The sequence below is a fragment of the Amblyomma americanum genome, chromosome 1 (genome assembly GCF_052857255.1).
Source record: "Amblyomma americanum isolate KBUSLIRL-KWMA chromosome 1, ASM5285725v1, whole genome shotgun sequence".
Classification (NCBI taxonomy): Eukaryota; Metazoa; Arthropoda; class Arachnida; order Ixodida; family Ixodidae; genus Amblyomma; species Amblyomma americanum.
In genome coordinates this window covers 3686480-3830658 of record NC_135497.1, presented here as the reverse complement: position 1 = coordinate 3830658, position 144179 = coordinate 3686480, and the positions used below count along the sequence as shown (strand labels likewise).

Below are 144179 nucleotides of genomic sequence, written 5' to 3'. Positions count from 1 at the left end.
ACCGCGGCGGCTGATATCAACTCTTGTGTTCATGTGACCAGCCACATCACCAACCCATTGCTGCTCGTCAGTCATTTGGCTGCTAGGTATGCTCCCACCACACACAAACAGTGCAAGTGTTTCAAGATTAGCAGTCTCTCGGCAACATCTACCATAAAATTTGTGACAGACGTCCATTCGCTTGAATTTTGTAATGTTACAGCAATGTGTCTTCTGCAGCCATACGTTCCTTGCTCTAGCAGTGGCAATAGTAATAATGTTAACTGGCCTAAATCCTGTTTTTCTTTGTTCAACTGTTAGTTCATGAATTAATCAAGCAATCAATGCAAATTATGTTAGCTTGTTGGATGTACAGTGACAAGCAAGTTATACAGAGGGATGTCCCACTAAGCTGGGTTGCATCAGGACCTCCTGTAGTGCAAAACAAAGGAGTGTTTATGTACGCAGGAAAAAATGTGATCAGAACTGTTCACCCTAGCAAATTATTTTGTAACACATATGGGAGCGATTGAACACGTAACCATGTAATAGTTTTGCGGTAAATAAATAAGCTGATCACATTGCTTCTACTTCACCATGGATCAATCACACACCCTCGATCAAACTGAACCAAACATCCTCATCATCCCTGCGTCTACCTGTACCGCTTCCGTTAATAGCCGTAGTGCCTTAATAGCTCATCACTATCACTGTGCTCCTCATGCCTGTCGCCTTTAAATCATCCCCATTTTTCTCACTTCTCCCTGTCTTCGCCATATGCTCTCTGGGAGAGGTAAAATGGGGCACAAGCGCAACGATCTTTTGTCCGGGCACCCTCTCTCTCGTGCGTGATATGGTAACCGGCTAAGAAGCGATAATCGACACAGCTGTGGCTAACACACCTGTCAGACAAGAAGCGGCAATGACAAATGACTCATTGGACGGCAGAGACGAGCTGGATTTTGAGCGACCCGTCTCTCGCCCTTTTTTGTGCGACCAGACTTTTGAAGGCCAGATGAGGCACAGAAGAGCTGTGCTTGTAGCAGCGCATGCCGCTCGCCTCTGTACTCGTAGGTGTCCTCCATCTGCTGAGGCGTGCGCTGAAGAGAAATTCAGAAGGTGCAAGCATACCGTTAGAAATAACCTGGAGATCACTGCAGTCAGCTGCATTGGAGAAATGCGTAATCATTTGCTTTTGAATGCCAGCAACTTTTTTCTGCAAGCTTTTGTTGTCACGTGACTCTTCGATGACGCGGGAACTTTTTTTTTCAAGTCACTGTTGTCTAACATCAGTACACATCCTCAACAAACTTTCCCATCATACACACCGCAACGCGTTCACTTCCTGCCCCTCTAACACTCATGAACCAACGTCATATGTGTTCGTGCCTTTCCTCGCACGCAAAGGGCCTGGGTTCGAACCCCAATGCCGGCGAGTTTCTTTTTGCGAATGAGGTCACGTGAGAGGTACCACTTCCTCTGGACACATTCTGTGGACAACCACCGAAGACGGGTTTTCCTTCACATGAGGCGTGTAATGTTTTCGCACTGTGTTGTTGTTAGCCTTTCACAAGATGGCGCATACCCACACTGGGGGATCGGCCAAGATATCCAAGGCATGGGTTGCTATTCACCTGTACTCGGTAAAGGCAAAAGAGAAGTACGCAGAAAACCAGCACCGGTGAATTCTACCTCAAAAAGGGCATGGACTGAAAGGGATAAGAATTCAGATAAAAAAAAAGAGGGATTGTTGAAATAATAGTAATAATAAAGTCAGAATGGTAACAATATATAGAAAAAATATATTGAAACACTCAGCAGGGCAGTCCATGAGATTCTTGCAAGAAATTTGGACAGCGGTTAAACAGATCTGTGGCTGAACCCAAGAGTGGTGGCGCCAAACGATAGCAAGAGCTGGCTGCTCAAACTAAGGCCAAGATGCTGCATTAAAAATTGAAGAGCATCTGCGCCTTCTTGTTCTGCTTCTATTTGTCTTTAAATAGCCCTAAAATTTCTTCAATTGCTTTTCGCTTCGCTTTGATACCCCGTGCCGACTGTTGAATGCTTGTTCATTCTGGACACACACATACACTGATAATTAATACCAAAAGAAACGCTGTGAGCAAAACATGATGGTCGATTTGCGTAGTTGGGCCAAATGCTTGTTAGGTGCGCTGGAAGTTCGGTTTCCCTTCGGTTCCGGTGTCCAGATCCAGTGTTCACGAATGGCAGTTGTTCGGATAGCGATAACGGGTTAATGTCCATATATTCGGAACTGGTTTATTCTCTCCATTCATAGATCCCTGGGAGTCTTCCTAGCACTTTTGGCGCAGTGGTGCAGCGGTCAAGCGATGCGCCACTGTCCCTATATGGCAGGTGCTGCCATCGGGTGGGACTTGGGTTGCTTGGGTTGGACTGCGATCCAGGTTGCTCTTCGCGAGCAGCCTCTCACAGTTAACTGAGCTGCCCCCTGACATGGTGGGCTCAAGCCACCACTCGGTTAGCAGGTGAGCAGCATGTCACAAAGCCGGCTTCAGACGGACACACAATGGCTAAATGAGGGGAATGGCCACTGAAAATAAGGTTCAGAGCGCTTGACACAATGAAATTGATGCGTCCAAAAGAAAAAACAGCGTGAATGGTAGATGGAGCAACGCAGCAACACTACGTTTACGGCTGACAGTCGTGACCAGGCTGAAAACAAAACGTCGCCTTTGTCAGCCGCTATTGCTATAGTGTTTGTTGCGGGACTGTTTGAAAGTCGCTCTTTTGCAAGTGAAAGCCCACGACTTTTTAATAAACAACATAATGCACGTGTATCATATAATCGCAAAGTGTACTTCATAACCTCGCTCCCATGCTGCTTTCATGGCCAGAAAGAGATGACTTTCGAAAGTGCCGGTTAAGTGGCTTTTATGAAATGGTCGTCGTACTATTCTTATATATATACCTAACTGTTAGTTTCGAAAGGCTGATTTTTCTGTCAAGATAACAAACATAACGGAATACGGTGGTTAATGCACACTGGCAGCGGCATCGGCAGAGCACCGTTCTAAGAAGTATTTTCTGCTATTGCAGATATGAAGCTGTGACCCGATCTTGCATTTCCCTACCGAGACTGACGTTGTCTTGTGTTGCTTGCTGCGGAAGATATCATCGCTACCTCATCACGAACGGCAGCGGACACGCCCCATCGGACAGTGCTACAGAGGTAGGCCAGCTCCCATCGGCTGTCGCACTGGCTGCGGCAGCGGCAGAGCACCGTTCGAAGAAGTGTTTTATGACATTACAGGCTGGTTGCTAATCTGTCAATACTTTTACCTGCAACTTTTCTGTGCTGCTGCTGCTGCCGCCCAAGTGTCAATATGCCTCTTGATAAACAGTGTGGAGCATGTGGTTGAGGAACTAGATTCCATTATAGAATGCAGTGACTGTAAATCAGTGTATCACACGGGGAATTGTGCAGGGATTTCGGATGGTACTATCAAGTCGAAAGGGGAACAATACCGCAGTGCGTGGGGTTGCGCAACTTGCAGGCGTTCCAAAAATCGAACTTCACAACTTGATAATTCCAGCAGTACTTCAGATGAACAAGATGTTGGAGAACGTTTGAGAGCCATAAATGAAAAGCTGGAGTACCTTTTGCCGTTGAAAGAAACAGGGGATAGCGTTGAAGATTCCATCCAGTACATGAGGGACCTGTATGACGCGCTATTGTCACGGGTGGAAAGGAATGAACGTGAGGTCAAGGAAATAAGGTACAAGGTAGATAAGATTGAGAAACAAGATGTTGAAATAACTCAGCTGAAAATTTAAATGGGTACTGTAGAAGCTTGGGCAAGTTGGTGTGACATGGTTTTTCAGCAGCGCAGGGGACAAATGACGTGACAAGTGCACAGACACGGCGCTGAAAAAGCGCCGTGTCTGTGCACTTGTCACGTCATTTGTCCCCTGCGCTGCTGAAAAACCATGTTAAATGGGTAGTCTTGAATGAAGGAACCAAAACCTGAACCTCGAATTTCATAGAATAAAACAAACGCACAATAAAACCTGCTTGTTGAGATAAATAAGCTGGCTACCCTAGTAAAACTGCCACAGCTTTTGGAAAGTGACATAGTGGCCGCTCATCGCCTCCCCTGAAAACCAGAAAAGATATCTGGCTTAATCTGTCGCTTCGCCAAGCAATCAGTCCGAGACCAATTGTGGCAACACCGGAAACTGTTGTCCGAAAGAAATGAAGGTTTCTTCATATTGGAAAAACTTCCAAAAAGGACACGTGCCTTGTTGAGCGAAAGTAAACTCTGGGCGAAGGCAAAAAGCTACAAGTATGTTTGGCACTGGAACAACAAGGGGCTGGTCCGGGAGGCTGATGGTATGAACGCAGTGGCCATTTCCTGAGATTGTCACCGTCACAAACTTCTGTAGTAAATGTATTTGAACCCGAAATCAAAATTGCATATACGCCTAATCAGTCCTACGTTCCATGACATTTATTTTGCGGTAACTTAGGTACCGAGTTTTCAAGTAGTTTCAAATGTTTTAACCTAATCATATGGTCATTAACTGACAAGCAACAGGATCTTGAACTCTTTTTGGAACAGACAAATCAATCATTTGATGTTATGCTCACAGAAACTTGGTGTGTGGCTGACGGGAATATCTTTCTGGTAACCCCCCCCCCCCCCCCAACGTACAATACTTTCTACCTTAATCGATCAACTGGTCGTGTTGGTGGGATATGTATCTTGGTTAAAAATCAGTTTTCGTTTTCATGAGAAATACTTAATTACCTCTCATTAATAACGCGCGACTATGAAACTATACCATTGAAACTAAATAACATATTTCTTTCTGTTCTCTCTCATCTGCAAAATGGCTCAGCAACATCATTACTGGATTTCCTAGACACTTTTCTGGCCTTTGTAAACAACAAACTGAACTTATTTTGTGGAGGAGACATCAGCATCAATATGATGATAAAAATATCCAACACAACTTCGGCTAAATACTATTTTAAAGATGAATGCATGCTGGATTACTATCAGTGTTTCTACAAGAGTGAATGAAAATTCAACATCCCTAATTGATGTATTCATTACAAATTTGCGTGCTGAGACCATTAAAGATGGCACCTTCGCATCGAGTTTGACTGATCACTTTCCGATCTACATGTGTTTCACGGGACATGCACATAAAAATAATGCACCCGCAAACCAAACAATTCAGCTTATAACAGAACATACTCTTTATGTTTTTCGTTAGAAAATAGCGCACATTTTTTGGATACCTGTATATGGTCTGAACGCCGCAAATCCGGCATATGAAGCTTCTTCCAAGCTATTAAAAGTTAGTTACGAAGCTAGTTTTCCGATCAAGCGCTTTAAACAAGAAAAGAAAATACCTTAACCATGGATAACTACAGAGCTTTCTTACAGCATACCTAGAAAAAATGTCATATTGAACAAATTTATGAGGACTAAAGACAGTGCTATTTCAGTCCGTTAAGACAGTCAGATATTGTTTAGACAAAGATATGAAAATGGCGCGGTGAGATTACTATATACGTTTCTTTAACTCATCAGTTCCGTGCACGGCTCAGTTGTTGAAGAAACTGAATTTATTTTTTAACTATCATGCACATGGGGAACAAATACGTGATTTAAAAATAAATGACGTTCAGGTACAGGATAAAGCACTTGCTGACGCATTAAATGAACATTTTGTCAACATAGGAAGTAACACTACACCAGACGCTGATTTTGAAGGCATATTATAGAATTCGAGCTCTATATATTTATGTCCAGTAGATGAGGAAAAGATAGTTAATATAATTCTTAGCTTAAACAATAGTAGTGCTAGCGATATTGATGGGTTTCAAATAAAACCCATCTAACATGTGGCGGAACTTCTGTCTCCTTCTATTACCTATATCTTTAATCTCTGCTTGAACACACGAATCTTTTCCCAAAGGATGCAGATAGCACGAGTCGCCGCAATTTTGAAAAAAGGGGTTCGAAAGTGTTTGGGAAATTATCGACTCATATCAATGCTACCGGTATTTTCAATACCGTTGGAGAAACTAATCCGAGAGCCACTGACCAATTTCGAGAAAAAGCATAGCTTGTTGCCTCATTCTCACTATGGCTTTCGTAAAGATTCAGGCGCACAGCGCGCGTTACTAGAACAAAAAGAATACTTCTCAAATCCCATTGAAAAAGGTAAACTTGTATTATTGATAATCATTGATTTTTGTAAAGCGTTTGACTCCATCAATAATCACATTTTAATTAGGAAACTTCAACACTGGGGCTTCCGTGGAAAAGCGGCTTCTATTATAAGATTTTATTTGGAAAACCGGAGACAAATCGTCGTCATAAACGACCACCTCTGTAACTCATCACGCATCTTGTCTGTGTCCCGCAGGGAAGTGTATTACGACTTGTTTTATTGACACGTACGTAAATATTATTGTGACAATCGATACAGCCGCAAATTTATCATGCACGCGGATGATACCAGCATAATACTAGCAGGAAACACTGCGATGAACTTGTCGATGCTGCAAATGTGTTGTTGGCAGAATTGGATGAGTGGATGTGTAAACCTGATCTACAAATTATTGCAAGCAAAGAAAAACTGTCTTCTTTCGAAGTAAAAACAAACGAATAGCTATAGAAAAGACTATCCATTTAAACACTATTCCTCAAGAAATTACTTCCACTATTAAGACGTTAGGGGTTATTTTCCAGGATAATATATCATGGGACGCCCACGTAGACTGTATGGTAATCAAGCTGGCTCAGGTAATAGGATTAGTATACCGCAATCGTAATGTATTGCCACCAAAGATTCTTATGTTATTCTATAGCGCCTTGTTTTCATCTCGGTTAAATTATTGTCATTTAGTCTGGGCTACAACAACCTGTGGAAATTTTCAGAAGCTTCACAAATTACAGCAAATGATGATGGAAAATCTGCCTTTTAATTCACATACATATAACTTGTTCAACAAATACAACATATTACCTGCTACTAAATATTTTGATTATGTTCTCTGTAAGGCTTTTAAGAATGAATAGGCAAATAATGGTACACGTCTACATCATCTAGCCAGGTTGAGAGAAAATACTGCTACACGCCAGACACGCCACGCAGAACATTGGAAAGTGGGAACCTTTAAAACAACATTTAGCCTACAAAATTTACAAAACAAATTGTCCAGACTGTTAAACAGATTACATCATGTACATATTCAGTTTGAAAAAATGACATTTAAAGAACTTCGCAAGTATTTTATCGCGTGGTAACAAGCTTCTCTGCTATTTCTATGTTTTCATTCTCACGTTTCTAATTCTGGATTTACTTAATTTACTTATTTCTTTGAATGTTGTTCAAACAAACAAACAAAGAGCATAATTTATCTGCTACCGAACTCATCAGCATTTCATTCCTGTTTGCTGCTATTTACACTGGCTGAGTGACCCGTTGCTTGCTTCTGACACAGCCTATATAAAGTTATCAGGACATGAAATGATTTATGCATTCTTGTGTATTAATTGCGTTACATTTATGTATTTAATTATATGCAGTTTCTTAGTTTCTGTAGTTTCTTTTTTCTTTTTTTCTTTTTTTTTTGTAATGTGCCATGCCTTGCTATGAAGTGTAAGGGGTCCGGCGGCCTTGTCAAGCTGTTCTCTGTGGCAGCTTTTGCTGCCAGTCCCCCGAGTCATATCATATGGCGCAAATTAAGGACTATTATTTGTATACCAACTTGCTTGCGGAAACTGTGATTCATTCAGCCAATACATGACTTGTGCTATGACGATCCCAGGCATGCCACAGCAATGTGACATTTCCAAATTCTGAAAAATGCTCACTTAAAATTTAAAAGCGGCTTTACCGACCTCGGGGAATACTGGCAGCACACGCGATTCTGCTGAAAATGGAGCTTAATGTCTAGGAACGGCAAACACTCATTGGTGAGTGTCTCAAAGGTCCGAATACACTTTCTTTAAAGATTTCTACTACAAACAGAATGCGCTCGGTAAAATCAGGTCTCTCCACGAATACCAGATTGTCGTCAATATACCTGAAAATATTTTTTGAAAGGCCGCTAAAGTTTTTAACAATGCAGCTATAAACACTACAAAGGTAAATATCACTATGTACTGGAGCTGCTTTTGAACTCGCCTGCGTGCCTGCCATTGGGCTTAAAGTTATTTTTGTTCTGAATTTTGAAAGCGCTCTGAAAGACACGGGCAAGAGAACTGGACGGGACAAACGCTACTCACAACTGTGTTTATTCTGAACCTTTTCTCCGGTAACCAGACTGTCTGCGCAGAAGCCTAAGTGCCCTCATTCTGATCCATGCGAGCCGGAACGCCAATTCGATAAGAACAAAAATATAAGGTTATGCCCTACCAACACGAAGTATGGCATAATCTGAAAAGAACTGCCTTCAGGTATTGCATACAGCTGATATTCTCTGAGCCGTGACTTGTACAAGAAAGGCCACGTCGCCGTGCTGAGTGCCAAAATACGCACCAGCATGTGTACGTTACCTGCCGTACAGGTGCTGTCTACCAGATACCAGTCAGTTGTGGCAGAGTCTACATCGGCAAGACCCGCTGTGTATTAATGAACGCCTCGGGGAGCGCGCACGTTCCTTAGGAACGGAGTGGTTCAAACCTGGCACCCCACTCTAAGACATGCACAGGCTACTCCCCTGCACTGCACAAAACTACTGTCGAAGGACGCGTCAAAAAACAGCTCGAATGAGAGATATTAATGCGAAAGCATTTCTTGGCTCGTGAGAGTGGCGTTACCGGAAGATGTGAACAGGCGCCGTGGATGGAAGTTGTAGACAGAACATGTCCGCACGAACTGAATGAAAATAATGAAGTCTAGTGAATGCGCAGGTGTCTCAGAAATGTGTCTTCAAGTATGTGCTGACGCGTACATGAGTATTTATGGCCATATAAATCATAGACGTACGTTTCCGGTAAATTTCCTTCGTGCTTGGAGTGCAGTCGTAGCGCCATCATGCCGCACCCACTGAAACCCTCCACTCAATGTATGGCGCTGGTCCAGCAGATGGCGCGCGCGTAGGCGAGATGGCGGACGCGCACGAGAAAGGAAGGACGTGCAGTAAGAGAAATACTGTCCCATTACTCCACCTAACCGGTCTTAAGAATTTTGTTTTTATTTTATCTTTGGCGATTACGTTGCTCTAGTCGTAGCTGTATGAGATTGCGGAGGCACTATGGTCATCAGAGAAAAGATTTAGAATAAAACAGCTGCGAGTAGCGTTTACCCCGTCCAGTTCTCTTGTCCTTGCCTCAAGGAACGCGAATTTAGCGCTGGAATCCGAGCGAATTTATGATCCTATATCAACTAGCCCAGCCCAGAACTTTGTTAAAGTTTTATTGCTGGATGTCACAGTCATACGTGCTCTTAAACTTCTAGCCCTTGCCATTCCAGACACTGCAGTGGCTAAATGCCCCTGTACGACCATTATTTGAGGCGCATGCGGATGCGTGCTTGCGACTCTATGCACAGCTAGGTGCATGACCGCGCGAGGTGGAACAGGTGTTGTACGATCAGTTCGCTGCTTTCGACCTGGGCGGACGACCTCAACCTTGTGATTGGTACACCCGCCACTGCCGCCCGTGCGGTGGCACAGGCATGTGTCGTATAAAAACCTGCAGATTATCTTGCTGTATAACTGCCTACATGAATTGTGGCTCACCTGAGACATATTTAGCTGTGAGATCTTTCGGCGAGGGTAAAAGCGAGATCGGCTGTGATAGCCATGGATTTTGTTGTGGCCGACCCTGAATTCCGGGAACGAATTCACGGCGACAAACTTTTGCAACACTGCAGGAGATCTTTATCTGAAACAATGACCATTTGCGCTATTTCTATTCTAGAAAGTGAAAATTTGCGCTATTTCTATTCCAGAAAGTGAAAAAAGACATCACACCACGATCGTGTGCAACTTCCCGTTTCATCGCTAGTCGGCTACCTAGACTCACCTAGGACGCGATATGCAGGCGTTCTCACAGCGGTCTAGCATTTCTTCCCCCTAATATCTGACTAGTGCCGCTATTGAAGGCTACGCTGTCGTTATACGTGTGATGGCGATTTCATAACGACTACGAGATTGGTGACGCGAATTCTCGGGACGAAGGATGCGGGCTCGAACAAGCTAATTAAGTTAGCAGTACTTTATTCAGAGATTTGTAGTTGCAGCCGGAAAATTCAAATTCATTTCCAAGATAGCTAAAATAAGGCAACAGGTTAAATCATCAGTTATTCTAACTAGCACCCTGCAGATTTTTACATGCATTCGTTTTTATTTTGGAGCCTTTTCAATAATCCATCTAGAGTTGTCACTGTAATGTAAACAGGCCTTTTTGCTATCTCCCCAATTAACTATTATTGCAAAAGACACTTATTCACTGATAAAAGGAGTGCGTGTCTGTATTATTCATGCATTAAAAATTAAGCATATTGTAGCAAGTTGTTATCAAAAACGAAATAAAATACACCAGAATATTATGATGTTCCAAATAATTTGCAATATTTAAGATCAATTGTAACTGCAGAACTTTTGCAATTTACAGAGGAGTGACCGTGAAGCAATAATGATTTATTTTTCTCATGTTTTTCAGTCCACTAGAAAAGCCAAAAAAATATATAGTATCGTGTGGCTATAATTAACGGGGCCAAGCCATGTATCAGTGCGCTGAAATTCACAGCTTCGTTTTTTTTCACAGTGGCAGCCGGCCGCCACTTTCATTTTAGCAGCTATTCATGACCTCATATTGCAAATAAAGTTGCAGAAGCCGGAATGCGGCAGTGCATGCAAGCCAGGAGAGTTGTGCTGAGAGCCAATCAAATTTGATACATAGACTGCCTCTCAGCACAAGCTGAACATGCTGGCATGTTGTCTGTGGAACTCCAAAATATTCTAAAAGTGCTCATGTGAAGGCAAAACAAAGTGGTTGCATAGTATTGTGTAAAGGTCCATACATGCCAAGATGTAGAGGTTGGTAAACTGGCTAATAGGTAAATTCCAGAACCAGTTTAGAGGGTTTAAATGGTGACGGCTCTTTGTTGAGGCTGGGAAAGGATACGTCGTATATATTCAAAGAAACGGGGTACACTGAGCATGAATGTATAGTTGTTATCTGAAGCAGACAGTGAGCATTCTCTGCACCACTTGTTATATATAAAATTTTGGAACGTGCCATCTGTCGCTCATTATATGAAGCAAAATAAAGCGTGTTATATCATTTCCAGTTTGGTTTGCAAACTGCCAGAGTTCTCTTTAGGCGCAACTTCCGTTAAAATAACTTCGTTGCTTGAAGATATCTTTGCTTAAGCTATGCCAACTTTTCTTCTCCATATAGCGAGTTGATGTGAATTTAAACCGTGCTAGAATGCCAGCATTTAATTAGGAAGTCAAATGTTTTGTTTTGTGTTCTCTTACAAATATATGCAACAAAATTATATTCTTCTCAAGGACCTTATATGAAAACAGCTCGTGTTTATAATTTAAGCAAAACAGCAACTCTATGAATAAATTAGTAGTAAATACAGATTTGTGCTTTTCCATCTGTTCCACTGCCGTCGTTCTACAAAAATAACAGCATCTGTAATGGCTCCATTCAGGACGACAGAAGTGTCTAGTGTCTAGTGTATAGTGTAGTTACGGAGAAGGAGGCACTCTTTTCCGAAAGCTCCAAATGCTAGCCCCGTAAGATGCCTTTACAGACGAGGATAAGTATTAAATGACACACGCTCACAAAAAAGTCATATGCATAGGCATACGCACATGGCATTTTCACCTATTCACATTGTGGAATTCTCGGCGTTACTAAGCTTAACAAAGAATAGGAGACAAGCACAGCGGAAGTACTGGCACACATGAGCTGGTAATGGCTTTCAGCTGTCTAGCATGAACTTAGCAATACAGATATAGCCTGTGCATATTGGGCAAGTTAACAAAAACTCAACTGTTGTGTAAATAAGTGTGACATTGCTTGAAACAGATGATTAGAAAATTTACAATGGACATATATACAAATAGGATTGTTTGGTTCACCGTCGTGAGTGAGTGAATGAACATTTTATTAGACCAATTTGTTTTATTATCTAATTAAGCTCAACTGTCGTAAATGACAATATTTGAGGGGGAAGATCTGAAACGGTGTACCAAGCAGGGGCTAGGCTGCTCGTCATTTGCGGCATTGGTTTCTGCAGCGACAAACATGAAGGGCAATACGTCAGCAAGCACTGTTGGGAGGAAGACCAGCTCAAACACTACGCCATCGTTTTGTGGTGTGAACAAAAACTGATGCTGAAATGCAGTAGTGCGGCCGATGTGGGAAGAACCAAGAGTATAGTAACAGATGATTTGGTTATGTGGTTTTACAGAATTGAGAATTGTGCAGTTTATGGACGAATTGAAGACATTTTACAATTTCAGTTTTGTGCTGCGACACTAGAGCTTCAAGCGTAGGGTCCCCGCAGGGGCGTCTACTTCATGCAGACGTTGGTGATTTGCGGCACCGCGGGTTCTGGAGCATCCGCAGGGACATCGCCGCAGGAGGATGACGGTGAGCAGTGCGTCACCACGGACCCGAGCACCCGCGCTTAGCCGTGCGGAGCTCAGCCGTGTCCAGCAAAAGCGGATCCTCGTGGTAGACCCGATGCCGAGCGTTTGCGCCTTTAGGGCCCCTCGGTGGAGGCGACCCACCACTTTGGCAGCCAGCTTCCTATAGACAGCACCTCCGGCCTGACCCGGTCGGGGGAAATCGGTGGTCGCCTTTTCCTATCCTACCCTCTATCTTCTTCTTTCCTATCTTCTTTCTCACTACTGTCCGGTCACCTCCACGTTTCTAGGTATTTTCCTTTTTCCTGGCGACAAGACTTGACCTTGTGCGGCCAAGTACCCTGAGTTGCGTCATAATTAGTTATAACTGGGGTGTAGACCTGGCGTGGGCAGGGCTTGCTTGCAAGTTCCTGCCCGTCCCCTCGTTTGGCTCCATGATGGGTGGCTGACACAACAGCCGAAAAAATGCAATTTTTTACGCGCCCCCCCCCCCCCAACAAACTGATCACTCTCAAAAAAGAATGTGAACCGATGATACAGCAGAATTCCGGCAAAAATAAAAGAAAATTTCACATTATACTATGTGGTACACAGCAGAGTAGCAAACAAACAAGCGAGAATCATCTCTCCTTTCATTGTTTCCAAATCTCTGACCGATGCAGTAGGCCTTGGTTAAAAGGCGAGGAAGCTGGCCAACGGCGACTTACCCCTCCAGATCCGAGACAAAGTGCAGTTTTCCAAACTCTCAGATATAGTAACCTTTGGAGACATGCCTGTTTCCATAGCTCCCCATATGTCCCTGAATACTGTCAAAGGTGTTATTTCCGAACATGATTGCCTCGCCCTGCCTAAACAAGAAATGTTGGAGGGCCTCAAAGACCAGAACTACACCGATGTCCATCGTACAAAAATCCGAACAGACGACAAAAAAATACCGACAAAACATAGTCCTGACATTTGCCTCCAGCTAGCCTCCCGAATCCATAGATGTAAGGTTTATGAAAATAACTATGACAGTACATCTCACACCCCAGACGGTGGTTCAAGTGTCAAAGATTCGGCAATGGCTCCCTGAGCTGTCGCGGCCGTCAAACATGTGCCAAATGTGAATGCGATGAACACTATTTTGATATTTTCAACGCGTTGCCAAAGTATGCACACTATGAAGGGGACCACGCCGCGTACTCAAGGTCATGGCCATACTTGAAGAAAGATAAAGAGAACTTTTAAAACTAAGGAAGACCGAGCATTTCAGGAAGCCCGAAAGCTATTTTCATATACACAGGGAACGTTCTTATTCACAGCTAAAACAAACTTTAGCCATGTGGTGCGATGGGGTGGAGCACTTCAGGGGTGCACGTTGTTGGACGAGTCGGTCGTAGATACTTAAGCAATGGAAATGTGCAAAAAAGGAGGCACGGGCGTGGAGAGCACAAGGACGGGACGGGCGCCCGTCCTTGTGCTCTTCACGCCCATGCCTCCTTTTTTGCACATTTCCATTGCTTAAGCACTGCAGGCTTCGGCACCTACGAAGGCCACGCACAGTGAGCCTGAGGCAGGGCCATCCTTGCCCCCGCCAGATTCAGCAAAGGCTGCCCAGCCACCTTTAAAAAAGGGCTCGCCGGCGTCTGGGTCGGCAGCCAGGAAGGCTTCTCCCAATCGGGAGAGGCCTACAACTCGTCCCCCGCAAGTACACTGCGGTCCTCCAGCGCCGCTAGGGAGGTGATGGTCGCACCAAGTTCACCCTCGCTTCAGCGTAGGAGTAGCTCTCTTGAGCGAGAAAGAAAAAAAAAACCAATAACAGGCCCGAACATTCCGCACACTTAAGTTTTTGAATACACCTTCAAAAACTCATTTAACGTGACATTTTTAATCAACTAGAATTGTCATGTATTTTCAAAAACTACAGGGATGTAAAAAATATTTCGAACTTGACTTCTGCGGTCGCCCTCTCTCTACAAGAGACCAACTTAGGACCTATACAACAATATTAAGGCGAAAGCCCTAATTCTCGCATGAGTGCGCCGGAAATGCCCGTTCGCAGGAAGTGTCCGCGTCACCTATAAATCAAATGACGTCATCAAAACTAAAATAAATAAAATAAATACAAAGCAGAACAACATCAAAAATGAATGGAAACAAAAATAAAACTATAAAAGTACATAAAAATAACAATAAAAACAAAATTAAACTAAATCAAAAATGAAATAAACAAACGAAAAAATGCAGTGAGTACTGGCGTCGTGGACAAAAAACTGGCGATGGATTAGTTCTGGTAAACCTGGAGTGATGCGATAGCTACAGCTGGCAGTGTAGAACTTGCCCAGTTGAATTGCAAAGTCAGTCTTTCGCCGCTCAGTTTCGTTGGGCGTTCCTTCATCTTCGTCCCACTTCACACGGCGCATGCGCACGGCTGTTGCAGCTCGATTTCGCCGGCGCGCCGCCGGCAGCAGCAGCAGCTGCTCCGCACCACGTGGCTGGTCACGTGACCAACCACGTGACCACGTGACCACGTGGCGGTGGCGGTGCCGCCACGTCGTGGCGGCGACTGCCACCTTAGTGCTCTCCAAACACTCGCAAAATGAGCTGCTTGGATTTATCTTTTAATGCGCCATCTGTTTGGCTGATTTTAAATGGGATGTTTTAGATAACCTGTACGGAAGTGATCATCTGCCTGCCAGTATCAGTCTATCATCGTCACCACCAATTAACTGACCAAACCTCGCCGTTGAAAGTTACATTTAGCCAACTGGGCACTTCAAGAAAAGCCAATCGGGAGAAAATATTTCCCAAGGATCGCAGTATAGATGAACTGAACGAAATGTTCATAATCTGTATAGTTATAATGCCACACGACTGCCTATTCCTCAATCCTCTGGACTGGTGCGACAAAATCATAAAGTTTAGTACGTGCAGGAAAGCCGTGAAGCGAAAAAGAAACAAAACAAAACCTGGGGCACTTTCCGTAGATACCCAACACATGAAAACCTTATGTTCAAAAAGGCGAGACCACAAGCATGGTATGTTAAGCGTAATGCCGAGAAAACATCATGGAAAGCTTATGTGTCTTCTATAAACAGCTCAACCACATTAACGATAAGGTGGCAGCAACTTTGAAAACTGAAAGGCAGCTACTCACCCTTCATAGTGTCGTTTTTGACAACACCTGGTACACAAACACGTACAGGGGAACTGGCAGACATACTGGGGGAGCACTTGGCTCCAGTTTCAAGTTCTTCACACTGCAGCGTGATTTTTTTTAAATAGAGAACTACAGCCGAAAAACAAAGGACCCCAACAAGTGGAGGCGCAACTGAAGAATACAATAGTCTAATTACGCTCCAAGAAATCAATAGATTACTCTCTGCCCCCCAAAAAAACTGCTCCAGGACACGACCAGAAACAATATGAAATTCTTGCCCATCTTTACCAGCCTGTCGGAGAAGCACTCTTGAAATTCTTTAATAAAATATTCATAGCCCCCCTACTGTGATGCCCTATGGGCGATGCAGGTATCCAATGAATAAATAAATGAATAGTAGAAAAAATACCCAACGAATGGAAAGAGCCATTATGGTAACATTTATGAAACCTGGAAAGCTGCCAGCCTTCCCTAGCAGCTATTGACCAATAGCCCTTACAAACTGACTCGCCAAATCTCTTGAAGGGTTCTACATATAAGACTAACATTTGTCCTTGCAGCTCGCGAACTTCTTGGCATCCAGCAGTGTAATTTCAAAAGGACATGCGTAACAAATGACGTTCGCCTTGAAAATACAGTCAGATAAGATTTTATACATAAACAATACTGCCTTGCTGTTTTTTTACTTGGAGAAAGCATACCACACAACGTAGAGATTTGGGATTATTTGCGACTCTGCAGAACTGGGCATCCACGGCAGTATGTTAAACTGCCTAAACGATTTTCTGTTGAACCGCTCAAGTAAGCCTAGGACCAGCCCTTTCGAGGAACTTCATTCAAGAGAACGGGGTACCTCAGAGGGTTATTTTAAGCACAGTGCCTTTTATTGTAAAGATGAATTACATTAAGAACATAATCCCGAACTCCAATATGCGTTCAGTCCATGTTGACGATCTTCACATAGCACCTCGAAATCTTCAAATAGGCAGACAAAAATCGGTTCCAGTTCTCCACACAGAAAACAGTGGGCGTTCCTTTCTCACTAAAACGAGTCTACAATCAGACCATAGCTTACATCTAAACCAAATGGAACTAACTATAAAAAATGAAGTAAAATTTCTAGGCATTACAGTTAACAAAAAGGTGACTTTCCTACCTCGCATTAATCATCTCAAAAAGAAAGCCTCCCGATCCTTGAACATTCTTAAAGTACTGTCCATAAAACGGTGGGCTTCTGATAGAACATGTCTTTTGCAAATTTATCGCTCTCTTGTACCCTCTACCTCAGGTTATGGACATATAGGTAATGGGTGAGCTCGGAGACCATCGTATCTGAAACGACTGGATCCAGTACATAATTTACGTTTGCGTCTTTCGATTGGTGCGTACAGAACGCCACCCATAAACATTGTTTATGTAGAAACCAACGAATAATCACTTGCAGATATATGAGCGATGCTAACATGCTCGTACATTCTGAAACATCTATATTACCCTATAGCTACAAAGTGCCCATCTAGAACACTATTTAACAACAGACCGCAAGCTACCCGGCCACTGCTCTTGCAATTTGAAGAGATGTGCCAGAATCTTGGCGTCCTAAACACATCACCTGATATTGCGCAAAGACGAGACCCACTACCTCCATGGTAAAATTTTCCTGCAATCTGCGATTTCGCTCTTACACACTTCCGGAAGAAGCAAACTCCGTAATAACATATCATACAAGAATTCCTTCCACTTGACAATAAATAATGTACTTTTCCGGAATTTTATACTGATGGTTAAAACAAAAGATGTTCACGTAGGAAGCGCAGTGGTGCGAGAGAATTTGGAGGAAACAGTACGATTTCAACAGCGCGCATCCATCTTCACTGCCGAATGCTACGCACTATGGGTGGTCATAGAAAAAATACCAGGCGAGGACCTCGAAAGCAATGTTATACACACCCCTTAAGTGTACTTATAGCTCTCCACTCTAGAAATACAACCACCCCTCTACTTGGCGAGATCATACACAACGTAGTAACTGCCACAGCTCAAGGACAAAACATAAAACTGTGCTGTGCCCCGAGTCATGTCGGAATAAAAGGCAACGAGAAAGCAGATTTGTACGCTGCTCAAGCTCGTGATAAGGAAATAGAAAAAGTAAATATACCGTTTAATGATTGCATAAAATTAGTACAGCGGAAATTAAGGAAAAATGGCAGACAGCATGGAAAAAGGAAGTAAACAGCAAACCGCAGTTGGTAAAGCCAGTTCCAGGTAAATTGAAGTCATGTTTGCACCAAGATCGCTTCATTGAACTTATTTTATGTCGTCTCCCTATAGCCCACACCCACATCGCACACAACTATCCATTGTCAGAAAAAGACGAACCTGTCTGTGGAAAGTGTGGAGATGAGTTAGAAATTAATCACATTATATACCCATGCCCAAAACATGACAAAATTAGGCAAAATACTTCCCTCTCTTTTATAATGAATACATTCCTTTACACCCAATGTTGCTCTTCGGTGAGCAATTGTTGATACGTGTTGTGTTTTTATATTCTTAAAAGAAGCAGGTTTTCTCGGCAAACTCTAAATTTTTACCAACTAATTCCCTTCATTCTTTGATAAACCGCAGCCGCTTTCTAACTCCTAAGAAGACTGATGTTTTTTGTTGTCGTGGTTGGGAGCCTCGAGATCATTGCGCAGCCAAGGATGGCTGCTCAGGTTACCCGACCCTCTTGAAATTTTGTCTTAGTAGCCATTTCTTAAATATCTTTCATTCGTAATCCCTAGATAGTGCTAACATTTTAGGCGCTGTACCCCCGATGGTTTTTCGCATTTCTATAGAACTCTACAGCAAACTTTCCTTACACCATGAGATTGTCGCATGATGGCCTTAGTTGCCTATGTGCCTTAAAACCCAACACAAGACAACACACAAGCATAGTGTTAGAGAATATAACAATAAGCAGCTTGGTTGGGAACTGATCCCTGACTTCGGCAGAGTTATATTTGTGTCATATATGGTATTAGCACACCCCAGCAGAGTTCATAATGAAGTTTTGAAGTCGATTAACTTAGCAAGTGATCCTCAAGAGATGTTACAGAGCAAATATGCTAGACTGTGCATATGAAAAAAAGCCAAAGTCACTGAAGCGAAGGAAAGCGTAGGGGAATATTTCTGTTTGTTTTTAATAGAAATACTCTCATATGCTCATATCGGCTTCAGTTACTGCGACTGCTGGCTTTCTTCATAAATGTGTTGACACGAGCCCCACAGTTCCCTATACTTGTCTGCTATTTCGGTTATGGGTGTCTGTACAAGGAAAAATAAGCTGAGAAATTCTTAGATGAAAATATCTATTGCTAAGTATTTTAGCAATTATGCAAGTATCCCTCTCTCGTCAAGGCCTTATCGGTAGGAAAAATTTAGTTGTGCTGAAAGTAAAAAGTATCAGTGAGTCCTATTAACATTCGCAAATGGTTTTTGGTTATTATATTTCGCGCGTCATTGTTAACCGGGTGTGTACCTGAGGACTGGAAGATAGCCCGAGTCGTACCTGTATTTAAAAAGGCGACCGCCTTCAGGTGACCAATTATCGACCTATATCCTTAACGTCATCTTGCTGCAAATTAATGGAACATATTGTCGCAACTAGCATTAATGAATTCTTAGATCGCAACAACATTCTGACAGATTACCAGCATGGTTTTCGCAAAGGGTTTTCCACAGTAATTCAACTACTTTCAGTTATCCATTCATTTGCGGCATCACTTGACAATAACCGCCAGATTGACGCGATCTTTCTAGATTTCAGTAAAGCGTTTGACAAAGTTCCACACCACAGCCTTATTCTAAAACTAAAAACTATTGGACTTCCGCCTATATTTATTTCCTGGATAAATGATTATTTAACTAACCGGAGTCAACATGTTTCAATCGGTCGTCACCAGTCTGGCTGTCTCCCAGTCACATCAGGTGTGCCACAGGGAAGCGTACTGGGGCCACTACTCTTTCTAATATACATTAACGACATCATCGGTGAAGTTTGTGCTGGCGTACATATTCGATTATATGCTGATGACTGTGTTTTATTTCGCGATGTTAGCAATGAAAACGATCAGAGTGACCTACAAAATACGCTTACTAATTTTGTACAGTGGTGCAAGCGCTGGGACATGACACTGAACGCAGATAAAAGTGTTTCTCTTCGCATAACTAACAAGATAAACGCTCTACAATATGCATATAAATTAGAATCATCACCATTGCAACAAGTAGCGTTCGTAAAGTACTTGGGTGTAACACTTACTAATAACCTTTCCTGGAACTCTCACATAGATAACATCTGTTCACTCGCATTCCGTAAGCTCTGTTATATAAGGCATAAACTTCGAAACGCCCCCGCTAACGTTAAGCTCTTAGGTTACAATACTCTAATTAGACCCAAGCTTGAATATGCTTGCATAATTTGGGACCCGTATACTAAGTTTAACATAAGAAAGCTCGAGAACGTTCAAAGGAAAGCAATTAGATTCATATATTCAAAATATCTACCCACTGACTCCCCCTCAGACTTGATGCATGCTAACGGTATTGAAGAACTACAGGTAAGAAGACGAAATTTTCGTTTAGATTTTCTTTCATTACTTCTTAATAATAATCTCAGACTTTACCCTTCTGCTTATCTTTCCCCAATGCCAACACGGAATACACGACACTATCACAAAGCTCTTTTAAAACCATATTTTGCCCGGACTAACTCGTTCAAGTTTTCCTTTTTCCCACGCACCATATCTGACTGGAACTCATTAACCGAACCAAATCAACCCTGAAAAACAGACGCGTTCCTCAGCCATCTTTGATATTGGGTATTATGTGTTTTTTTCTGCTTTGTCTTGCATTGCTGTATTGTTGTTTTACTACATTATCTTTGCTGTATTGTTGTATTTTTGTTGCTATACTTTTGCTTTTTGTGCACCTGCCCTTCCTGCTTGGACCTAACCATGGTCTGCAGTATGCACATAAATAAAATAAATAAATAGGCCATTCTCGAAGATGCAGACGGTCGTTCTGGAGGTTTGGAACGCTGGTGTTGATTGTGGGATGGCAGACCACGAATTTATTAATGAAGTCTAGTTAAATGAAAAAAATCAAGGGAAGGTTATTAAGAGAATCTAAGGAAAAAGAAAGCGACAAGGGCAACACGTTTGGAGATGCCTGAAATTCCAAAAAAAAAGAAAGGCAGGATGAGTAAGAGCAAGCATGGGCCAAGTGCTGACAGCTGGCTAGGATAGCTTGGATCCAGTTCAGAACAGTAGGATGCAAGCTAAAACGAGAGCACTTCGGCATTATAGTATGAGCTTCCATTTCATGCTTCCTCAAAGAGATCAAGGCGCAAGTCCTTGTCATGAAGAATGACAAGTTCGTCACAGGAGTGCTTTCTAGAATGGTGCCAATGTGAAAGGAACAATTTAATGGGCCAGAACAACGTAGCACGTGTGTGTGTGTGCACACTGCTTTCTACGTTTGTCCTACTGTTGGCATGGCTAAGTGCCGCAGGGCGTGAATAGAGTGCACTGTAGGGATAACTGGTGGCAATCCAACAAGGGGAAACTGCACTATAAGAGACGAGGACGACACAACTAGAACTGCCGCTTCAAGCAATGGCGGAGTCTGTTCCTAACTGTCATCCTCGTTCCATAGCGTTATTTTACCCGCTCCCGTGGGCTCCCTTTTCAATCTGCTGTTTTAAAGTGATGATGTTAGATAAAGCCGACTATTATTTTTCAACCACGAAACTTCTGCGCCATAGCCGTAGTTTGCAAAAACAAATTTACTTCTTGCGTCAGGCAGTTAAGCAACAGTGGTTTGATGTTAGAGTTGTTACCAAAACAAAAAAATGAACGACATTTTTCTGTTATATCAATGCCTCGTTAATATCGACCGTAAAACTCAAATTATAGTGCATTTATTTGGACGAAGATGGGCACGAAGCGGCTGCGTCTTCATTCTCATCCATGTCGCCCGTTCATGAACGCCTCAGTACATAACTCGAAGATACGTTTCTAAGACATCTGATCATTCACTTGACGCGCGCCGTCTGCTGGACCAGCGCCCTACATTGCATGTTGGGGCTTGAGTGGGCGCCGCATGATGGCGCTACAAATGCACGCTATGCATGAACGAAATTCACCGGAAACATACTTCGCTGCTCGCTTCATTGGAATATCTGTCATTTTCGTGCTCATAGTTAAACAATTCACGCAGGCCTCAGCATACATCGCGAAGATTTGTTTCTTAGACATATCTCATCTGTGGTCGAGCACTAGTGGCGTAGTGGAATCGTCACCGTTTCGCATGCTGGAGGCGCAGGTTAAATTCCCACCTACAGCACAATTTTCTTCTGTTCTTTCATTAATTAAGGCTGCTTCAAGGTCATATCTGCGCCGTTCAAAGTCTTTCGTGCAGACAGCGAAATCGGTCCTGCTAGGCTAAGAAAGGCTACTCCCGAAGCATACAGCTACCATGCACGCAGATGTTTTCACGCAGTTGACACAGTCAACTTGGCTTCTCTGCTCTGGACTAGTTGAGCACTAAGTGGCTGCAAAGTGGCATTCCAGATAGCTTCTGTCATAGCTTGGCCCCAGTCCCAACATTCCCAATATCCCAACAGTCCCTGCATCTCCCAACATCGTCGAACATCTCCCAATAGCCCCCACATCTCCCAGCATCGCCAGCTGTCCACCTTGTTTTCCATTACCATAATCCCTCAAGGTATTAGATGCTGGTTTCCAATATTCCCATCGTCCGCTTTTTTAGCGCTAGGGCGGTGGTGATCGGTATAATGTCACATAGTCAGGCGCGGCCAACTAACGTTGACATTTTCTGAAACTTTGATGGCTACCTGGAATTTTTTGTCGCCTACCTTATTTACTAGTTTCTGCTATTAACGTAACGAGTGCATATATGTCCTTCTCCGCCGTGTTTCTTCCCGCCAAAATTGCTGAACAGTGATAATTCATAGCGTGTCTGTGAAATTCCCGCCTTCGAGGGAAGTTCATATGAGAGGAAGTATTCACACATCGCATCAGGATCAACGTCACACAGATCGAGACTTGCCATAGGGTTGCGTACATTCCAAAGCTCCTTTTCTAGCCTGCTCATGTAGCAGCGTAGCACAGTCGTCATCCTCGGTGTTGTCAGGCAGAGTGAGGCCTTCGTAGCTCCCCAGATGTGGGTTTCCCCTTCGTTCGTCAGGCCCTCAGTTTGTCACGCCCATATGAGCCGCTGTCAGCCAAACTCCTCAGCGCTCCAGCGATGAAACGAAGCGTCTGTATAACGCCACAAAGACTCTTGGTTGCAGTTCCGCTCCCAGCCGCATTTCTCAGAAACCTCGGAGCGATGCCGATGAGTGAGCGTCGCAGTCCGAACTGGATGCATGGCGTGTGTCCGCGAAAAAAGAGACATGGTATGCCCAACATACCGGCAATCGTACGGGATGAAAGCAAACTGCTGAATGAGCTGGGCTGTTAATAGAGAAAAGAAACTGGATGGAAATCGACAGATCGTTGCGAAACCAAAGCGGGCGCTTACCCCAGCCAAGCATTTGTCGAGACGGAACGGCGCCTGCTTGACTGACCGGTCTTCACTCGGGTTTACAAGGGAGGCGTGCAATGGTGTTGAGCTTGATGCGAGAACAACAAGTGGCTGGCCGAAGTGCTGCTGCAATCGAACAGCGGCGGCGACTGCGTGTGCAAGTGTCTTCAGAACGCAGCCCTGCTTCGCCGCTATCAAGACATACAACTTGGTCATTTTCGGATGAGTGCAATTTTCCTGCATTATATATTGTGTCATCAGGGTGACAACGCCGTAGCCGATGGACGAGATGACCAGTGGTTCCCAACAAAAAAAGTATTTGGCTCACTTGCACCCACAAAGCACCGAACAAATTGGCGGCGGTGATAGAAACGGACGTGCTCTGCTATTGTCGAGGGATAGAATGTCTGCCGCTCTCGACCCCGCTCAATTAAAGCTGGCAAGACTTCGAGATAAGGTACTAGAGGCGATTACAACAATCGGGAACAATGTGCAAACAGTGGCGCCTGGCCGCGATCAATTGAGGTAAGTCTGGTCACATCGCGGGCCACAAACAAAAATGATAAAGCCGCGTGCCGGCGGCTGCTTCCTGAGTGAACAATCAGTAGAAAACTTTGCGGCATTAGTCTCCTCTCAAACAAGTATAAACCCCATGCTTCAAAACGACAAGCAAGGTGACCTTGCGATAAATAAACATGAACACTACAAAATATACACGAATTGAAACAGTGTCATTTGGCGCGCATACTATGCATTTAGACGAGCGAAATGGACAACTTCTGGTCTTGAGCGGCATCGCTGGGATGCTGTCATTCCATCAAAAACGAGTTCATAGTTCAGTTAGGCCACAAAGAACCGTGTATACGGGTCGATATTGCCGCAAAAGTCGTTTTCACTCAGTGTACGGCAACGAATGGGCATCCAAACACAGGCTCGGTCTCCTGGCTTGTATTCCGCGTTGCGTCTTTGTAATTTGTAGTGCCTGGCGTCGGTACGATGCTAGTCTTTGTTCCGTAATCGGGCAAGCCGTTGGGCTTCTGCACACTAGAGGTAGGCGTCCACCTCTAGGTTTTCCTGAGGGACGTTTGAGAGCATGGCATCGAGAGTGGTCATTCCGTCCCCGCCGTTAACCAGACTACACTGTAAAAAAATTCCGTACCTATAACGTAGACTATGTACGTTTTAAATACACAACCACTTCTGCTTTCAATGAAACGTAGGGAATGACCGTATATTCAGTCCAGTATTGAAGGAAACGTCCGTGTTCCTCTGTAGTCGTTGCAGGGAAAAATACTAAACATTCAATTTAAGGGAGGAAAACTTAACACGACAGGACGGTTGACCCCATCGACTATGTGTGGCACCAACCGCACTAATAACTTGCTTAGAGGCAGCAAAAACAGAAGATGCTTATGATGTGACGCCACTTTTACACGATGAACTGCTGGCCCGCAGACTATAGGCATCACATGACGTCCGATTTTTTATTTGTCTGGTTTACTCTTAGCCAACAATGTCCGCAAACTAGCAGGGCGAACGACCGTGAGCATGTCTAATGTGATTAACACAATGAAGAGCCGAGGAAGGGTGATAACGCATTACGTTGCTTCAAGGTTGAGTGATTGGTACAAATTGTGAGCAACGTTAAATAACAAAGGCCTTAATTTGCTATAATGTTAAAAGCTGACTTGATGAAAATATCTTTCGCTACATTGCTAGCCACATAATAGAGTAACATTTAATAAAAATGTTACTGCAACATTTGCTTTCTGTGAGAAATGCTGCGTAATGAGGTCAACTGTTAGAAAACATTTAGACACAGACAATGGTTGGACAACTTCTTCAAAGTGAAACTGAACACCAGCTGAAAGTACATTGCAAACATGATGAAAGTGCACAAGTTAAAGCCGAATTTCCATCTGCCATTTGGTAAGGAAATAAACAACCGAGTAAACCAAAAGCATTGGCAAACAAATCTGTGAATGCAGTGCAATGTAGCAGTGACATCTTTGCTACACAACCATTAATCAAAACCCCAACTCCTTCATGGATAACAAAAGCACAGACACAACAGAATATTGCTCATTGCAATGTTTAACTTAGTAGGTACCTATTGCCGCCCATTCATGCCTGCTCTTCCTGCAGATAAATGAAACGCCACTAAAAAGCAGCGAGCAGCCATAATTGCTGCAGTGACAAGGAGGATGTGCATTATCGATGCTGTTCCCCCATCCTGAGTAGGAAATAACAGCAGTTTTTTCTGGAAATACTCTGAAAGCACGAATTTTCTATCCATCGTTTACTTAGCTTGCACTGACACGACCCATTGTGTACTCCGTACCTTTGACAAACAAGGGGCCAGCCGATAGGCACACAAGACTGTAGAACCTTGCTAACTTGCAAAAAATCAATGCACAGAAAGAAAAAGCTGACAAAGAAATGAGGAATTCCTTATTTGCACTTTTTATACAATACTAAGAATGTGGCTAAGATATGGCATGAACATTGTTTTTTTCTGTTCACTTACAAACTTTCCAGCCTGTGCTAGCATATTACTGTGATGTAAATAATGAAGCATGCCAGACTGTACAATATGCTGTAACACTTATGAAATACTCCCCTTCAAGGCTACCGCATGCCTCTTACATGCGGTAAAGTTTAAATCTGCCAAACTAGCTAGTCTGCAAGATGAGACGCCAAGCCTCTGACATCTGGCGATGTGTATCTCCCATGTAATTAGAGTGATTGGAGATGCTCCTTTTTGATGGCATTTAAGTTGCTGGGTGTGGAAGGACCAGATATGAAGGGCAACAACTAGACACCAACTTTTTAAGCAACATCACAATAAGCAATGTGCCTTAGCTTTCCTTCTGTCCAAAAAGGAGTTTCATTTTCTATGTTCTGTGTTCACATAACTGCTTGCATGTGCACATTTTGGCTTGCTGGGAGGTGCTTTCCTCTGTTAAACTACAGTTTTAACTCTGGCCTCAGTCTTCTGCGCCTTCTTAATTTTTTGCTAGCGTTCACCTTAAGTCGCGTACAAACTCACGCAGATCTCCACTTTTCTACGTTTCCAGCTGTCACATCTTCTCTGCCTTCGTCATGTCCACCACTGCATCCAATGCCTTCAAGTCTGCTGTGTATAATCATTTTAATTAATCTGCCTACACATGTATTTATGTTAGTCGCTCTCCTCTCTTCGATGCCAAATGGCCCTGAGAGTAAATAAGTGAAATGGTAGTCTAATCTAGGTCTGAGCAATCACGCATTATGTTGAGTTTATTTTACCACGTTGGTTTGTAGAGAGTGGAAGGAAAAAAAAGCTGCTAAGTGGAGCTCGACATGCCTCTCGACCCCTACACTGGAAAGCAGCAGACACCAAGGCATACGTAATCACTAACGACAACAGAACATGACAAGTGTGAAGTAATTCAGTAACGTTCGTCGCATTTACCACAGTGCATACTCGCTGCTCAGTAATTTATTACCTCATTAGACATTCTTCAAAGAGAGTACAATTATGTGTTTTGTTTGAACATGGCACCACAGTACAATGACAATCATTAACCTTGTGCCAACACAACATAAAATAAACTTCTGCCCAGTAAATGCATTGCTTACAGTGCCACCACGGCACCTGTTTAGAAAATAAGCTCAAAATATTAGTGACATTAAATTTGAGCAGACGGTAATTCCCCCACTCCCTCCCTAAAAAAAATGAAAAAGGGTGCTCTTCCGACGGTACGTTTGTACGCTGTAATATTTGCGAGTCCAACTACGTGTGAAATTCAGATATAAATAATTAACGCCAAAGCATTCGGTTGAATGCGAGGCGCCAGGGCGCGGGCAAACAGTAATCGTCTTCAGGTATCCACTGGTGCCACGCCCTGAGGGCCACTGCTCGGCGAATACCATTCATGACCACGTTCACATCCAACAAGCTTGTCACAAACATCACACAGGTGATGATGCAGCAGCAGTTCATCATTGCTGTTGGCCAGTGCTGAATTTTTTGGCGTGGTAAACGGAATCATCCACCGAAACGCGCGTCGACTGTTACTCGCCAGATTCTTGCAGTCCCACGAGGGAGAGCAGCTTTTCCGTCGGCTTCAAGTCTCCTCTTTCGTGCAGGGCCACTGGCATTGTAACGCACATTCTGCATGATCGTTTTACTACGCACCGATGCCGCACGGGACAGCGAGCTGTTGTATGTACACTCCATTGCAGCGTTCCGGCCACACACATACACACACACGTACTAAAGACACACAACGCGCAGGACGCACGCAGCGAACACGGAAGAACAAAAACCCATTCCATAGCGCCTGTGCATTCAACTCCACACTGCGCTAACTGCGCACATGTTTCCGACTGCGGGCTCGGCTAGCGCTTCGACTTCGCCATGGCTAGCCATGGCCAAGCTGCGCTGCCGCTGGTGGTAATAACGTTCATGCAACGAAAAGAAAAAACAATATATCAAATGATTCAGGTTGTCAACTAAAAAAGCTAACGAAAATTAAATACATCTTATATGTTTTTGCCGTTGTGCGCCTTTGCAACATCAGCGACGTGAGCTTGAGCGCGAATACGCGAATGGCGCTATGAATTTCCCGTGTAGCTCCGTAAATTGCAAATGGCGTGGCCTGCGCCGCTAACTTTTAGACATGCTTGCAGAGGTAGTCGGTGCGAACAGTTGGAAGTTTAATCGACTGGAATTGCTCAAGGAAAGTCAGTGGCACTGCATTTTTATTGTTTCTGTGCATTGCGAGTGACTTTGGCGGCTGCCACTCGGCAACGTCTCCGGTTTGGCGAACTTGTGAGAAGGTGAGCCTTTTGTTCTCAAATTTTGAAAGCGGTTTTTTGTTTGTATTGTAACCCTGCGTCTCGTCGCATGTTATGTTCACGATAACATCAGTACAACGTGCATGCGCTTTCTGTCTCTATTTAGAGTAATAATGGTCGATCAGCGTAAACTTTTGGATTCAATTAAGCACGAACTGTCCATGTTGGTACTGCGTGTCGAATGTGTTTTGAGACGATTCTGAGCGGGAGATGGTGTTCTGATAATTTGTGTACTACCAGATATAGTCTAGAGATTTGAAACCATTTATCACACTGAAACAAAGTTGGAAAACTGTTTTGTGTTCATGCATCTGCTGTCCTTAAACTTGGCTTTTCGGCAATCATTCGCATGGCTCCTTTGGATCTGGAAAATTGACTACTGTTGCTAGGGGTGCCTGGTAGCAGAGCTCCTGGGGACGCCCAGTGGGTCATTTGTTTGTCCAAGTGCCCTGTACCAAAGGTACCATTCCTGACATTTTTTCCCAGTCCGTTAACCTCATATTCCTTGCAAAGATTACAGTATGTAATCAGGTAGTAAAAAAATTGGTAACTTCTGCATATTTCAGAACAGTTCAGGGAAATGCACATGCAGCATCAGTATTCTCTCGGTAGAATTTCTGAGACCTGGATTCATTTCTTCTAGGACTGTGGCAAGCAGTAGGTCAACTGTACATAAATTTATTTTCCTCTGGTGCAAAGTAAAGAGTGCAAACATCATAAGACAAGTCTCTAGTCTGTTTCATTCTCACTGCATTTGGCCAAAGCATAATATGAAATGCTGTATGTTTTACGCCCTAGTTTCCTTTACTTTGAGCAGTAGATATTGACAGTGAATAGCAAGGCAACTCCACTCGCTGACGGTTTTGCCTTCGGCAGCAAAACAGGGAATACCTTACCCCATGTGTTATCTCGACAGACTCAAAACTGCGATGGACAGCTGCGTCCACAGCTGCTATCACCTCCCAAGTGCATGCGCTCATAAGACACATAATAACTCTGGATTGCCATTAACATAGCCTTGCTCATTGCAGTTGCCGATAAACACCTCATAAGTGGTACTATTATGCACTCTTTTCTTTGGCACTATGTATGAGCTTCTGTTCTCGCACTTTCTAGAAATAATGCATGCAGTTTTGAAGTGCAAAAAGGGAATTTACGTGTAACTATATTGTCATGTCAGTATGTTACAGCCAAATTGTACATTGATGTCAGTGCTGGTGGTTTCTTTTCATTATTTTAGGAGAATGTTATAATTTTACCTATAGCAAATAATAGCCCTCACTAATTAGCTGATTTTGTCATGTCCAGTATTTTGATATGCTAAGCCACCAAAGCATGATTCAGAATGTTGTCAGAACTAAAGGCACTGAGTCTTTTGCGTCAGTAAAAAATGCGCTTGATACCCCTGTCACATGGCATTCCTCGAAGGCCTTTCCAGCAAAGGCACCATTTTTCACCAAAGGAGCGAAAGCTTAAAGGAGCAGCGATGCAGCTACACGGTGCAGCCCAAAGGTGAAAGTCGTTCAGGCTTAGCACCCGCTGCTATACTCGAGGTGGCTGAAGTGAGTGTTCTAAAATTAAAGTGGTGTATGTATTCTGTTCATTCGTTGAGCTTTGACAATTTTTTTATTCTGATTGCTTCCTTAAAAGTACTGCAACAGCTACTCTCATCAGCAGGAGCAGGTTTTGTACGTGTATTGCCTTGGCCACCATGGGCGCTCGGTGTTGCCGCAACACTTTCACTGTCTTGAAATTTGAACATAAAACATAAACACCCGTACAAAAACCAAAGCCAGACACACCTTTCGTATTTGAAAAAAATTTTTCAAACATTATTAGCTTATCTATTTTTTTTATTGCTTTTACTTTTTGACTTTGGATGGTACTGCGATCACAGCTTCTCGAATGCCGCGTCTTTGGGCTCCGAAGGTCTCGGTTGAGCGCCTTCGCCTCCAAGGCCCTTAGCGACAAAGGCGCAACATTTGTACCGGGTAGCTGCACTCCTTACGCCTTTGGATATGATTCTCAAAGGCCTTTGCGGTGCCCGTGTGACAGGGGTATTAGTGTGGTATGGCTGCTTGAACACCTGTCCCTGGTATATCACAAACTGAATAAGGAAGGGAAAAGCCTCAGGGTGCTTGCCGACGTTTCGACAAGAGGACTTGTCTTTGTCTGGCAAAGTGTTCATCATTGGTGGGGTTTAAATAAGGTTTTCACTTCGAGGCGAAAGGCCTGTTGTGTGGGACGAGGGTGCGATATGGGAAGGGCGTTACGATGGGGAGCGTGAACCTTGACCAGGCATGATAGCTGCTAAAGAAGATTAACCGGTTGACCTGCAAAACTGTGAAAACAAAAAAGCCCAATTCAGTAGAAACGAATCTCGGGGTATGGAGTGTGGATAGTGGGCTTGAATGGCTTTATGTTCAGCCGCAACAGGTGGCTTGGTATGGCTGGCTGCCTTTTCTTGAAAAACTAAGATAAAGGAATTAAGCAGCATGGCAGAATAAAATACCAGGGGGGGGGGGGGGGCAAAATAATTTGAAGGAAAAAGAGAAAATGAGGGCAGGTTCGGAGAAAAGGCAAAAAGAAGGGGAGGGGGAGGAGTATGGCAGCCAAGGTTCCGAGAAGTGATGTCAGGAGGTGCAGGGCGTAAGGTTAAAGTTTAACGATAAATTAAAGAAAGCAGGAAAGGAGGGGGAATTTATGGGTTGGGAAACCTTTGACCATGTGCAAGGCCTTTTCAAATAATTATGCCAATTCCGGAATGTACAGAGCTGGCCACATTTAGTGCAAACATGTGAGCGCATGGCCGCACTCTTTAGAGGTCCACTGTGTGCGGCGCAGCCACTCATCGCTGCAAAATGGCGCAAGAGGAGATGCACCTGGATGTGGTGCTTCGTGTCATGTTACACTTCGATGTGTGGCAATGCCAGACACAGTGGCCCAAAGAGCACAGCCATGTGCTCGCGTGTTCGCACTAAGAGTGGACAGCCCTGTACTTGATTCTAAGTTTCCTCTGTATATGTTGACCCCAGACGAAAACAAGTTGTCTTGTCGAAACGGCAAGCACCCTGAGATTTTTCCTTCCCTTGTTCACTTTTTGAGTGTCAAGAAACCATCTGCCTACTCTCTCTGTACCATGCACTCCACATTTTGTACGGTTATCTTTGTATGTATACACCAGTGATAAATCATGAAGGAAATCAAGGGGTTTGTATTTGTATTGCTTAACACTTACTTTAAAGCTATATCATGAGGGTATAGTTGAAAATGTGCTACGGGGGCTTGGTTGTGTGTCGTGACTGGTTTCTCTTTATCAGGGCTACTTGACAGCCACCATGCAACGCAGGCTTTTGAAAAGTCGTCCCTCAAATAAAAGAGCGTTTCCACTGTTACAATGGAAATGTTATTTGCTGAAAACTTCAATCATTGCAGTTCAGGGATTGATATTTTTCAAATAACTAACTTGAAGTTCAAAACCTGCAGCAGGAACTATGTAACTTCTTTCCTGCCTTAAAACCCCAGTACTTATTTGCCAGTTTCAGCAAGCAGAGGTCTGTTTCATGGCACATACTTTCCACTACCTTGCATGAAAATTGTGCAGTACAGGCCCACCATAAAACTAGGGGCATAGTATACTGCTTGTATGCAACTACTTTGGCGTTAGAGCATGCATAGCATGGTCTTAAAGTTATTCTTTTCATTTGCAACTGGTTCATAAAAGGCCTATTCTAAAGGCCTAGCAAAATTATCTTCCTCTGAATGCTTCTAAGGATAACTTTAGTTCATTCAGGAAAATATATATTGACAATATCTCTTAAAGGCATGATTGTCCATATTAGCTCTTGTTACCTCACAGTATTTAGTTTTGTGCCTCCAGCATCACTAACTTGCATCATATGATAAATAGAGTAGTAAAAAGCTCGCTGTTAGTTTAAACCACAACTCATGATGGGACTGTGCACTTTTTGTTGTGTTACATTAAATATACTTATGTATGAAACAATTTCTTTCAGCTGCACCTCACATGATTCAAATTCCACCAGAAGAAAGGCTGCAACACAACATTGCTCACTCCCTGTTGCTTTCCCAGCACATAACATGCCATAACAGCACATAGCAGGTAAGATGTGAACAAAAACAGTGCATGTATATGTTCCACACATGCATTTTGTGTACTACCAACACTATGATATGATTAACTATGTCATGTAAGAGAGCACACAAATCATTTTTTGTATATATTGCAGCATGGTTATTTCAAGTTTTAAACTGGCCATTGAAATGACCCATTGTATCACCGCTGGTTACCCGGTGGCACTGGGGATCGAACTCCGCACCTCCTGCTTGCGAGGCAGATGCTCGGACCACTAGGCCACTCTTGCGGTCCCCCCACTGATGTTGCTTACACCAGGTGCTGTTAAAGCCCCGGTATGTATGTTAAATGCATTTTAGAAAGCCATTCACTTCCAAAGCACCATTTCATCTTTATAGCAAAACCACAGTTCACCTAGCTAGACAAACCTGCTGCATACAAGCCAGCAGAAGGGTTGCACGTACAGGCTTCGTTAGGAAAACATAAAAATCAAGCAGAGCCTGCCCTTCATGGTGCATTATACCCTGATTTTGAGCAATGATCAAGATAGGCAGATGGTCATTTCATTGAACACTTGCATGATACATTCGTAGAATCGAAAAGACAAGTACTATTGCAAAATCTTCAAACAGTGTTTATTCTCAGAGAAAACATATCATGAAAAAAGTGTTGGATTAGTTATGGTTTACCTCGTATGAGGAAAGGGGCTCCCACTTTTTGAAAGGCTTAATTTTGGAATAACGACAGCGCTTAGACTAGTTGGGTTACCATGTTTAGATAGTGGATGTGCTCAAAAAGACACTGGAAGTAAGCGCACTGTGTGGAAATCTCTTTCTGTATACTTGTCTTTTTGAGCGCTTTCACGATCTAAACTTAATTTTGCAAGAGAGCAAGGAAAACTAATATTTAAATTCTGATAATTAAGGATAAAAGATCATGTTTCATTGTGTTGCTTAAAGTGTACATTGTATCGCTATTGCTGTATTGCAGCACTTCTGTCGTGGCCTTGCATTGCAGCCTCTTGACTTTTGTTTATTTGATAGGCAGTCCTTTTTTTCATTCGATTGCAACACTTTAGGAGTTATTACAGAGTTGCGTGGTAGCGAACTCTCAGATTAACGGTTTGCATTATTACGCCAGCATAACTTGCTAAGTGTTTCACTGCAGTCTTGTTACTAGAACAGCCTCTTGAAAGTATTCAGCCTGGTGGTCATTGAGGGTTACTGTTCACATATCAAAATGCCGGATCAGCTGTATACTCTTTACAGCTACCAGAACTATGGTACATTTCATGACATGCTGGCTGAAGAGTGCTGGAGCACCAGACTGGGGATTTGGATGAAACAATTTTCAAATGTGTGCTCGGTATCACGCTGTTTTGTTCCAGTTGTGGAGAGGTTTTCTTTTCATATTTGTTCTGTCAAACATTTAAATTCTGGGCAATATGTTGTTGCCTTTATCTTGTGTTCTCTTTGTTGTTGAGGTTTAGTATTTTTGGCACAAGCACTCCACTCTATTACTTTTCAGTATAATTTAAAATTTGTAGGGCACGTTATGAAGAATAAAACTTCTACTTGAATAATCTGCATGTGTTTATGTTCTCATTGCTGATATAAAAACTTAGTTGAGACAGCTTGTATTTTAGCTCTGGCTAGAATTTTTAGGAGAGCCTCAGTAACATAATCACATGACCAACACAAACTCGGTATTATTGTTTGTGCAATGAAAAACAGTTTTAGAATAGTTATTAACAGCTGTCAGTGTAGGACTGGCCTAAAATGTTTTGTGCTCTATGTAGCTCTTCTTTGAGGCAGGATTAATTCATCTGCACCTGCAGCCTGATACCGCCAAGATACCAATTCTTGGGTGAACTTATGATTTTTTTTCACTGAGCGAACTTGCATCATCTTGAAGCATGGAACTTGAGCTGATTCTTAACACCTCTAGTGTAGCGAATTTCATTATCCTCATTGCTTAGTTTACATTCACCTCAGGACAATGGCCTTTTCCAGTTTAATTATCTGTGTCTTGCACCAGCTACATGCCACACTATCAGAAATCACCTAATCTTATCTAGTGAGCTTATAATCAGCTATCTCCTGCTGTATTTTCCTTAGGTTGAAATTCATTTTGTTGCGATACAATGCACAAGCTGTTTCCTGGTGTGGTGCTCAGCTTATCTGGAATGAAACGCTTGGGAAATGGGTCTCTGATTTCACCTTGAGTAGACGAAATTAACTTGTGCTAAGGCACTCTTTGGCCACAGATGCCCTTGTGCCATTAAAATCCATCAAATTCATTCTGTTGCCCTAAGATACCATTGGTGATTCATTCTCTGCATTGTATGCCCTGGCCAGATCCATTTTCTTCTTTTAATTTCTGCCAGAATATTAACAACTTCCTTGTTCATCCCTGTTATGGTTTCACTCGGTCAGTTGTTCTATTAATAATTATAATCACTTTATTGAAAACATTTTGGGCTAAATGGCATCAAGTTTGCCACTCTGCACAATGATATATATGTTTGGTCTTGTATGTCTTTACTTGTGTGGTAATGTTTATTTTGTGCTCACTGTCTAAACAACCTTATTTGCCTATGATATCCTAAGCCCTTCTATACCTATTTTCCTTCCCCCTGGCTCTTTCTCTTTTCAGTCATTCCTCCTCTTTCCTATACACCGGCCATTGGTCACAAGGCTGCTGTGGGAACGACAGTCAGCACTGGGCCCTTTTTGTTCATGGAACCTGCACTGCTACTATTAACACTAATAGTACGTTATCAGTATTTTTGTGATACTGCATTTATTGTTATTTATGAAGTAGTTGGCTAAGGCAGTGGTAGCAGTGTTGGATATTGCAATATATCTCACTTGCAATATATCAGTGTGTTCAGTATTACACTACCCTCTATTTCTTTCAGTTCAGTTATTTGGCTATAGATATATTGTGCTGCTTTCCTAGTTTAGTCAACTCAAACTAAAACTTTGCTCTTTGTGTCACAGGTAGAATCTACAATGATTGCTGCTCTGTGTCTTGTAAGCAGGAGGCAGTGTTCAATGGAGCCATGAACTTTCCTTGGAATTGAAAAGCCTTTGCCGTATTATGCGCTGAACCACGAGTGTGAAGAGGAAAATGTCATGCCTTGGATTTCTGCAGAGGTGAGCCATTGCGGTGAATCCACCAGCGTGAAAGACAGGGATGAGAAAGGAGACAAGACAGGTGCTGACTCGCGACTAAAGTTTATTGGCGTGAACAGGGAATATATAAAAAGCCAAGCAATACCATAAACCATGTAGTTACAGATAAGCATACAGGACAACATGAGTCAAAAATCGCCCTCAACATTTCCCTGATCGAGGTAGTCCAACTCATTGTGTGTTAACACGATAGACAAAACACACATTCTTCACGGAGTCATAAGATGTGTCTAGCCTCGATAATCTCCCATTTAATCTCTCTGAATTTACTGCCAAAATGCGTGTTGCCAAAAGGAAAGGGTAGCAGACTTCACATCCCGTGCAGTGTACAGCAGAGTTACCCCAACCACCTAGCCAAGCCCCTACCCTCTTGTGTTCCTGTAGTCTTACATTTATACACCTTCCAGTTGCACCTACGTAAACCAGACTACAAGATAATATTTGATACCACATTCATTTTACAAGGTACATATACATTTTACTCTACACGTGTACTTTTCTCGAGCCACATTCACAGAATTATTCTTAAAATTTTACATGCTTTAGACAACGTATTAGGGGCCGAGAAAGCCACTTTTACATCATACCTTCTGGCCACATTTTTCAAATTGTGCGACAATTTATGTACATACGGTAACACAACTGGTCTTTTGGCATCTCGCTGGCTGGCCCCAGCCTGATTGTGCCGGTCACCGCAAAACTGTCTCAGCTTCTTTAACAATTTATCATATGCTCTTGCAGTAACAAGGTTTGGAAATCCTGCGTTCGTTAACCTTAAAATCTGCTCTTGGAAACTAGTTGTCATGCTGTGAAAGCATAATTTCATCAATTCTGAGCCCGCGCTAGAAAGTGCAATGCTATCTTTCACTGGCTTGGAATGGTCGACATGTAGCCAGGTAGCAGCTTAACACTCGCCAGCACACATGAAGTGTGCTGAACATCAAGGTAAGGTCCAGAAACCACAGCTCTTTTTCTTGGGTCATTTGCTCCAAGGTAAACCTGAGATAAAGGCCTTGCTCCTTAAACAACTTGAGAAGATGTACAGGTCCCGAACTATCACAACCTTTATAAAAGACCAGAAAATCATCGACATAGCAAAAGATTTTTCCCCCAGCCCATGCACATTCTGGACAATTCTATCCACCCTACTCAAGAAAATATTGCTTAGCACAAGGCCAACCTTTGAACCACTACATATTCGAGACTTTAGAACACATACCGCACTGTGCTACTCTACAAACATGCTCATCAAATAAATGCTATTCAATAACATGCTCTTCAGATAAATTTCAGAAAAGGATTCATGCAAAATTATCTCTGGTTATTTGCAAAAGCATCCGTCTACTTCGCATCTTGAAGATCCATTTCTTGTACTCAATTCGCAGTGTGGTTGAGTATCTTAAGAATGACAATCCAGCGGATTGTCTTGTGATTAGTGTCGATGTAGAACTATTTTATTCTATCCCGTATGAAAATCTTGTGAAAAGCTTATGAATGTGTATATCGGAGCACAACGATGAGCTCGTGTTTAGGAATGGGTGTGTAACATAAGTCTTTTTTGGCACTTGCCTCCTTTTATTTGAAGTGAAGGGCATGTTTGTGGAGTATGGCAGTGCGGCATATGTTCAAAAGTCTGCTAAATCTATCGATTCGAAGGTTGCCCCTGTGCTAAGCAATATTCTCTTAAGCAGGGTGGAAGGAATGATTGCCAAGAAATTGCATGGGCTGGGGGAAATCTTTCGCTACGTCTATGATTTTCTGGTCTTTTACAAAGGTTGTGATAGTGTGGGACCTGTACATATTGTGAACTTGTTTAAGGAGCAAGGCCTTTGTCTTAAGTTTACCTTGGAGAAAATGTCCCAACAAAAAGAGCGGTTTCTGAACCTTACCTTGATGTTCTGCACACGCCATGTGTGCTAGCGATATTCACCCAGGAGTGTTAAGCAGCTACTTGACTGTTGGTCGAACGATTCTAAGCTAGTGAAAGATAGCATTGCGTCGTCAAGTCTAGGCTCGGTATTGGTGAAGCCATGCTTTTACAGCGTGACAACTGGTTTCCAAGAGAAGATTTTAAGGCTAATGAAAGCATGATTTCCCAACCATGCTATTGCAGAAAAGTGCGATAAATTGTTAAAGCTGAGCATATAAGATTGGGCAAGTTCGTCTGACATGCTAAAGATAAGGATGGCGCAGCATCAAGTAACGAGGACAAGAGGAGAGCACACCCACGCACAAGTGCCATCTTTGGAGCGGATGCAGAATCTAAGAGCGTGTACTTGGCATTCAGCGTTGGCAGCCAAGGATTGGGCTCGTTCAATCTTTAGCGTTCAAATCCGTGTTTCTTCGTTTCCTTGACTGTCAACGCTGAATGTCAAGCACGCGCTCTTGGATTTTGTATCTGCTCCAGGGTTGGCACTTGTGCGTGGGTGTGCTGTCCTGCTTTCCTCGTTACTTGATGCTGTGCCATTCTTCCCTTTAGCATGTTAAAAGCTGAAACCCCTTCGCAGGGACTGGCATGATCAGGCTGGGGCCAGCCAGTGAGATGCCAAAAGACTGACTGTGTTACTGTACATACATAAATTGTTGCAAAATTTGAAAACTGTGGCCAGAAGGTATGACGTAAAAATGGTGTGTTCGGCGCCTAATAAGTTGTCTACAATCTGTAAAATTGTTAATAACTTTGTGAATTTCGTTAGGGAAAAGCACATGTGTCGAGTGAAGCGTGGCAACATATATGTGCCTTGCAACCATTGCATGCATTGCATACCATTATCATGTGGTTGGGTTTATGTTGGTGAAACTGGAATGTGTATCAATGTAAGACTACAGGAGCATGAGAGGTATTTGGATATTGGTAGGGGTTGTAACTTATCTGCATATTACAAGCGATGTGAAGGCTGCTAGCCATTCCTTTCGGCAACACGCATTTTGGCACTACGTTCACAGCAGATTAACCAGAAAATTATCGAGGCTAGACACATCCTATGACTCGGTGACGAATGTGTGAGTGTGCTGCCCATAGCATTAACATGCAGCGGGTTGGACTGTCTAGATGAGAGGAATGTAAAGGGCAAACTTTTACTTATGTTGTGATGTAGCTTATGTGTAATTGTGTAGTTTGTGGCGTGTGGCTTTTCTGTATACTCTCTGTTCACTTCAATAAACTTCAGTTGCGAGTCAGTGCCTGTTTTGTTTCTTTTCTCGTCCCTGTCTCGTGCTGATAGATTCAAGTACTTGTAGAGTAGATTCACTGAATTGTGTACTTGCAGAGGCTTGTGATTAAACGAGAGGAATTTTCTTTCCTTTATGCGGAATGGAAGGTTGAAATTTTTTTACTTAAATGTTTGCAGCATTAAATTCTATTCGGAAAGGTAAAACCCACATTATTGTACATTTTGTGTGCAATGGTGCCGGTGGCTGCATGCAACTGAAAACATTCGTCCAGGTTATCTAGCTAGCGTCCTTCTTCCTTGTGCCACATTTTCTGAAATAATATTTTGTCAGATTTATTTCAATCAGAATTTCTAAGAACATATTGGTGATCACATAATGGTGATCACATAATTTGGTGATCACATATGACATAATTCAAAGCGTGATCATTGGTATTTTTTAGTCTGGGGCAGTTCAATGAGAAGTACATAGTATATAGGAAAATTAAATATGACCAGTCTAACATAAACAAAACTACTTTTCTTTAAAGGAAAATTTTGCTACTGAAGTGCTGGAGTGACATGGCATTATGAAGACGTGGACAGTGTGCTGTATTCATGATGGCACGAGAACTTGCGTACAGTGCTTCAGGTAACTGGTGAGTACCTTGGTGCTGTGCTTCTGCTAATGTTGCCAAATTATATTTTTAATCTAAGAGTGTAGCTGAAAACTTAAGCGAAAATTGAGTAGTATTTAGATATTCTTGCACCAGATACCACTGTGAGAATTAGTTATTAATGATGTGTCTCACATGTACCCTTGTCTGCTGAATATAGTAAGCATGGCTTTCGAGCTGAGTGCCTCCGACGTATAAAAAAAAAATGGCCACGGGGCTGCTCCACGACGCGTGGAGCAGCCGAGTGTAGCACATTCAGGCTTCATGGAGTGGAGAATGAAGGCAGTAAATAATTTAAGAGTAGAAAACACAGCACAAACCACAGGACCAGGAAAGTGACAGAACACACCGACCCTGATGACACTCTTTGCATGAAGGGTGTTATAAAGTTGCCTGTCATGTAGTGCAAGATGGAGGTCGCACAGGACGGGTGTTAAATATGAGTTGATGCAGACACCTGTCATTACGTAGTACTCACTGTAGAACTCGAGCAAGAAGCAAAGGTAACAGCTGAGCATGGCCACTCTTGTGCTTTCCTCCGCAAGCAATCTGGAATTGCACTTAGAAATCTTTTATGCTTTCTCTTGACATATACATCATTGCTGCATGTGGCGAGGAAAAGTACATACCCTTGATGTCAAGTGACAGTGAACTCACAGGGCTGGTAACAGCTCACTGAGGTGTTGTGATATATCTACAGGGCACCTCATGAGAACAAAGAGCCCTTGAAGGAATTCTCTCAAAGTTTGTTGCCACATGGACCTCTTCGTAATCAATGACTCTAAAAGGCAAGCCTTCCTTTAGTGTCACAAAAAAAAGGCCTAGGACATGGGTCTTTTTGCTTCTCCATTAGTGCCAAAATGTTTGCTAGCGAGATCTTTTGCAGATATATAATTATTTCACAAAATGTCAAGGAGACTGAAGCTGCACCAAGCAGTGCCAGTAAAAAACCTATCACAGCTGTTCAAAAAGCAGAAAGACTCATGCCTTCATCCTTCTTTTGCATCAGACACATGAGGACACTTCGTCTTTCTGGGTCATCATTTTGAAAAGGTTCACATGGCAACGGCCTTTGGTTAAATTTCTGCCAAGAGTCCTTTTTTGAAACTTGAGCATCCGTTCCTTGTGAGGCACACTGCAGAGATATTGGAATGCCTTAGTGAGCTGCTTCCGGTACGTGTGACTGCATTTTCACTGACATCAGATATTAATACATTTTCTTGCACATGCTGAGATAATGGAAGCTATGAGTGAAAACATGCGGTTTCGGGGAAGTGTGCTTCCTGGGGCCGTATTCCAAGTTTGTGTCATAATAAAAAGCGTCATAATCTGCCGCAACGGGCATGCCCGGGAACTGGATATAAACGAGTGCGGGACTTTCGCTTCGTCTTGTCTTGCCTATAACAAATTGGATGGACGATAAATTCGGCCAGCGTCTCCCACCTTTTTCAGATGTTACCAATGTTCCTTGCTCGCTAAGTTGTGCATTTAGTACTATGTACAGAAAGGCTCCTGCATTGAATTGCATCTGGCCCCCATCCTGAGCTACTTTCTATTTGCACAAAATGATAAGCAACTGTAAAGACATTCATGCGCACAGTGCCGCCCGGGAAAGCGCATTTTGTCTGCTTCTTTCTGGACCTGTGGTTTTTACTGTTCACTGTTATGAGAAATGAATTTTGGGCAATAAATTATAACGGGTTGGTTCTCGGTGAATGGTTTTTGAAAGCTTCTACGAAAGCCGATTGTTCAATAGCGGATGGTTGAAATGTATTTGTGAAATTTATATTTGGTGTTGTGTGACCACTAAATGAGGATTTTTTTTATGCTTTTCAGATGGATCCGACAGCAATGTGCAGATGTACAATGTGTGTAGTTTGCCATGAAAATAAAACGTATGTACTTGTACTCACCCAAACACTTACCACTCTTTCATTCTAAGCTGCATTCTTTGTACGTATGCAATACATAATATGCGTAAAGGAAAGCCTTGTACATAATACTTATTTCTTCGGCACCTGGACGGCTATATCTGCAGTGAACATTGCGGGCAGAAGCTATACGAAGACGCATGTTCATGTACTACAGAAAGTACATAATTACAATACAGATAATTTCCGCTCTAGATGAAATGACTTCCGAGTGAACGGAGGACGTATGCATACACATTGCGGAAACTCCAATAAGAACAAAACATAAGCATTCGTTGTGAAAAAACGATTTCGGTCTCGTGCATAGCATGGCGTAACTTTCCGTTACCAAGAATGTGACAGTCGTCATACGGAGTCTCTGTTTCTGACATTCAGTCCGTACCTCATGTTGCGGAAAACCCTCCGGCAACGCATTACCAGCGGGTTTCTCTGTACTGCGGAGCATTTTTTTTTACAGTGTAAGCGGCTTCATCTGTGTGGTCCCTAGCACGGTGGTGTTGCAGGTGAAGACGACGTAATGAAGGATGGCGTCCCAAGTCCTGTGTTCGAGTATGTCGGCGATCGTTTTGTTTAGACGTTTCGTTAGCCCATTAGTTTCTTATGATAGGCAGCCGTCTTTCTGTGGCCTGTTTCGCTATACTGCACGATGGCTTGGGCGAGCTCGGCAGTAAACGCAATTCGTTTGTCCTTAATGAGAACTTCGGGGGCACCGTAGCGAAGAAAGATGTTTTCAACGAAACATTTGGCAACTTCGGTGGCGCTACTACGGGGCAGAGCGTACGCTTCGGCATAGCGGGTTGACTACTTGTTCGCTACTTCCCCGCAGGGGGCGTCTGCAGTTTGCAGGCGTTGGTGAGTGGCGACACCACGGGTTGCCGAGCATCCGCAGCGACATCCCCGCAAGGGGATGATGGTGAACAGTGCATCACCACGGACCCGAGCACCCGCGCCTAGCCGAGCGTGGCATCGCCGTGTACGGGGAAAAGGGTTCCTGGTGGTTGAGCCGATGCCGAGTGTATGGACGCTTAAGGCCCCTCGGCGGAGGCAACACACCACTTTGGCCCCAGCTTCCTGTAGACGGCACCTCCGGCCTGACCCGACCGGGGGAATTCGGCCGTCGCCTTTTCCTATCCTCCCCTCTATATTTCACTTTGCTACCCGTTTTTTACAACTGTCCTGTCTTCTGCTCACTTCCTTATTTTTCCTCTTTCCTGGCGGCGAGGGTTAACCTTGTGTGGCCAACCACCCTGAGTTGCGTCATATTGGGTTATAGTTGGGGTGCACAGCTGGCGTGGGCAGGACGCTCCTACAAGTTCCTGTCCAGTCCCCAAGTTGGGCTCCATGGCGGGTGGCTGGCACCGTAGCCTAAAAACTCAAATATTCTATGGCTAACCTTCTTTCAGCATCTGATCACCCTGATAAAAGGAGGCGGTCCGAAGCCAAAGCGGAGTTCCTGCAGAGAACAAAAAAAAAACAGTTTCGCTAAATATCATGTGATTCACCCTCAAATCCAAGAAAAACCAGCCCGAATATTGTCCCCATTCCTTGCGTCAAAATGCTTGACAGAATCTTAAGGCTTAAGATACAAAGTCAGCAAAGAAACCAGTGGAGACCGTCTACTCCAACTCGACAATGAAGCACAGCATGCAAAGCTCCCAACCATTCAATCTATTGGGAATGTTCCTGTGACCGTCAGGGCACATCGCACCTTAAACACTGTCCGTGGCGTAATTTCCTACCCGAACTTCTTCCATATCACCGAAAAAAAAATGCTAGATGGTCTTGCTGAAGAAAACGCCGTCAATGCCCAGAGAATCATCATATGTAAAGCTGATAAAGAAATTCGTACAAAGCACTTGACCCTAACATTCTATGCAAGTACGCTACCTGAGACAATACAAGTGGGATACCTGAAAATCCAAGTCCGACCATGCATTTCGAACCCTCGCAGATGTTTTAACTGTCAAAGATACGGCCATGGGTCAAACAGCTACCGCGGTCACAAAACCTGTGCAAAATGTGCCTCGAAAGAACACGCAACTCAGAACTACGATGCAGTGTCCTCCGTCTGTGCCAACTGCGAAGGCGACCACCCTGCTTACTCCAAGTCTTGTCCAAGATGGAAAAATGAAAAAGAAATCATAACCCTAGAAACAAAAGAAAACATATCATTCAAAGAAGCCACAAAAAGGTTGGCACTCCCAAACCCGTTTCTATTCACAGCAAAGACAAACTTCGCGGATGTGGTGCGCAAGGGTAGAGCACCACACCCGGGTCTCGCCACGGCCCATGCAAAGCCTCTGGCAGGGCCATCCCCGCCCCCGGCAGACGCAGCGAAGGCTGCCCTGCCACCCGTGAAAGAGCATCCGCCGGCATTTCAGCCGGCCGCTCGCAAGGCTTCCCCCAGTCCGGAGAGGCCTACAAACCGCACACCCGCGGGTTCTCCGCAGCCGCAAGGGACCTCTAGTGAGGCAATGGACACAACACAAAACTCGCCCCCGCTACAGAGGAGGAACAGCTCTCTTGAGCGTAAAAGAAAAGACAGAACCCCCATTGCTGGACCCTTAAAGCCCTAAACAAGTTTTTAACTCCCTCCTTAAAACTTATCCAACATGACATTCCTAATTAGTTGGAGCTGCCGACGACTTTTAAAAAACTACAGTGATGTGACAGATATTCTAAACTCTCTTTCCCCTGTGGCTTTCTACCTACTTAGGTTCTAAACACAAAAAAACATTAAAAAAAAAATTCAGTCTTTCGGTGCGACCGAGAACAAGCGAGTAGGCTCTCTGGAGGTGTTGCGATTATCATCCAGACTGGCTTTGCAACGCGCGAAACCAAGTTGAAAACCAAATTTGAAGCTGTTGCAGTCACTGTTATCCATATTAAAACTAACACAATATGTTCCATATATCTTGAGCCACACCAAACAGTTACACTTCAGGACATGGAAACACTTCTACAACAGCTACCAGAGCCATATCTCTTTGTCGGAGATTTTAATGCGCACTCCTCTTTCTGGGGAAATGAAGGAACTAACACTAGAGGCCGCGTTTTAGAAGATTTTATTCTATGCAATTATGTCTGTCTACTAAATTCAGGAAAGGACACATATTGCACCCCAAGCACTGGAAAAATGAGCTGTTTAGATTTATCGTTCAGTTCACCCCTGTTTTCACTGATTTTAAATGGGATGTTCTTGATAACGCACAGGGAAGTGATTATTTGCCAATAATTATTAGCCTGTCATCCGCTACGTCAGTCATCCCGAGCAAACCACGCCGTTGTAAGTTACACTTGCCTGACTGGGCACTGTTTCCTGAAAATGCTAGTTTGGAGAAACTGTTTTCGGACGATCTAAGTGTTGCGGAACTAAAAAAGTTTTCACTACCTCTATAATTACTGCTGCACGCATATCTAGTACTCAGTCGCCGGGCGTAGTGAGACGAAGTCAGAAGACGTGGTACTCACAAGAATGTAAAGAAGGAAAACGGAAACAAAGAAAATAAATCATGGGGAATTTTTCGTGCTTACCTTACTCATCAAAACCTTGTAAATTTCAAAAACGCAAGAGCCAAAGGCAGGTACATCCGTCGAAGCGCTGAAAAAACATCATGACAGAACTATGTATCATGTATTAACAGTTCAGTAACATCGAATAAAATGTGGGAACAAGTTCACAAAATAAATGGCAGCGACTCCCCCCTCACAGTTCCTTTTCTCAGAGGCCCAGGCACACAAACAAGTATTTAAGAACAGGCAGACATTCTAGCGGGACATCTTTCTGCAATTTCTAGTTCCGCACATTACACACAGTCATTTTTAATGCACAAGAAGATAGCTGTAAAACAAAAACTCCCAACAAGTGGCGGTTCGAACGAGCCATATATTAACCTAGTACCACTCGAGGAAATTCATAAAGTACTATCGGCTGGTAAACAGACAGCATCCGGCCCTGATGCAATACATTATGAGATGCTGGCATACCTTTCCGAAGCCTCAGTAGAAGCACTTCTAAAAATGTTTTAACAAAATATGGAAACTAACAAAAAAACCAGAGGCTTGTAAAAAAACAGTTATTGTGCCATTACTGAAACCTGGAAAGACACTGACCACCGATGCCAGCTACAGACCTATAGCACTCACAAGTTGTCACGCCAAATCTTTCGAAAGTGTGTTAATATCTGGTTAATGTTTACCCTCGAAAGCCGTGAACTTATTGACATCCACAAATGCGACTTTAAAAAAGAATTCTCGACAACTGACCATGTCGTGCACCTTGAAAACATTGTACGAGATGCTTTCGTACACAGGCAACACTGTCTAGCAATATTTTTTGACACCGAAAAGGCTTACGACACTACCTGGAGGTTCGGCATTGTCCGCAACTTAGCAGACCTAGGTATCCACGGAAGGACGCTGAACTGCCTGTACGATTTTCTGTCGGGATGTTCATTTCATGTACGCCTGGGTTCAACACTTTCCGAAAAATTCGTTGAACAAAATGGGGTACCGCAGGGATGCATTCTGAGTACCACGCTCTTTATTGTGAAAATGAATGTCATATCGAAAATAATTGCAAAGTCCATCATGTATTCTGTATATGTTCATGACCACCAGATTGCATGCACATCATCCAGATTGTCAACATGTGAGAGACAGATACAGCTCACATGAAACAGACTAGCGGTTTGGGCAGACAAAAACGGGTTTAAGTTCTCCCCATAAAAAAAAACAGTGGCAATTCTTTTCTCGTTCAAAAGAGGCTTGCACAACGACCCCACCCTACACCTAAATGAAGCTATGCTACCAATAAAACAAGAACATAAATTTTTACGCATAATATTCGACAAAAAACTAGCATTTCTGACGCACGTAAACACACTGAAAAAGAAAGCCTCCCAATATTTAAACATACTCAAAGTGCTTTCAAGGAAGCATTGGGGATCCGATAGAATATGGTACGTTCCTCCTTAGATTATGGGTGCATTGCGTACGGTTCAGTAAGACCGTCATACCTAAAAAAGTTGGATCCAGTGACAACTCAGGCCTACGCCTCTCGTGTGGCGCATACAGAACATCTCCCATAGTTAGCCTTTATGCAGAAACTAATTAACCTCCTCTTGAAGTTAGAAGAACCACTCTGACATGTTCGTATATCCTTAAAATAAGGTCTCTACCAAAGCACATCTGCTATCCACTTGTAACGAGTTGCCCTTCCAGAATAATATTCAACACAAACCACAAGCCACCAAGCTTCTGCTCTTGCGATTTGACGATATGTGCCAGGATCTCTACGTACTGAACATATTACCGGGTGTTGCACAAAGGCGAGATCCACTACCTGCGTGGTACAATTTTCCTGGAATCTGCGATTTTACTCTTGCACAGTTGCACACAAAAAACATACTCCACAACAACTTATAAGAATTTCTTGCACTTGAAGAAAAATACGGCGACTTCAGAGATTTTTATACTGATGGCTAGAAAACTGATGTTCACGTCGGAAGCGAGGTGGTGCGAGGGAATTCGAAAGACACAGTACGACTTCCACAGTGTGCATCCATCTTCACTACAGAATGTTACGCAGTCTGTATAGCCATAGAAAAAATATTAAACGAAAATCTCCCAAACAGTGTAATTTATACAGATTCCTTACGTGTACTTACAGCTCTTCACCATAGAAATTCAATCACTCCGCTACTTGGTGAAATCATACACAACATAGCAACAGCCACAGCTCGAGGACAAAACAAAACTGCTTGGTCCCGAGTCATGTCGGAATAAAAGACAACGAGAGAGCAGATTTGTGGGCTGCAAAAGCTCATGGCAAGGAAATAAAAAAAAAGTTAATATACCTTTTAGAGATTCCATGAACTCAGAACAGCGTGAATTAAGAGAAAAAAGCAGTCTTTTTGGAACAACGAAGTCAATAACAAATTACACTTGAATAAGCCGGTTTAGCGAATGGAAGTCATGTCTGCACCAGAAACGTTTCAAGGAAGTGATTGTCTGCCGTCTCTGAATAGGCCACACACACCTTACGCACAACTTCCTTCCTGCTAACAAAACAAGACAAACCTCTTTGCGAAAAACGCGGAGATGAACTTACGGTTAACCATATCTTCTTTTCTTGCGTGAAACTCGAAAAACAAAGAAAAAAGTACTTTCATAAATTTTATAACAAACACATTCCTTTCCATCCTACACTGCTTTCAGGAGATAATGGAATCGTAGACAGGTCTTCCGCTTTTAGCATCTTAAGAGGAACAGGATTTCTCGAAAAACTAAATTTTTTACCCACTTGTCTGTTCGAATTTTAACACACCTCAGCCATATTCTCAACCCTGAGAAGAAGTCTGAGGTCTTTATTTGCTTTATTAGGAGCCTCGAGGTCCTTGCCCAGCCAAGGATAGCTGCTGAGGTTACCCAAACGTCTTGAAAGCTTTTAGTAGTAGCCATTTTTAAAAATTTCCCTATCTGTTCACTAGATAGGACTAACGTTCGAGGCCCTGTTCACCAAGTATATTTTTCATATTTCTATAAAATTCAGCAAAAAACTTTTCCGATACCTTGTGCTTGGCGCATGATGGCATTAGTTGCCTATGTTCCATAAAACACAATACAACAACTTGTTCGCTACTATTATCTACGAGTTGCTAGATGCAGATGTGGAGAAGGAGCCAAGAAGGTTCATGCCGATCGTCTGGAAAGGTCTTGTTTGCGGTTTACTTAGCTGTTGAAAACCTACAGACCTCGTTGGCGGCGTTTTGAGGCGTTGGCAGTCGCGGCAAATTTGGCGTAGTCTGCTACGTCGGCGGAAAAACAAGACCAGTAATAGTGGTTCTTTATTCGGCGGAGGGTGCAATTAAAGCAGATGTCAGCGGTCGGTTCGTGGTGTGAAGATTGCAGAATTTCATCTCTAAGGCGGTTCGAAACGACGAGAAGGTAAGTGTTCTTATTGGGCGCAAAGTTTTTCACGCCGATCCCATTTTTGCAGACACAAATAGGACAACCAATGCTTGGACGCTACAGGAGCCAAACAAGCCCTGCCTTCCAGGTCGTCAAAGAAGTGGTGAAGGTCGGCGTCCAAGCGTGGTTGCTGCGCGAATGTTCTGCGGCTGATAAGTCCAAAAAGGCATCCGCATCGTCCTGCTTTTGAGGAGCGTTCATAGGGGCTTGTGACAGGCAGCCGGCGTCGGAGTGCTTGCGGCCAGACTTGTAGACCACGCTGACGGCAAATTCTTGAACCCGTAAGCTCCACTGGGCGATGCGGCCGTAAGGGTCTCTCAAATTGGCAATCCAGCACAACGCGTGGTGATCAATCACAACCCTGAAGGGCCGGCCATGCAAGTCCGGCCGGGATTTCGACGTGGCCCAGACTATTGCACGGCACTGTTTCTCCGTCTTTGAATAGTTGACCTGTGCCTTCGACAAAGAGCGGCTGGAATACGCTGTGACTACCTCGCGTCCTTCTGGTTTTTAACGAGAACGGCGCCTAAGCCGGCACTCCATGCGTCAGTGAATCCTGGTTTCTGCGTTTTGGTCGAAGTGTCCAAACACAGGCAGTGACTGTAAACAACGCTCAAGTTCTCCGAATGGTTCACGTTGCGAAGCCTCCCATTTGAATTGCCAATTTGACTTCGTTAGCTCCATGGCGTTTTGGCAGTGCGCGAAAAAGTCTTAACAAGCCGTCGGTAATACGTGCGCAGCCCCAGGAATCATAGAAATGCTTGAGAGTCTGCCGGCTGCAGAAACTGCGCGAAAGCAGCTTTTTGTACTCCACTGCTGACGATGTTGCCAAGAAATAGCCGTTCCTGGTAAGCGAAGAGGAATTTTCCTGGCTTGAGAGTTACCCTGTAGACTTTACTGCCTCCAACACTGTTCGAAGTTCTTGCAGGGGGATCATCAGTGTTTAAAGCGAAGACGAGAACATCACTTAAGTATACGAGGCAAATTTGCCATTTGACAACATCTAGTGATGTGCCCATTACATGCTGGAACGTCCCTGGGACAGAAGATAGTTCGTATGGCAGTACCTTAATTCAAACAGACCATCCGGCGTGATGAATGCAGTCTTCGCTGGATCGCTTTCATTGACTTCGATTTGCCGACGCCCACTATTTAGATCCTAGTACGAGGAGTACTTGGTGTCGCTAAGGCGGTCTAAGGTATCGTCCATTCGGTGCAGATGGTAGACATCTTTCTTAGTTACAATGTTGAATCGATGGTATAATCTTCGCAAAGCCACAAACTTCCGTCTTTCTTCTTGACGAGTTCGACTGGTGCTGCCCAGGGGCTCTTCGACGGCTAGATGAGATTATCGTGCAGCATTTCTTCCACATGGTTCCGGATGGCTTGGCGTTCACGCGTCGAGGGGCTCTGGCGGAGAGGGCTTGAGTCTTATGCTGTAATTCGAGTTTGTGTCAAGAAGTTCATGCCTAGGATTGCGTCACGGAGCGCTGTTGTAGCACTAAGAAAGTCGCCCAGTACGTGTGTCCATTGACTGTCGTTCGAGTAGTAATCACCCCGATGTGGTAATAAAGTGGCTTCCAGTTGTGCGTATCTATGGGCTATCTGAAGCGGTCCTAATCTTCTTCAGCTGAGCGGCGAACGGTCCACTGATGACGGAGTAGTAAGCTCCTATGTCCACCAAGGCAGTTACCCTGCGGCCGTTCATAGCCTCTTCAATGTCGAACGTTCGTGTCTTTCAATTGCACGATGGCCTGGGAGTACGGCCTCGGCCTCGTTGTACGTTTTGATTGCGGCTGGGGTATGACGCAGCCATTTTGCTGGCCGGAGCCGTAATTTTCAAGTCGTTTCGTATCGTCGTCGAGCTTAGCTGTGTCTGCATCGTCGGTGTAGTGCCGGGGCGTCTTCGTGAAGCGTGGTCAGTGGAGGATTGTCGTCGTTTTCTTGGTGAGCAACCTCATGCACAAAGGTTACTGTTTCTATTTTTTCCTGCGCGGCATGGGGGATCTTCTTCGGACGGCATCTGCGTAGCTGCGACCTGGCGATGGTAAGCATGCAGTTGATGGCGATGGAGAGCAGATCGGATGGTTCGCCACATAGTCCTCTCGACGGAGGTAATCGTTGATTTTCCTTGGTCGCTGACCGAGGCGTAGTCGCGGAGCATCAGAGAAAAAAGCATGAAGTCTCATTCGCCTGTACTAAAGGGTGTGGCCGGCTCCACTGCAGTGAAAACATAGTGGGCGGCGCTGGTCGGGCGTCCTCCAGATGTCTGCTTTCCTTGGTGCGACTTGTCGAAGCATAGGAGGACGGGGAGTCAGGACGGTACACAGGGTTCCTGAGATGTGTTAAGAGGATGCCTTTGGCTGCGTACCGCGGCTGCGCAAGTCATACCCATTGGTTCTTGGGTCGAAGCCGTCATGTGAGAAACGCCCGACGCCTGCTGTACTTCCGTGAGCGTCCGTCAGTTGCGGCTGTGTCGGCATCAGACGGCGCAATTCTTCTGCGACGACTTCACTTATAATTTCTCTCAATAATTTGGTATGTCTGGTAGGCGTTGTGGCTGAGTCTACTGCGGAGGGCGGTGTTGGGCAGTTGTATTGCCAGGTCAGAGCATCCAGGGCCTTCTGGATCATACTCGTTTCTCTAGAGAAAGCCGCGGTGGTCTTCGGGGGATCACACACGAGTACGGCAAAAGTTTAACACCACGCATCAAGAGGTGAACTTTCTTTTCTTCTGTTATTTCTGGGATACGCCCGTTACAGTAGTGGTGTGGGCGAGATTCCTTTTCTTATTGATTTCATTTTCTCAAACTACAGCCTGTCCTTTCGGGGCCACCACGACAGAACACGCGGGTCATTTCTTCCACGCAGTACGCTGTCAGTGTCTCCTTTGGGTGTTGGATCCGAGCCTGGAGCTGTAGCTGTATTTGTCTTGCTCAACAGGGTTTAAGGAGTTCTCAGGAACTTATTATGAAATGTGTCCCAGCTCATCAGAAAGGTTCTGTGGTTCTGGTAGCACGTACAATAGCCCCATCAAGTGTAAATAAAATGTTCTGAAGTTTGATAGCATCGTCAGTTTTTGAAGGCTGCCACAAGGTTACGAAACTTCAGTGAGTCTTGGTTTCAACTACTGCAGCGCACCTGCTTATAGGAGGACAACGGATGTATAAAAACGAATCATCCCCGGTTATGCACGTAGCGCTACGGGCTGCGGTAATGGTCGAAATGTCCAAGGGACCGGGAAACGAAACTGCTTTGTTCTCGCCGCCGGTGGTTCTTATCCTGCAGGGGATGAAATTTTTTCTGCTGGATACCGTTGCTGTCACAACGACACGACGCTGCAATGGGTTTGCTCTGGTCGCTACGGGAGCAATTGGCGCTGACGCCTGAATTGGCCGGAGAACCGTGTATACAGGAAGTTTCCTACCCCTGGTTTCACTCGACCGCACCGTTACAACCAGTTATCTGCATCTTTGCCAGGGGTGCCGCTGAAAATGAGTGGCATTCGGATGCTGGAGGATAACCGAAGCTGACGCTGTTGGTGGCGCCGCCTTCGATGTCGAGCCTTCCTTCTGCGTTCGAGTACGGTCAGGTAGGAGTACCCGTTCAGGAGGGAGTTTTATGCGCTATAATTCCTACCTGCAATGCAAGAAAATCCGGCGGCATGTGTTAGTGTGTGTAGTCGCAGATGGTGGAAAAAATCCTAGCGGTGGCAAAAAAATAGAGTGACGTCGTCAAGCGGCCGTAGAACGCACACAAGCCGAACATCGCCATTTCAAACAATCATATACATGTCGCTCTTCTCTATGTACTGCCCACTGGCCGACCTTAATGTGGCGCCGGATTTCCCGACACCACTCATACCAAAAATGTGATTACAGCGTACAGCGTTCTGGGTGTGTCATACGATTTCTCGTTGCGCATAGCTTACATGTGCTAGTCAAGTCGCAGGCTAGCTCGCGACAGCGATTGGAGCCGACGACATAAGCATCTTCAATTTTGTGCCTTCCCAGACTCTCTAGGTCTTCCCTTAAGGCGCGTTTGAGGTGTCCACCCAGTTGTTTGTTTATTTATTTATTTATTTCGGAATACTGTCAATCCCTTCTTGGGATTTTTACACGGGTGGGCAAAACATTCAAATATAGGTTAAGTGCTAATATTTGTTTAGTCAAAAATAGGGGCAAAACATGCAATACGCATGAAAATAATAAATAAAGCAATCGAGTCATAAAACTGATGATAGCACTTGAATACAATAAATACACTGAGAGGAACACTGTATTACAAGATTATGAACAAGGTTATGGTGAGAGGAAAGTAAGCACAGAGCTCTCAGCGAGGGTAATAAATTTGTCTATGGTGCGCTGGGCTGTGACTGATGGATGCAAGCGATTCCAATCTCGGACAGCTTGTGCAGAGAAAGAATATCGGAAAATATTACTGTGACAGAAATATTCTTCAAGGGTGAGTGCATGCTTGTGACGTGTTCCTCTAGTTGTGTTTATACGAACAAAGTCTGCGGGAGACATATTTAATGCATTATTAAGCAGTAAATACAAAAACTTTAGACGGTGTAATTTGACACGGCTGGGCAGCGTGTGAAGCCCAGCATTGCGTAAAAGATCTCTGGCTGAATGCATGCGTCCATAGCAGTTAAAGATAAAGCGCACGGCTCTCCTTTGGACCATTTCAAGTGTTTTAATGTTGTGTTTTTATTGCGACGGCACCAAGCTATACTTGTGATATAGTTACTGCGTCATTTTTTTTCCTCGGAAACCAATTTTTATACCAAAATTCTGGTTCAACCGTTCGTAGTACACCGATCCGGCTGATGTCATACGCGTGCACGCGTGCGTGTATGGGTGGGTGTCAATGCTCCCAGGGACAGTAATGATTTCGCATTCCCACAGTCTTAAGCGTCTCTGCCATAATTTTCGGGAGACGGCGGCTGCTTCGCAGGTCGTGCTCTGTCGGAGCGGCTTCAGTGGCCTTCCCGGTTTTCGCTTCTTGGGGATGGCTTGGGCTGCTTCGACGGCTCCCAGAGGCTGAAGGCGCCAAGGACGTCTGTTATCCGGCACTTCCACCGGATGTGACGTGGTGGTGACAACGCCGGGGGGGATGAACGAGCCGACTGAAGTGGTTCCTAAATGAACTGCTTGTTGGATGACTTGCACCCACAATCAACTGCACAAGGCAGCGGCGGTCACGACGACGAAAGTGTTCGGTGGTCGTGGAGGGACAGAATGCCTGCCGCTCTCGGCCGGTTCTATTTATAGCAGGCAAACAAATTTGGATGTAAGGCGCTAGAAGCAGCTACAGCAATCTGGAACAATGTGCAAGCAGTTTCGCGTGGCCCGCGATGAATGGAGATAAGTGTGGTGGTTTCTCGCGGCACAAACAAAAGTGATAGAGCCGCGTTCCGGCGGCTTTCAGCATGAACAGTAGAGATTCACTGCAGTTTAAACCAAACAATCGAGTCCTTGGTTTCTCGCTGCTTCGCTGGTATCAGAAAAGAGAAGCCAAGGTAGAGCTACCATAATTGAGGGTGGGGTGTTCATTTGCAAGCACTCATCAAAAAAATCTCAGATTTGTTTTTTTTATAAAGCTGTGAGGCTGACAAGAAAATGACGCCATGTTTCAATTATCGGCGACAATCAGGGCAAGAGCAGCGCTTGTTAATCTTGGAACGGTGCTCATATGTTTGGTTCTAATATTCTCAACTGGAGCTCCCCACTGACTTGGCGACTGCTGAGATCAGTACAGAACTCCTTCCTCATTTGAGCCTTAATTCGTAGTGTGAATAACCTCGCCTTCAGCATATCTCTTACTAAGTATACTTCTGATCTGCCAAAGTGTGGCGAAGTTACGGCTAGTTCTATTTCTCCTTAGCACGTTAGTGCTTCCTCGCGTCTTTAGACGTTATATTTCCTGGTGTAGCTCGAATTCCGCTTATGATCAATTTCAACAATCCTGCTAGCTCTTCTCTTCCTACTCGGGAGAGTCATATGGCGTCGTTTTTGCTATTAGGCCTTTTGTTTTTCTGTGCGAGTTTGCTGTTGTCTTAGCCACGTGAATTAAAGCTGTTGGACTATACCTCTGCTGACGATACCGTTGCAGCTTTTCGACAACTTGTAATTATCTAGGTCAGGATCGAGTTCATTACCCCAACAGTATGCTAGCTTTTCTGCCTGAGGTAGCATACCTATATTTTAAAAAATCCTTCAATACTGTATATTTTCTCTTACAGCTGGTTCCTTCATCTCCTCCTAAAATACAAGTTCTGTCTTAAAATCCATGTATAGAGAAAGGAACACCGACCAAAGGTTGTTGTTTAAAACGAAGACGTTTCGGCTTCCATACGGAAGCCTTGATCAGTCAGAGTGATCAAGGCTTCCGTATGGAAGCCGAAACGTCTTCGTTTTAAACAACAACCTTTGGTGGCGTCCCTTTCTATATTCATGAATCTTCTACCCGACCAGACGAGTTTTCGTCAGACTTTAGATTTCATGTTTTAAAATTTAGGCATTGTGAGTGCCCATACATTTTTTTTGCACAAATACTTACCAGCGCAAATACCAAATGCCGCAAATATGCCGCGAAACCGATATCAACAAATTAGTCGCCAAAATTTTCGTTTCAAGCGCCTCGTTACAGCACACGCAGTTTTGAAGGACCCATTTAATGGGGCAAACTTTTTCTTCAGCAAATGTTTTCTATTGTTCCCGCAACACTTCTTGTACGATGAGAAATCACGGGTCCTTAAGCATTAGCTGGCAAAGGGAATTTCGAGCCCCCTTTGCCTTCGAAAGCAGATTCGCCACAGTGGCGCCTTGCATTTTGGTCAAAAATCGCTGGCTACTAAATTATATTGGTGTTAAGGCTTCTACGCAAGTTCCTCGTATAAATGAGCACGTTTTTTGGAATCGGTATTTCGTCAATGTACGAAACAAAACATTGAAGGGCTTATTACAAGTAAGTGTACGGGCGCTTGCTCAATACTTGAAAATATTTTGCAGATTCCAAGCTCTAAACGCTAGGCGCTCGCATCACGTTCGACACAAAATTCTTGGTTGCATACCGCCTTCGTCTTCAGTTCTTCACGGCCGAACTCACACGAGTAACGTGAGCAAGGAGATTACGTTTTCTAAACAACCATCTCCACCGCAGTTTCTTGATGTCACAAGTTTTTTTTTAGGGGCACGACACCGGTCGTCGCACAATGCTCACCGCACTCCTCATGTTTCAGGTGCTGTCGCACTGGCCACCTGCTTGTACGTGGTGCCGCCTTCATCTCCCGCCCTCCGATGATCACACCGCTGCCGCCCGGAATTTTGGACCAAATGCCGTCCATTCCACGCTCGAGACACCATTCTCGACGATAATCGCCGTCCCCATCTGGCAACCATCCCTACCGGTTACGTCATCAACCACGGGACTCAACGCTACCTTACTTAACCAGCAAAACCACCCGGTGCACTCAGGGCACGACACCGGTCGCCGCACAATGCTCACCGCACCCCTGATGTTTCAGGTGCTGTCGCACTGGCCACCTGCTTGTATGTGGTGCCGCCTTCATCTCCCGCCCTCCGATGATCACACCGCAGCCGCCCGGAATTTTGGACCAAATTCCGCCCATTCCACGCTCGAGAAACCATTCTCGACGATAATCGCCGTCCCCATCTGGCAACCATCCCTACCGGCTACGTCATCAACCACGGGACTCAACGCTACCCTACTTAACCAGCAAAACCACCCGGTCCACTCGGGGCACGACACCGGTCGCCGCACAATGCTCACCGCACTCCTGATGTTTCAGGTTAGTTATCTTAACCATTGCAAACAATACCGCAGTAGCAACCGTTTTTTGGTGACGGTGTCGTGCCCCTACGACTCGAAGTGGCGCAATGTTTTTCGCATGCTCACTAATATTCTAGCTTTCAATTACCTGTCACAAATCACGCTGTTACTATCTGGTGACGTCGAACTCAACCCTGGCCCTGGCACGCCTAAAGAACCATCACCTATTGAGGCCCGCATTCACCGACTAGAAGAAAGTTTTGCAGCACTCCGCTTAGAAATAGCTAACCTCGGCGTGACTCAAGTCTCGCACGAAAAACAAATAGCCGGTTTAAGCAACCGTCTAGCGAATCTTGAATCACCAGAACACTCACCGAATACCGACAAAACGCCTAAAGAGACAGACCACATACAATGCGAGATCGCAGTCTTAAAAGCTGCTAACATCGACACCAAAAACCGTATGCGCCGCAACAACTTGCTTTTCTTGGGCCTTGACGACACAAACACCGAGTCATGGACCGAATCAGAAAACAAAATTGTTCAACTTTCGCAGATCACCTTGACGTTCAACTAAACCGGAGTAGCATCGAACATGCCCACCGTATTAGTAGTCACTCCGACGGCAAAAAACGCCCCATTATCGTAAAATTTACACAGTTCAAAACAAAAGAGAACATTCTTTCCCATGGGCGGAAACTTAAAGGGACCAACTACGCCATAAGAGAAGACTTTGAATTTCCTACGCGCCAAGCACGTTCAAAGCTGCTTGAGTTTGTTAGACCGAAAAAATGTGCCTTTAAGCTTGCATTTGAAAGCTTTACGTAGGCAGCAAATGCTATTATTATAACGCTGACACTGATAGCGTTCTGGAAAGCCCAAACTCAACAGCTACCGTACGCAAAAACGCAAGACTACCCTCCGCAAACACCCAACAAAGCGACACATGACGCACCAACCAACAAGTACTTTCACCCGTCATTACACAGCGTCCATCACTATACCTCGACCTGAATATTGCGTTCACGAATATCCGGAGCGTTATCCCTAAGCTAGACAGACTTGAAGGTTGCATTACAGATATTGAAGCGGAAGTCGTGCTACTCACTGAAACCTGGCTGAGCGACAATATTAGAGACAGTGAAATATTTTCCCCCAACCTTAACTACACAATATATCGGCATGACAGGAAAAACAAGAAAGGCGGAGGCGTTCTCATAGCCATCAAGAACACCTTGTCTTCGTCTCACATCTTTAGTGACGACACCCTTGAACTCACGTGGGCATCCGTGAATGACAGGGCAAAAAAAGTCATTTTTGGTATTTGCTATCGGCCACCTGATAGTGATTCATGCTTCTGTGACGCGTTGTGCCGTGCTTTGAACGACATCAAAGATAAATTTCCAAATTCTCCCATCTATTTATTCGGCGACTTTAACTTCCCTAACATTAGCTGGCCCTTACTCTCAGTGCTTAATGGATCACCTTCCAACGAATCAAAACGCTTCCTTGATCTAACACTTGATTACAACTTACACCAAGTCGTTACATGTCCCACAAGAGGAAGTAACATTCTTGACCTTCTTCTGACCACCTCCCCCGATGACGTTAAAGGCATAACCATATTACCAGCCATTAGCGATCACAACCTAATTCACATCCGCCTATCATTGCCCATCACAAAGCGGTCCCCAACGAGAAAGATAATAACCGACTACATGAGGGCTAATTTCGATGCCATCAACCTCGCATTATCAGAATTTTATACCTCTTTTGTTAAATCCTATTCTGCTCGCTCGGTCAATGCCAACTGGGAGCTTTTTAAAACTACAATGCTCACATTGAAAAACGCACACATTCCGTCCTTACTTGTAAAATCTGATTATAACAACGAATGGTTCAATAGAGACCTGAAAAGGCTTCTTAATAGGAAAAATCGTCTTTATCGTAAGGCTAACTTGCATAACCTGTCTGAAACTTGGGAGCGATACCATCAATGCGCTTAAGAATACAATGAAAAATTAGCCTCCGCCAAATTCAAGTTTTTTTCTTCCGATTTACATTCTATCCTCCAAACAACCCCTAATAAATTCTGACGTATTCTCTCCCCCAAACTGCGATCCTGTAGAATTGAGCTTCTTGACGCAGACCGTGAGCCCATAGACAGTAATATGTGCGCGGCAATTCTCAATAATTACTTCTGTTCAGTGTTCTCCTCAGCAACTAGCAGCCCCAATTTTTTGCCAGCCATCGCCGCAATACCCATGCCGCAAGTCACAGTCACACCGGCAGGAATAGCGAACTTAATCAGTTCTCTCAAAACTTCGTCATCAGCTGGCTGCGATAATATAAACAGTAAACTCCTGAAAAATACTAGTTCAATCTCAAGCCTATTCCTGCATCTAATTTTTACCCAATCATTGGAATCCGGAGAAGTCCCCGATGACTGGAAGATAGCTGAAATCATTCCAATATTTAAGAAAGGTGACCGCACAAATCCTTCCAACTATCGTCCCATTTCGTTAACGAGCATTCCTTCAAAATTACTTGAACATGTTATATCGTCAAACTTAATGAGCCATCTAGATTCAATTAACTTCTTTTATTCCCACCAACACGGTTTTCGAAAACACTATTCCTGTGAAACACAGTTGGCGGAATTCACTCATGACATCCTACACTTTATGGACAATAACCTTCAAATAGACGCTATTTTTTTTAGACTTTTCCAAAGCCTTCGACCGTGTTCCTTATACGCACCTGCTCGCAAAACTCTCCTCCCTAGGCATTCCCCATTACCTAATAACCTGGATTGATCATTTCTTAAATGGACGCATGCAATTCTCGTCATGCAATGGCTACCGCTCATCCCTTACCGATGTATCATCAGGTGTCCCACAGGGGGCTGGCTTATCCCCACTGCTATTCCTCATTTACATCAACGATCTTCCATTAAACACAAGCACTAAATTAAGACTGTTCGCGGACGACTGTGTAATATACAGCCCCCTTCGTGATCCCACCGATAGTCACCTGCTACAAAAAGATATCGACGCAATAGCCACATGGTGCGACACATGGCTGATGCCTTTAAACCTCGATAAATGCCAACTGTTGTCATTCTCTCGCAAACGCGCAGTTATTCATCATTCATACAATATAAACTCAGTTCCGATTGTCCCAACAACGTCATATAAGTATCTTGGATTGCACCTGACATCGTCACTATCTTGGGTAAACCATGTCCAAAGAATATGTTCAGATGCCTCCCGTGTCTTAGGTTATCTACGACGTAACCTCAAGTCGGCATCTCCCGAAGTAAAAAAACTTGCTTACCTAACATTTTTTCGTCCCAAACTTGAATATGCATCATCCATCTGGCATCCCTCTCAAGCGTACCTCACTGCCGAACTTGAGGCTATCCAAAACCGCGCGACCCGTTTTATCACCTCTGAATACACCAAAGAAATTAGCATCACTGCACTCAGACGTTCTATCTCCCTCCCCACACTTCAGTCACGCCGCATTATTTCACGCCTTTGCCTACTACACAGCTTTTTTTACCATCATACGTCGCACCCCCTGCTGAAACCACCAATCCGAACTTCCAGTCGCCTCAGCCACAGCCACCCCATAGCCAGCATCAAGAGCCGTACTTTAGCAATGAGCAGTTCTTTTTTTCCTGACGCAATAACCCATTCGAATGCCTTGTCAAACGACATACTTACATGCAACGATCGCAAAACATTTCGCGCGAAACTCACTAGTCATTTTCAGAACACGTGAACTTGTAATTGCCCTGTACTTTTTCCTGCATTTTTTCCCTGTATTTTTGTGCTTTTTTCTTTTTTCTTTTTTTTTTGATTACCATTTTGTAACCGCTTGATCCTCCTTTTTTAGTGTTTTTTTAATGTTTACAGCTTTAGTGTTAAGTTCATTGTGCCTATGTTTTCATCATGAGTGCATTTACACAAACCCATTTGTAAGCCCCTCCTTATGTAATGCCTTCGGGCCTTTAAGGATGAAATAAATGAAATGAAAGTAAAGCGACTTAATTTGCTGCTTCAGCAAATAACTACTAACGTATGCGCTAGGAAGGGGATTTTCTATGGCTTCGCGTCTGTAGTAGTCGTCTGTGTCATAGCCGGAGAGCATATGGAGGAGGGGGGGGGGGGATGGGGGGTCAACAATTTTAGCATTATTGTCTTTTCACCACTACCACGAGAGCTGCTCGTGGCTGTCTGGAACAATGGCTCCCTCTCGAGAATCGAATGCGGGTGCGTCATCGAGCAGGACGCCGAGTGTTCATATTTTTACAACAGCGGATTGTAACTCAACGCGGTGTAGTTTGTTTTTGCGTTCCGCACAAAAAAAAATCAGAAAGGGAGAACGTGCTTAGAGTGTGTAGAAACCGCTCCTTCAACCTGATGACAAGGATTCTCTCCGAGACAGCGGCGCTGGTCGCGAGGCCGCCCGTAATTGAGCAAGCTCCCACGTTCTGGGGAAACCCCTTCGAGGAGAATGCCGCTCATTTGGCCAGGAAGCGGGCAGCGGTTCTCTGCTGGAAGGCTAACGGAAGACGGTTGGGTTCAACACTCCAGTGGGCTTTCCGGTCGCCGCAAGCACAAAGCACTGACCTCTAGGGCCATGAAATTGGTTTCATTTCTAGTGAGCATCTTGCGCTCGACAATGCACATTTCGAGACTGTCAGGTGTACGCGTTCCCATGGCTCCAAAGAGTGAGCTCCATGTACGCGAAAAAGACCGCGATGCGACTAGGCGCCGCGGCGACGTTCACTCCGTCGCTTGTGGGCAACCTCCATGCAAGCGAAGGCGGCAGGCGACGTGCAAAGGGCGGTCTCCGTGCTTGCGCACTACAGCTGAGTAAACACGCCGTAACCTGTTCTCTCTTAAAATTTTGTGATTGTGCCTCATAGTCAGGGCAAAAGAAATATTTCCTCTACGCCAGCGGCAGTGGAGATAACCAAGCCGGCGTGGCTGCGGAGACGAACTCACATCACGGATTCACGGGGGAGGTGTGCTTTTGTTCGGTGCCTGTGCACTCCGGCTTTGTAAAAACTCGATTAACCTGTCACCTCCATCTGCTTCTAAGTGCGCAAACTATAATATGCAAGTGAGTGTTTCTGCACGCATACATACAGCTGGAGCGCACCTCTCCCTGCATTGCTGCCGCTCCAAATGTTGTTAGCCCTCCGTTACAGACAAGTATATTGGTAGAGTTTTTAATTGATGCGGGTCTGCCTCGTAGATACAGCAAAGAAAATGACCAAAACGACGCGTGACGCCGCGCTTGTTGAGGCGTCTCGGATCTCGGATGAGAAGCCATGTCACAGACCAGAAAGAGCTGGGTCTGACTGGCCAATCGCGTGGGGGAGATCGAAATTTTTTGTTGCAGATCCGCGCGATGAGGCAAGCGACACGGCAAGAATGCTTCGCGCGACGGCGTCGCTCGTGGATTGCCGCCGTCGCCTTCGCGTGAGTTTTCGCGCACATGGAGCTCAGGCTTAATGCGTAGCAACGACGGGAAAATTGCGGGCGGAAGAATTACAATCCATAAGCACCCTTAGTGAATACTGGGATTTATCACTCTGTCTCAAGTCATTCAAATTCCCGCATTTCACTCCATACCACTTAAAGGACGAGCAAACACATGACTAATGACTTCTGCCATGAAAGTGCTGCTACGTCATCCTGGATTTCATGGCGCAGGGCGAAATTGCTACAGGAACCTCTTTTTGTCTCCTGAGAAGTCTCCTTCTTTAATCCTTGTGTCCTGCTTCTGTTTATCGTTATCAAACCAAATCACATCTTTATTTCATCCTCATCATGAATATGGGGGATGAGAAAAAAAGCGGTTCTTTTAAGCAGTTTGACGAGTTCCATTCCTCCATCAATATGGTGCTCGGCTGCTGAACCGAAAGACGCGGGTTTGATCTCGGCCACGGCGGTCAAATTTAGATGGAGGTGAAATTCTAGAGGCCCGTGTACTGCGCTATGTCAGTGCATGGAGCCCTTTACTACGGCGTTTCTCACAGCCTGAGTCGCTTGGGAACGTTAAAAAAAACCATAAACCCCATCCCCCATCAAGTGCAACGACACGAAGAGTGCACACAATGAAAAGTGCATGTGGAAAAATAGTTTTCGATTGATACAATAATACATATTCGCGCTTTCATGAGCGCGCACAACTGAATTTAGAGAAAACTACAAAACACTTGAGAGTCACAATTACTAATTAGACTAGTTTCCAAGCATACAAGGGCCAGAAAAATTGTCCAACACAAAATAACTAACAGTAATTGCAATAGTTGCGTCAGCTATTTCACTCGTACAAGAGAAGCTTATGAGACTCTAGCCGAGAGGGTTACTACATGAGTACCCATCTGGTGAAGCACATTTAACATCTTTGGAAGCAAACAACGCAACATGGAGAAGCCGTAGTTGGTTCTTCTGCTTAAACTAGCCTTCCAATATTCTGGATGTCGTGTCCGATACTTATTTATTTAGTCATATCGTTATCCCGCCATTGACGGTCGTTACAGGGAGGGAAACAAACACAGATTTATTTCACTAACACTGCAAACAAATTACACACTTGAAACAATTAGAAATTTGCGCACCATTTCTGTAAAAGAATGTCAACACATAACTGAAATTTCAGCAGGTTAATACTCTCCCCAACATCACTAGGCAGCTTATTTCATGTTTAAATAATACGGGTAAAAGAAGATGGTTTGGTTTATATGGGTTTAACGTCCCAAAGCGACTCAGGCTACGAGAGACGCCGTAGTGAAGGGCTCCTGAAATTTCGACCTCCTGGCGATCTTTAACGTGCACTGACATCGCACTGTACACGGGCCTCTAGAATTTCGCCTTCATAGAAATTCGACCGCCGCGGCCGGGATCGAACCCGCGTCTTTCGGGCCAGCAGCCGAGCGCCGTAACCACTCAGCCACCGCGGCGGCGGGTAAAAGAAGAATATCTGTATGAACTGAGGCGGATATCGGCTGATGTTCTAATAAAATTATTTGGTTTCATAGTCTTAAAGGTCCCAAAGCGACTAAAGCTATGAGGGACGCCATAGTGGAGGGCTCCGGATAATTTGAACCACATGGGGTTCTTTAAAGTGCATGGACATCACACCGAACACCGGTTTCTAGCATTTCGCCACCATCCAAGTGCGACCGCACCAGCCGGGATCGAACCCGCCGAGCAGCCGAGCACCTTAACCACTCAGCCATCACGTCGGCTCTGTTACGAAATGACTTTTACAGGGAATACTCATCGGCCAGTTGGTCAGACATTACGTTCCACGAAAAACGTAGCGTTTTGACACGACCAAGAAAGGCGAGGACAGGACTGGGGTTACACTTACATTTCATTGAAAACGAACAGCGTAAAAACATCCCTTCTCTAAGCAACAACACGCAAGCGCAAATCTTAAAAGAATGCAAACACACACAGACAAGCTAACCTAAAAAAAAAGTGAAAGCTCATGAAGACTGTTGCGCAAAGGAAGTGCGTTTTAAAAACATTCCTTCTTTTTCCAAGATATAAACAGAAAATGCGCCAATGCACGTGTCACTACTGCATTTCGTGATTTCATGGGCCGTCAAGATTTCCCTCGCCATTTGATCTTTACCACGTCCTAAAATCTGAGTGCGGTTTAGAAAGGGAAAGAAACCTTTGCAGTTTTTGAAATGCTCTGGCAAGTGTTCACCAGTTTGTAGACGAAGTCAGAGGCATGTTCACCCAGCCTTTCGTTTAGACAAATGCTCGTTAGCCCATTTTTTTAAAAACGCACTCAAGTTTGCACAAATGTCCATGAAATTCCGGTGCACTTTTTCTTTTATTTCTCTTTCTCTTTTATATTTTGCTGGATGATTTCTATATTATCATTGTTGATGTTTTTTTTGCATTCTTTCATCATTTGCGCATGCATGTTGTTGCATAGTGATGCTGTTTTGAAGGGCAATGTGCTGGTAAGCGCAAAACGTGTTCTCGCTTCTTTAAATGAAATGTTTGCCTTGGTCGTTTGGTGATTATAAAGTTTTTTTTTTTTCAGGCCGCACACGCCATGCAGTATGCAACATGGTCTCCTTCACAGTTGGCGCAGCGCGGGGCTCCGTGCCATTAATCTGAATGGTGATCCTTCGAACCGCATTTCGCGCACGTTATGTGACCACGGCAACTCTGTGAGCCGTGGCCTAACATTTGGCAATTGAAACATCTGCGAGGGTTGGATATGCATTGTCACGTAGTGGTGACGGCAGTGGAAGGAGCGGTGAAGACGGACAAAAGGTCTTCTAAAAGAAAACTGTTTATTGGGCTGACGTGCGCACACAATGGACTAAATCACTCGGCGGCGGCGTAGCAAAAAGCGTGCTCGGCGGTCGTCGAACAGAATGCCCGTCACTGTCTGCCGTGTTCAATTTAAAGCTGATAGCGAACTTTCTAGATAAAGCGTGCAAAGTTACTAGAACATTCTGGAACAACGTAGAATCATCTCTGCCTGGCTGCGATCAATCGAGATAAATCTAGTGGCGTCTTGCGTCGCAAACAAAGCGATAAAGCGGCGTGACGGCAGATTTGAAGAATGAACAAACACTGCAAAGTGTCGGGGCAGTATGGTCTTACATTAACTTTCAAATATACCACTTCGATTGTGTCGGGCAATGTGCTGTTGCTGAACGTGAGGATCAAGTGTTCGGTGTCAGTTGAGTTTTCTTCCTTCCTCTTCTTTGATGTCAACCCAAAGGGGAAAGGTAGAAGAAGGTGTTGGATGCCGACGTCTTGAGGTTCTGAACTTGCTCAGTCACATTATTCGAGAAGCTTCAGGAAGGTGAACTCTTTAATCACATATAGAATAGCTGAGACAGAACGGATGGTACAACAAGGAGAACAACTATGTACATACTGATTAATCCGCAGAGTGACCAGACGTAATCAACCCCCGGTCTCACCAAAACGTCTTCTTTTATTCCCGAAGTCCCCGCCCTCAGTGGGGACAACAACCAATTAGGTCGAAACACAAGCACTCATCCAACCAAGGACCGGGCAAAGGAAGCCACATCCAATAAAACATAGGGGAAAGGAAAACACATTGAAAAGGAGACAGAGGAGAGTAAAACACGCCCAATCAAAGATTGGGGAGAGGGGACAGAGCAACATTACAAATACTAAGAGTAATTCACATCTCAGATGACTCCATTCTCCCCCGCGGGCCCACTACCTCCTCATTTCCCACGGGGCGGCATGTTTACTCACTCAAAGAGCATACCAGGACAACCGAGATTGTCGAAGGCCGTCCCCGAGGGGCCAATTAAGGCGCCACGCTCCCCAATTCCTCTTGGCGCCCCCGCATGCACAGTAAGCGCCTGGCCGTGATCTCCCCATGGAGCTGATAAGCGGTCACAGTGAGCGTGAGAACGCGTCTCCAAACTTGCCTCCTGGCCACACCCTGAACGACCACCGCCCGGGACATGACCTTGAGTAGCGGCTCCGCGGTAGGGATCGCGCGTCTTCATTGCTGCTTCTCGGAGCGGGGCTGTGAAAAATGAAGCCCGGCCAAGCTGGGTCTTCTGCGCACCCCGCACTGGCCTCTGGCGCCGTCCGCTCGACTCATTAGTTCCGTATGAATAAAAAAAAATGAAACCACAACGCACACACTCTTCGCCACACACCGGCGGCGTCCCGCACGTGTTTACTTGGGGCTGCGGATGAGCCCAAGCCAGCCGCGCACGACAGTGTATTTCCTTATTGTTCTTCCGGATCTTGATTCGGTTAACATCTATGATGTCATGGTCGCTGAGCCCTTCGAGCATTTTTTTTCGATGCTGAGGACAAAATAATTTTCAGATATTACGCCTCAGACAGTGCTCAGATATCGGGGAGACAGAACGTTTCCTACAGACATGTTAGCGAGTTTTGAGTGCTGGACTTTGTCGCGCAGTTCGAGCAATAACACACCTGTCAAGCGGGCACGTTAAGTGCACTTACGGGGAGTGCACTTCGGGACCTTGAGTCACACTTTAGGCAACGCGCTTCTTAACGGGAAAACAGAGTGCACTCGCAGTAAAAAAAAAAATGGCAACGGACTAAGAGCGCGTTTTTTAAAGATGTAAATTAACAAGAGAAAGCTGCTAAAAAGCGATTGTTTTAAGTATAATTATAAATAAAAACAAACTTCATCTATTTGTCTCAACAAAATACGAAGAGGTCTTTATTATAAGTGTGTTGCAAGTCAATGCTGGCCAAGACGAATGCCTAGCCAATCCAAAACAACATGGCGGCGTTCGGCGAGGCGGCAGTTGATGCTGCTAGAACAGAATATGAGGGAGTTCTAGGCTATTATCTGTGCGCGAGAGCCCGGCGTCAACGGCAAGAACAACAACTAGACCATGACTTTGAAGACACAGAAACAACTTTCAGGTACTTGGAGGATCAGTTCATGGCGAACAATTTCGTCATCCTGACAGTCCTGGCAGAGTATTATCCTTCCACCCATCGGGAACGGAGGCGCTATGTGAGGAGTGACACATGGTTTGAGGACACTTTACCCAACCTAAGCGAATTTCATTTCAGACAAGCGCTACGTGTGTCTCCCTCCACCTTTCGGTACATAGTGGAATCGTGCCGCCCGGTCCTTGAGCGGAAAACCACCAACATGATGACGCCGATCTCTGTGCAAAAACGTGTCGCAGTGGGGCTATACCGCTTGTGCTCTAGCGCCGAGGACAGAACGATTGCCCACCTCTTTGGAAAAGGTCGCTCCACTGTGAATGTTCTACATCAAGAATTCTGTGTCGCCGTGGTGGACCTGCATGAAGGGGAATGGTTACAAATGATACATCCCAACAAAATGAGTGCCCACATGCGTGAATTATACGCCTTCACAGGCTTTCCGCAAGCCATCGGCGCCTTGGATGGCTGCCATGCAACTTTCCTGTCTCGCCGCCGAAAGAGCATGCCACGGACTATTATAACTAGAAAGGCCGGTAGGTCCCTTCGCCTCTGGCAGACTAAATTTTTCAATCAGCGCGACATCATTATGACGTAGAAATGAATGGCAGTTTTCTTCGCAGTTAAGGCTTCATGCGGGATTCTATAGGGGATGATATATACATATCGGGCATTGTATATGTAAAGATGCAAAAGTTCCCTACTACCTAGCAGCATGCTTGCCTAATAGTATGAACATGTTTATGATGGAATATTAAGAGCGATGGCAGATGATGTGTGTGTAACTCAATACTGCACATGCATCTGCACCGTTTCTGACAGATATACGATTTGCATAATTTGTAACACTATGTGCCTCCTGTTGTATATGTGCATTTATATGTGCCAGTTTAAAATGTTCCCTGTTGAATGCTTTCAGTATAAATATTGCTCGCAGGAGTCATCCTAATAATATTCTGTTTTACTTTATGCAGCAAATTACAGTCAACACACTTGTCTGCAGTGCTGAAGCAGTGAGCTTCAGTTCAGAGAAATTTAACTTCTAGCTTGGCAACAGTACAACCACTACAGTGCAAATCACATGGCAGTTTGTATGCCTGTGCACCTTCAATGCTGATCGCCTGCTTAAAAATTGAAATTCCTGTAGGCAACAGGGAGTCTTTTCGTTTGAAACAGGTCAGCGCTGAAAAAGACAAACGCGGCGAGAGAACGACGACCCAAGGGATGAGCGCTACTAACAACTGGTTTTATTTGTCGCTTCATGGAAAGTATTTAAAGCCTTGTCACATCATATCATGCACACAGCCAGGGGCGTCAACATTTTTCCATATCAAAAAAGTTAAGATATATATCTTAACACCGCAAGCCACAAAGAGCCAGTAATTGACAGCGTGAATAACAGAAAGGGAAAAAAGGAAGAAACAAACAGGACTAATAAAAAAAATATTCAGTTATTTTTTAAACGCGTCTCAAGAAATGCCCGCCCCGCAGAGAACAACGTTATTGAGGCATCGCTCACACACTGATCTCGTTTTTTGTTTATGTGGAAAGCTTCCAGTGCTCTAGACAACTGTGGTGAAGACTACTTCCATGCGTATCTTCATAGCAATTGCTGATGAACCCACGTTTGCTTTCCCACACAGGTACAGCATCATACTCCTGGCAGTAGTGGATCACAAATACCATTTTCGGTATATAAACGTTGAAAGTCCCGGAAGGTGCCAAGATGCCAGTGTTTATGGCCGATCGAAGCTGCATACGCTAATCGAGAATGGGACCTTCAGCCCTCCCATGGCAATGATAGAAGGCACCAGTGTTTCACCGATTTTTTTGTGTGATCAGGCATTTCCCTTGTCACCGAACCTGCAAAAGCCATTTCCAAATGCTCAGCCTGGAAGCAGTGTTCAACTACGATCTTTCAAAGACTAGGAGGATTGTCGAGAATGGTTTCGGGAGGCTAAAGGCACGCTTTCGCTTTGTGATGAAGAGAATGGAGTGCCGGCTGAACAAGGCCAAACTGGCTATTCGAGCTGCTTGTGTACTTCACAATATCTGTGAGGCAATGAAAGACAGTGTAGAGCCCCAGTGGGAAAGTGAGGCACGTGCATTGGACTTGTATGCACAGCCATCACGCAACACAGGAGAGTGCAGTGGGGGAGGGCAAGAGGTAAGGCACGCCCTAGCAAGTTATTTTTGGAAAGAGGCCCAGCACGCGCCATGACTGAGTGCAATAGGAACCAAGCTGAAGCGAAGCAGGCATTTTTGACTGTGTCACTATGTTTTTTTAAAGACAACTGCTACATCTTGCTGTTCGACTAATGTGGCAGTTTTGGTGTGACATGACTTGAAAAATAAAGCCCAACCCAAGGCACAGACAGAGGACAGTAAAAAAGGATACGGGGATGTCAACGAGAGCAGAGCTCTGTCTTTACCTGGAAAACGAACTGTAGCGCAACAGAATGGCAACACGCAGTGAGAGCGCTCGTGCAGCGTGTCTGCATTCTATTGTCTTGTTCTCCGCTGGGCTAGTTTGCTTTTTGAGACCATCAACCAACAAGCTTCAAAAGCTATGTTGCCATTATCTGGCTAAAAAATATTTAAAATGTACATTTGAGCTGTCACGCCAATAAAAAAAAGGACTGCAAGGGCACACACCATGCTTGGCATCAATTATTTATTTATACATTTTTTGCATTATTTCGAGTAGCTTGTCTTCCCGAGCTTCGCTCCGCTTCAGGATCTCGAGCCGCTCCCTTTTTATTGCCACAGTCTCGGTTCTGTGGCGCTCTAGTGAGCAGCGCAGTTGACGCTGCTCCTCCAACAATTCTGAAAGCAGTCTTGTGGGAGGAGCCAGCCTTTTTTTCTTTGCAGCTGTTGCTGTAGGGGCCGCAGGTTCCTCTTCAGTGCCAGAATCCAGTGGTGAGGCTTCCACCTCGTGACACTCTGAGCTTCGCTCAGAGGTGAGTCAGTAGGTGTGTCTGGGGGCTGGCCCACTCCACCGTGCACCCTGCCATTGAACAGCTGAAGAAATAATAAAAACATTGTTGTGTGCAAAAAAAGTGCAAGCATAAACAAACATCTGCGAACAAAATATGTGCTCATGGAGTGATGGCTTCTGCTATTCTTCTGACAATAAATGTAGCATTTGTCATTTTACTCGGTGTTCCTAGTTCATCCATATTTAAGATGTTTTCAAACATGCATAAGAGCATGAACCAACTTGCCAAACCCTGAATTTTGAGCCAACAAAATATATGTTGCACTGAATGTGAATGCGACAGCCAGTGCATCGTACTATACCAACTCGACTGGCTGACACCTGCACCAGTTACTACCGAACGATGTTACGGTGAATACCTCCTCTGGAGAGGTGCCATCAATGGCACTACATCCACTTTCTTCCATGAGGGTGGAATCATTGGCTGGCAGCGATCCAAGGAACCGGTGGAGGTTCCAGTAAAACTTCCATTGCATTCCGCCAGCCCGGTTTTTGTTCCTGTCCTGGTCAGTAGCCTGAAATAGAATTTTTCAAAATGACGCCATAGTTTGGTGCAATTTTTGCAGCAATGCACAACCGCAATACTTTCTTTGTAGTTAGGGGAAATAAAGCAGACCGAAAATGTTAATTCTGTGGCGTAACTGCTGCGACAACAAGCAATTTTTGACTCGCCGCTTTGGCTTTCGGCTGCTGAGCCACAATCGAATCCCGTCAGCTACTCCTGCTTTTATATGGCGAACTGCAAAAACGTGCGAGCGCTGTACAACGCCATTGCACGTTAGGGAACCCCAGGTGGTCAAAATTAATCCGGGACTGTTCACAATGCCTTCTTTAGTGGCCCACGTGCAGCTTTGGGACAAACACAAATGCCAACAAAAGAGTCCGATATAACAAGAGACGACGAATACATGAAATAATTCAGCTGCCTCAAGTAAAACAGATGCACAATAACGCTGTTAAGTAGAATATAAATTAGCTTTTACCTGTATTTGTTGCTCATGTTCTGGATCTTTTTTTTACTTCCTTCGTGCTTTTCACGATTCCCACTGCACGGATCCGTTCAGAGATGGCCATATACACCTTGAGATTTTTTTTGGCACCGCGCAGATCTGGCAACACATCTTCCCATATATTAATCAGCGCAGCGTCTCCTCGTCTGTCCAAGTCGTGCGCTCTTTGCTTTGGCAGCTCTCCTCATTTTGAGCTGCCATATTCAACACAATTAAGGCACAATTTCAAAGGACAGGCGACGGCGAGCTTCCAAGAGCAGTCACGCAAAGCGGCACAAAGACGGCGAGTTCGCTTTGTAGCTGCACAGCAAAATACCACGCACACGGCTCAAAGGACGACCGGCGTGGTCCGCACGCTTTCACACCAACATTAACACGAACTGAATGAACATGGCGGCGCCGCAGTGCCGCATCATTCGGGCGCCGTTAGTTGCGTACATGATAAATTCGTTTCTTTATTGTGCGGTTTCGTTTCTCGCTAAACACAACGTATACTCTTTAAAGCTGTTTAATAACTGAAATGAACTTCTGTGTCCTTTTTCTATGCATTACATTTTGCGTCGTTGAAAGCGTTGGCGGCGAGGCTAGGCACTCCTTCAAACCGTTGGCGGCGAGGCTACGCACTCGGCCAGTAAAGTGCGTTCCGTGAACGTACTCCGACTTGAGTGCACTCATCTGAGAGTACACTCCGCTGCGACGTAAAGATTTGGGAAAGTGCACTTAAAAACCGAGTGCACTCGCCGTAAGTGCACTTAACTTGCCCGCTTGACAGGGGTCTTAGTCACCGCTGGTCATTTCTGATACCTTGTAGGCAATGGACAAGGCACCTGTGAAGGGCATTGATACAAGGAATATATCATATATATGATGTATGATTCTTGCTTGCTTATCTTCTACTTCGCTGTGGATGATGTGGCATTTTCTTTTTCGAAAAAGTTTCCTGCATTGTTCCACCCTTTTAAGAGCGTTTGCTCTCATTCGTCACGTTTCTCGATTTCTTGGTGTGTGCTGTCACCTCCCTTTGGCGTGAAATTTTCTAAGTCCGAGGAAATCAAGATAGCGGCCCCCATAGTAAATCGATATAGCAACCCAATTGGTGGTTGAGTGGTGAGGTTATTAGTATATCGAATTGGTGATTGATTGGTGAGGTCACTGATTTTATGATGTCATAATTAACTAATCACGTGACTAAGTTGATTCGCTTATGACTCAGTAATTAATGAGGTCATCATAAAACTTATTAAATATTTGGAATCCTCTAGACGAGTAGAACACGTTAGATAGCATTATTAACTAAGGAAGTTAATATATTAGTTATGGTTAGGCTTAAATTTAATAACTTATAATTATTTAACCTATGACGTCATGACCTAACTAATAGCATATTCGTTATGATCCATAACGCAGCAACAAAACAGGGGACAAACACAAGCGCTAATGTTAGCGCTTGTGTTTGTCCCCTGTTTTGTTACTGCGCTATGGATCATAACGCATACCCACTAGCCCGAACCATCACCTTGTTAAGCATATTCGTAACGGGCTCGATGAGTAGAACATGTTAGACACCAATATCGCCTAATTAGGTTAATATTTATTTACGGTTAGGCTTAACATAGCGGTCACGACGTCAGCACTCGACAGCTAAGTTTCAAACCTCATGGCGACCGGGCACCTACCGCTTGGTGGTAAGAAATAATGGCTCTCCAAAAAGTCCAAAAACTTTTTCGGCCTAAACTGGTCAAAAATATCCGACCTCAAGGCGGTAGGCGCCCTCTCGCCGCGAGGTATGGAAAAGTGGCCTAATCACGTGGTAATACCCCGCATGGACGATAGATTGCGCTACCAAACAGCTAACGCTTGTTATTTCATCGTCTTTCATACGGTGGCTACGTATCTTTTTTTTTCTTTGAGAAACCGATCATGTTTGGAAAGGCGGGGAGCCATAAAATGTCTAGTTCTTTGGTCATGGTGGCTGCTACTCACCATGAAGCCCAACTAGGGGACGGGACAGGTACTTGCAAGCAAGTCCTGCCCACGCCAGCTGTACACCCTAACTATTACCCAGCATAGCGAAACACAGGGTAGTTCTTCACACTGAGTGTTGACCTTCGCCACCAAGAAAAAGGGATGCAGTGAGCAGGACACAAGAGAGTTGTGTGAGAGAGATAGGCAAGTGAAAGATGAAGTGGAGAATAGGAAAAGGCGACTGCCGATTTCCCCCGGTCGGGTCAGGCCGGAGGTGCCGTCTACAGGAAGCTGGGGCCAAAGTGGTGTGTTGCCTCCGACGAGGGGCCTTACAGGCACAAACACTCGGCATCGGGTCTACAGCCAGGATACCCTTTTCCTGGACATGGCAGAGCTACGCACGGCCAAGCGCGGATGCTCGGGTCCGTGGTGGCGCACTGCTCACCATCCTCCCCTTGCGGGGATGTCCCTACGGATGCTCAAGAACCCGTGGTGTCGCAACTCACGAACAAATGCACGTAAGAGACGCCCCGCGGGGTATTGAACAGAATAAAATCGTCTAAAATATGACCTGTAGTGTGTTTCCTTCCCCAAAAGCCAGAGTGGGGATTAAAATCTGCAACAACTGAGATATGGCCCTGGTAGCTATTTAAAAAGTGCTTCTAGATTATGTAGTGTGACTTTTAAATGTGGCTCGAGGTGTATAGAAGATATTGTAATTGTTTCTAAATGTAGAGCAGTGACTGCAACAACTTCGTATCTAGTTTGAAGTTTGACTACGCGAGTTGCAACTGCAGTCTGTTGTGCGGCTTTGAGTCGCTTTGGGACGTTAAAACCGACAAACCAAACCAAACCAGAAGATGAGTTATAAGAGGTCCTTTACACCGCTGTATTGGTCAACAGTCCTCGGTAGTTCCAATGAATTATGAATGTCAATTTTGCTCCTGGCGGGGGAGGGGGGGGGGATGCAGTTAAAAACCTAACCTCCCGTTTTACTGGGGCCTGTAATGTGAGTTTTTGTTTTTTTGGCACACACAAGTGAGCTGTGCCGCCCCTGCATTGTGGATGTGCTGGGGATTGTCTCCATAGCGCCACCGGAGACGCTGGAGTGCCCGCGAGGAAGCTGCGGGTGTGCGAGATACAGAGCTCCCCGGATGTTGGGAAGTCTTGAAATGCAGTTGTATGTATGCCACTCTTACGTTACCATGTATGCACTTCGTATTATTCCATACGCTGTACCCTCGGTTTCTTCCGTTATGACTTAGGTGCTGTTTATCTCCACTGAGTACTGCTAATAAAGGGGGCCTGCGGCCCTGTCAAGCTGGCTTCTGGCAGCTTTTTCTGCAGGCCTCCTACATCATTTACAGTGATGTATATAAAATTTTATTCTGCTTTATTCTCTTCTTTTGGGCTGCCGACTTGAGGGTTGCAAGTCCTTTTCTAGAAATGACTGGGCTGCCTTCGCTGCGTCTGCCGGCGACGGAGATGATTCTGCCGCAGGCTCCCTGTGTGTGGCCTGGGCAGGTGCCGAAGTCCGGTGTTGTGCCCCGCCCTGTCGCACCACATCGGCGAATTTTGTTCTTGGCCTGAAGTATAACGTGACAATGGTATGTGAACGTCGTTGTCGTGCTTCTCCGAATGAAATGTTTTCATTTGTTTTGAGAGTAATTGTATCTTTTTTGAGCAATTCTTCTTTTTTTAAAGTAATTCTTTCTCTCTGTGTTGGGCAAGACCTTGAATAAGCGGTGTGATCTCCTTCACATTTCGCGCAGCACGGTGCTGCTTCACAGTTCTCTGAAACGTGCTCGTGTGAGACGCATTTCGCGGATGTTTTGTGGTCACGGCAACTCTGTGAGCCATGAGCGTATCGCTGGCAGTTGTAACACCGTCGCGGGCTCCGGTTGCAGAGGCAGACATTTATTTTCAAATAGCTAACTTCTATTGCTTCGAAGAGTGTACTTGAATTGAAAGTCAGGACAAGATGCTTTGTTGGTATTTCTTCGTTTTCTTTCCTGATTGTGATGCAGTAGACATTGACGACATTTTGGTCCTTGAGACCGCCCAGCTTTTCTTGTACCTTGGGTTTCAGAAGTCGGGTTCAGGGACTACACCTCAGACGGCATTTAGGGATCTGTGTGAAGCTATTGACACTGGGGTTTCTCTAATAGATGTTATGGCGGAGATTTGAATCTTGGACGCTGTCTTTAAGCTTCAGTAGGAGGTCACCACTAGGCATTTGTTTAGCTTGTAACCCGTGCCCGAGGCATCGGCGTGGCTTTTTGCAAAAAGGAATGGAGGTGTTGTTCGCGCAGTAATTTTTGTCTATTCGCAGTCTATTTTCGGATACATTAAAACATCAATCTCATGCATAGCATCTAACTGCTGTGATCGGCTCAGTGATCGCAGCTTGTTGGCGAGTGTCGCACAGAAATGGTGCGCCAAATCGTCCGTCTCCTGTTTTGGAGACTTCATTTGGACTAGGCGTTTCAAACACGCTGAAGCTACTTCCATGTGTGGGTCATCTGAAGAGCTGGAAGTAAAATTTTCCTTGTGAACAGCAGTCATTTACTTAGAGAAAGCATTGTTTATTTTATCTTTCTCCTGTTGAAGTTCTTAAAAGCTTACGAACTTTTGGTGGCCTAGGAAGCCTGCAAAGCGGAAAAGAAAGTGAATGAGTTTAACAAATTTGCGTCATAAGCACATTGCCTGTGCCGAAGGAAGCTATTATAAAGGCACGTATACCTTTCAGTGTCTGAGTCCACATCTGTGCCTAGGAACCTAAAATAAATCAGTTTTCTGTGTCAAAATTGTGTAATGCAGAGATGACTAGTTTTTCTTTACCTGTCATCTCGTGTATTTTCAGGTTCCGCAGGTCTTAGAGGTCCAGGCGTCCCAGGTGGACTTGGGGACTGAGCTGGCGTACCGCAATTTTCTTGGGAAGCTATGCCAACGTAGGCTAGTTGTGAATCACTTGCGTGATCTTCCCCATCATCCTCTGTAGATGCAGTTCTGCAGCAACATGCGTAGTGAATTAGCAAATCACAGTGGTAACAAGTGGCATCAATTCCAATTTATGAGTAAAATATTCTAAATAGTGGGTGAATACATGTCATCATTCTTCAACGCAGTACCCACTACGTTCAGTTTCCATGTGCCACCAGTTCACAAATGCTTGAATTCCACTAGGAGCCCCCTTCTTCTGACTGGCTCCATGAAAACTCATGCTCAGCGTATTTCGCTTCATGTCAGAGCTTCTCAACACATGATACCTCTTCGACGAGCTTAAATACATAATGACCTCTTGGTGTTAGGTCTGGTAAAATGGTAGAATGTGTAGGGCCAAGTTAAAAAGGAACATTCCTTTAATTAATGTGTATTGTATACATATCTTGCCTGTATTATTTTCACTTTATAATTTGCGTTGTTCTTGTATTTTCACATTTTGTACATTTTTGTTTGCTTGTTAGCGTTGTATCACGATAGTTTCTTGCTTCTCATCTGCGTGCTTTCTATACACCTTCTTTTCCTTGTACCTGAACCACTGCATTTTTTTTATTTCCGAACAGGAGGTCCCTCGGACAGTATTACCTTGGGGCCTCCGTCGGTAGCACTAATTACCCCATGTACTGAATGTACCACACATTGCAATAAATACGAATGAATGAAGTATTTCTTTACTTAAAAATCATTTTGGCATGACTGCAGGCTTCAAATGGTTCTCAAAGCAGGCCAGAACACGACTTGCTGATCACAGTACATATCTCGATATGCATGTATCAGCGCACTCCTTTACAGTCACAGCCGAGCATCCGAATCATTTGGGGGCAACAATAGTAGCAAATCTGTGGTTTTTGGCAAGGACTACTGTCATCATTCTATGCTGCTGTATTTGCTCTCTAGTGCACAGCAGTGCATTGATCCCTAGTTTCCATAGGCTTTGTGCTTCAAGAAATATCCGAGGGCGATAATAGACATACACGCAGTTTATTGGATCAATAGTAAGCTGTTTTGATGCCCGTATCGCCAACACCGTGGCATCCACCATGTTAACAGGAATGCAGAGCAAAGTCATGACCAAAGTTTGTCTGGTGCCACTTTGTAAATTACTGCCCGCCAATTATCTCGCATCTGTTGCTCTATTGCAGTTACATTGTATGATTGATGGTCACCTACATTGAGTCGCAACTGGAGTAGCGGCCAGTTTTAAACTTCATGTGCCACTCGTAAACTGATACAACGTACCGAAGCCTTCGTGCTGTGACATCATTCTGTAATGAATACTGGTTGTTTTTGCACTCACTAATGAAACTAATGACTGAACGCTAATTTCCTCTAATGAATGCCTACAAGGATGCCATCATTCTGCTGCAGCTGCGACAAAACATTTTAAAACAAGCCTCGCATTTTAGTGCGGCCAATAGGAAGAAATTTTGAACCTACAACTTGTGTGGGATTCAACTCTGTGCTCTTGTGTGTACAGTTCAGCTCTGTGTTTAATCACGGCTGCTTGGACTCTCATGTGATGTCTGGTAATGAATAAAGGCTTATATTACGCACAGGTTCTTGATCAATGTGTGTTAACATGCGTGTTAACTGCTGCTTCAAAATGAAGAATGGTTCGAGTGTGCTTGAAACAGTACTTACTTCAAGCCTAATCGAGTTGTTTACAGGGAGTGCTCTTTATGAGAAAAGCCTAACAAATGCCTACGGGCTCTGAGGCATATGAAAGGTAGCTGCATGTGCTTGTGTTGTTGAAAATATAGTTTCTGTTGTCAGCTTCGTTTAAAAATGCCATTATTATTAATATTCTGCCAGTGCTAAGAGTTGAAGTGGCGTGACTCAATTTTTTACGGCGCTGAATGAGAGATTGCTGCAGAGGCTGAAAAAAAAATTAAAGAAAAAGAAAAGAATGTAATACACCAGACAGTCTACAATGCATAGCACACGACATAATTTTCCTGAAATGGGGTCATGCTGTGTTGAGCGTGCCCAGGTACTGTAGTTCTCACTACGATGATACCCGCATGCAAGTAACATTTGTATAACACTGTTGCCAAATTCACATTCAAAGGCATTATGCACATAGTCATGTAAAACATTCTGCTGTGCGGTCAACATGTACGTATAACAGCGTTTGCAGAGCGGTTACATAGAGGTGCATGCTTGTTCTCTATTCGAGTTTGTAGGCTCTTATCCGAGGTATGCGTCTCTCGCCTTGTTTTCTATATCAAAATGCACTATACATTTTTGAAAAGGAACACAATTTTTGAACTTAGATTGGTTCTGGCGAAACGGGCTCCATAATAGCCATCATGGAGTCAAAATGCCGCCACTTTATGGTGGGGATATCTGATGTCCCCGCACCACTCTTCATTTTGTTTTGAATGAGGTTGCACTGCTTCATGAACGTATCCTTGAGGTTCTTAAATTTCTTCTGGCAAGCTATACCTGAAGCAAAGGATACATTTTTACACACACCTTTATTCAGCTGTGCATCACTGCACAAATAACATGCAGCACATACTGCATAGTCATTCTTAGATAGCATGCAACACTGGTGGGCACCTAAATACACAAATGCGTTTTCTGGGCATTCGGCAACAGATGCTATTGTTTGGGGTCCAAAACTTTCCGAATCTAATGCACTAGACTTTATGCAGTGATGTTTCCGCGCATTTGGACAATTGCCGCGCACTGGTGAAACGGCCTCGCGCCAAACAAGAGCACCGTTAATTTTCCTAACTAGTCAGCTGGGTGCTAATCACAGGTACACACATTCGGTTTTAATTAGCGGTTCATTTCGGAAAAGTACGTTCCGGCCGTCAAAAAGCTTTTCAGAGCCTTTTTGTTAAGGGGTTAATGCATATCGCGGTTCATTACGATTTCATGAGCCCCTATGCTGACGCCTCGATCAAAGCTATATATGCTACCAGACAGCATTCAGCCATGCACAGGTCTCACTTTTATGCACGGGTAAAGGCGCGCTTGTATCAAAATAATTTCCAACGCCAGTACTAAGTAACTCATTCACTGCAAGCTGTGACAGACTAGACGTTGTAAACAAGACGTGCATGCGGGCAATATTGCATACATACTGCTCATGCCAAGGGCTGCTCCGATCTTGCTCCAAAGGTCGTCCTTTAAAAGATTGACTTTGTGTTGTGGGTGCCACTTGTCATAAAACACGCGATAATTCTTAACGGCATCAATCAACATATCCGTTGTTTGCTGCGATGTCGGTGACGCGGTCATTGCGACGATGTGTTGCTGGGAGTCCTGCGAGTGCACGGACGCCATCTTGCTCTACCGGCAGAAGCAGTTTCCTCGCCATCCTATTGGCTGACGAGATTCGGCGGATTTTTTTTTCCGGCGGAAGAATTCGGTCCTGGACCGATCGGGCTTTCCGCTGGGTATTCCGGGGGAATCTTTGCCGCGGCAGCGGATTCCGCTCGCTCTCGCCGCCGAATGTCCAAGTGTGAACGCGCCGTTACCGCTGGGTATTTCAGCGGAATCTCTGCCGCTGCAGCAGATTCCGCTCGCTCTCGCCGCCGAATGTCCAAGTGTGAACGCGCCATAATGCGGAGAGACCTCCTCTCCACAGCCCGGGAGAAGGCGCGTGCCTCCCGGGGCCCGCTCGTCTTCTGGCGGGAGCTGTGCACAGGCACGGACGTTGCAACGGAGACCGCTGCCGTTATCTCCCGGCCACCGTGTGTGACTTGAACGCCGCGTTCCGTGAGCGATGAGCCACGCGAGGTGAGCGGAACCTTCCTCCCCAACCATTTTGTGCGCGTTCACCATATTTTGTGCTTTTCACCCCCGTACGCGAGCGGAACACTCCCTCGTTGCGGCGGTTGTTTTGTTGCTGCTGCTTGTATTGCTCGGGAGCAATAAACGCTCATCCGAGTAGAATACTCTAGTTCGTCCCCTCTGGCCCGAACCCGCAGTGGTTGCGACTTACCTTACAGCAGGTTTGGGGGTCACAGCTCTGACTGCTAGGGCTGGCACGCTGGTGCTAGAGAGCGACTACTGCTTCTAGCCCTTTGAGCGTTATTACAAGAATAACCCGCATATTGTTGGCGCCCAACGTGAGACCAGACGTGTGACGAACCGAGTGTCTGTGTGACCGACTGCCGACACACAGGCTAGCCATGGCGGCCAGCGGGATTGACTGCTGTGGTTGTCCGATATGGCATCTCAGCTGCAACATGTTGACATGGCAGTAACAAATACTGCCGGCGTATTCCCAGAGGCTGACGCTAGCTCCTGCGATCTAATGTCGTTTCAGCCGAGCGGTGATTCACGCGAAACACAGGCTCAGACGAGCGGCGACGCTAGGCGCTTCTCACCAAGCGCTATGCCGTCAGGTAGGGAGAGCACGGAGCGACCTGCGCAGTCTTGCTCATCCCACGCGGCCCCTCAGCCACAACTTCCTGGCCAGGCCAACATCCAAGAGGCTGTGTTGCGCAACGCCTTGCGCCTCATAGAGAGCCTCACGGGTATAGTGCAGAACAGCCTGCAAACACCCGCTCCAGAGGTGAGACCGAGGCTACGGGTGGACCTTCCCAGTTACGGCGGCTATGATGATCTTGTCAGTGCCAATGAGTACCTAGAGTGCATGCTGACTTACCAGAAGGCCACAGGGAATACCGATGGCGAGATTCTAGCGCGTGTCGTGGCAGTCTCCCTCACCGATCAGGCTGCCCGCTGGTTCCGCCTCACTCGCCACCGGTCACGCACAATGGAGGAGTGCCGAGCGAGGTTTCGCGAGGAGTTCTTGCCCGCAGATTATGAGCGCCGTCTGCGGAGCGAGTTGGAGCTGCGTACTCAGCGTCCGGACGAATCCTTGTTTGAGGGCGATGCACGAACTTTATCGTATCGCATACCCCTCAGCTCCGAACGGCGGGAAGAACACGAGAGTGCTGCTATAGCATGCCGAGCGTGCACCAGCCAAAAGTGCCGCAGGTAGCAGCGACTGACCACAGTCTTCAGCACCATTTACACTGCCATGTTTCAGTGCTAGAAGTATCGTTAACAAATCCGAAAAATTTGAAGAACTTTTGTTGCTGTACTCGCCAGATGTAGTTGTAATCACAGAAACCTGGCTACATTCCGATATGCACGACTCAGGAATAGTTCCCACTTCCTACGCCTATAATCCGCTCAGACCGCGATGGGCGAGGAGGCGGTGTAGCCATTGCAATAAAACAGGACCTCGTTTTCCAGAAAGAATGCGGCATATCAAACCATGAAAGTGTCTGGTGCACTGTAAACATAAAGGGAAACTTGGTACTAGTGGGCGGTGTATACAGACGACCGAATGCCCCAGTTGATTACCTTCTTTTGATTGATTACCCACAGCGCCATTGTCTGGCATTACAGTGGGGAAGTTTAGAAACAGTTTACACAGTTTAGAAAGAAAAACTACACAAATACCACCGCGTGCAGGTGGTTACAAAAAGAAGATAACATTCAGATAGAAAGAACACGGAATTATTATACATAAAAATAAACAAACTGTCAGAGCATGGAAGAAAATGAATCATTTGATAGTATGGACACTACTTCCTCGGGCAGCTTGTTCCGTTCCAAAATTGTTCTGGGAAAAATGACATTTTAAAAAGGTCAGTCCGGCAGCTGTATTCTTTAACTTTAAGTGAATTATCTATCCGCAAAGACACATAATCAGGGTTGACTATATATTTTTTTCTGTCAATTCCAGTTCTTGAATGAAATATATTATGAAACAATTTTAAAAGCAGAACTTTCCTACGTTGTTGAAGTGTGTCCCAACCCAAAGCTTTTTTAGCGCTCGTTACACTGAAATATCGCCCGTAGTTATTAAAAACAAAACGAACGGCCAAATTCTGAACTCTTTCTAGCTTTTGAATCTCAAGCAAGGATTTCGGGTCCCAGAATGTGCAAGCGTATTCAAGTATGCGTCTAACATTTGTATCATAAAGTAGTTCTTTTGTTTTTATAGGAAAAGGTTTTGCGTTACGTCGCAGGAAGCCAAAAAGCGACAGGCTTTGGCAGTAACAAAATCCACGTGACGGCGCCAAGACAATGCACCGGTTAAGTATACACCAAGATTTTAAATTCCAACACTGAAAGCGGTCTACTATTTTGAATACTATAAGTGAAATTGTGGGGAACCTTCTTTTTAGTGAAACACATATGAACATATTTTTGTAAATTAATATGCGTTCCCCAATTTTCACACCACTGGGCTACTTCACACAAGTCCTGTTGTAATGCATTGCAGTTACCCTGATTGTTAATGATTATATACAATACACAATTATCGGCAAAAAGACGCATGCATGAAGAAATATCTGAAAAGATGTCATTCATGTAAATTATGAACAATAAAGGGCCCAAGACGGATCCATGTGGCACCCCTGATGTTACAGGAACCTCATGCGACTGCTTACCGTTGATAACAACACACTGACGCCTAATGCTCAAATATTCTTTTATCCATCTAATAGCGTTTTCATTTATGTTGTACCAAGAAAATATTTGTATTAATAAGGAATGCGTTACAACGTCAAAGCCCTTCCTAAAATCTATAAATATACAGTCGATAGAATTGCCTTTATCTAATGCACTTGACAGGTCATGAACAAATTCGCTTAGCTTGGTAACACATGAGTAACCACTGCGAAAGCCATGCTGATGGGTATTTAATAATGAGTGTGTACTAAGATGATTCATAATATTAGTAAAAAAACACGGGTTCTAAACACGTGTTCCTTCATAGAAAATTTAACGCTCGCGCAAAATTCATCGTCACAGGCGATTTCAATTTACCAGGTATCGACTGGAGAAACTGAACAATCGGAAGGAACGAAATAAATAACTGCGAAAAGATTTTGGATATAATTTTTAGGTTTTCGCTATATCAAATAGTAAATGAGCCAACGCGTCTCCAAGGAAAAGCTGTTTCCGTACTAGATCTAGCATTTGTCTCTAGTTTTCTCTGTCCTGAAATTAGTGTGGAAAACGGGATTTCGGACCATAAATTGCTTTTTTCTCACTTTCCCTCACCTGCGCCACCACGCTGACTGTAATGACAGTAATTCTTTCGCCACTAATAAAGACTACAGCGGGGCAGATGATGCAGGCATTATAGATCATCTGGAAACAATCCGCGACAGTTTTTCTTGTGCAGATTCCCGCAGTGTAAATAACCTGTGGCTACAAGTGAGAGCAGCGATAACACATCGTGAGGCACAATTTGTACCTACAAGGATAAAACGAACAAAAAAGAAAACCCCGTGGATTACACGTAACATCATTCATTCCGAAACGAAGACTGTATACAGCAAATGCGCAGAAGAAAAGGAAATAGTTTTCAGATAAGCGAACTTGCGAGCAAACTAAAATTGAAAACTAAGACCGCGCGGGAAACGTTCTTCTCAACAACTTTAATTTTATTACTCGCGCTCCAGGAAAGTTCTGGCGGTATATATCGAGCCCTCAGCCCCGTGTATCACAAATGGAAATAGAGAGTGTGGTAGTTACAAGCCCCCATATTATCGCATATTCTTTGAATCAATATTTTCAGTATGTATTTACACGTGAGCCTGCTACAAGCGCTACCATAAGTGAGCCACAATGACTGATGCCGGATATCGTGATAACCGAGGCAGGTATAGTGAACTTGCTTTTGCAGATTGATGTCAAAAAGTGTCCTGGTCCAGACAGCACCTCAAACACATTTCTGAAGCGATACGCGGGACGATTGGCCCCGTTTTTGCACAAAATTTTTACACCTTCCCTAGAAACAGGCACCCTTCCGTCCGACTGGCTATGTGCAAAGGCTATTCCAATTCACAAAAGCGGCAGCAGACCATCTGTAGATATATATAGGCCAATTTCATTAACTGGCTGCAGCCAGTTAATGAAATGCAGCCAGTAATGGCGCTCGGGCCAGCAGCCGAGCGCCATAACCACTCAGCCACCGCGGCGGCTACAAATCATTTTGCACAAGTGATCGATTCCCAGCATCAAGCAGATGCCATTCTGATTGACTTTAGGAAATTACTTTATCTTGTCCTGCATTCTAAATTAATCTACAAGGTCGGTACTACTAGCATTAACTCAAGAGGAATAACCTAGATAAAATCCTACCTCACAGGTCGCACGCAATATGTTGAAATGAATAATGCACAATCCGAATGACTGAACGTTTTCTCCGGGGTCCCACAGGGATCCGTCTTGGGACCGATCCTTTTCCTAATATATATCAACGATATCCATGTCTGCGACGAACCTGGAGTAACAATAAGGCTTTTCGCTGACGACTGCGTTCTGTACACTACGGTACGTACTCCGGACGACCAGTTAAAATTAAATTCTTCTGTAAATAACATTTCCAAAGGGTGCGAAACATGGGGAATGGAAGTTAATATCAACAAAACATCTTGCATCTCATTTACCCATAAAAAAGTGCCTCTTGCATATTCTTACAATTTATCAGTATCTAACACAATGAGGGTGGATACGGTGAAATATTTAGGCGTTACATTTACCCATAAGCTAAGCTGGAACACTCATATAACAAACACGTGTGCAAAAGCATTCAAACAGCTCGGCTTTCTCTGTAGGAAACTGTCGGCAGCTCCTCCTCATGTAAAGCTAACAGCCTATAATACCCTCGTAAGGCCCATCCTTGAGTATTCCACCATCATTTGGAGCCCTCATCAGTCATACCTCAGAGAACAAGTAGAAAAAATTCAAAATAAGGCCCTTCGGTTTATTTATTCCTGCTACTCACGCAATTACAGCGTATCTTCCCTGCGAGCTAAAGCGCGGATCCCTACCCTTGCTTGTAGGCGACGCGTGGCTTCGAAGCTTCTTTGAATTCTTTACAACGATCGTATAAGAATTGATAAAAATCAGTACATCAAGGCGCCTCATTATCGCTCAAAGCGATTAAACCATGAAAAGTGCATCAAACACATCCCAGCACGATTCAACACACATAAATTCTCATTTTTTCCGTTAGCCATTCAAGAATGGAATAATCTGCCTCACGAATTCATGGACGACGTCCCTCTTGCTATCTTTTTTTGGAAAACGTAGAGTCGACCATTCTTTGAAAAACAGAATTTACAGTGAAAAAAAATTTCCTACGATGTCTCGAGTTATTCACCACGAGTGTTCAGTTTAATATTATTTTTTCTTACTTGTGCCTTTTGACTGTCGTGTTGACCTGATTGTATCTCTTAGTGGTTTCGTCGTTCTTCTTTCCAGTGTTTTAAATGCATCGAATTGAACGTGTATGGCAATGATGGAAGTCGATGGTCCCTTAACGCACTGTATATGTGTTATCAGCCTACTTGCTATGGTCTATCCTACTGCAGTGCGCATTTTTTGTACCTTGTGTATGTTATGCTGGATATGCCATTGTTTTGTATAACCGGCCCATTATTTTGCCTACTCCTGTAAGAGCCTAATTAGGCTTACAGTATGCTTAAATAAATAATGGTGTGAAGTAGAAGGCTAGGAATATTTCTTCCATTGGGACATGAAGAAACCATGCATGCACCGCACAAGATTGTCGTGAGGTGGAAAAGAGGGGCCGTACGATTCTCTGGAGCCCTTTCCTTGTGCCCACGAGCTCAAGGAAAACACATCTGGCGTAATCCAGACCAAACTGGCTTATCGGCAATCTGAGCTTGTCACTCTAGGAGATTTTGAAGGCGGGGGGGGGGGGGGGGGGGGGGTTGCAGTCTACCTCTTCTTGCGCCGCCGCCGCGGGTCGAGGAAGCCCTCGGCAGCGCGGCCGGAAGCGCCTTCCGAGAAGCAGCCAGCAGGTGGCTGCTGCCAGGTAGGCGGCCCCTCGCCTGCTCCTGACGTCAGCGCGGCAGGCCTCCGCGCGTGCATGTCTCGGCGGCCACTCGTCGACGCGAATCGGCCGTCTTCGGCGGAACGAGCCGTGGCGCAGGCGCCTATATAAACGGCCGGCCCATGGCACGAGCCGAGGAGCCCCCATCATGGTGCAGCCCCTGAGACGCGCCGGCCCACCGCTCCTGCTCGGTAAGCGCTGCGCGCCGGCGGCGGAGCTCGCTCGAGCCCCCGCTCCACCGAGCTCCGCCGCGCTCGTCGCGGGCTCCGAACTGCATCTGTGCATGCTCGGGGGGTGTTGTGAACTCGGCTAGAGACGCTGCCCCTTCCGTGCGCCCTCCTGTACAACAGCGTGCACGTCCCGGACGAGGCTCTATATACTGGTACAGTTGTTCTCCGACCGCTGTCTGTGACCACTTTGTGCAGTGTTTCTGTCCGCTTGAGCTGTCTCCAAGCCGCGGCTAGCAGAAGACAGCGTTCAGAGAACAATTAGTACATTTGGTTGTTCCCGCTGTGTGACATCCTACTCACGATTCGCCGCTGACAGAGTTCAAAGTGTCTTGAGGTTGGGAAGGAGAACTCATTCGGCGGTAGAGCGCGCGCGCCCGTCGCCCCTGCCTGGGGAAAAGTGACTGTGAACTGTCGTTACTCCCCACTAGTCACGTTTTTTGGGCTGGTACCATGCACGCGAAACTGCGCCTGTATTGTCCCCTAAGCCGCAGTGCTGTCAGGTGAGGTGATGAATTTAGCAGCAGGAAACGAGGGCATTTCTTCGCACGGAAGAGCGCTGATGAATCTCTTTATTCCCTGTATATCGCAGCTGTTCATTGGGAGGTTCCAGAGAGATTTCTCCACATGTGGATGGAAGGCGGTGATATCTGGCTCGCTTCCTCTGCTAGCCGCATGCTTGGCTGCCGTAAAATGAATCGCTGTGTCCTTCTTTAGTCCACCACGATTTTACTTGTAACTCTGGAAAAGGCAAGTGCATAGTTTATTTTCTCGAGGAATCACTTTGCCCGCCCGCGAAGGGAGCCGCCATCCATTGTGCTGCGCCGCATCAGTTTCCCCTCAGACGAACAGCTCGGAAATGCGGCGCACACGCGCTCGGCGCGTGCAGCCATAAAGTACACATAGCGTTCCTCATCGCATCGTGAGCGAGGCAAAGAGCGATACCTGAGCGTTTCCGACGTTCGTTTCCGTGTACTTTGTGAGAGCTAAACGAGTTGGCAATCACAAGGGGCCAACGCAACGAGGCGAGCACAGCCTGCTTCTGTACACGGTGCAAATGATCTTCACCACTTTGGAACCGCTCCTGCCACCAGAATGAGAGTCTGCTCAAAGGCGGCTCTATCGCCTTGACGTGTAGACACTCCAGACGCCGCGCCTGTTTACCAACAGGCGCGCGCGTGCTGGGAAATCCCTGCGCGGGCATCCCCGCCGGTCGCCTTGAGGGCCGCCAGAGAAGCGGATTTTCCCCTCTACCGTTTCTGGAACGGAACGAAGCATTCTTTCCGGCTTTCTCCGACGAGTGACCAGCGCGCGGCGGCGCGTCGGGGCGTGCGCCCGCCGCCGGGTCTGTGAACCCGACCGGATGCTTGGCTCCTCCGCCTTTCCGCCGCTCCATCCATTGAAATGCAGTCTGTGGTGCCGGGAATGCACCTTCCGAAAGCGGCGCGCATTCCAGCGCTTTTTGCGCAGCGAAAGGCGCGCTCCGCTGCTGAGCTGTCGCTCCTTTGTTTGCTAGAACAATGCGCACTCTGACAGGGAAAAAAGAAGCGCCAGGGAGCGCTCCCTACTTTTCAATCGGCACGAGGGCAATTGGTTGCACGGGGCCGAGCCAACGGTTTGCAGGCGCATTGCGCCCCAGCGGCAATCCTGGGCGGCCGTAACGCGCGTGTGCCGACGACATGAGTGGGATACCGCGGCGAGAGAGCAGGCAGGTGGGGGCAAGAATGCATGTCCGTGCACGCCACGCGAGTCCCCCTCCGGCCTGACTGCTGCCAGCGCTAACATCTCCCTGCATTTGGCCCGTTTGAATCAGCGCGCTGCTTAAAAAGCGCATAAAGAAGATGGCGCTTATGGAAACCAAGCGAGCCTTTCTTTTGGGGCAGCAAATCTGCAACCGGTTCTGCTGCCACAAGGGCGGGCGGCTGCTGCGCGAAGCCTGCCGCTTGTTGCGTAATCGTCGCGTGGGCTGTCGATCTAAATGAGCATTTTTTGCTGTTTGTACGGAAATCAGCGTCAGAGGGCGCGGCAGACAATGCCCGCCGTCACACGCAAGGAACGAGCTTCCGTGCTGCAGGTCAGCAGCAGCTGAGGTGCAGTGCAGGAAGAATACTAACAGAGCAAAGCAGCGTGGCACTGCCGACCGACTGCGTCCTTTACTTTGCCACCACCTAATTTCTACGGCGTGCCATTGCTGCAGTCCTACTAAAGAGCCCCGCTAGTTGGGCTTTCCCGAGAATGTCGTTCTCTTCGCGCAGCTGTGCGCAGCCGTTCAATCTTCCCGTTCGCGACTTCATACTTTGTTTTTGCTCCCGCCCGAAAGAACCACCTCGTTTCGAATCAGGAAAAAATCGAAGCGGCGCTTTCCAGAGAGCCCCCCGCCGGCGGTGGGTTTACCCCGGAAGGCTCGACCTTGCGCTCAAATAGGGGCGAGCATCGTTGCGTCAATACGGGCACTGCGTGCGGGGAAAATGCGGAGCACGATTATCAGGCTGGGCGCCGCACAACCACCGTATCGCACACGCTATTTACTGTGGCGCGGGCGTTTCCGCCACGGCCGAAAGTGAGCGCAGGCAACATTTCTTGGCCGCTTGATCGGATGGCACTAAAATAAATGAGCACATAATGCGCTGCCGGAAAAACAGCTCCGTTCGGTTCCACTTTGGTCACTAGAGGAAGTCAGGCGGTAAAGACCCAGCTCAGAGGGGACGCAAGTCAAAAACACTGTGTCAGGCAGTCAGAAACACGTGCTGCCATCGTGCGCGGTGCACAGGTTCTGTGCACCTTTTCTATAAACTTCCGATGAATCCGCCAAGCGGCCATTCTTTTTGCGACTTGGTGTTCCTATCCCTGTACACAATGCTTTCAAAAAAGGTGGTTCTGCGCGCAGAGTTGGGCAACCTCATGAGGTTTCGACCTCACGAGGCGCACTTTAACCTCACGAAGTGAGGTGAGGTTGCGGTGAGGTCGGCGACGGCTCGAAATTTTGAGCGAGGTCAACAAATCGGACCTTGTCCTAGCGCGTGATTCTGAGGGTGAGTGAGGTTGTCATTCGGTGAGGTTGGATTTGGAGTTGCAGATTTTCCGCAGCTACTCCGACGAACGCCCTTCCGAAGCGTAGTTCAAGCGCCCCACCGCGGTGCGCAGTGGCGCTTGGTGTTCGGTTACCCCGCTTGGAAAAACAGATGCCCACTCCTAGCTTCTTTGGGACTCCACCGTGATGTCTTCCCAGTGGCTGTATACGCTCCCTTCTAGTCTACTGTGGCAGTGAGCCTCGCCTGCCCCGTTGGATGCCTGCGGTCGGGCCGGGCACAAAAATGCTGAACCCAACAAGCGGCCAAGGAGCTCCTCGGCGAGCGGATGGTCCAAACCAAGACTGCTTCGTCACGGCTGCCGGTGTCATTTCGAGTGAAGGGTGCCCCGCTGTACATTATGCGGCCTCTCCACGCAAACTGGAGCAACCGAGGTCAGCAATGTGGCGTATTTAGGGCAGCTTTTAACACACACACACAGCCGCTGATTTGACGAGAAAAGAACGAGGAAGAAACAGAGTCGCAGAGTTTTCAGGTTAAACCGGAGTGTTCCCCTTCGAGTCGTTAAATATACTTCTGTGTGTTCTCATTCGATAAATGCTAATAGTAGAGGTTCATCTCCGCCCGAATAACCTATAGTGTCCTCTTCCTCGTTCTGCCTCGTAATTCCATGCAGTCGTGTGCCGTTCATATGGACACTTATGGGCCCGTCAAAGTGTCCATAAAGTGGATCGTTTATAGACGCGAATATACAGCAAAAACAAGCCCAATTTATTGCAAAAAGAAGTTGGCGATGAGATGTTGCATCTGCGTACAGCGAAGAGAGCATTATTATTCATTGTAAAAAAAAAATCAATCGTAAGTAGGCTTAATAAGAGGCACCAGCTGAAGGTGGTTCAGGCCTACGCGCCTACACCCAGCTATGATGACTAGATCGTTGAAAGCTTTTATGAAGACGTGGAATCGGCTACGAACAAAGTACAATCACAGTGCTCCGTACTGATGGGTGAATTCAATGCGAAGGTAGGAAAGAAGCAGGCCGGAGACCAGGTGGTAGGCGACTATGTCATAGACACCAAGAAGCAGGGAGGTGTTATTATTAGCACCATTCGACGAGATAACTAATTTACGAATCATGAATATCTTCTTCCGGTAACAAGAGAAGAGAAAGTGGACGGCGAAGAGCCCCAAAGGTGAGACTAAAAAAGAAATAGATTTCATTCTATGCGCTCACCCTGGTATCGTGCAGGATGTGGAGGTCCTCGGAAAGGTGCGTTGTACCGACCACAGAATGGTAAGGTCTCCAATTAGCCTAGATTTGAAAAGAGAACGGGAAAAACTAGTGAAGGGGAAGCCTATTAAAGAGTTAGCGGTAAGAGGGAGAGTACAGAATTTCAGGACTGATAAAGGTTAGAATATTGGGTGAGTTGGCACGGATTTATGTTACTGAGGCACCACAGGGACGAGAACGGAGACATGAAACTACAGACCAAGTGCTCACTATCAAATTGGGACACGCAATATATATATAGAAGAGGAAACAAAACTCTTTCTACGTCTCCGTCCTCGTCGTCGTGGTGCCTCAATAACATGAAATCAGGATACCAGTGCAGAAAAGATATTCGGCTTTAACTCGGGAAGACAATCCAAATGTTCAAGTCTAAGGCCGACCTAACTCTGTTAGCGATTACCTTAGTAAATTCATTATGTGCAAGGGACAGCAAGCTGATCAGTCTGTAATTTTTCAAGTTTTTGGCGTCTGCTTTCTTATGAATTAAGATAATGTTTGCGTTCTTCCAAGCTTCAGGTACGCTCGAGGTCATAGGGCGCTTTGTATACAGCGTGGCTCGTTTTTCTAGCACAATCTCCCCTCCGACCTTCAACAGATCAGCTGTTACCCCATCTTCACCAGCTGCTTTTCCCCTTTGCATTGCTCCTAAGGCTTTCTTTATTTCCTCTTTCTTTACTGGCGGGATGACGCATTGCTGCGCGCTACTGTATCCATCATTAACGTCCTGATTGCATCGGCTACTGTATAGATTTGCGTACAATTTTTAGGCTACTTTGACTATCTTGTCCGTTTTGCAAAATGGCATTTCCCTTCATGTCGCTTTAACCATATTTCATTTCATTTCATTTTATTACCTTAAAGGCCACAAAAGAGGCGTGTTACATAAGGGGTGGAAACAATTAAAAACACAGATTTACAATAACATGAAAGTTTATACATTTTCAGCGAAAATACTTGGGCAAGTGATGATGGCAACGTTGTTTGGAAGGCCGTTCCAGTCTGCGGCTGCACGATGAAAGAAGGAATTAGAAGAAGTGACGGTGCGTGAGCGTGGACGGGCAACTTGTAGGTGATGGCTGGTGCGATGAGATTTGCGGGCTGGGGGAAGAATATAAGGTGCGATGAGCATAGGGCTGTGGAAGAATTTGTGAAATAAAGACAGGCTGGCAATGCGACGGCGGAGCGATAAGGGTGATTATCCGGATCCTGTTTTTAAGGAGGAAACGCTGATGTCATACGAGTAAGATGAATGAATGAAACCAGCAGCGCGATTTTGAACAGATTCGAGGGCATTTATGAGGCAATCTTGATGAGGATTCCAAATGGGCGATGAAAATTCTAGTTTGGACCTGACGAATGATTTGTAAGCTAATAACTTTACATGTTGAGGAGCATGGTGAAGATGGCGCTTGAGAAAACCTAGCGTCTTGTTTGCTGACGATATTATATTAGTTACATGCAAGCTCCAAGAAAGATCGCTAGAAATTCTTATGCCTAGGTACTTGTATGACTGAACTAGTTGTAAGAGAACTTCTGGTATTTCGTAAGAGAAAATTAGAGGATTACGGCGGCGGCTGATGGACAAAAGATTACATTTACGTGGGTTAAGTTCCATTAGCCACTTATTACACCACTCCTGAACAGCATTTAGTAGAGAAGATTGGTCAGCGGTGGTGAGAATAGCACGATAAAGTACACAGTCGTCAGCAAACATGCGTATGTTAGATGTTACGTTTGAAGGCAGATCATTAATGTATATGAGAAACAGTAGTGGGCCAAGCACAGATCCCTGTGGAACGCCCGACGTAACTAAGAGTGAGTTAGAGTTCTTATTGTTAACGGAGACAAACTGCGAACGATTAGTTAAAAGCTATTCAATCCACTTCAAAATATGGGGGCGCACATTTAATTGGGAAAGTTTTATCAGCAGGCGTTTATGGCGTACTTTATCAAAGGCTTTCGCAATATCTAAAAATAAGATGTCAGTCTGTAGACTACAATCATGGTTAGCATGCAGATCATGAATGAACGTAGCAAGTTGGGTCTCGCAGGAATAACCCAGGCGAAACCCGTGCTCTGCAGGTTGAAAAAAGTTGTTCGAATCAAGGAATGCTATGATATGGGTATCGATGACGTGTTCCATGATTTTGCAGGGAATAATAGTTAGAGAGATGGGGCGGTAATTAAGCGGTGAGTTCTTGTTACCTGATTTGCAGACTGGAACGACATTACCAATTTTCCACTCTATGGGCAGTTGACCTGTGAAGAGTGACTGAGCGAATAACAAGCACAACAGTGATGAGCATATTGGTATTAATCAGTATTTTAGCGTTGATATTGTCAGTTCCTGCAGAGGATGAAAGTTTAATGTTTTCAATTAGGGACGAAATTCCTGCGGAAGAAAATGTAAGAGACGGCATAGTATCTTGAATAACGGGGGCGTTTGGAGGAAGTGTCGGATCTGTTTCATTAGTAAACACGGAAGAAAAGGCTGCGTTGAACTTGTTGGCGCATTCTGTTTCGCATACAGTTTCACCCGAACCATCGGTGAGGGAAATAGTGCGTGTGTGCTGGGGGTTAATGACTTGCCAGAACCTACGGGGGTTAGCTGACAACATTTTAGGCAGATCGGAGTTGCAAAAGGTGCGCTTGGCTTCTCGAATACATGATAAGTACGTTTTTTCGGCTGCGTAACATCTGTTCCAAGCGTTCTGACTAGAAAGCAACTTGGCCGATCGGAAGAGACGCTTCTTTTTATTTTCAAGGCGTCTGAGTGTATTTGTGAACCATGGGTTTTGAGGGATAGTCCGCATATTTATGTTCGGAATAAACCTGTCGACCAAATCATCAATTTTCCTCTTAAACAAGGACCAGTTATCATGCATGGATCTTTGATTAAAGTTAGATTGAAATGCTGGCAAAAATGCGCGAAGTTCATTATTTATTGCTGTATAGTTTCCTTTATCGTATAATCGGATAGTTCTTTTAGTTGTTGCGCGTAAGGATGGTTTAATCGTGAAGCCAGCATGTATGACGTGATGATCGCTGACGCCTGGTAGATACGTGATAGAATGAACGCATTCAGGGTTATCCGATAATAATAGATCTAGAATATTTGCGCAGTCTTCGGTTACACGAGTTGGCTCGGATACAGTTTGAATGAGGTTAAAATTAAGGCAAACGTCTAGAAATTCATTAGCATCCTTATTACCTGTAGCGGTTAGATTATTCCAGTCGATACTCGGAAAATTGAAGTCTCCGAATAGGAGAGTGCATGTGTTAGGGTGTTTAGCTTTAATTTCATTCAATGCGTTATTATATTTTCGAGGGAAATCGGGGCTGTTAGGAGGCCTGTAGCAAACGCCGATAACAACTGATTTAGGTGAAGCGTGTAATAAAACCTATAATATTTCTATATCTAATGAATGGTTAATGGCTGAGCATGATAGATCTCGAGCGGTGGCAATCAGTACCCCTCCTTCCGTTCGATCTGGGCGATCTTTGCGAAAAACGCAGAAATTGGGCAAGTCGGGAAGCACTTCACTATCGGAAATATCGCTGTTTAGCCACGTTTCTGTCAGGACTAGTATGTTACTGGCAGATGAAGTGACGATATGGGAAACAATGTCGCGCTTTGGAATGAAACTTCGCACGTTAGTAAAGATTGCTGACAATGAAAGGGCTTCTTGGTGTATATGCTTAGAACAATCTGTCAACAGGAGCTGAGATGGTTGCTATTTTCCTATTTTACTGTTTGTGATGATTCATCGAATATGTATCGTTTAGGACCAATATGTAATGTTTTGAAGCGCAAAGAGAACTCATCGGATACCGATTTGGCAAAGGCTACAAGATGTTTGCGGGTTTTACGTATGCCTAGTTTTTTGTTCACCAGTTTAGGATACCTCTGTTGTTTAGAGCATGGCCGATTCTCTCCATAATAAATTTCATTATGTCGGCTAATTTGCACTTATTTATTGACTTCGATAGCTGTGCTAATTCTATTTTGACTGTATGGTTAGATGTCCTCATGCTTTGGTGTTTCTTAACCAAATCTTTCACCTCCTGAGATAGCTTGCCGGTATTCTGTCGAACCATCCTACCGCCTACTCCTGCGGCGCACTCTGTAATAATAGCTGTCAGGCATGATGACCATCCAGCCATGATGACCAGATCACTGAAAGCTTCTATGAAGACGCGGAATCGGCAATGAAAAAAGTAAAGTCTTAGGGGCGACTTCAATGCGAAGGTAGGAAAGTAGCAGGCAGCGACCAGGCGGTACGTGGCTATGAGATAGGCTCTAGGAATAGCAGGCTGGAGTTATTAGTAGAGTTCGCAGGCAGGAAATAATTTACGGATCACGAATACCTTCTTCCGCAAAAAGAGAACAGGAATAGACGTGGAAGAGCGCCAATGGTGAGACTAAAAAGGAAATAGATTTCAAACTATGCGCTCACCCTCGCATCGTACAGGATGTGGAGGTCTTCGGAAAGGTGCGCTGTAGCGACCACAGAATGGTAAGGTCTAGAATTAGCTTAGACTTGAAGAGGGAACGTAAAAAAGCTAGTGAAGAGGAAGTCCATTAACGAGTAAGCGGTAAGAGGGGAAATAGAGGTATTCAGAATATCGTTGCGGAACAGATATTCTCTTTAACTGAGGAAGACAATCGTAATCTTGAAACCATGAACGATAGCCTCACAGCTGTCATCACGGAGTGCGGCGTAGAATTAGGCGGCAAGATCCTCCCACAGGATACCGGCAAGCTATCTCAGGAGACGAAAGATCTGATCAAGAAACGTCAAAGCATGACAGCGTCTAACCCTGAAGGCAGAATAGAACTAACAGAGCTGTTGAAGTTAATATACAATCGCAAGGTAGCCGACATAAGGAAGTTTAATATGGAGAGAATCGAGCATGCTCTAAAGAACGGAGGTAGTTTAAAAGCGGTGAAGAGGAAACTAGGCATAGGTAAACATCAGGTGTATGCTCTAAGAGACAAAGAAGGAAATGCAATTACCAATATTGATAAGATGGGTAAAATAGCCGAAGTGTTCTACGCCTATCTATAGAGTAGTCAATGTAACCAGCACGTTAATGATGGAGACGGTAGGGCACAGCAATGGGTCATCCTTTCAGTAAAAAAAAAAGGAGAAAGGTAAGGAAGCCTTAGGAGCAATGCAAAGGGGAAAAGCAGCTGGAGAGGATCAGATAACAGCAGATCTGTTGAAGGATGGATCGTGGTAGAAAAACTAGCCACCCTGTATACGCAAGGCCTTATGATCTCGACCGTACCAGAAGCTTGGAAGAACGCTAACATTATCCTTATTCATAACAAAAGGAGACGCCAAGGAGTTGAAAAATTACAGACCGATCAACTTACTGTAAGTTGCATACAACGTATTTGTTAAGGTAATAGCTAACAGTCAGGGCAACCTTAGTCTTCAGTCAAGCAAATGATCAGGCACGCTTTTATAAAGGATATTCCACAGTAGGTTATATTCGTACTATCAATCAGGTGTTAGAGAAATGTGCAGAAGATAATGAACCAATATATATAGCTTTCATTCATTTCGAGAAACCATTTGAGTGAGTGGAAACCGCAGCAGTCATGCAGACATTTCGGAATCAGGGTGTAGTAGGGTGATATGAAAATACTGGAAGATATCTATAACGACTGCAGAGCTACCATTGTCCTTCATAAAATCATAAATAAAAATCCAATAAGGAAGGACGTCAGCCAAGGAAACATGATCTCGCCAGTGCTGTTCAGCGCCTGTTTGCAGGAGGTATTTCGAGGCCTGAATTGGGAGCAGTTGGGGATAAGAGTTAATGGGAGAATACCTAAATAATCTGTGATTCACTGGTGACATTGCTTTGCTGAATCACTCAGGAGATGAGCTACAAAGCATGATCAATGAGTTAGACAGGCAGAGCAGAACAGTGGGTACAAAAATTAGAATGCAGAAAACCAAAGTAATGGTCAACAGTCTAGCAAGGGAAGAGCAGTTCACAATTGGCAGCGAGGTGCTGGAAGTCGTAAAGGAATGCGTCTACTGAGGGCAGGTAGTGGCAGCGGATCCGGATCATCAGAGGGAAATAACTAGAAGAATAAGGATGGGGTGGAGCGCATATGGACGGTTCTCTCAGATCATGAATAGCAGTTTACCAATATCCCTCAAGAGAAAAGTAAACAACAAACAGATGTATATTACCGGTACTCACCCATGGGGCAGTAAGGTGCAAACTAACGGAAAGGGTTCAGCTTAAGTCCAAAGACAACGCAGCGAGCCATGGAAATAAAAATGATCGGTGTAACGTTAAGAGACCGAAAGCGGGCAGAGTGGGGGAGGAAACAAACGCGGGTTAATGGCATCCCGGTCGAAATCAAAAGGAACAAATTGGCTTGGGCAGGGCATGTGATGCGAACGCAGGGTAACCGCTGGTCCTTAGGAGTGGATTCCAAGAGAAGGCAAGCGTAGCAGGTGTCGGCAGAAAGTTAGATGGGCGTATGGGTTAAAGAAGTTTGCAGGCGAAGGGTGGATACAGCTGGGAAATGACACTGGTGATTGGAGAGGCATAAAAGAAGCCCTTGCCCTGGAGTGGGTGCAGTGAGGCTGATTATGAAGGTAAGCGAAGCTGAGCTACGTCAAGGGCGTTTTGTCGGTCACCATTGTCCTGAAGAAACCGAAGAGTTTTCTGTCTGACTTAGTAGCCATAGCAGCACACCTCGGTGACTACATTTAATCAAAGCCACTTTTGTTTTCTTCACAAGTGCAGTAAATGCGCGGATCTCATGTCATCCCAGAGCACACGCCAGTTGGTTGTCACCTGCACCCATCAATCTGGCACTTTTAAGAAGTATTTATTTTCATTCTTTCGTGCTTCACGCTGGCTATCGCAATGCTTCCGAATGCTACCGTATCGCCCTTACTAGAAAGCTTGAAAAGAATTTTGTAGACGTTCATATCAGCCTGCTTGGTTGAGATGTAGGACGATCTCACCGTAAAGAAAAAGTGGTATCTATTGCATTGACTCCGTCGAAGTGCACCAGTGGGTCAAACTGTACCAGCCTTAGAAAAGCTTGCAGTATTGCAAATAAATAAAAACAAAGATGTGCAGCTCTGTCTAGGCGAGTGGTTGCGTTCCTTTTTCCTCCGAGGAATGCCGCAGGTTGTTTTTAGCTTCGGTGGTTGGTACCAGCGGTCCACCCCATGGAGTGTTCGCGCATTGCTCGTTTCCGGTGCCCCCACCCCCCAACCTCCGTGCTCGCGGCGACTGTTGCCGGGCACTAACAGGCACTGACTTTACGTAGACGCGATCTCAGTGCCACGAGAGCATCGCTGCGTGTATTCCTGCCGTCGTGTTCACGTCACAAGTGTGCCACCGGCATTCTCAATCGACCCAAGGAACGAACCCATCAGCCTGTCGTCTGGGGATGGCTTCGCCATTGCAGTAAATTTTCTGCCTGAACACGTCGGCCTCCGGAATGCGCTGTATCCCGCTTTAGACGGGCAAGAGATGACGTAACAGCTTGCTACCCGCACCATGTGCTTTCTTGCCTGCCGTCCGCTTGTTATGGCGGTGACCGGAGAACAGAACACTGGCGGAGCAGCCAACACGGAGGTACTGCGGTTATCGCCAGGTCAACTCAGGTCTCCTTTTCGAGCCGCTGAAAGCACACCGGCAACGGTGTGCTTTGAGGTCTCCGGATTCGTCCACCGGACGGGTAACCCGAACCGTTCAGGCAACACTGCAGCGTGGTTGGTACTTATGTCTTGGAGGGGACTGCTGTGTCGCTTTTCGAAGAAATGACTACATTCGGAGCGTTCTCCCGAGGGCTGCATGTAGTGGAGTGCCAAGGCACCGTCAAAGTTTCCTCCCTGGCCGCAGACAGGACAACTGTAGGTGTTGATTCTCTCCTTTTTGCTTTTGGAAGAACCGCAGCACGGGAGACAGCAGTGAACGGCCAGTGGGTAAGGGGATTGCTCGCTTGGTCCAACGGCGTGTGGGCTATCATTTTTTCTTTTGATACTTTCATTTTGGTTGTACGTAAACCAAAGTTCCTTGTCTCCAAGACCGTTCCGCCTCTATCCAGCAAGCTCCGTGTCTGACGCGTGCCTCCTTTGTGAGGAAATTCACCGGCAACAAACAACGTCCGCGTCCGGCAACTTAGAGTAGGGAATTGAGAAGAAAAAAAAACAAGTGCGCTGCCACGAAGACGAGGTTACTGCTTTGCATTGGTCGAAATGTTTGCTCAAACGCTGGAAAGCGTTATGGATACCGCTGTGAGGCTATTAGCTTTGTTACCTTAATGCAGTCTCCATTCCCCAATGTGTGAGTTTTTGAAACGAGTCGTAAAAACAGCGAGAAAGTTATTCCTTGAGAAAATTGTCCATAATTCAGCGTATCCATACGAAGTCTGTACTAACGAGGCATGACTGTATATGATCCCGAACCACGATAACTATGAAACACCGTGCTACTTGGGATGAATACATAAGCGTTGTGCTTAACTAGTCGAGAGGGAAAATAATGCAAATGTGCAAAGAAGGTATGAGGGGATGGTCTGGCTATTACCTTGCGAATGCCATACGTGGTGAATGCACAAGCGTTGACTGAATCGGCGGCTTCGTGAAGAGCGTCACGTTCTCCAGGACCTTTTGTGTTAGGATTTCTTGTTTAGACCCTGAGAAAATATCATATTTGGTTTATGGGGGTTTAACGTCCCAAAGCGACTCAGGCTATGAGGGGCGCCGTAGTGAAGGGCTCCGGAAATTTCGACCACCTGGGGTTCTTTAACGTGCACTGACATCGCACAGTACACGGGCTTCTAGAATTTCGCCTCCATCGAAATTCGACCGCCGAGGCCGGGATCCAACCCGCGTCTTTCGGGTCAGCAGCCGAGCGCCATAACCATTGATCCACCGCGGCGGCTAAAATATCATATTCGATGTGCCACATCACACATAGTTCCAAATTTAACTACCACGTGTATTTTGAGCCGACAGATTTTGTTTGTAGATGGTTTGAACATGGGTGCAAAATTCGTGTTCTGTGTCGCGCAAATATATTCATTCATTTTCTTTTTCACTCAAAATGAGTGATTCCAACCGATTACAAAGTGACGTTGTCGGATGCAGTTAATAGGCGAGCGGCTGTCTTCTCCTTTTTTTGTACAGCAGTTCTGTTTTCAGTCTGCGATTTTTGTTAACATGGGTTCGTCATCACTCTTTACTTTTCCAGCCCTTCTCTCGTATGGTATAAGTTCAGTTGGCGAGGTGCTCTGCATAGGATTGGCAGCGCCGTAAAATTTTCTTCGGGCGTTTTGCAGAGGCTTCAGATGCGTTGCAGAGGAGGGAGAGGTTTCGCTCAAGCGAACTTTGACGGGCGAGCCGATGTAAAAGAGGCGCATTTCAGTCTATGTGACACTGTGGGCTAGCTATTTTCACAAGTGTAATTTTCAAAAAGTGGGCAGGTATGATGTATAATAAAAGATAACAGCCGAATATACAACGAAACCGCTTGCTAATACATATAAAAGAATACAACTCGTTTCAGTCGCGGCTTAATAATCAGTATTCCTGTCGCGTGTGTGTCAGAAAATTCGTATGTTTGCTCATGATTGTGTTCTATATCAAACCGTTATTAAGATGTGTGATAAATTATGCGTTCAAAACGATCATAGCGAGATTCAGAATTAGTAGCTATCTACGTAGAAGTCATAAATAAACCAGGTAGTGAAACCAGCAGAACAGGACGCGTACGCAAGAAAAGGAATGCACAAGGACGACGCTGGAGTCGTCCTTTTGATTTCCTTCTCTTGTGCACGCGTCCTGATCCGCTGGTTTTTCTACCTGGTACCATGAACCAACTGGCCCAGCAAGCTACGATTCTATAATTCATAAATAAACGCGTCGAGCTCTCACGCCAGAATATTGGTTTTTCTTTTCGCATATATAGTGCATGGTGTATGTACTGTCAGGTGCAAAGATGGCATGCAGCAGTCGAAGCTGCATGGCTCGCTGCTTTTGTGGCTCATTTCGGCGTTTAGGCCACGCTGGAGCGCCACGCACCGAAACGAGCGAAATGCCATGCTTCTGGATCAAAACGCTCACCTTCGGTCACAATGGTTCTCATATCTAGTAATTATACTCCTTTTAATGCCATAACTAGTCGTTGCCAAGGTACTGTCATCATTTTAGCTTCTTTCACTCACAGAATTCTCGGTGGAGAGATTCTTAACTACTCAAATTTTACCTTCATTTATTTGTATTTTTGAGGCCCTGCGTCCGGCCTCTACCTCACAATATGAGGTCGCTAGTGGCCTCTACTTAGGAGACCTCAACCTTAGGTGGTGAGGTTGAAGTGAGGTATTTGAGGTCAAAAGCCCACTTTTACAGCCTACTGGTATACATCACTGTCAGCACAGCTAATCGTCCACTGCAGGCATCTTCTGCCACTGAGTTCACATTGCAACCCTGGCCCCTTTACATCCCCGACCCACTACTAGCGCCCCCTGCCTTCTCTTCGAATGCGCTCCGTTTCCCGAAGCCCTGTTCGCATCTTTCTCCTGCGTTACACTTATCATTTCCCTTTCCGTAGTTGGTGCCTTGACATCTATTCAGTTTTAAGCCTGTCCTTCAGCCTCCAAATTTCTTCCCCACAAGTGAATTTTGGCAACAGTACTTGCCGCGCGTTCACTGGTGAACAAGTGAATACGGGTGGGCGCCTTGCATTATTATTGCTGGCATGTGATCGGTTATTTACAATACGATAGGCAGAAAGTTGGCTAGTTAGTTATAATGCATGATTGAAAAAGCGCAGAAAAGACGTACGGACGAAGAAACAACAAAAATACGAGCACTAACTCGCAAGTGAAACGTTACTCGTAAGAGGAACACACATAAATAGGAAACAAAGGCTACCAAAACAGAAAATCAGCAATCACCAAAGGAATTGTCACCTGCCAGGTGTTCAAAAAAGACCTGAAGTAACAAAACAGATTATCGTTGATATCTGAGTGAAGCTTAAAATTCATATTCACTATAAGTCAGCCCTACCGAAGTATGACTGATAGTTTGCCCTATTCGTGCGTATGTGGAAGGCTTCCATCAGTTCAGGGACTACCTCAATCAATCAATCAATCAATCAATCAATCAGGTTTTATTTCACATCAAGGATTTGAGGAGCGGGGACAAAAAGCCTACATAGGCCTGATGGGTGTCTCGGCCCTCTACAGCAGCTTCATAGTGCACGAAAGTCCCCAATCACACAACACCACAGCACATGACATGCCTGTGACATATTTAAATAAACAGCACATTGCATCGAAATATCCATGTTGAGGGCGTCAATAAGGACGTAACCATCGAATATTCATGTCAAGAGGGAAGGCGCAACATCAGGTGACTTAGTATTGTAAAGAAAGAATTAATATATTGTTACTCTTCTCTAATTAGAATTCATCACAATTGTTTAAAATTAACGGCAGATTTTAGGGCAGCATTTGTCGGCCGTAGTTAGTTCGGGTTCGCGGTAAAGACCAATTGTTTAAAATGCGCGTATTGTAGGGGCGTTCTCTACATATTAGTCTAGACAAATCAGTGAGAAATGGAGTGCCTTGATTAATGTTTGATGCATAGTTTTTTACACAACAGGACAGAGTACAATTGCACAATAGGTACATTGTGTAATCCCTCAAAGACAGGTTTTCTGTGTGCACCATTTGGAGTGTTGTTAATTGCAGGAACTGCTTTCTTGGAGTTCATGGAGTCTTGTAGTATTGGAGACTGTGGTTGTACCCTAGACCAAGAAAATATAATTTATAACTCTGCTGAACAATGAGTCGTATAAACGTTTTGTTTATACATTGTGGAAAGTAGTACCGAAACTCTGATAGGATACCTACTACTCTTGAAAGTTTGGCAGCTGTATTATGAACATGAAGATCCCATGAGAAGTTCTCGTGAAATGTGACATCAAGGCTTTTAGGAAGAGGAGATGGGTATCTTCGACAAACTAATTGATAACGGTAACTCGGAAACCGACCTATTGCGGGGTCTGAAAATCACAACTTTTGTTTTGCTTATATTGATATTCATCGAGTTAGAAAGGGACCAGCGGTGTAATGAACTTAGGCACCTCGTAGCATCTGCTTCCACTCTCGATGCTCATGGTGCTCTGAAAAATAGGCTGGTGTCATCAGCGTAGTATGCTACCCTGGCGTACGCCGGCAGAAATGCGCTTGGGGTCAGATAGAGTATTATTAATTACGAGGTGCTAAAAACGGGCCTCGAAATATGATTTAATTATACTAAAAATCAACCTCGAAAGATAAATATATCATGTTTTAGTAATAAATTTTCGTGATTAATGCGATCGAACGCCTTCGAAAAATCTAGAAAAATTCCTAGAGTTTGTTTTTTGTGTTCAAAAGAAACTAAAATCAGCTCCTTCTGTGTGAGAAGAGCGGTCTCAGTGGAGAGTAATTTCCTAAATCCATGCTGACTGGGTGTGATCAGCTTATGCTTCTTGCAGAAACCTAGAATACTGGTATGTAATAGCTTTTCTAAACATTTGGAAAATAAAGGGAGTATAGATATTGGACGGTAATTGGATGAATTATTAGCATCCCTTCCTTTATGAATTACAATGACCCGCGCAGTTTGCATGCTAGTGAAAAAGGTGCCCTGGGTGAAACAACAGTTAAAGACATGGTCGAATATAAGACAAAGGACATGTTTGAATGGTTGGATCTGGAAACCGTCAACGTCCTTCGACCTGCTATTTTTGAGGCTATTAAAGCATCGCTTGTTGTCGTTTTGGTCTGTTTGAGCCAGGAAAGCAGTAAACGAGTTTGTCTGACCAAGATATCTCATGCAAGTAGGGTGATGAAAGGTATGCGCAACAGGCACAAAGAAATCGTTAAAACAATCAGCCAGCCTATTTTCTGATAACTGCTCATCATTTATCGTAACTTGCAGTTCAATCATGCTTTTGGGCGCATTAATAATGGTATTAAGTTTTTTCCATACTTTATCACTTCATTTCAGGACATCCTTGTTGAATAAACTGTGCAAGTATTCTTTCTTTGCCTGACAAAGAAATGATTTCACCTTGTTTCTGTACGCCTTAAATATAAGGAAGTCCTCAGTGTTTCTATTCTTAATGAAACAATTACACATAAAGGTAGTTGTTGTGTTTTATCATCTTTAAAAATTCTTTGTTTATCCATGGCTTACGAGCATTCTTTGGTTTTCAGGTGCTCCGATATGGAAAGCATTCAATATACACCGGTTTTATGATGTTTATAAATAGATCATATGCTTTAACAGGATCTGTAAGCTCATAAACAGGACTCCAGTCTTTTTGTTCAAGTCTAGACCGAAAGTGTGTCGAAGTATTCTTATTCACTAACTGTCACTGTTCCTGAGCAGCTTTATTTGACTTTGTTACCCGACTGTCTATGAACTGAAAAATTAGTGGGTGATCACTATCGTGGGCAGAGATAACGTGAGACACGATTGACTTCTGATGCAATTTTGTGACGAAATCATCACTGGTCGCGATGCCTGAAAAGAGTCGTTGCTCTGGCACACAGCAATGTGCACACGATCGTTTTTTCTTATCGTTGCTACGGCACGTGCGGAAATGCTTTTGCAGGTTATTAAGCGAGCTTCCACTTAGCAGTAAAGTTTCAGTTCCGAGTTAGTGCTTGTCCTTGTGTTATTTCTTTGAGCGAGTGTCTTTTTGCGCGCTTTTTCAAACATGCTCAATTACACACTCATGTATTCGGCTTCTACTCACAAACCTAGCCCCGTGGAAAGAGTTACACATGTAGTGGGCAATAAAATTCATTCTTAGGAGCCTACCTCGTTCGGCCTTTTTTCCCAAACTTTACAGCCTCGACTCAATCCAGATCCTTTCAAGAATTTTAACAGCGCCTTCACAGCTGTCTTCTGCGATAATGCTTTAGTCCAAGGACCCAGATTCTTGGCGTGTGTAAGGGGACAATGATCTAAGCGGCGGAGCGTGCCAGTGTACCTTCCTCCTCTCTAGCCTTTCTATCTCTCCCTTCGTCCCCCTCCCACGTGTAGGGTACCATACTGGGCGTCACCTAGTTAACCTCCCTACCTTTCCGTCCATCATTCTCTCTCTTTTCCCAAACGATCAATGGCTACATGCTTGTGTGTTTACGCTCTTAAAAAGCTGCACTGACATGCACTTGACAGACAAGATATCCATGCTCTCAGCCAGCCTTCTCACAGGACTCTCGGCTTATAGCGCATCACTGTTATGTCGGCAGGCGCAGCACAAGCTGCGGAAGAACGAACGCAAACGAAAGCATTAAAATATACAGGCGCGCACTACGTTTCGATGCACGTTAGTGAAGTCTCCCTTCATTCCCATTCGTTCTTACTCATCGTTGCGTTGCAGAATTAACACGACAAGTGAGCTCGCGGTTCGAGTTGCTCTGGCAGCTTATCACGCTGTAGAAATACAGGCACGGCGGGCTCGGCCCCCACGCTACACCGTAGTGGAAGAGGCCTCGGAATTAATTCCCACCCCTGCGGTGCATGAACTGAGCACACGGGCGCCATTACTTTCTTCGACCCTGAGCGATCTCGCCTCCCTGAGCCGGGAAGCCTAACGCAAAGCCAACAGCGCGGCGCACGACAAGTGGTTGAGGATAGCGGCCGATTTTGGGACTCATCTTCATCTGCGAATTCACTCATCGGCATTCTAACATGGCGCGTGTAACTCATTCAGAATTAGCAATTTGTGCTGTGTTCAAATGTGGGTCGGAACGATGGAGGCTAACGAAAAGAGTTGATATTTATTAGCGCAGCGCAGCGAGAGATATGGAAGGTGAAATGAAAGTGACAGAAAGGGGGAGTCAGGGGGCAAACGCGACTTATTGACATCCTAGTCAGAATCAAATTTAGCAGTGGCTTAGCTCGGCTATGCCAGGATATACGTAGTGTGAGCAGCAATTTCGCTCGCCTTCAAGTCAAGTTTATTTCAGCTTTTGTCTTACAAAAACTGTGGGTGAAGAAAAAAAAGCGGTTCGCAATGACCGCTTGACAAGCTTCGTCACCCTTGAAGTTGGCAGCCTTAGCAGACACAGTTACACATGAGAGCCATTATACATTGTTAGACATTGTTAGAGAAAGAAGAAAAAATAAGAGAAAAGATAGGTAAAAACTTTCAACAGAGTCACTAAATACAACCTAGTCAATGAACAGTTCCCTAAGAGCAGAAGTTATTTTTGTTAAATTGCTATAGAGAGGGGTGCTCAAACATTTCGGAAGAATATATTTTAACATCGCACAACCGTAGTTTCTTCTGCATACTGGGTATTGCAAACATTCCATGGCCTCTAGTTGCATAGGGTGTGGCATATGGTGCAAGTGGAAAAATGCGGTTCAAAAAAGGGTCATTTCGTGCCGTGATTTTTTTGTAAAAGCAGGCAAACCTGTAGTCAAATAGCTTATTAACCGGAATAATTGTATATCTTTGTCTTATGGGGCGAGTCAGGGCGTCAAAGGAAGCATCTGTAATGATCCGTAGCATTTTTTTCTGTAGTGTAATAAGTTTTTGTATATTTGACAGGGTAGTATTTCCCCATACCAAGTATCAATAAGCTATATGGCTATACCGCACTGGCAAACGCCCCGCTATATGTATACCCCAACTGATACCTGTGCGCATGCGCACAAAATGAGAGGTGCTATCAAGCGGCTCCGACGCAGCGTCAGACTTGGCTACTACGCAACGGAGGCGCACAGCTGCGCACGCGCCAGCGCCAGTGCGTCTGCCGGCGAGGCGCGCGCGACGGTGGCGGCTCCGGCGCGCCAGCTGTGCGCCGTGTGACATCACTGCTCCTCACGCATGCGCAGCACGGCTCTCCAGCAGCCACGAGAGAACTGCTCAACCTCGGCCAGTGTAGCTCACGCTACAAAAGGGAACAAATGTGAAAGGAAGATGATCCCTTCGGACAGCGGGGCCAGGGCTCCAAGGCAAAGCAAACAGCTGGCGCAGGACAAGGCGCGGGAGGCCTTGGTACTGCAGTGGACGTAGTTACCCTCCAGTCTGCGTACAGTATTCCAATAACTTTATACCTACTTGCGTCGCTTCCACCTGATGCGCCTCTCTCATTCTGTTTACTTTGAACTTGGACTTCGCAGATCACATTAGCTCCCGGCCGGCGAAAACGACGATGCCGGGTGATTCGGGTTGGGCCAAGAATCTGGGGCGCGCAGGCGAACTGCCTCCATTTTTAATTCTTTATCCCGGCTTCTCGAATTGCATGATGGATTTGGCGACTGCAGCTAGACCGGAAGCAAGACAACTCTTCGCTTCCGGGGTAAGACGGCGCACCCAAAAGGTGCTGTGTGTGGTCGGGAGCACCCTGAAGCTGAGAATGCATTTGCGGATGGACGCGGTTCCGCATGCAGTAACCTCTTTACCACCGAGTTCGACATGGGTCGCGTTCAACAGTCCCACGACAGTGAATAACATCGCCAAATTGGTTTTTCCGAGTGGATTTCTAGCGGTACCTTAGGCACTTGAACCGCCGCCCAACTTTGCGCGCGAACGGAGATGGCGCCGCCTCGGAATGTTTTCGCGCCAGAGGCCATCCATAGTGACGCCAGCTGCGTAACGTGTTTACAACCCTCGTAGAAGATATAAGCTATCGTGCCTTGTTTGCGCCGGCGTCCATACGCCGCTGATTGCGCCACACACTGATATCTGCCAGGGATCATTCGCTTTTCTGGATTGCTCAAGGTGATAGTAGCCGCGGAAGCCGTAATCGTCTAAAATTTCAAGACGTGGGGTGATTGCGCCTCGTGATCTCCGATCGGGTGCGTCATGATTATAGGCGCGGTTTCCGGACCAACGTCGGTTTCGTTTTCGCCTCGTGATCGCAATGCGCTGTAGGACGCTTTACCACGTGTCTGCCGGAAATGCGGCCATGGCGTCCGGTCCCAATGCACTTACGACCGTGCTGGGTGGGTGCGTACTGGACCGCGCCTTTGTGGCTGCTGTGCGCACAAATGTGCAACTGACATCTCAAACGTAAAGGACATGCGGAAGGTTTACGAAATCGGCTAAGAGTAATTATTAGCTTTGGGCTGGCCTAGACGCCTCACTCAACACTCCAAATTTTCTTTAAAAGCTGCGAAGGAAAGCGCAGTGAGTAGGTGGTGGCGCTCACCGCAGGGAGATGACACGTTCCCCTTTTAGGTTCAAGTTAGTTTTAGGTTCAAGTTAGTTCAAGTTAGTTAGAAATATATCTTTGATGAGTACATAATCAAGTCTGTCGGTAAAAGTTTCTCGTGACATATTTTATTTATTTTTTTTATTTTACAGGTACTGCTAGCCTTATTATCAGGCCTTAGGCAGGAGTGGACAACACAAATCAACAAATTCAGAAACAGCAAAATCAGCAAACAAGATACAGGACGCTGAATGATAAATCAGAACAAAAACAAAAACACAAGATAGTATTTACAACATGAGTGTCATTTTGATGAGGGGGAGCCACATGTCACTCAGGACTTACGCGCAAGTGCGCAGAGGAATGAGGAAACCGTTGGGCAGTCAACTGTGTCGGCGGATAATGCATTCCAATCGCAAATAGTGCGCGGAAAATAGGAATTTTTAAATGCGTCCGTCCTGCACGAAAAATCCAGGACTTTTTTGGTGTGATATGAGCGCGTAGATCGGCGGTTAGCTGGCAGAATGTATGAACTTTTGTCTATTCCCAATTGGTTATGATAGAGTAAATAGAAAAATTTCATCCTATCCCGGTAACGTCTGAATGTGAGACTTTCCAGTTCTGCAGCTTCTAGAAGTAATGATGGGGACGTGCGCCAGCTGTATGAGTTAAAGATGAACCTAGCTGATTTTCTTTGAACTTTCTCAAGTTTGGTAATATTAGACTGTGTATGTGGATCCCATACAATCGCGGCATACTCTAGGACGGGCCGGATAAATGTTTTGTAGGCTAGGATTTTAATTTCAGGTGAAGCGTTCCCTAACGTACGCCTTAAAAAGCCAAGTTTCTTCATTGCTCTATTGTAGGTGTGTGTTACATGTTCATTCCACCTAAGATCTGATGAAATTATTACTCCCAAGTATTTGTAACTGGAAACGACAGATAAGCACTGGATGTTAATGTTATAAGCAAATGATAACGGGTTCTTTTTGCGTGTAACGGTCATTGCCACAGTCTTTTTAAGATTAATAGTCATTTGCCATTTCGTGCACCAAGTTTGTATTTTAGATAGGGAAGTGTTTAAAACTGCCTGGTCGTTCGCACTACGTATTTCATGATATAGGACGCAGTCGTCTGCGAAAAGTCTGATCTTGACGTGAATGTCACTGACGATATCATTTATGAAGATCAGAAAGAATAGCGGACCTAAAACTGAGCCTTGTGGAATTCCTGAGTTTACGTTTGCGGAAAAAGAAGCTGCATCATTAACTTGAACACATTGCTTTCGTAAGGACAGGTATTCCCCAATCCAGTTAATTAAGGTGTTGTTCTTTAGTATGGGTCTTAGTTTCAGCAGTAATTTGGAGTGAGAGACGCGGTCAAATGCTTTTTCGAAATCGAGGAAAATTATGTCGACTTGGCTTTGCTTATCTAAAGCTGCTGCTAAATCACGAACTGTTTCTACGAGCTGAGTTGCGGTAGAAAACCCTAGCCTAAACCCATGTTGTCCTGGTATCAATTAATGCGTTGTCATTCAGAAAGACGGATATGTGTTTGAATATTATATGTTCGAGCAATTTAGCACAAGTGCAAAGTAAAGAAATTGGCCTGTATGACGTGACGAGGGACGGATTTTCTGTTTTTGGTATGGGAACGATCTTTGCGTGCTTCCATTCGGTTGGGAGTTTCGCGCTTGTTAATGACTTCTTGAATATTAAAGTTAGATATCTTGAACACCACTCGGCGTAACGGAAAAGAAATGCATTCGGAATCCCATCAGGTCCAGGCGATTTTTTGGTGTCTAGATTGAGCAAAAGCGCCAACACCCCTTCCTGAGTAATAGTGACGTCAGCAATTGGCAGAATGTGTTCATAAACAGGAAAGTGTGGGCTGATACCATCGTCATGCGTGAACACCGAGCAGAAGTACTGGTTAAGCGCATCTGCGACATTTGCACTGTCAGAGATAAAAGTATCACCGATGCAGAGTTTGGGTGCAACTTTCGTTTTCGGCGATAAGTGCTGCCAGAACTTCTCCGGCGAAGAGAGCAGAATGTTTTTGAGCGTTATTTTCTGGAAATGATCTTTTGCGTTTTTTATTTTTTCAGCTAAAGATAAACGTAAGCCAAGCAATCTGTTACAAGTGGAAATAGTGGGGCGTAGTTTGTGTTGTTTTCTTGCCTTTTTTAGCTTACGTTCTAACCGCACGATTTCTTTTGTTACCCAGGGATTCCGTTTCTGCAGCACTTTTCGCTTCACCGGAACAAACTTTTGCACACATTCTAATACAAGGCATTTGAAGGAACACCACAGGTCATCAATTGAATGTTCATTTGATCCACACATAACTTGAAATGTAGAAAACGAGCTCTCCAGTGCATCAAGTACATCAGTATCATTGGCACGCGAGAAAATAGGGACGGTTCTTTCTAGTTTTTCAATATGTGAATCGAAGTTTACTTCCAAAGTTAGGTAAACCATTTTGTGGTCTGATATGCCTTCGAACACCTGAACCTGTGGGTTTCTGCGAATAACAGCGGCATTTGCAAGGTAAAGGTCCAAAATTGACAATGTGTTATTGTGAACACGGGTAGGTTCTTTGACAAGCTGAGTAAGGTTGTGGAGAACAACTATATCAACGAAAGGCTCAGAAGCACTTGAAAGGGGCTCGCGAAGAGGACAAATACAGAATGGGTGTATTCACATACCACAGTAACATAGAAAATATCCCGTTGTACTAAAATATATTTTTGAAGAGTAGATAATCAAGCGTGTCGGTAAAAGCTTCTCGCGCCATGCGTACTGCGAAGAGGACAATTCCAGAATGGGTGTATTACCATACCACAGTAACATAGAAAATATCCCACTGTACTGAAAATATTTTTGAAGAGTAGATAATCAAGCCTGTCGGTAAAAGCTTCTCGTGAGACGTACCGCGAAGAGGACAAATACAGAATAGGTGTGTTCACATATCCCAGTAACATAGAAAATATCCCATTGTACTAAAATATGTTTTTGAAGAGTAGATAATCTAGCGTGTCGGTAAAATCTTCACGTGAAATACGTACTGTGAACAGGACAATTCCAGAATGGGTGTATTCACATGCCACAGCAACATAGAAAATATTCCGTTGTACTGAAATATATTTTTGAAGAGCAGATAATCAAGCTTGTCGGTAAAAGCTTCTCGTGAGACGTACCGCGAAGAGGCCAAATGCAGAATGGGTGTGTTCACACACCCTAGTAACATAGAAAATATGCCATTGTACTAAAATTTATTTTTGAAGAGTAGATAATCAAGCGTGTCGGTAAAAGCTTCACGTGACATACGTACTGCGAAGATGACAATTCCAGAATTGGTGTATTCTCATACCACAGTAACATAGAAAATATCCCGTTGTACTAAAATATATTTTTGAAGAGTAGATAATCAAGCGTGTCGGTAAAAGCTTCACGTGACATACGTACTGCGAAGAGGACAATTCCAGAATGGGTGTATTAACATTCCACAGTAACATAGAAAATATTCCATTCTACTAAAATATGTTTTTGAAGAGTAGATAATCTAGCGTGTCGGTAAAATCTTCACGTGAAATACGTACTGTGAACAGGACAATTCCAGAATGGGTGTATTCACATGTCACAGCAACATAGAAAATATTCCGTTGTACTGAAATATATTTTTGAAGAGTAGATAATCAAGCTTGTCGGTAAAAGCTTCTCGTGAGACGTACCGCGAAGAGGACAAATACAGAATGGGTGTGTTCACACACCCTAGTAACATAGAAAATATCCCACTGTACTGAAAAATATTTTTGAAGAGTAGATAATCAAGCGTGTCGGTAAAAGCTTCACGTGACATACGTACTGCGAAGAGGACAATTCCAGAATGGGTGTATTCACATACCACAGTAACATAGAAAATATCCCACTGTACTGAAAAATATTTTTGAAGAGTAGATAATCAAGCCTGTCGGTAAAAGCTTCTCGTGACATACGTACCGCGAAGAGGACCAATACAGAATGGGTGTATTCACACACCACAGCGAAGTATAAAATATCCCGTTGTATTAAAATATCTTTTGGAAGAGTAGATAATCAAGCGTGTCGGTAAAAGCTTCACGTGACATACGTACTGTGAAGAGGACAATTCCAGAATGGGTGTGTTCAGATACCCAGTAACATAGAAAATATCCCATTGTACTGAAATATATTTTTGAAGAGTAGATAATCAAGCTTGTCGGTAAAAGCTTCTCGTGAGACGTACCGCGAAGAGGACAAATACAGAATGGGTGTGTCCACACACCCTAGTAACATAGAAAATACACCATTGTACTAAAATTTATTTTTGAAGAGTAGATAATCAAGCGTGTCGGTAAAAGCTTCACGTGACATACGTACTGCGAAGAGGACAATTCCAGAATGGGTGTATTACCATACCACAGTAACATAGAAAATATCCCACTGTACTGAAAATATTTTTGAAGAGTAGATAATCAAGCCTGTCGGTAAAAGCTTCTCGTGAGACGTACCGCGAAGAGGACAAATACAGAATAGGTGTGTTCACATATCCCAGTAACATAGAAAATATCCCATTGTACTAAAATATGTTTTTGAAGAGTAGATAATCAAGCGTGTCGGTAAAATCTTCACGTGAAATACGTACTGTGAACAGGACAATTCCAGAATGGGTGTATTCACATGCCACAGCAACATAGAAAATATTCCGTTGTACTGAAATATATTTTTGAAGAGCAGATAATCAAGCTTGTCGGTAAAAGCTTCTCGTGAGACGTACCGCGAAGAGGCCAAATGCAGAATGGGTGTGTTCACACACCCTAGTAACATAGAAAATATGCCATTGTACTAAAATTTATTTTTGAAGAGTAGATAATCAAGCGTGTCGGTAAAAGCTTCACGTGAAATACGTACTGCGAAGATGACAATTCCAGAATTGGTGTATTCTCATACCACAGTAACATAGAAAATGTTCCATTCTACTAAAATATGTTTTTGAAGAGTAGATAATCTAGCGTGTCGGTAAAATCTTCACGTGAAATACGTACTGTGAACAGGACAATTCCAGAATGGGTGTATTCACATGTCACAGCAACATAGAAAATATTCCGTTGTACTGAAATATATTTTTGAAGAGTAGATAATCAAGCTTGTCGGTAAAAGCTTCTCGTGAGACGTACCGCGAAGAGGACAAATACAGAATGGGTGTGTTCACACACCCTAGTAACATAGAAAATATCCCACTGTACTGAAAAATATTTTTGAAGAGTAGATAATCAAGCGTGTCGGTAAAAGCTTCACGTGACATACGTACTGCGAAGAGGACAATTCCAGAATGGGTGTATTCACATACCACAGTAACATAGAAAATATCCCACTGTACTGAAAAATATTTTTGAAGAGTAGATAATCAAGCCTGTCGGTAAAAGCTTCTCGTGACATACGTACCGCGAAGAGGACAAATACAGAATGGGTGTATTCACATTCCACAGTAACATAGAAAATATCCCGTTGTACTAAAATATATTTTTGAAGAGCAGATAATCAAGCGTGTCGGTAAAAGCTTCACGTGACATACGTACTGTGAAGAGGACAATTCCAGAATGGGTGTGTTCACATACCCAGTAACATAGAAAATATCCCATTGTACTAAAATATATTTTTGAAGAGTAGATAATCAAGCGTCTCGCTAAAGCTTCTCGTAACATACGTACCGTGAAGAGGACAAATGCAGAATGGGTGTAGTCACATACCACAGTAACATAGAAAATATCCCGTTGTACTAAAATATATTTTTGAAGAGTAGATAATCAAGCGTGTCGGTAAAAGCTCCACGTGACATACGTACCGCGAAGAGGACCAATACAGAATGGGTGTATTCACACACCACAGCGAAGTATAAAATATCCCGTTGTATTAAAATATCTTTTGGAAGAGTAGATAATCAAGCGTGTCGGTAAAAGCTTCACGTGACATACGTACTGTGAAGAGGACAATTCCAGAATGGGTGTGTTCAGATACCCAGTAACATAGAAAATATCCCATTGTACTGAAATATATTTTTGAAGAGTAGATAATCAAGCTTGTCGGTAAAAGCTTCTCGTGAGACGTACCGCGAAGAGGACAAATACAGAATGGGTGTGTCCACACACCCTAGTAACATAGAAAATACACCATTGTACTAAAATTTATTTTTGAAGAGTAGATAATCAAGCGTGTCGGTAAAAGCTTCACGTGACATACGTACTGCGAAGAGGACAATTCCAGAATGGGTGTATTACCATACCACAGTAACATAGAAAATATCCCACTGTACTGAAAAATATTTTTGAAGAGTAGATAATCAAGCCTGTCGGTAAAAGCTTCTCGTGACATACGTACCGCGAAGAGGACAAATACAGAATGGGTGTATTCACATTCCACAGTAACATAGAAAATATCCCGTTGTACTAAAATATATTTTTGAAGAGCAGATAATCAAGCGTGTCGGTAAAAGCTTCACGTGACATACGTACTGTGAAGAGGACAATTCCAGAATGGGTGTGTTCACATACCCAGTAACATAGAAAATATCCCATTGTACTAAAATATATTTTTGAAGAGTAGATAATCAAGCGTCTCGCTAAAGCTTCTCGTAACATACGTACCGTGAAGAGGACAAATGCAGAATGGGTGTAGTCACATACCACAGTAACATAGAAAATATCCCGTTGTACTAAAATATATTTTTGAAGAGTAGATAATCAAGCGTGTCGGTAAAAGCTCCACGTGACATACGTACCGCGAAGAGGACCAATACAGAATGGGTGTATTCACACACCACAGCGAAGTATAAAATATCCCGTTGTATTAAAATATCTTTTGGAAGAGTAGATAATCAAGCGTGTCGGTAAAAGCTTCTCGAACCATGCGTACCGCGGAGGGGACAAATACAGAATGGGTGTATCCACATACCACAGTAACATAGAAAATATCCCGTTGTACTTAAATATATTTTTGAAGAGTAGATAATCAAGCCTGTCGGTAAAAGCTTCTCGTGAGACGTACCGCGAAGAGGACAAATACAGAATAGGTGTGTTCACATATCCCAGTAACATAGAAAATATCCCATTGTACTAAAATATGTTTTTGAAGAGTAGATAATCTAGCGTGTCGGTAAAATCTTCACGTGAAATACGTACTGTGAACAGGACAATTCCAGAATGGGTGTATTCACATGCCACAGCAACATAGAAAATATTCCGTTGTACTGAAATATATTTTTGAAGAGCAGATAATCAAGCTTGTCGGTAAAAGCTTCTCGTGAGACGTACCGCGAAGAGGCCAAATGCAGAATGGGTGTGTTCACACACCCTAGTAACATAGAAAATATGCCATTGTACTAAAATTTATTTTTGAAGAGTAGATAATCAAGCGTGTCGGTAAAAGCTTCACGTGACATACGTACTGCGAAGATGACAATTCCAGAATTGGTGTATTCTCATACCACAGTAACATAGAAAATATCCCGTTGTACTAAAATATATTTTTGAAGAGTAGATAATCAAGCGTGTCGGTAAAAGCTTCACGTCACATACGTACTGCGAAGAGGACAATTCCAGAATGGGTGTATTCACATTCCACAGTAACATAGAAAATATTCCATTCTACTAAAATATGTTTTTGAAGAGTAGATAATCTAGCGTGTCGGTAAAGCTTCTCGTAACATACGTACCGTGAAGAGGACAAATGCAGAATGGGTGTAGTCACATACCACAGTAACATAGAAAATATCCCGTTGTACTAAAATATATTTTTGAAGAGTAGATAATCAAGCGTGTCGGTAAAAGCTCCACGTGACATACGTACCGCGAAGAGGACCAATACAGAATGGGTGTATTCACACACCACAGCGAAGTATAAAATATCCCGTTGTATTAAAATATCTTTTGGAAGAGTAGATAATCAAGCGTGTCGGTAAAAGCTTCACGTGACATACGTACTGTGAAGAGGACAATTCCAGAATGGGTGTGTTCAGATACCCAGTAACATAGAAAATATCCCATTGTACTGAAATATATTTTTGAAGAGTAGATAATCAAGCTTGTCGGTAAAAGCTTCTCGTGAGACGTACCGCGAAGAGGACAAATACAGAATGGGTGTGTCCACACACCCTAGTAACATAGAAAATACACCATTGTACTAAAATTTATTTTTGAAGAGTAGATAATCAAGCGTGTCGGTAAAAGCTTCACGTGACATACGTACTGCGAAGAGGACAATTCCAGAATGGGTGTATTACCATACCACAGTAACATAGAAAATATCCCACTGTACTGAAAAATATTTTTGAAGAGTAGATAATCAAGCCTGTCGGTAAAAGCTTCTCGTGACATACGTACCGCGAAGAGGACAAATACAGAATGGGTGTATTCACATTCCACAGTAACATAGAAAATATCCCGTTGTACTAAAATATATTTTTGAAGAGCAGATAATCAAGCGTGTCGGTAAAAGCTTCACGTGACATACGTACTGTGAAGAGGACAATTCCAGAATGGGTGTGTTCACATACCCAGTAACATAGAAAATATCCCATTGTACTAAAATATATTTTTGAAGAGTAGATAATCAAGCGTCTCGCTAAAGCTTCTCGTAACATACGTACCGTGAAGAGGACAAATGCAGAATGGGTGTAGTCACATACCACAGTAACATAGAAAATATCCCGTTGTACTAAAATATATTTTTGAAGAGTAGATAATCAAGCGTGTCGGTAAAAGCTCCACGTGACATACGTACCGCGAAGAGGACCAATACAGAATGGGTGTATTCACACACCACAGCGAAGTATAAAATATCCCGTTGTATTAAAATATCTTTTGGAAGAGTAGATAATCAAGCGTGTCGGTAAAAGCTTCTCGAACCATGCGTACCGCGGAGGGGACAAATACAGAATGGGTGTATCCACATACCACAGTAACATAGAAAATATCCCGTTGTACTTAAATATATTTTTGAAGAGTAGATAATCAAGCCTGTCGGTAAAAGCTTCTCGTGAGACGTACCGCGAAGAGGACAAATACAGAATAGGTGTGTTCACATATCCCAGTAACAGAAAATATCCCATTGTACTAAAATATGTTTTTGAAGAGTAGATAATCTAGCGTGTCGGTAAAATCTTCACGTGAAATACGTACTGTGAACAGGACAATTCCAGAATGGGTGTATTCACATATCACAGCAACATAGAAAATATTCCGTTGTACTGAAATATATTTTTGAAGAGTAGATAATCAAGCTTGTCGGTAAAAGCTTCTCGTGAGACGTACCGCGAAGAGGACAAATACAGAATGGGTGTGTTCACACACCCTAGTAACATAGAAAATATACCATTGTACTAAAATTTATTTTTGAAGAGTAGATAATCAAGCGTGTCGGTAAAAGCTTCTCGTGAGACGTACCGCGAAGAGGACAAATACAGAATGGGTGTGTTCACACACCCTAGTAACATAGAAAATATACCATTGTACTAAAATATATTTTTGAAGAGAAGATAATCAAGCGTGTCGGTAAAAGCTTCACGTGACATACGTACTGCGAAGATGACAATTCCAGAATGGGTGTATTCTCATACCACAGTAACATAGAAAATATCCCGTTGTAGTGAAATATATTTTTGAGAGTAGATAATCAAGCGTGTCAGTAAAAGCTTCTCGTGACATACGTACCGCGAAGATGACAAATACAGAATAGGTGTGTTCACATATCCCAGAAACATAGAAAATATACCATTGTACTAAAATATATTTTTGAAGAGAAGATAATCAAGCGTGTCGGTAAAAGCTTCACGTGACATACGTACTGCGAAGATGACAATTCCAGAATGGGTGTATTCTCATACCACAGTAACATAGAAAATATCCCGTTGTACTGAAATATATTTTTGAGAGTAGATAATCAAGCGTGTCAGTAAAAGCTTCTCGTGACATACGTACCGCGAAGAGGACAAATACAGAATGGGTGTATTCACATTCCACTGTAACATAGAAAATATCCCATTGTACTAAAATATGTTTTTGAAGAGTAGATAATCTAGCGTGTCGGTAAAATCTTCACGTGAAATACGTAATGTGAACAGGACAATTCCAGAATGGGTGTATTCACATGTCACAGCAACATAGAAAATATTCCGTTGTACTGAAATATATTTTTGAAGAGTAGATAATCAAGCTTGTCGGTAAAAGCTTCTCGTGAGACGTACCGCGAAGAGGACAAATACGGAATGGGTGTGTCCACACACCCTAGTAACATAGAAAATATACCATTGTACTAAAATTTATTTTTGAAGAGTAGATAATCAAGCGTGTCGGTAAAAGCTTCACGTGACATACGTACTGCGAAGATGACAATTCCAGAATGGGTGTATTCTCATACCACAGTAACATAGAAAATATCCCGTTGTACTGAAATATATTTTTGAGAGTAGATAATCAAGCGTGTCAGTAAAAGCTTCTCGTGACATACGTACCGCGAAGAGGACAAATACAGAATAGGTGTGTTCACATACCCCAGTAACATAGAAAATATCCCATTGCACTAAAATATATTTTTGAAGAGTAGATAATCAAGCGTGTCGGTAAAAGCTTCACGTGAAATACGTAATGTGAACAGGACAATTCCAGAATGGGTGTATTCACATGCCACAGTAACATAGAAAATATTCCGTTGTACTGAAATATATTTTTGAAGAGTAGATAATCAAGCTTGTCGGTAAAAGCTTCTCGTGAGACATACCGTGATGAGGACAAATACAGAATGGGTGTGTTCACACACCCTAGTAACATAGAAAATATACCATTGTACTAAAATATATTTTTGAAGAGTAGATAATCAAGCTTGTCGGTAAAAGCTTCTCGTGAGACGTACCGCGAAGAGGACAAATACAGAATGGGTGTGTTCACACACTAGTAACATAGAAAATATACCATTGTACTAAAATATATTTTTGAAGAGAAGATAATCAAGCGTGTCGGTAAAAGCTTCACGTGACATACGTACTGCGAAGATGACAATTCCAGAATGGGTGTATTCACATTCCACAGTAACATAGAAAATATACCATTGTACTAAAATATATTTTTGAAGAGTAGATAATCAAGCTTGTCGGTAAAAGCTTCTCGTGAGACGTACCGCGAAGAGGACAAATACAGAATGGGTGTGTCCACACACCCTAGTAACATAGAAAATATCCCATTGCACTAAAATATATTTTTGAAGAGTAGATAATCAAGCCTGTCGGTAAAAGCTTCACGTGAAATACGTAATGTGAACAGGACAATTCCAGAATGGGTGTATTCACATGCCACACTAACATAGAAAATATTCCGTTGTACTGAAATATATTTTTGAAGAGTAGATAATCAAGCTTGTCGGTAAAAGCTTCTCGTGAGACGTACCGCGAAGAGGACAAATACAGAATGGGTGTGTTCACACACCCTAGTAACATAGAAAATATACCATTGTACTAAAATATATTTTTGAAGAGTAGATAATCAAGCTTGTCGGTAAAAGCTTCTCGTGACATACGTACCGCGAAGAGGACAAATACAGAATGGGTGTATTCACATTCCACAGTAACATAGAAAATATCCCGTTGTACTAAAATATATTTTTGAAGAGCAGATAATCAAGCGTGTCGGTAAAAGCTTCACGTGACATACGTACTGTGAAGAGGACAATTCCAGAATGGGTGTGTTCACATACCCAGTAACATAGAAAATATCCCATTGTACAAAAATATATTTTTGAAGAGTAGATAATCAAGCGTCTCGCTAAAGCTTCTCGTAACATACGTACCGTGAAGAGGACAAATGCAGAATGGGTGTAGTCACATACCACAGTAACATAGAAAATATCCCGTTGTACTAAAATATATTTTTGAAGAGTAGATAATCAAGCGTGTCGGTAAAAGCTCCACGTGACATACGTACCGCGAAGAGGACCAATACAGAATGGGTGTATTCACACACCACAGCGAAGTATAAAATATCCCGTTGTATTAAAATATCTTTTGGAAGAGTAGATAATCAAGCGTGTCGGTAAAAGCTTCACGTGACATACGTACTGTGAAGAGGACAATTCCAGAATGGGTGTGTTCACATACCCAGTAACATAGAAAATATCCCATTGTACTGAAATATATTTTTGAAGAGTAGATAATCAAGCTTGTCGGTAAAAGCTTCTCGTGAGACGTACCGCGAAGAGGACAAATACAGAATGGGTGTGTCCACACACCCTAGTAACATAGAAAATATACCATTGTACTAAAATTTATTTTTGAAGAGTAGATAATCAAGCGTGTCGGTAAAAGCTTCACGTGACATACGTACTGCGAAGAGGACAATTCCAGAATGGGTGTATTACCATACCACAGTAACATAGAAAATATCCCACTGTACTGAAAAATATTTTTGAAGAGTAGATAATCAAGCCTGTCGGTAAAAGCTTCTCGTGACATACGTACCGCGAAGAGGACAAATACAGAATGGGTGTATTCACATTCCACAGTAACATAGAAAATATCCCGTTGTACTAAAATATATTTTTGAAGAGCAGATAATCAAGCGTGTCGGTAAAAGCTTCACGTGACATACGTACTGTGAAGAGGACAATTCCAGAATGGGTGTGTTCACATACCCAGTAACATAGAAAATATCCCATTGTACTAAAATATATTTTTGAAGAGTAGATAATCAAGCGTCTCGCTAAAGCTTCTCGTAACATACGTACCGTGAAGAGGACAAATGCAGAATGGGTGTAGTCACATACCACAGTAACATAGAAAATATCCCGTTGTACTAAAATATATTTTTGAAGAGTAGATAATCAAGCGTGTCGGTAAAAGCTCCACGTGACATACGTACCGCGAAGAGGACCAATACAGAATGGGTGTATTCACACACCACAGCGAAGTATAAAATATCCCGTTGTATTAAAATATCTTTTGGAAGAGTAGATAATCAAGCGTGTCGGTAAAAGCTTCTCGAACCATGCGTACCGCGGAGGGGACAAATACAGAATGGGTGTATCCACATACCACAGTAACATAGAAAATATCCCGTTGTACTTAAATATATTTTTGAAGAGTAGATAATCAAGCCTGTCGGTAAAAGCTTCTCGTGAGACGTACCGCGAAGAGGACAAATACAGAATAGGTGTGTTCACATATCCCAGTAACATAGAAAATATCCCATTGTACTAAAATATGTTTTTGAAGAGTAGATAATCTAGCGTGTCGGTAAAATCTTCACGTGAAATACGTACTGTGAACAGGACAATTCCAGAATGGGTGTATTCACATGCCACAGCAACATAGAAAATATTCCGTTGTACTGAAATATATTTTTGAAGAGTAGATAATCAAGCTTGTCGGTAAAAGCTTCTCGTGAGACGTACCGCGAAGAGGACAAATACAGAATGGGTGTGTTCACACACCCTAGTAACATAGAAAATATACCATTGTACTAAAATTTATTTTTGAAGAGTAGATAATCAAGCGTGTCGGTAAAAGCTTCTCGTGAGACGTACCGCGAAGAGGACAAATACAGAATGGGTGTGTTCACACACCCTAGTAACATAGAAAATATACCATTGTACTAAAATATATTTTTGAAGAGAAGATAATCAAGCGTGTCGGTAAAAGCTTCACGTGACATACGTACTGCGAAGATGACAATTCCAGAATGGGTGTATTCTCATACCACAGTAACATAGAAAATATCCCGTTGTAGTGAAATATATTTTTGAGAGTAGATAATCAAGCGTGTCAGTAAAAGCTTCTCGTGACATACGTACCGCGAAGATGACAAATACAGAATAGGTGTGTTCACATATCCCAGAAACATAGAAAATATACCATTGTACTAAAATATATTTTTGAAGAGAAGATAATCAAGCGTGTCGGTAAAAGCTTCACGTGACATACGTACTGCGAAGATGACAATTCCAGAATGGGTGTATTCTCATACCACAGTAACATAGAAAATATCCCGTTGTACTGAAATATATTTTTGAGAGTAGATAATCAAGCGTGTCAGTAAAAGCTTCTCGTGACATACGTACCGCGAAGAGGACAAATACAGAATGGGTGTATTCACATTCCACTGTAACATAGAAAATATCCCATTGTACTAAAATATGTTTTTGAAGAGTAGATAATCTAGCGTGTCGGTAAAATCTTCACGTGAAATACGTACTGTGAACAGGACAATTCCAGAATGGGTGTATTCACATGTCACAGCAACATAGAAAATATTCCGTTGTACTGAAATATATTTTTGAAGAGTAGATAATCAAGCTTGTCGGTAAAAGCTTCTCGTGAGACGTACCGCGAAGAGGACAAATACAGAATGGGTGTGTTCACACACCGTAGTAACATAGAAAATATACCATTGTACTAAAATATATTTTTGAAGAGTAGATATTCAAGCTTGTCGGTAAAAACTTCTCGTGAGACGTACCGCGAAGAGGACAAATACAGAATGGGTGTGTTCACACACCCTAGTAACATAGAAAATATACCATTGTACTAAAATATATTTTTGAAGAGTAGATAATCAAGCTTGTCGGTAAAAGCTTCTCGTGACATACGTACTGCGAAGATGACAATTCCAGAATGGGTGTATTCTCATACCACAGTAACATAGAAAATATCCCGTTGTACTGAAATATATTTTTGAGAGTAGATAATCAAGCGTGTCAGTAAAAGCTTCTCGTGACATACGTACCGCGAAGAGGACAAATACAGAATAGGTGTGTTCACATACCCCAGTAACATAGAAAATATCCCATTGCACTAAAATATATTTTTGAAGAGTAGATAATCAAGCCTGTCGGTAAAAGCTTCACGTGAAATACGTAATGTGAACAGGACAATTCCAGAATGGGTGTATTCACATGCCACACTAACATAGAAAATATTCCGTTGTACTGAAATATATTTTTGAAGAGTAGATAATCAAGCTTGTCGGTAAAAGCTTCTCGTGAGACGTACCGCGAAGAGGACAAATACAGAATGGGTGTGTCCACACACCCTAGTAACATAGAAAATATCCCATTGCACTAAAATATATTTTTGAAGAGTAGATAATCAAGCCTGTCGGTAAAAGCTTCACGTGAAATACGTAATGTGAACAGGAGAATTCCAGAATGGGTGTATTCACATGTCACAGCAACATAGAAAATATTCCGTTGTACTGAAATATATTTTTGAAGAGTAGATAATCAAGCTTGTCGGTAAAAGCTTCTCGTGAGACGTACCGCGAAGAGGACAAATACGGAATGTGTGTGTCCACACACGCTAGTAACATAGAAAATATACCATTGTACTAAAATTTATTTTTGAAGAGTAGATAATCAAGCGTGTCGGTAAAAGCTTCACGTGACATACGTACTGCGAAGATGACAATTCCAGAATGGGTGTATTCTCATACCACAGTAACATAGAAAATATACCATTGTACTAAAATATATTTTTGAAGAGTAGATAATCAAGCTTGTCGGTAAAAGCTTCTCGTGAGACGTACCGCGAAGAGGACAAATACAGAATGGGTGTGTCCACACACCCTAGTAACATAGAAAATATCCCATTGCACTAAAATATATTTTTGAAGAGTAGATAATCAAGCCTGTCGGTAAAAGCTTCACGTGAAATACGTAATGTGAACAGGACAATTCCAGAATGTGTGTATTCACATGTCACAGCAACATAGAAAATATTCCGTTGTACTGAAATATATTTTTGAAGAGTAGATAATCAAGCTTGTCGGTAAAAGCTTCTCGTGAGACGTACCGCGAAGAGGACAAATACGGAATGGGTGTGTCCACACACCCTAGTAACATAGAAAATATACCATTGTACTAAAATTTATTTTTGAAGAGTAGATAATCAAGCGTGTCGGTAAAAGCTTCACGTGACATACGTACTGCGAAGATGACAATTCCAGAATGGGTGTATTCTCATACCACAGTAACATAGAAAATATCCCGTTGTACTGAAATATATTTTTGAGAGTAGATAATCAAGCGTGTCAGTAAAAGCTTCTCGTGACATACGTACCGCGAAGAGGACAAATACAGAATAGGTGTGTTCACATACCCCAGTAACATAGAAAATATCCCATTGCACTAAAATATATTTTTGAAGAGTAGATAATCAAGCCTGTCGGTAAAAGCTTCACGTGAAATACGTAATGTGAACAGGACAATTCCAGAATGGGTGTATTCACATGCCACACTAACATAGAAAATATTCCGTTGTACTGAAATATATTTTTGAAGAGTAGATAATCAAGCTTGTCGGTAAAAGCTTCTCGTGAGACGTACCGCGAAGAGGACAAATACAGAATGGGTGTGTTCACACACCCTAGTAACATAGAAAATATACCATTGTACTAAAATATATTTTTGAAGAGTAGATAATCAAGCTTGTCGGTAAAAGCTTCTCGTGAGACGTACCGCGAAGAGGACAAATACAGAATGGGTGTGTTCACACACCCTAGTAACATAGAAAATATACCATTGTACTAAAATATATTTTTGAAGAGAAGATAATCAAGCGTGTCGGTAAAAGCTTCACGTGACATACGTACTGCGAAGATGACAATTCCAGAATGGGTGTATTCACATTCCACAGTAACATAGAAAATATACCATTGTACTAAAATATATTTTTGAAGAGTAGATAATCAAGCTTGTCGGTAAAAGCTTCTCGTGAGACGTACCGCGAAGAGGACAAATACAGAATGGGTGTGTCCACACACCCTAGTAACATAGAAAATATCCCATTGCACTAAAATATATTTTTGAAGAGTAGATAATCAAGCCTGTCGGTAAAAGCTTCACGTGAAATACGTAATGTGAACAGGACAATTCCAGAATGGGTGTATTCACATGCCACACTAACATAGAAAATATTCCGTTGTACTGAAATATATTTTTGAAGAGTAGATAATCAAGCTTGTCGGTAAAAGCTTCTCGTGAGACGTACCGCGAAGAGGACAAATACAGAATGGGTGTGTTCACACACCCTAGTAACATAGAAAATATACCATTGCACTAAAATATATTTTTGAAGAGTAGATAATCAAGCTTGTCGGTAAAAGCTTCACGTGAAATACGTAATGTGAACAGGACAATTCCAGAATGGGTGTATTCACATGCCACACTAACATAGAAAATATTCCGTTGTACTGAAATATATTTTTGAAGAGTAGATAATCAAGCTTGTCGGTAAAAGCTTCTCGTGAGACGTACCGCGAAGAGGACAAATACAGAATGGGTGTGTTCACACACCCTAGTAACATAGAAAATATACCATTGCACTAAAATATATTTTTGAAGAGTAGATAATCAAGCTTGTCGGTAAAAGCTTCACGTGAAATACGTAATGTGAACAGGACAATTCCAGAATGGGTGTATTCACATGCCACACTAACATAGAAAATATTCCGTTGTACTGAAATATATTTTTGAAGAGTAGATAATCAAGCTTGTCGGTAAAAGCTTCTCGTGAGACGTACCGCGAAGAGGACAAATACAGAATGGGTGTGTTCACACACCCTAGTAACATAGAAAATATACCATTGCACTAAAATATATTTTTGAAGAGTAGATAATCAAGCTTGTCGGTAAAAGCTTCACGTGAAATACGTAATGTGAACAGGACAATTCCAGAATGGGTGTATTCACATGCCACACTAACATAGAAAATATTCCGTTGTACTGAAATATATTTTTGAAGAGTAGATAATCAAGCTTGTCGGTAAAAGCTTCTCGTGAGACGTACCGCGAAGAGGACAAATACAGAATGGGTGTGTCCACACACCCTAGTAACATAGAAAATATACCATTGCACTAAAATATATTTTTGAAGAGTAGATAATCAAGCCTGTCGGTAAAAGCTTCACGTGAAATACGTAATGTGAACAGGACAATTCCAGAATGGGTGTATTCACATGCCACACTAACATAGAAAATATTCCGTTGTACTGAAATATATTTTTGAAGAGTAGATAATCAAGCTTGTCGGTAAAAGCTTCTCGTGAGACGTACCGCGAAGAGGACAAATACAGAATGGGTGTGTTCACACACCCTAGTAACATAGAAAATATACCATTGTACTAAAATATATTTTTGAAGAGTAGATAATCAAGCTTGTCGGTAAAAGCTTCTCGTGAGACGTACCGCGAAGAGGACAAATACAGAATGGGTGTGTTCACACACCCTAGTAACATAGAAAATATACCATTGTACTAAAATATATTTTTGAAGAGAAGATAATCAAGCGTGTCGGTAAAAGCTTCACGTGACATACGTACTGCGAAGATGACAATTCCAGAATGGGTGTATTCACATTCCACAGTAACATAGAAAATATACCATTGTACTAAAATATATTTTTGAAGAGTAGATAATCAAGCTTGTCGGTAAAAGCTTCTCGTGAGACGTACCGCGAAGAGGACAAATACAGAATGGGTGTGTCCACACACCCTAGTAACATAGAAAATATCCCATTGCACTAAAATATATTTTTGAAGAGTAGATAATCAAGCCTGTCGGTAAAAGCTTCACGTGAAATACGTAATGTGAACAGGACAATTCCAGAATGGGTGTATTCACATGCCACACTAACATAGAAAATATTCCGTTGTACTGAAATATATTTTTGAAGAGTATATAATCAAGCTTGTCGGTAAAAGCTTCTCGTGAGACGTACCGCGAAGAGGACAAATACAGAATGGGTGTGTTCACACACCCTAGTAACATAGAAAATATACCATTGTACTAAAATATATTTTTGAAGAGTAGATAATCAAGCTTGTCGGTAAAAGCTTCTCGTGAGACGTACCGCGAAGAGGACAAATACAGAATGGGTGTGTCCACACACCCTAGTAACATAGAAAATATCCCATTGCACTAAAATATATTTTTGAAGAGTAGATAATCAAGCGTGTCGGTAAAAGCTTCACGTGAAATACGTAATGTGAACAGGACAATTCCAGAATGGGTGTATTCACATGCCACAGTAACATAGAAAATATTCCGTTGTACTGAAATATATTTTTGAAGAGTAGATAATCAAGCTTGTCGGTAAAAGCTTCTCGTGAGACGTACCGCGAAGAGGACAAATACAGAATGGGTGTGTTCACACACCCTAGTAACATAGAAAATATACCATTGTACTAAAATATATTTTTGAAGAGAAGATAATCAAGCGTGTCGGTAAAAGCTTCACGTGACATACGTACTGCGCAGATGACAATTCCAGAATGGGTGTATTCACATTCCACCGTAACATAGAAAATATCCCGTTGTACTAAAATATATTTTTAGAGTAGATAATCAAGCGTGTCAGTAAAAGCTTCTCGTGACATACGTACCGCGAAGAGGACAAATACAGAATGGGTGTATTCACATTCCACAGTAACATAGAAAATATCCCGTTGTACTAAAATATATTTTTGAAGAGTAGATAATCAAGCGTGTCGGTAAAAGCTTCACGTGACATACGTACTGTGAAGAGGACAATTCCAGAATGGGTGTGTTCACATACCCAGTAACATAGAAAATATCCCATTGTACTAAAATATATTTTTGAAGAGTAGATAATCAAGCGTCTCGCTAAAGCTTCTCGTAACATACGTACCGTGAAGAGGACAAATGCAGAATGGGTGTAGTCACATACCACAGTAACATAGAAAATATCCCGTTGTACTAAAATATATTTTTGAAGAGTAGATAATCAAGCGTGTCGGTAAAAGCTTCTCGTGACATACATACCGCGAAGAGGGCAAGTACAGAATGGGTGTATTCACATACCACAGTAACATAGAAAATATCCCGTTGTACTAAAATATATGTTTGAAGAGTAGATAATCAAGCTTGTCGGTAAAAGCTCCACGTGACATACGTACCGCGAAAAGGACAAATACAGAATGGGTGTATGCACACACCACAGTAAAATACAATATATCCCTTTGTATTAAAATATCTTTTAGAAGAGTAGATAATCAAGCGTGTCGGTAAAAGCTTCTCGTGCCATGCGTACCGCGGATGGGACAAATACAAAATGGGTGTAATCTCATACCACAGTAACATAGAATATCTCCCTTTGTACTAAAATATATTTTTGAAGAGTAGATAATCAAGCGTGTCGGTAAAAGCTCCACGTGACATACGTACCGCGAAGAGGACCAATACAGAATGGGTGTATTCACACACCACAGCGAAGTATAAAATATCCCGTTGTATTAAAATATCTTTTGGAAGAGTAGATAATCAAGCGTGTCGGTAAAAGCTTCAGGAACCATGCGTACCGCGAAGAGGACAAATACAGAATGGGTGTATTCACACACCACAGTAAAATATAAAATATCCCGTTGTATTAAAATATCTTTTGGAAGAGTAGATAATCAAGCGTGTCGGTAAAAGCTCCACGTGACATACGTACCGCGAAAAGGACAAATACAGAATGGATGTATTCACACACCACAGTAAAATACAAAATATCCCTTTGTATTAAAATATCTTTTGGAAGAGTAGATAATCAAGCCTGTCGGTAAAGGCTTCTCGTGCCATACGTACCGCGGAGGGGACAAATACAGAATGGGTGTAATCTCATACCACAGTTACATTGAAAATATCCCGCTGTGCTAAAATATATTTTTGAAGAGTAGATAATGAAGCGTGTCGGTAAAAAGCTTCTCGTGACATACGTACCGCGAGGAGGACAGATACAGAATGGATGTATTCACATACCACTGTAACATAGAAAATATCTCTTTGTACTAAATTATATTTTTGAAGAGTAGATAATCAAGCTCTTTGGTAAAAGCTCCACGTGACATACGTACGGCGAAGAGGACAAATACAGAATGGGTGTATTGACACACCACAGTAAAATAGAAAATATCCCGTTGTATTAAAATATCTTTTGGAAGAGTAGATAATCAAGCGTGTCGGTAAAAGCTCCACGTGACATACGTACCGCGAAGAGGACAAGCACAAAATGGGTGTATTCACACACCACCGTAAAACAGAAAATATCCCGTTGTATTAAAATATATTTTTGAAGAGTAGATAATCAAGCGTGTCGGTAAAAGCTCCACGTGACACATGTACCGCGAAGAGGACAAATACAGAATGGGTGTATTCACACACCACAGTAAAATATAAAATATCCCGTTGTGTTAAAATATCTTTTGGAAGAGTAGATAATCAAGCGTGTCGGTAAAAGCTTCTCGCGCCATGCGTACCGCGGAGGGGACAAATACAGAATGGGTGTAATCACATACCACAGTTACATTGAAAATATCCCGCTGTGCTAAAATATATTTTTGAAGAGTAGATAATTAAGCGTGTCGGTAAAAGCTTCTCGTGACATACATACCACGAAGAGGACAGATACAGAATGAATCTATTCACATACCACTGTAATATAGAAAATATCCCTTTGTACTAAAATATATTTTTGAAGACAAGATTATCAAGCGTGTTTGTAAAAGCTCCACGTGACATACGTACGGCGAAGACGACAAATACAGAATGGATGTATTGACACACCACACTAAAATAGAAAATATCCCGTTGTATTAAAATATCTTTTGGAAGAGTAGATAACCAAGCGTGCCAGTAAAAGCTTTCGTGACATACGTACCGCGAAGAGGACAAATACTGAATGGGTGTATTCACATACCACAGTAACATTGAAAATATCCCGTTGTACAAAAATATATTTTGAATACAAGATAATCAAGCGTGTCGGTAAAAGCTCCACGTGACATACGCACCGCTTGAATTTCATTTTTTGATATTTTATCTTTCTCTCTCGGTTTTAATGCGTCTCATCTTATACCTTTAACCGTGTTTTTTGTTGGCTTCACCTTTCTTGCTCATCAACGTTTTTTTATGATTTTAGTTATCTACCGCACTTCATCGTCTGTGTTTAGCTGCGTTAATTGTTGGCTTCAACTGTTTTGTTAAATTTTCGTTTGCGTACCAGATGACTATTGTGTTTTCATTGCGTGTTTTTTTTCTTGCCACTACGCCTGTCTCATTTTTCACCAGGTTTGTTCTTTGTTGGCGTGTATGTTTTGGTTCAATGTTATCGGACCCCTTCTTGCAAATTCCTCTATTCAAACCGCACCACTATTTCACGTCTCGGAGGTTTTTCTTTTTTAAATGACTTGGTAACAGATATTTTTTGCCTCATCTTGTTCTGGTTTTATCCTGCCCTGCTGAATTCTTTGATTTTTAGCCCTTGTGATTTTACCACTACTTGTCATATCATTTCTGTTTCCATGACTGCATAAAATTTTCGCCTCTTTTCGGTGTTTTGGGCATATATACAGTGTTTTCGGTGTTCTTAAATAGAGTTGAAGTTCAGCACCTGTGACGTCGTCTTCTATGTCATCTGTCCGTGTTGTTTTTAAGCGCTGTCCACAAAATAATGTTACACGAACCATAGGTCTGTATCCCTAGGTTGAGGTATACATAAGGATAAACCTGCGGGCTGGCTACGTATGTTCAATTAAGCAAGACATTAAAATGCATAAAGTGCTGCCACGTTTTTACAGACAGTGAAATGGCGTTCGAAATACGTTTGCTCTGTTCTTTTCATATTGGCAGAACTTTCGCTTCCTTGCTGCGATTTCAATAATTCTTTTGGCACTGGTCTGTGCGACGCGTGGGATGTCAGTTTAATTCGGTAAGGTTGAGAAGAAAAGAAATGTCTGTAAGACAGAAAATGCACTCTAAGTCTCGTCTATCACCTTTGTTATTGTGTTCATAGAAGCAATGTTATTATCAGACGTGTTTTTCAGAGTTTATCAGTGCAAATAATATTTTCTGCTTATATCTGCTACTGTCTTGTGATATGAGCGTGTTATTTTAGGATAGCGTCACGCAGTGTAAGGTTTGCGGCTGTGTGCGCTATTCTACGAATACGTTCATATGACACTGGGGAGTGCGAAATGGCGCGGTTTTGTGTCATATACAATACTAGGAAGCAAAAAAAAAATTTTGTTTTGCAAATGCTATCTGCTATATTGTTGCAGCAGTACTGCTTTCAACTGCATACGGTAAGAGACGTCGTTAGATATCAACCGCCTTTAGCTTCTTTCTGTGCCTGCATCAGCCTCTGTTTAATGTGTGCTGCTGCAACTAAATAAATGAAAAAAGGCTCTGTCACAAACCATTCCTAGTGACGAGAGGATGAAAATACTGTAAAGTTTTTTAGTCATGAGCGGCCACAAAAGACCGTTAGAGATCATTGGAGTGTTTGCTTGGCCTCCATGTGCTCTTGTCTATAGCGCGCAGCTGTCATTTTTGTCGGCAAGCGCTTCCCACGTGGGTGAGACGTGTTATTCCTCACACTACCTCGCTTTCAAACCAAATCAAACTTTATACTCTTCAAGGCGGAAAGCTGGGCTAGTTGGTGTTTCATCATGAATTAAAAGACTAGCGCATATAACAGAGACACAGACAAAGAAGTACACAGGACGAGCGCTAAATACTCTTGCTCAAGGAGAGAGACCAGCGATGAATGGTTACAAGTGAGTCCATTTTCCGCCGCGCATAATGTAAATGATGCACAATACTGGAATCGTTGGAGGTGAACCTTGGAGCTGAAACGTCGGCTTTGTTTCATTGTACAATTAGTTCCTCCTGAAAGATCCCCGCGCGGTTCACGCGCGAAAGGGAACGCCGGTGTTCTTTTGCATTCGGTGCTTCAATTAATTTTAGCTTGGGTAACGTTTTTATTGTTTACTTTGTACATACTGCGGCACCTGTCGCCTACACAATATCACCAAAAAACATAAACAAGCAAATACCGCACGCACCCACACTAAAACACGCACGCATATTCAAATAACACACTGACTAGCTTCAATGCGGTAAAAAAATTATGCAGTGTAAGTGCGCGGGTGCTGCCAGAAAGCGTGTTCCAGTCAGATATTGTTCTAGGGAAAAAACTGCATTTAAAAAGTAACCCGCGCTTAGAAAGGTGCCATATTTAGCAGGTGGTAGCTTCTTGATGAGGCTGGTTGGGCGAACCTTAGGTTAGTCTTTTGCGAGAGGCGGTAATGGGAATTTATAATGCAATTCAAAAACTTTTAAGAATCAGTGAGGCGACGTTCTGAGAGAAGAGGAGAGAGAAGTAGAGAGAGGAGTTAAATTTACTCATAAAAGTGCGGAAGAGGAATAAAAATTACGGTCATATCGTCGGAAGATCAACGAATAGCTTGCCTCTTCACAGCGTCAAGTTTCCGGATTTCGGCTGCCGAGTGCGGGCTCCACACTACAGACGCTTACTCAAGAAGAGGGAGGACTATGATTCATACATGAGAAATTTTGTTTCTTTAGGTACCTGAGACAACGTACGACGTATATACCCATGTCATTGAATCAATTTGTTCAGGCCATGACATGTGATTCGTAAAAAGTGACTCTGAGCTACTTGAAATTAGAAACTCTGTTTAGTAATGACCCGTTGAAAGCGTGACTTAACACTGAAGGGGACCGTGTGTTGGTGAAAGCTGATGAAGCGGTGTTCTTCGTAGGCCAGAGGGTGTTTTACCAGCGCAAGAAGACGCGGACGAAGGAACACGTACAAAGACAAACGGACGCTGAACTGCAACTTTATTTTGGACAAACGCAAAACCCTTACACATATACCCTAAGAGCCACTGCCCACCAGGAAAAAACTTGGGAAATTAAAGCACGTGTCAATCATGAGGATCAAAACAGCACGAAAAAAGAGTCAAACTATAGAAAGGAAACGATAACAAGCCAACCACAGAAGGGGGAAAAAACAAGCAGCGCGAAGGAATTTGCGCGAAAGAATTTTTTCTCCTCTCTTTTTCCACACATAAGACGAAAAGGTGTTAATAAAACACAACACGAAAAAACGTGCCCTGAAAACTGAAAAGTAAAAAACAAGACAAGATGACACACAATATGAAAGCGCTAAGATCATATGGACCCGATTAAAAACATGATGCACATGAAAGCCAGAAACATGGCTATATGAAAGTCAAGGTGGATGACTAAATGCGTTAAAAACCAAAAAATGCACCTGCTCGCAAGCATGTAATTAAAAGCGAGAAAAAAGAGAGACACGACCTTAAAAATGCGTAAAGGTTCTTCTTGCGCAGGTAAAACACCAAGGAAAACCAACTAGTCCGTCAGCTGACGCTGGCCAGAGGGGCTGGAGGCTGGGTTTCTCTCTCTGAAACTTTAAAAGGTGCAAAAACAGCGCAAGGAAACATAGACGGAAGGAAGGAAACACGGATAGCTCTTGTCCGTGTTTCCTTCCTTCCGTCCGTGTTTCCTTGCGCTGTTTTTCCACCTTTTAAAGATATGCACGGAATACTCCAACCACAAGCTTTATTAAAGTTCGCTGACACTCTTCCCGTCGGTGTCATCGGGCAACTAACTCCGACTGTTGAACGCGCGAGGAAGAGCGGCGTTAACTGCGGGAATCCCATCGGCGCCAAACAAGACGAGACGTCACAAGATCTCCAAGGGAAGAAAGCGGATGAAGAATTGCTTTCCGGGGTAGTGCAAACGGACGGAGAATTGAGTGCGACATGAGTGGCTACATGATTGAAGGGGTTCGGAGTAGGCTGGCGAAATACGTAACATACGCGCTCAGAGCGAAAATTGTGGATTCCACTTAATCGAGAACGTAAGTTCAGCTATGCCAGGGACCACAATCTTCGCTGGGCAGGTTATACTGCACATGTTAGTCACATCTTATTGCAGTCGACGGCCACGTTTGAGTGCGCCCAAGCGACGCGGTAGGAACGCGCTGTGCTGTACCGCTGTGAGAAATGGGCCAAGATGCGTCACTGTTCCGTTTATCGCTGGCGTTGTTTTAGATAACACCGCTGTACAACTTTCCCGGGGTGTTTCCGACAACGGCTCCGATGGCTCCAACGCAAATGCAGCTGCGTTTTTTTTTTTTCGTCTCCATTTAAGAGGTGGTGTAAAGGCACGCTTGGCGGCCGCGGAGGCGAGACGATGATTACGCGCCGCTACGAGGCACAGATGACACCCAGGGCAGCAGAGGAGCCCGCGGCAGCAGGATAGGAGCTCTGCATTGTGTTGTGTACGCTGTCATGGGCCTTTGCGAACATGCGACAGTTGTGGAAGAATGCAACAGTCCTGCCAGTGGGAATGCAGTGCGAAAAGCATTCACCTTGCGTAAGACGAAGCAGAGAATGTTCTTCACACTCGACGTAGCAACTACCTTCACCGCCTGATAATCCCGCCGAGGATGGCGCTCTGCCTGCAGCGATTCTAGCTTTTAGCGATGACGGCCTTTTCACACCTGGCCATAAGAGGTCCGCAGATACGTCCAGCGTTACAGCAAGTCAGCCAACCCCAGGCTATGCAAATATATATTTTTTCCTGCCAGGGGAAAAATAAATAAAGCTTAGCTCGTTCTCGCGTCCATTGTAATTATATTTCTACAAGAATACAGCGTGGCTTAGGCCCCGAAGTATGTTTGCAGAGGCCCATGGCCGGCCCTTGTGCGGTGTCTACATTCCTTTCTCTCTCTCCCTTTCCAGGTGGGCTTGTGCTCCTAGTAATGTCAGAGTCAGTCGCTTCCATGCCCGCGGCGGAGTGGAGGAGGATATCAGACGAAGCTTACTTCTCTGATCTTCTCTATCCTTGCAGTGATGACCTGCCTCAGGTGCAACCCGCAGGTCCACCCACCGATACGTTCGCCATTGAATACGTGAAAATACTTGGCGAGAGAACAACGGCGTGCCTAGGGCACGCCACCAAGCTACTGGCTGTGGTAAGTTGGCCAACGTTCGTGGCGCTCTTCGCCGCTACCCTCCCCGGTTCGGTGGAAACTCGCGCTGGTGCACGTGAAAGACAGAAACTGTTGTTATTGTTACCCTCATACAATGGCATATGCCCACATAGGGGTATTGGCCAAGAACTGGGGGCAGAGAGTTTTTCAGATAAATATTTCCTGGAAGAAAATAAAATGAATGCTCAGGAAGGAAGAAGTAAACAAAAAGGAACAGCGAAATGAAACAGGAAATGCATAAGGCACACAGGAGATCGAGACTTATGTTTATGGCCGAGCGGTTAAATGATAATGATAATTGTAAGACTAAAATAATCTTGAAAAATAAATAAAATTACCAAGCTAGCCGATTTGATTCCATTAAAAAATTTTGGACCGCGGTAAAAACAGTCTTGTGGCTGTACCCAAGTACGGCGGCTCTAAACGACAATATAACTGGGCTGCTAAAACAAAGGCCAAGCTGTTGAGTGGTTTCTCTAAAAAGCGTCTTCTCATCATGGTTTACCGGCGACAAAACAACAATAAATGGTCTGTGGTTTCGTGATCACCACATAATACGCTGACGGGATTAAGCGCCAACCCAGACCTGTGCGAATAAAAAATTAAGGGTGGGATCCGGCAGCGGAGCCTTGATAGAGTTACCTCAAGCTGCCGTGAATGCATGATTGCTTGCTCCACGAATACCTCCAGGTGCAGGTAATCATCAGATCTTAAAAGAGATACAGTTGTCATCCTTAACAAATTCTGTTTTCGAAACCTCGCTGCTGTGATGTACGCTGTAGCCGGAACGATAGGAAGCACAGGGCCATTCAGGGACGCCTTTGCCAGGCAGTCCGAAGCTTCACTGGCTGTCACACCGCTATGACTTGGCACGCATACCATGTGATCAAGGCTCAAATGCGGAGGGAGTAATGAATAGAAGGTGTTCAAGATTGGGGAATCCACAGCCGAAGCAAGGGATGAACACAAAGAAAGAGAGTTTGTAATGACAGCCACTGAAGAGAAATCTGGCTCTAGTTTTCGAAGAGCAAGCACCACCGCCAGAAACTTCGCTGGGAAAATTGGGGTGCAGTCGGGAAGTCGCAGAGAAAAAGACCAATCTAGAAGCGGGCAATATATTCCGGCCCCTGCCTTTTGATCACATTGGGAGGCGCCAGTAGCTATCGTTAAGCTAATAGGTATGCTTTGCAAATGGTCTTCTAATAATCCATTTAAAATGCGGGGTGGTATATGCTTAGCGTTTTTCGGGAAAATGTCATCATAGACAATTTTTACAGAGGACCCACTGTTTTTTGTCCGAAGGATGTTATACAAAAGAACATTTAAAGGATCAAGCAAATTTTGTATCATAACTTACCTGCGGAGTATGAAATCTAGGCCAGTCGACTGCAAAAAAGGAAGTCCGCTGGCAAAAAAAAAAAACAGACAAGGAGCGGTGTAAATTTGATTCATATAACCTTAGGTACGTCTGCACAGTTAGGAATATAAATCTAGATAATAAAGAAGGAATACGGGCTTGAAGATAAAGCACGTTATTGGCCGCTTCGGTTGTGCCTTGGCCTCCCCAAAGAACGAGCGGGTGAATTTTGTACGCAGCCGTACCAGAAAACAGCACCGATCCATATTCTAAAATTGGTCGGTCATACAAACATAACTCACCAAAAGTGCATCTCTCAACACTCCAGACCTGGGACTACTTAATCTACGCAACATGTCCATAGTACGAGCCCCTTTCGCTGCAAAAATGGTCAATGTGAGAGTGCCATGTGAGGCTGTCATCATAAATGACACCAAGATATTTTAATGACTTAACTTGAGGAATATTTTGTCGCTGGTAAATGAGAGACATATGAACAAGATCTTTCATTTGAAAAACAAGTACAGCGCACTTGTTTACATTTAATGTGAGACGTTAGTCACACAGCCAACTTTCAAGCAAAATCAGGCACGTACGATTGCAGGCGCACATAGAGATTGAATATCAGCGGCAGCAGTGAAAAATGCAACGTCGTCCGCATAGACGTACGTGCGAATGTGTTGATGGCTGAGAATAGAGCTCATTAAAATATTAAAGAGCACAGGCGACAGGACTGCCCCTTGTAGAACACCTCTGGATTGTTTATATCTTCCAGAATTGACACCATTTAGTATACAAAAAACTCTGTTTTCAAGGAATGCAGATATCCACGCAAGTAATTCGGAAACTGCAGAGTATATAATCTCTGCAATAATATGTAGTGTTCTACGCTGTCATAAGCTTTGGCTACATCTAATATCACCAATGCAGCATGCCTTTTTTTGGTGTCGCGCAAGAAGAATACGACTCTCAAGATCGGTGTGAGCATTCCATATGGAACATTTTTGACTGAAACCAATTTGGCAGGGACTAAGGATAGTATTGCGGTCCACAAACTCCGAGACACGTAGGAGTATGACCCTTTCAATCAACTTAAGCACGTTTGATGTCAATTAAATGGGTCTAATATTATCCAGGGAATAGCCACCGCCATTGTTTTTAGGTAAAGGGATCATTTTGGCGATTTTCCACTCTGGAGGAATCCATCCATGCTTGACTGAAAAATTACCAGCTGCAATAAGGAGGTAGGGGACTCCTCAAAGAGGATCCTTAACATTTTTGATGTTGCCCTATCAGGGCCAGGAGCAGCAGCTAGTAACCTCAACACTATCGGGGAAAGCTCGGAAAGGGTAATGGGGGGGACATGCTGAATCTGGTTCACTGACGCCACAAACGCAGAAAGCAAAGGAAGTACAGACGAGAAACGCTCCTCTAATCCTTTGGCAATTGTCTCGACTGTTTCTATTACTTCTTGCGGGGTCAAAACACATGAGGGTGAATTTTATGAAACCAGAATCTTATTTCGTGATATTAAGAATCTGAAAAGTTCGCAACGATTTCCTGATTTTGTTAGTAAATCGAAATGCTCGGATTATTAATTTTCTTTCACTTGTGAGATTGTCCGTTTAAAAGTAGCCGCAATGAACTTATAATGACGCCAATTTTTTGGGCACTGATTATGTAGGAGCTTCTTCCATGCAGCCTTTCTGCGTCTGTAATCCCGCGAGCAGTCTGCATTCCACCATCTAGCTGAAGTGTTCCCTCTTGATGTACGTACCAAATATTAGGACTTCTTTTGGCATTCCTCAATAGCCAAGCATATTCCTTTTGCTGTACGCTCTTCAGCAGAATTAACCGCTGAAGCAGGAGTGGAGGGCAAAGGGGACTGTAACTGGTCATAGTTTATACATGACCCCAACTGAGAGCACGCCGGAGTTAAGCGGCAAATTACATCAAAAACGATAGGTATGAGATTGCTAGATGTTCCACAATCCACAGTGTACGAATTTAGTACAGGAACACATGGGCTGGTGAAAGTTAAATCTGACACAGATCGAATTTGTGCGCGGAGAAATATTGACGAACCCGAATTCATACACGAAAGGTTGTTATCAGTAACCCAATCCCAAAGGCGCTTACCACAGAAATCTGTCTTAAAGCCCCACGACACATGATGAGAATTAAAGTCGCCGGCCGAGAGAACTGACTTCTGACAATTAAGGAGCAGGAGATCTAGCAGCCTGGTATCGTGCACCCTTCAAGGAAAATAAACATTTACTAATGAAAACAGATAGCAGCCTGGAATTTCAAAACCTAAAGCCAATAACTCACAGTTTACAGTAGAGGACTGAAAAGTAATCTTGGCCCTGTGGCAAAATTTGGAAGAAACTAGTATGAGTAAGCCTCCTCCTCTTGACTGCCGATCTTGTCGAAATTAAGAATAATTTTGCAAGTGGAAGTGTTTTTCAGATGAAAGCCAAGTTTCTTGTAAAATAATTATGTCTGGATTACGTTGAGACATTTGATTTGATTTAGGGGTGTTTAACGGCCCAAAGCGACTCAGGCTATGAAGGACGCCGTAGTGAAGGGCTCCGGAAATATCGACCACCTGGGTTTTTGTAACGTGCACTGACATCGCACAGTACAAGGGCCTCTAGAATTTCGCCTCCATCGAAATCCGACCGCCACGGCCGGGATCGAACCCGCGTCTTTCGGACCGGCAGCCGAGCGTCATAACCACTCAGCCACCGCGGCGGCTACGTTGAGATATAAAGTACAGTAAGTCTGTTGAAGCTGAAAGAAGTGATCGACAGTTCCACTGGAGAACTTTTAACACCCCTATGGTAGAGAAATCCGGGCAGCAGCAACTGCCTGCCCTAAAATAGTTTCTTTTGGCTTGGAGCCAATCTGTTGCTTCTTTGATTTCAGCTGAGGATGTGGAGAACGGTTAGACATGGGGGATCCACTGCGTTTTGAGGATTCGCGTATCCGAATCCACGATCTCTGCATGATGAATAATTTGAGCATTATCTTAATTAGTGGACCGAGGAAGTGGATAAACAGCAGTAACTTGTTCCTGGGGTTGAAACTGCTCAGGCAAGGAATGTTGGGTCATTATCGAAGGCATGGCTGACTTGGCAGAAGTCATTCCAATTTGCATGGCCTGTGTAATCTGCGTTGCCAGAGCATTAGATATGCACTCTGTGACAATGGGCACTATCCTGTCAAACATCTTAGCCATAGAGGCTTCCACAGCAGTGACTATCGCCTGAGTGATAGACGAATCTAGTGTCCCTCCTGAACGCGCTGACACACCTGCATAGTCGTGAGCTCTCTCTTTAATTTCTGATATTGCCTCGCGCCGCGAACAGCGTTTGCGGTCGGTTATGTCTAGAATTTGCAAGTCATGATCCCGAGAAGGATAATCCATGGAATTTGCAGCGTGAGATCCACCACAAAGGCAACACTTCTCGTTTTGATCAGAGCATAAATTTGATGAATGGTCATTGTCGCATTTACAACAGCGCAAGGTGGACTTGCAACCACGAGCACTATGGTCATATCGCCAGCAATTGTAGCACTGCAGTGGCTTAGGCGGAAGGGGACCTACACGGAAGATAAGGGGTCATGCTTTTATTTCTGAGGGGCAGGCAGTACCTGCAAAAGTGGCAATAACCGTTTCCGTTGGCACCCGTTCATTGTTCCCCTCCCGGCTACAGCGATACACAGCAACAACACCCGCTGCGGAGAGAAGGTCGAGGGTTTCAACTGGAGACAAGCAAGAGTCCACACCGCGAAATAAACCATTTATACAGGCCAGATGAGACGGAATGAGGCTATTTAACGAAAGGGACCCAGAAGAAGAGCAGTTAATGAAGATCCTTTACGCACGGCAGGTCTGATGAACGGCACAGAATCCCGCCACGTCAAAACTGCCTTACCTCAGTGATTGCCTCATAAAGGGAAGACGCCGCCAGGAGAGCAGCTCGAACCGTCCCTAGACTGTTAATTTTGATAGCATCACCATTTTTGTTTAAGCCGCCGCGGTGGCTGAGTGGTTACGGCGCTCGGCTGCTGGCCCGAAAGACGCGGGTCAGATCCCGGCCGCGATCGAATTTCGATGTAGGCGAGATTCTAGAGGCCCGTGTACTGTGCGATGTCAGTGCACGTTAAAGAATCCCAGGTGGTCGAAATTTCCAGAGACCTTCACTACGGCATCCCTCATAGCCTGAGTCGCTTTGGGACGTTCAACCCCTATAAACCAAGCCATTTTTTGGCACCAGCGCCATAGGAATGCTGCGGACGCCGGAGCGTTGAAAAGCTTCCAGAGGCATCTCATGAGGCGGTAGGGAAGCCGACCATGGGGAGCTTCCCTGGCCGGGAGACAGCGTAGATATTACCTCAGATTTACAAACTCAACGCGTGCATTATCCACACACAAAAATGTGCAAAGACACAGGGGAAAAAGGAAAACAGGACCAGCCGCCAAATTCTTAGCCAATCCTTCCTGTGCGATACAGAGAGAAATAGACCCGCGAGTCCACACTTTGTCTTTCTTTTCCTTTTCCAACCAGCTGGTAAAAAGAGCGCAAATCCTCATTCCAGGAGCTGCATCGGGGCAGGCCGTTTTAGAAAGAGGTTATCTGTACGTGTATGACCTATTCGCGGCAAAGGCATCCAGAATATCCGCTATACCAAGGAAACAAACATTGCCTTGGTATATAAATTTCGCATGGCACCCATAAGATCTCTATACTAAGGGTCAGTTAAGCTAATTTATTTATTTATTTTGTTTACCCTCAGGGCCAGAGGCATTACAGAGGGGAGTGCTTACAAAGAATAAAAAGAAACAACATACAAAGTAGCAAAAAAATTTGTAATTCAGAAATGATGGCTCCTAGTCATCCAATAATATTATGTAATGGGTTATTGATGTGCAAATTATTAGAATATAATATAGTACATACAGTGCATCAATACAGTGAAAAAAAAACACATTTTGTTAGTGCAACAAAGCGAATCAGATGGCCAGCTTATACAATGTTATACAATGTAAGACAGTACGTACAGTGCAGCAATACAGTGAAAAAAAAATGGCAGTATAACAAGTAAAAAGAATGAAAGAATCATGCTCCTACTTATACAGTGTTCTCTAATGCGGTCTTGAAGTGTTTGTGGTCAGCAATGGGTCGGACTTAGAAATGGATTCAGTACTGTACTCGCGAACGTTCAGCAGCGGCGCTCTGGAGCTTCGCAGAGCAGCGTCGCTGTAATTGCGGGCTTTCCAGGCAGTAAAAGGGCCAGTTGTAATTATCTTAATTTATTATGATTCCTATTCTGTTCAGGACCACGTAGACTCAGGTACTGTACAACATGCAGCGCAGGCGAGGGAAAATGTAAAAGCCTATGCGCAATAAAAACAAACACAAGAAAGGCACGCATGATCAGCAGAAAAGATGGATCATTTTCCTTGTATACATCCAAGGTCATTTAGGGGCCCTCTTTCGCCAGATGTGTTTGTGTGAAATGTTGGCACACACACTACGCTTTATAATGAGATGAAAAGAAACAACGTTTACCACTTGTGACATTGTACATAGTTCGGGGCAAAGGTACAGTCGAGTGCATGCTACTCTACATCATCTTGCTTACACAACGTTAGGGCAACCTAACCCGCTCTGCCGTTCTTGCGATAACTGGCACTGGTGTCACCAGGCAGCCCTGACTCCCGGGGCTGCCACACTGCAAAACAACCAGCGTCTATGGCGGAGCGTTTCTCAGCGTGCACCGAGCAGGGCACTAACTGTAGCCTGGACGGCGGTCGCTTTGGAGCAGTGCTGCCTGTTGTGACCTCTGTCTCGGCAGCGGCATGCGTGGCTTTTAGATGCTGCAAGGTCTGTCCTGTTTCGTTCCTCCTTCCTAACGCCGCTTCTACTAACATTCGCTTTCTTTCAGAGCGTAACTCCAGAAGGATCCGGCTTAACACTCCAGGCCTTGCATGCTAGAGGTTCTGTCGCTCGGTACGTGGCGCCGTCGCTGTTCTCTTCGTTCTAGATGTGTGACTGGGCCTTCTCTCTCCCAGAACCTGCCAGAGAGCTGCTCCTCGCTGCAAGATGTGATGGAAGCTCCGGACCAGGACACCCTTCAGGTGAGAGCAGCAGCAGAGCCTGCAGTGCCAACAACGGGCTCTGACTGCGCGGCCTGCTGCAGAGCCTGAGCCAGGCGCAGGCGCTGACCAACCTCTACGGGTTCCTGGTGAGCCACGCGGCGTACGCCTTCTTCGTGAGTGAGCAGGCCGAGAAGTACGCCAACAGCTCTTGCGCCATCCCCAACGAGCACTCGCTGGCCGAGAACAGCCGCACGCTGGCGGCCCAGCTGCGGGACCTGTTGTGCACCATCAAGCTTACGGCCAGCGTGCACGGCGGAAATGTCGAGTTCAGCGCCTCCGAGGAGCGCGTCGCCGCGCTGCGCGTCTGCGACGAGAGCACCTGCAGCCGGAGGTTGCTTAGGGACTGCCAGGTACGCTCGCGAGGACGGCCATCAGCACAGACTTACGCCGCGCCCCTCTGCAGGTGGTGGCCAGCGTGACGAACGTGCTGCACACGTTGCAGCGCTACCTGATGGGCCTCCAGCCGGACGAGGCGAGCTGATGGCGCCGCGAATCTAGTTCCTCCACCAAAAGTTCCTCGCCACGCCAAAGAAGTCCCCAAGGGTGCGCGCATCCGGCGCTCCTTTCGGCTGTTGTGCTCACACCTCACTATTTATTTGCTCAGTGCTCATGAGATACCATCGCTCGTCTATGTTCATCTCCATTTCTGTATTTATTTATTTAAACTTATTTATTGCGCCTCAAGGAGATTTTTGGGAAGAAACCTTGATGGGAAGAGCAAGCGGGGTGCCCGGATATTTTTGTGTTGGACTTTCTAGCCTATAAAACGCACCATTTGAGGAAACCGTCGGGTTTTTATCTTCAAAGCTGAGCCGTTAGCAGCTGAGTTTTCTTTTTTGGGCGGGTGAAAGGGAGCAAAGAAGGGTGGGGTGCGCGGTAACCAGCGCTCGCGTCGTGAAAAAAGTGCTCAACCAGTGCTTGAATATTTCTAGAGCTCTGTTGTTTTGTTATTATCTGGTGTCTTAGTTGGTGAGTAGTCTTAGTTGTTGAGTATTTATAATAACTCTTGAGATAAGCTGATTCACTCGCATTGGTACACTGTGCAAGCCTGGAATCCTAGTATTCGTAGGTTCTGGACAAAAGTCAAAACTAGTAGAGCTGTTCCACCATCAAGTTAATACCGGTGATACACTTTTGTGCCTGTCTGTCTCTCAAGTCCCCGACAACAGCTGTGAGAACAATGGTTGCTGCGGCTACAAAGCTGCCTAGCCAAGCTGCTCAAAGTTCTGCATTGGCTAAGTCACCTTGCCACGAGGGCTCTCTTTGGTGCATCGCAGTGGTAGGCGGCCAAGAATCAATGTGCAGGCAGACGGCGCCGCAGCGAGACGCACAAAGAGAAAGAGGGGGGAGGGGTTGAGGATGAGTATGGGGGGCAGAAGGCTTCAGTGAACACGTCATAGCTGTAAAACCTTGGCGGTGGATGGAGCTTGCGGGAGCTGCGAAAGTCATTTCCGAGAGAAAACGGTTATCTGTGAGTGAGTGCTACTTTACGCCACTGCGGCGAGTGATACGTTATGCGCAAATAAGTCGCCACGAATCGAGGTGTGATCCCCCATAAACGTGGCCATACTCCTCGAATGGTTGCCATAAAACCCTCGTAAATAAATATTTTTTTAATACACGCTTTAGTTATGGCTCTCTCTGGAATGCACTCATTTGAATTTGACGGAAAAATTTGTCCTGCCAGCTACACGAGTGCATCGAAGCCACGAGGCCGTTGCGCTCGGAGCGAATTTCGCAGGTAAGAGTATCATTGACAAGGAACTGAGAAGAAAATGCAATGTATTCCATCCCTGTTCGGAATAATATTTAGACGTTACTAAAAGGACAGTTGTCCAATACGCCGTTACTATGTGTACTGAGCACACCTTGAAGAATGGACTCGCTACGCTGAGTAATAATAGCGAGGGAAAACTTTTCATTGCGCCCTAAATATGTTGTTGTAACAGCTCACGCCTATATTTGGGGCCACTTCGAAGCGTTGGCTCGACGCGGGTAGTAGCGGCGTAGACACACCCCCGCTATCAATAACGTGTCTGTCTGTGGCGTTCTGGCCTGGTTGACAGAGACACAAAATTGGCCAGCATAAATATAGAAAGGAAGGGGAAGCAGAATTTTTTCCTTTTCAGAAAACGCACGTACCATACATTTTTGGTATAGGATCTGTGCACTATACGCTGCTTTTCTTTTGGAAATTGGCCATCGTAACATATCCCGTTAAAGATGATTTGAACCATCACGATTTTTTTCAAGCAAGATCTTGCACGATGCCTACCTCTTCGTCACGGAGCTAACTGGTTTTATGTCTGCTTCCTGGCGCACTGATTTCGAAGTCCACACGAATGAAATTAAAGTAATGTACGTGCCTCATTATTAGCGTACTAATTTCCATAATGAAGGTAGCTAATGACCGTCCAGCCCCGCTATCCACCGATATAGCACAGTATACACCGACGTCTTCTACCTGTGTCACACGGGCACTTTCAAAGGCTATCGAGTCGAGGGCCTTCGAAATTCCCAATCGCTTTCGAAACTCGAAGGAATTTCGTCGCTGCTACACGGCACACTCGATCGCCGTACACAGTTTGCATCACCTCCCGGAAAGGTACTCGGTGTGGCCGTCGCCGCCAATAATTTTGCGGGCATGCTAGCAAGGGCAAGCAATCAGCATACAAGTTTAGCCTCAATGCGATAAATAT

General features: G+C 44.2%; 1 protein-coding gene and 1 long non-coding RNA gene across 2 annotated transcripts; both read left to right on the top strand.

Annotated features, from left to right (window-relative positions):
* Nucleotides 1-28319: 28319 nt before the first annotated feature.
* On the top strand, nucleotides 28320-41716 carry LOC144130174 (uncharacterized). Its single transcript, XR_013313990.1, has 7 exons — nucleotides 28320-28635; nucleotides 32192-32298; nucleotides 32426-32606; nucleotides 34927-35042; nucleotides 35274-35429; nucleotides 39172-39279; nucleotides 41134-41716. It is a non-coding gene; the product is annotated as an uncharacterized LOC144130174 (long non-coding RNA).
* A 43633-nt stretch (nucleotides 41717-85349) lies between these two features.
* Nucleotides 85350-143096, top strand: LOC144130163 (uncharacterized). Its single transcript, XM_077664171.1, has 5 exons — nucleotides 85350-85494; nucleotides 133704-133936; nucleotides 141394-141459; nucleotides 141522-141830; nucleotides 141884-143096. Exons 1-5 carry the CDS (start codon nucleotides 85452-85454, stop codon nucleotides 141959-141961), a joined length of 729 nt encoding a protein of 242 aa, XP_077520297.1. The 5' UTR covers nucleotides 85350-85451; the 3' UTR covers nucleotides 141962-143096.
* The last annotated feature ends 1083 nt before the right edge of the window (nucleotides 143097-144179 follow it).

Excerpts from the sequence above, each read along its gene's own strand:
- LOC144130163 (XM_077664171.1), top strand. The coding sequence starts at position 85,452 with ATGGTGCAGCCCCTGAGACGCGCCGGCCCACCGCTCCTGCTCG. Across the intron at positions 133,937-141,393 it reads CCACCAAGCTACTGGCTGTG|AACCTGCCAGAGAGCTGCTC; the intron begins GTAAGTTGGCCA and ends TCTCTCTCCCAG. Across the intron at positions 141,460-141,521 it reads CGGACCAGGACACCCTTCAG|AGCCTGAGCCAGGCGCAGGC; the intron begins GTGAGAGCAGCA and ends GGCCTGCTGCAG.